This window comes from Oratosquilla oratoria, chromosome 7 (assembly GCF_046742065.1).
Source record: "Oratosquilla oratoria isolate Oo_2021 chromosome 7, ASM4674206v1, whole genome shotgun sequence".
Lineage (NCBI taxonomy): Eukaryota > Metazoa > Arthropoda > Malacostraca > Stomatopoda > Squillidae > Oratosquilla > Oratosquilla oratoria.
This window is the reverse complement of record NC_134783.1, coordinates 41,022,350-41,149,849: the sequence shown is the minus strand read 5'-3', so window position 1 is coordinate 41,149,849 and position 127,500 is coordinate 41,022,350. Positions and strand designations below refer to the sequence as shown.

The following is a 127,500-nucleotide window of genomic DNA, read 5'->3' as shown; positions in this document are numbered from 1 at the left end:
GAGCTGTTATTTGAAAATAAGATTAAGAGAAAAGGCAAAAAGGAATTTGAGAAATATGTTTGAAATAAAAGGAAATGGTTAAGGCACATACAGTACATTAGTATATTAGTACAGCACAAGTACAATAGTACAAGTACATTAGAGGCGTGTTGGAGCAGGAGGGAGGGAGGGAGGGAAGATCAAGGGGATACTATAATAGAAACGAAGGAACAAAAATAAAAGGATGATGTGTAGATGAGAGACCCCAAGATAATAGTACATCAAGAGAGAGAGAGAGAGAGAGAGAGAGAGAGAGAGAGAGAGAGAGAGAGAGAGAGAGAGAGAGAGAGAGCCAAGATGAATTTATACTTCATTCTGTGCTGTGGACTTTTTAGTGTTGTGCAATCAAGCTAATATTGGGTTAATATACAGATCGAGGCGGATGATCCTCTCGTCCCTCGTCCCCTCCTCCCCCGACTTTTTAGGGAGGTTGAGAGCCCAATTCTTAATTGTGAGATCATCGACCTTCAATTAGGGAGAGACATGCCGTAGTTGATACTGTGTGTGTATGTGTGTGTGTGTGTGTGTGTGTGTGTGTGTGTGTGTGTGTGTGTGTGTGTGTGTGTGTGTGTGTGTGTGTGTGTGTGTGTGTGTGTGTGTGTGTGTGTGTGTGTGTGTGTGTGATTGCAGACACTTGAATCTGACCCAGTGCATATCACAACTAAGCTGCATAAATAGACTTTTGTTTAAAAAAAAAACAATAAAAAAGATAATAATATTGATAGCAATAATGAAAATATAATAATTAACTAATCAACCAATGAATAAATAATTAGATAAACAGCTAAATAAAAAGATAAATTAATAGATAAATTATGGTGGGAGAACTACTGTACACAAAAGTATGGCAGACACCCAATAACGACATAAGGATTACAAAGGAGCATGCCGACAGGAGACCTTTTGGTCCATAACTAGGTTGGATGCAATATATATATATATATATATATATATATATATATGTATATATATATATATATACATATATATAAGTATATATAAATATACGAGTATATATACAGTATATATATATATATATATATATATATATATATATATATATGTATCTAATGATAAATAAATAAACAAACAAAAATTATAATATAAATAATGATAGATAAAATAAGTAAATGAATAAATAGACATCAAATATTCGTATTCCTTGGCGTTGTCTGTAAACGACAACTGCCAGGCTTGTAAGCCGAGACGAGCGGGAGGAGGAGGAGGAGGAGGGGGAGGAGGAGGGGGAGGAGGAGGAGGAGGAGGAGGAGGAGGAGGAGGGGGAGGAGGAGGAGGAGGAGGAGGAGGAGAGGAGTTTGAGTTTGAAGAGAGGAAGAGGAGAGCTATCGCAACGAAACGCCGCCAGATTGTGTGCTTACACATGTACACATTCGCGTGTACACACGTGTACGCACAACACAAACTCGAATTTTTTCCCCTTTGCCAAAGGATTCTCGCAACGACGCTTGTTCCAGGTGGTGCATCCAGCTCTAGGGGCCGTTCCTCGAAGTACCTGGTTGCGTAATTCGACCACTATCGCTTCCACGTTCACGTGGGACTCCGTGGGATGCTTTTGTGTAATGGAGATAACACCCACGGCCCACGAGACAAACTGCCCGGTAGTCACGACTGGCGACTTACAAGATCCGGGGACGGGAGGAGGAGGAGGAGGAGGAGGAGGATGGGAAAAGGAAGAAGAAGAAGGGTAAAAGGAAACGGAGGAAGAGAATGGGGAAGAGGAAGAGGAGGATTAATAAGAGGAGGGGGAAGGTGTCAGAGGAAGAGGAGGAGGAGGAGGAGGATAGGGGAAAAGAGGAGGTGGCAGAGGAGGAGAAGGTGGAGGAGTGGAAAGAGGAGGAGGGGAAAAGAAGGCGGGGGAAGAGGAGGAGGAGGGACAAAGGAGGAGTAGGGGCAAACGAGGAGGAGGGGAAAGAAAAGGAGGAGGAAGAGGAGGAGACAGATGAGGAGGAGAAAGAGGAAGGGGAGGAGGAGGGGGAAGAGGAAGAGGAGGGGAAGAGGAGGAGGGAGAAGAGGAAGAGGAGAGGGAAGAGGAGGAGTAGGAGGAGGAGGAGGAGCAAGGGGAAGAGGAGGAGGAGGGGAAGAGGGGGAGGAGGAGGAGGAAAGGGGAGAGTAGGAGGAGGTGGGGAAGAGGAGGAGGAAGAAGATGGGGAAGGGGAGGATAAAGAGGAGGGTTAGGGAAGAGGAGGAGGAGAAGGATGGGGAAGAGGAGGAGGAGAAGGATGGGGAAGAGGAGGAGGAGAAGGATGGGGAAATGGAGGAGGAGGGGGAAGAAGAAGAGGAGGAGGAGGGGGAATAGGAGAAAGAGGGGAAGAGGAAAGAGGAGGAGGAGAAGAGGAGGGATAAGAAAAGGAAAAGGGGCAGGGCAAGGAGGAGGATCCTGAACCCTAGAATGGAATTTGGTAACGGTTTTACTCCATAGAATTATGATCTCTGAACTCTCAACTTCAACACCATTCTTTAACATTAGAAATGCACACAATAAATGAAGAGAATGAAATAAATGCAATACGCTATGGTAATGGCGGAACGCTTGGTTGGCGTTTCGAAGCCACTTTAAGGAGATTCACATTATTTATGATCAAAGCGAACTTCGTGTTGGTAAGCGACGGTTGTGCTGTTGGGATGGATTACATTAATATTTCCATCAACAAAAAATTATTCACAAATAAGAGTTCGTTTTGGCATATTAAGTCATCCCCCTCACACAACCACCACCACCCACACAGGAAGAATTGATGTGGAAACTTAAATTAGCTGTGGCCTCACGAGACGAGAGGTTGAAAGGTACAACAGCGTTTCAAAAATAAACAGGTAAATAAATATATGAATAAAGAGGTAAATAAATAAAATAAGATACACGATAACAATGATAAATAAAATCAAGCAAATTGAATCAGAAGATTCAAGCACACGTGAAACTCTTCCTGGTTTAGGAGGTTATAGGGTTCACGTAGATAGTAAATCTAATTAAGTGGTGATGAGATTATGGTGATCCTCAAAAAGACGTCCGCTCACCGATCAATTCCGTGATTATATGTCAAAGGCGGGGCGGAGAGCACACTGTTGTATAAGTGAACATTAATCCCGCAATAAACATTATATAACATTAATATCAACCCCACCCCAACCACCCGTGATAAACATGGCGTCGGTCGATGCGCGGGCGCCCTTTCTACAATTATAGATTATTTCTTACCTGTATTTCGAGGTAATACTTGCTTACGCAAACTGTTTTGGTTGCAAACACATTTGACAAGTGGTATGTTACAGTGGCGAAGGAAAGTTTCAAAGGAGGTTGCAAAAAACTGGTAGGATCGATAAGCGCAAGTGTTATAGTGTATCCTTTGTCAAAATTATGAGTGACTGGGGGGTGTAAATATTAGACCTTATCCCGTCTACGATATCTGTCGGCCACTTTGTCTTGTTTGAATAGCTCCATTATGTTGCATGGGAACGCAGACTGTGATTTTATCATCGAGTTCTCTTGATCATGCGGAACTGTATGATGAAGATGCAGGAAGGGAAACTGAACAGTCGAACTTCATGGTAGGAAGGTGTCATAGAGCTGAAAATGATTTCTCCCCCTTATGCTGGGAAAGGTAAAATTCTTCGAGTTGGAAACAGATGTTCCTGAGGGAGGAATAGCACTAATCAATTCGACAAATATCAATTAAGTAAGAGGGCGCCAAAAATGCTGACTTAAATTGCGAAGATCTCAAATCTGTAACCGTCGATTGTGAAGTCGACGACTAGAGCTTGCAGGTGCATGATAATTGCAGAAATACAAATATTAATCCTACATCACCAGCTGTGCTAGTCTGAATAAAAAAGATCACCGAATGCATAGAGTCATTGGCCAATAACAAAACAATATCTTATGTTCAAATATTTGGCAGATGAGTGCCCGTATATAGCACAAATTCAAGAAGAATAAAAATTACAACAATAGCTTTTGCGTCATAGAAAGGTATGCACGTTCTCGCTATCAACCATTATTGAATCAACCGCTATCCTACCGTCGGTATGCAACGGAGTTGATTGGGACAGCCTAGAAAAAAACAGGATAAAAAGAAGCTCGACTCTTTAAGGAGAGAATAAATCAAGAAAGGCTGTTTCCCTTTCGCTATGAAGAGGGAACCGTGGAGATGGATAAAACAGACTAGTATCGACCAAAACAAAAGAAAGAGCCACCCGGCACGAAAAGCTGCCTCGTGACTTAGCGTTGATGCTATGGGATTCCTAAAAAAAACTCTTGTCCTTAAACGTTTATTTCCAGAACAGATATTATCCTCAGATTATCTGAGCCCTGGACTGTTACCCAGAAAGCTTCCTTCTCACATACACCTCCTGTAACACCACCTTCTCTAGTCTGCAGCTTTGAATGCCATGTTCCCATTCCATGTAGCACTTCACACGCGAAGATCCAATCACTAACAGAAAAAAAAAATGCAATCGTATCGGTGTGCGAATCATTGTATCGGCCATGCATTCGTTCTAAAAATCTCCATATCCGCCTGCACAATTCGACGTTTTCCCATAATATTCCATGCAGTTTGTATTCTTAGGTCGCCCAGTGTCTGATGGTCTCCCGTTGATAAAGATATACATCAATTTCAATGCAACTGCTCCCACGGCCATTCATTTTATAATTCATGGTGATCATTATCAAAATAGAATTGGAATCTGTATGATAATATATGCAAAATTTAGCGGAACGACGAGGCGGTTGAAGCCAACACTGGAATCCGTACAGTGTCGCAGACTCATTTTTCCCACTCTATCCTCTACTTTACACTCTCCCTTCTAACTTCCAACGCAAGAACCTTCCAGAACACCAATGGAACATTTTGTTCAGTCTTTTAGTCCGATTGCATCACAATGTATACTCAAATGTATAATTCTCACCAGTCGAAAATTCCTCAGTAATTATTTCTCCAGTATATTAGATTTGAAACAATGGAGCATCTCCAACAGAGTTGGGATGGGGGTGTCGATCATTTTCCTAGTGTTTTAATTTCTGCATTTCCAAATACCATCAAGTCCTCAGAAAATTATGAAAAAAAGTAAATGAATAAACTAATTGGCAGAAGAAACGTATCGTTTAAATTTCAACAAGAAAAAGCAAAAATGAGTGTCAGTCAAGTCATTTTTACGTAATGTCAACTTCTGCAAGACGTATCAATACTTCTCCAAAGCATCCCTATCCATTTTCATTTCTTTATACTTTTAAAAATGAACTTCCTGATGACGTCATCGCTCTACCCAGTACTTTCCAGAACCCGGCAAAAGACCGCACAGTGATGACGTCATCGTCCCAACCGGTACTTCCCAAAACCCGGGAAAACCTGACAGGTGACGAGTTTTTTTTTTTTTTTTTTTTTTTTAGGTGGGAACCTCATGGCAAGACGCGCTCCCGAAAGCAACGCGCTTAAAAAAATGCTCTCCGTAATAAATTGAAGATGCAACACAAGAAGAAATCCTTTACGCCACAACCAAAAGAACCTCAGTAAAAGATAAAATCACGAAATTCCATCGGAAGGTTTGGGAAAAAACTTTCCAAGATAAATAAGAATGAAAAAAATTAAACAAAATAAAATAAAAGGGAAAAAGAAAAAAAAATGAACCTCTGGGAATAATAAAAATTAATGTCTCCAAAAAAGGATTGCGGAAGAAGACATCAACTCTCCTTCAAAGAAAAAATGCACGAGAGTTGAATGAAATAAACCATTTTAACATTTCATATTTGGTCATCCCGGATATGCTTTGTGCCACCTACCTCCGGCAGACGCCGCAGGCCAAGCATCCCTGGCATAGCCAGAGAGGCAAAACGGTGCTTGTAGTTAAAAAAAAAAAAAAAAAAAAAAAAATCCAAATAATGTTTGAATGTAAAACTAATAAAAGGTCACATCTCATATCTACATGCATATACATATACCAAAGGCTTTTTCCCCCTTACACAGGAGGTAGCCAAAAGACAATGCACAGAAACCACCCCCCACCCATTCTATCCCCTACATATTCCATTCCCCCTTCTACCCTCTTCCCTCCCTCTTATATTGGCACTTCCTGGATGACGGGACATCCCTGCATCTTGTCCACTGCCCTGGGTCAGAAGCAGTGTCGCAAGACACGGCACATCCTAAATAACTTAAATTTGGAAAAGAAAATTTAACACTCACCCCAGGAGCGCTTGGCCTTGCATTGGAGACGAAGGTACTTCACCTAGAAGTGTTTAATTGTGATCTACAAGCTAAATACTTATATTGTGTTTATCGTTAAGCGGCCTTCACTTAACATTAGATTAATCAGGTGTCAATATCTAGATGCTTAGAAGGTAAAATGTGTACTATATCTTGTAAATGCGATGAAAATGTAATAAGTGTCAAATAACTGCATGTCATGAGAAGGCCGCTTCAGAATATGGGTTTAATCCAGGACTGCAGACTCTAAAACGACTAGCTCACATGGCATGTATATAATAATTGACCGCAAAAAACACAAGATCATAAGATTATAAAAAAAAAACACTTAACCATCGAATTTTGAACCTCCATCAGTATTCACAATACGAATAAGTTGTATCTAAAATATTTAATCAAGTCGCCCACATCTACCCTACTGTGCTAGCAGATAAATCCTAGTGTTTGTGTTGTGTTTCTGTACTTACCATGGCATCGTACAAACCTCGTGCTCCGTACAACAACGTGGCATCAGAATGAAGCACGCACAGCCGTGATCTGACGCGCTGGCCTGATCTGACTTGTCTTCCCTGCGTGACCCAAGGCTAACTCAATCCAGTGCAATTATGGAATTACGCACCACGGGTGATTACCCACGCGGTATATATATCGGCTCCTGGCCGCATGTAAATTCAGTTTAGTTATAACTTAATAATAAAGAAGACAAAATCACCAACCTTCTTTCCTTCTCACAATAACCGCCGTCCTTACACTGGTGATCCTACGAAGCGACAATAGACCCATCTACCGCTGCCACACCCGACCCCGCTCTGCTCACTACCACCGCCGTCCACGTCGTCTCCTTGAAGCTGCCACTCTTCTCCATGTTCGACGCTCCCTCTTGGTTTCACCGGGCGGGGATCCAGTTCCGCCTGCGGAAAATCAACATGTCCCAAACGAAGTTGGACTACATTCTCGAGGCGATCCCCGAGGACGTGTTCCCGCTTATCTCTCAATAGATCGATCAACACGACGACGTCCTCCAGTATGACGCTCTGAAGCAATATCTACTTCAAGAGCTCACGCCGTCAGCGGCCTCCAGAGTCGCAAAAACCCTCCAACTCTCCCAACAGCCACTGGAGGACATTAATAAACCAAGTACAGGGTGGGGCGCGGAAACTTCCCAATTTGAGGATTGAATGATAAACTGTTTACACTTCACAATTCTTTATTCTAATTTTATGCCTGTCACACAACATGGGAGATTTACTTCTACACAATTTTGAAAACAATATCTTTTAAATGTCCACCTCCATTGTCAATACACTGATTCAGACGATTTCGGAAGCTTTGGTCTACTCTCTCTAGCATGGTGAGCGGTATATTGGCTATTTCAATGCGGATGGCATTCTGTAGGTCTTCCAGGGTCTGTGGACGGTCGTTATAAACCAGGGATTTGAGATAACCCCACAGGAAATAATCACAGGGGGCTAAATCAGGCGAGCGGGCTGATTTCCCTGAGAGAAGACTTAAACTGGCCAGCGCGCTCGCCTGATTTAGCCCCCTGTGATTATTTCCTGTGGGATTATCTCAAATCCCTGGTTTATAACGACCGTCCACAGACCCTGGAAGACCTACAGAATGCCATCCGCACTCAAATAGCCAATATACTGCTCACCATGCTAGAGAGAGTAGACCAAAGCTTCCGAAATCGTCTGAATCAGTGTATTGACAATGGAGGTGGACATTTAAAAGATATTGCTTTTAGGACTGTGTAAAAGTAAATCTCCCATGTTGTGTGACAGACATAAAAGTAGAATAAAGAATTGTGAAGTGTAAACACTTTATAATTCAATCCCCAAATCGGGAAGTTTCCGCGCCCCACCCTGTACAACATACCTCAAGATGCTGTCCATCGACTGCCTAAAATGACAAGTTCCCCAGACCCACTACCATCTCGAATCTCGGTATATTGTCGGTGTCTTCTATGACGAAGGTCCTCCGATACAGCATTTTCTCTGCTTTTTCGGTGACGGTTGTAGTGAATTATTTATCCTGTTTTCTTAGATCTGGAATCTCGGCTCTGGCTCTTCTTCGGCTTTTCACATATTTCCAGAATGCTTTATAGTTCTTGTTAAAGTGCATCTTGAAAATCGGAAATGTGAAACTGATGTGCTTCAAATATTACCCTGTAATATTTTTTTTTATTTTAGAATACAAATTTATTTATTGGATTTTATGTTAACCTTACCTAGCGGTGCGCAGATTTCAATTGAACGCTGATTGATCATAACAAGAATTTGCATTTTCCAAATCGTTATTTTATACCAAACGTAAATTCATATCACATACAAACCGATGCAATTATTCATATTGCAACGTCATGTCAAGTGCAGCAATGGAAAATGACTTTTTCTTGCATCCACGTGACTTGAAATGTCTCACTGGCTTTCCAAACCAACAATAAAAGATTAAAGTAGAAAAGCGTAATCAATCATTGAACAAATAGACATGAAAATAAACTCTACAATTTCTGTTGTGCCTACTTTTTCATTTGTATTTAAACTCCAGGCTGCCACCAAATGCCATGAAAAGACGTTAATGGTTTGTTTGACTTCCGTACAACGCTGTGTGGCTTTGGCACACGTGCAAAACCTGCCACACTAACGATTTTTTTCCCGACGCGCGAAACTCGGAGCTCACCTAACAACAATATGTAATAAATCTCCTTTTTTTATTACCATTTTCAATATAAATCCAAACGAGCTCGAGACACTAGCAGTAGACAGACAGACTTGTAGGGCAGTATGCACAAGCGGTACTAACAGACTTGCAGGACCTTTCGCAGTGAGAGATTTGATACCAGACACCGCCAGATCTTGTAATTCTTGCCGGAAAATAATTACTTTTTTGGGCAAGGATTATAAACTTACAGAGGTATATCGTTGTACATTTTTGTGTCTGAAATTTAAGTCAATTAATTTCATGATTGCAAACGGCATATAGCATTGTTTGAGCCTCTATTTATAATTACAGATGATATTCGTAAAACAGCCTATAATTGTATCAAGCCAAGCAATTTGTCATTTTCTACCGACTTCAATGGACATATACTGATATATACTTTCAACTGAATGCACCAAGCAATAGGCAAATCTATGCAATGTATAGAAAATATATTTTTGTATCGAAGACTTAATTTTTCCGGTACGATAACTAAAGCCCCGTCCACACGTACCATCACGCATCAACGACTTGATGGAGTAGTCGTGTTGAAAACTTGTTATTAGTGTCCGGACGGGCTGCATCACTGCGAATACCTTGCGCGAACAACCAGATCTCAGTCATCATTTGGCTTTCACGGTTTGAGGATGTCTGCTGGCGCTCTACTCATTTAATCATTAAACCACCACAGCTTTGGAGTGTATACATTTTTCGTGCCAACATCAGACTTCTTTGATGCATTGATGGCAGTCATTTCCCTGTGAAACTGTGTTTTCAGGTTATAAAGTATTTTGGTAATGTCTTCATTCCGCACATTACATTTTGTTAAAGAATAGAAGTCAGCTTTCGATGTTTGTACTTTTTATATTTCTCATCTTATATTCTTTGCACTTGATATTCCAAATGGCTGGGTACTGCTTTAGTAGCTTAATGTAATGTAATATAATAGTCTTCGTCCACTCGAAAGGCTTTGCGGAAGTTGCTTGTGCCATTGTATGAAACTAGAAGAGCGAAGCAGAGCGCGTGCTGCCTCTCCCTTCAACTGTTGACACACTGCGCAGTAGTGGTGGGCAGCTACCGGTAAAGTTACCGGTTTTATCGGTAACAACCTTAACGGTAGCTTACCGGCAAAAATTCTGCTACCGTTAACCGATAAGCTATACCATAACACTCGGAGAGCGGTAAGCACGTCTCGGCTTGGTGGTACTGAGTGACGGTACTGACGGTAGTGGTGGGCAGCTACCGATAGTTACGGGTTTTATCGGTAACAACCTTGACGGTAGCTTACCAGCAAAAATTCTGCTACCGTTAAGGCTCCGTTAACCGATAAGCTATACCATAACATTCAGAGAGCGGTAAGCACGTCTCGGCTTGATGGTACTGAGTGACAATACTGACGGCCCACTGTACCGCTAATTTTACTGGTTAAACTTTTACCATTAAGCAAGTATGTACCGCTAAGGTCTCGGTAATTATTTTACCATTAAAACAGTTTTTTTTTTTTTGCATTTTTGTCAATTTCTCAATAGAATTAATGTTATTTCTGTGATCAGCATACGAAATTATATTAATTGAAAGTTTCATCGAAAAATTCCGCGTGTCGCCAAATGAAGACTCATATATATATATATATATATATATATATATATATATATATATATATATATATATATATATATGCTAGTGATGAAAATGCCAATATGCTTCTGTTTTAATTAAAAATAGAACTAATTTGCAAAGATAATTGCGGAAAAATATGAACATGAAATATGAAATATATATATAACAACAGTGGTGGCGGACGTACGAGTATTTGATGCGCGATGTATTGAAGCGATGAGTTGAAAAACGTCGCAGCATCATGAAAGCAGTCATGGGCGTACCGATTTCTAATCGCTGCACAGTGTGTCAACAGTTGAAGGGAGAGACAGCACGCGCTCTGCTTCGCTCTTCTAGTTTCATACAATGGCACAAGCAACTTCCGCAAACTAGAAGAGCGAAGCAGAGCGCATGCTGTCTCTCCCTTCAACTGTTGACACACTGCGCAGCGATTAGAAATCGGTACGCCCATGACTGCTTTCATGATGCTGCGACGTTTTTCAACTCATCGCTTCAATACATCGCGCATCAAATACTCGTACGTCCGCCACCACTGTTGTTATATTTTTATCTCGCTGATTATCTTCATATACAGGACGTGACAGTGATATCCATTATTTTTCGACACTCTTAGATAAATTCCACAAACCAAAATCGACATCCTCTAATTTTTACTGCTTATACTTCAGTAAAAATAATTACCTATTTTTAGTTTTATCTTATAATTAAATTAACAAAGCCTTATCACACACCAGTAAGTAAAATTTATAACATTAAGAGTCATGTTTTTAATTCTAAATACACTTATGCAGCAATTTATGTCGTACTTTTTTTTAATATCGGTTTCCAAATTAGCTAAGTCACCCCTTTGCCTCATGGAATGTGAGACAATTGAAAATTCTAGCGCTAATAGGAAACTACGAGCCTGACTGCGAAAGGTCCCATTGAAACTTCACGAAAGAACGACGAAAACCGCTCCAAACGTCACCAACCAAATCCAAGTGAAGAACACCTTCGCCACAAATGCGATCAAATTTGCGGCTCCCGCATTGGACCCAACAGCCACCTACGATGGCATGAACGACACAATCATTAAAATTCATCATCTTCACAAACTCATCATCTTCAAAAACGGATGCAGAATAGTGTCGTCATCGGCAACGATGAGAGAGAAGAGAGAGAGAGAGATGACCATTTGTAACCGCACATTATGCTTGGCGGTAGATTGGAGCCCTAAGAAGTGATGGGAGAATTTTTTGTAAAGATGTGGCTGTTTTTGACATCCACCCCTGCGCTAGTCTGTTGTGGTTTGTACCTGCAACAACGGCTATACGATAATTGTTTTTGCACGAGCAACGTTGCACAGTTGGTAATTATGACATTTGTTTATGGATTTATGGTAAACTTTAGAAAAATATCCCTATTTTACGTTTCAAGAAACATTAAGTAACGTGATACAATGTCTTAAACGAATCAATATGAATTCATTACAGCAGTGTTTCTTATTATTTGCTTGTATAATCCGCTGCAGTGGATGCACTGGATTGATATTCGTACATGGATAGTGTGGTGTTTAGCTTATTGGGCGTGTATAGGTGATATATAGTAACAGTTAGGTACTGTATTTACTGATATATAATCATTTGTGCTACAAATGTAGCAAAATATCATGATCATGTTGAAGTAATTTTGTACATGAATATTCTGATTTATTGCATATATATACGTTTCTTGTTGCAATATTACAAAGGCGGAGCATGCCGACAAGAGACCTTTTGGTCCATATCTAGGACGGATGCGAAAAAAAAATGATGAATTAATAAATGAAAATTATAATAATGTAAATAACAAAAAAAAAATACATAAATAAATGCATAGGGATAATTAAATAATAAACAAAAAGGTAGATAGTAAATGATAATAAATTAACATATAACTAATAATAAATGAGAATCAAGCAAATAATGATAAACAAACAGACAATGATAACAAAACAAATAAACAAATAATATGAAATAAATGATTGTCATTACAGCATATTTATACATTTTCCATAAATTTCTAATTGCTCTTCATAAAATTATGTTATAGTAGTCAAATTAAAAGGTTTGGTTTCATAAGCCATATTGAAGGAGGTATTTACATAATGTATTTCTACAATCAGTGTTCAATCAAATTTACAAACTGGCAAACATTTTTATACATATTCTAAACCCGTGTAAAAATACATACATACATATATATACCAAGGATTTTTCCCCCTTACAATGGAGGTAGCCAAAAAGGAAAAGGCATAAAATCATTCCCACCCATTCCACACCCCTCCACACTCCCTCTTATCTTAGCACCTCCTGGATGACGGGTCATCCCTGCACCTTGTCCACTGCCCTGGGTCAGAAGCAGTGTCGCAAGACACAGCACATCCACAGCAAGGCCGCTTCATTAAATCGGCGACCCCCCCCTCTCCGTCCCCCCATTGCATAAAAGGAGAAGACGGGGAGAAATCCCTTCGGGCTGCGTCAAATTTTGCTCACACATACTATCTCACCCCCATCCCCCCGCCCATTCCACCTCATGTATCACATCATCCATATACAACCATTCTCCATTCACCCCTGTCTTCTGTCCTCTCCCATCCTTCCTCAACAGACATTCCCCTCTTCCCCAAAGCCCCCCTCACCCCATCCATCCACCTCATCCTAGGACGTCCCCTCATGTTCACTCCCTCCACATCTGCCTTCCACACCTCTTTTACTAGTCTTTCTTCACTCATTCTTTCCATGTGTCCAAACCATCCTAATATTCTTTCATCAACCCTATCTCCCAACTCCCTTTCCACCCCTGTTCTCCTCCTCACCTCCTCATTTCTCACTCTATCTAGCCTAGTAACCCCCATCATACTTCTCAGACACCTCATCTCAAACACATTCAAACTCCTCTCTTCCTCTCTTATGTTCCATGTTTCTGCCCCATACAGTGCTGTTGGCACAATCACTCCTTCATACAGTCTCCTCTTAGCATCCATTCCCAAATGTCTATTCCTCATTACACTTATTAATCCACCAAGGCGTTTACTCTCTTCTCTCAAACTACATTCTACCTCCACCTCCACTCCACCTTTTCCTGCCACATTTGCACCCAAGTATCTAAAACTATCCACTTCCTCCAGTCGCTCTCCCTTAATACTCACTTCCAGTCTACTGCCACTTTCACCCCTTGTACATCTCATCACCTTACTTTTACCCACATTTATCTTTAGCTTTCTTCTATCACATACTCTCCCAAACTCTGCCACCAACTTCCTCAAACCCTCCTCCGATCCTGCTACAAGCGCAGTGTCGTCCGCAAACAACAGCTGGCTCACCTCCCACTTTTCTCCATTTTCTTTAACCATCTCCAATCCCTGACCCACTACCCTTGCATTTACCTCTCGCACTACCCCATCCATGTATAAGTTGAACAGCCAGGGCGACATAACGCATCCTTGACGAAGTCCCACCTTTACCTCGAACCACTCACTCTCTCCATTTCTAATCCTGACACAAGCTCTACTACTTTTGTAAAAACTCTTGACAGCTCCTAGAAGCTTTCCTCCTATCCCGTATATCTGCATAACCTCCCACAGTGCCTTTCTGTCTACCCTATCTTAAGCCTTTTCCAGATCCATAAAGGCCCAAAAAACATCCTTCCCCTTTCCTATAGCTTTCTCACATATCTGTCTTACCACAAAGATCTGATCTACACAACCTCTACCTGTCCTAAATCCACACTGTTCCTCACCAATTACTCCCTCTGTTCCTCTCCTAATCCTCTCAATCAAGATCCTCCCATAAGCCTTCCCAACTACACTTAACAAGCTAATCCCTCTGAAACTACTACATTCACACTTGTCCCCTTTTCCCTTGTAAAGAGGAACTATACAGGCACTCCTCCAGTCCTCCGGCACTCTACCCTCTCTCCAGCAAACATTAAATAACCTCACCAGCCAGTCCACCATCACTGTACCTCCCTTTTTCAGACATTCTGCATGGCATCCATCCAGACCAGGTGCCTTACCTGCTTTCATCATCTTAATAACTACCTTCACTTCATCCTTCTTTATTTCTCCTCCATTTTCCTCACTCATCATGGTCATTTTCTTAGCATTTCCCACTGCAACTATCTTTCCCTCCCTATCCTCCTTCACATTTAGCAACCCCCTAAAATATTCTGCCCATCTTCCCCTTACTGCCTTCTCTTCCATTATCATCTCTCCATCTGCACCTTTTACCTTTTCTTCTCTACTTGATTCGCCTCCTCTTCCTCTCTTAATTTCTTTCCAAAACATCTTTTTATTACTTTCAAAATTTTCTGTCATAATCTTACCCCATTTCACATCTGCTCTCCTCTTTGCCTCCTTTACCTTTTGCTTTACTTCTCTTTTCTTTTCTTTGTACCTCTCATATAACTCCCTCGTCCTATTTTGTAACCAATCTGTGAAAGCTCGCTTCTTCTCTTCTACAACCTTCTTTGTTTCTTCATCCCACCATTCACTACCCTTCTTTCTATTTCCTCCTGTCCTTCTTTTTCCACACACCATCCTTGTACACTTTATGACTCCCTCCTTGAACCATCCCCATTCCTCCTCCACACCTAGCTCCACTCTATCCTTCACTCCCTCCCACTCCTCCTTCAGCTTCTTTTCGTACTCCTCCTTTTCCTTTTCATTCAAAGAGTTCACTCTAAGCACCTCCCTACCTTTTGTCCCTTTCCTCTTTCTCCATCTATCCTCCACTCTCAACTTACCTTCCACCAAAAAATGATCTGATATTCCCCCACCCTCTCCCCTTAGCACATGTACATCCTTAACTCTTCCTATCATAATCCTATTTACCACTACATAATCCATCAACGCTCTATCTACCACCCTTCCATCCATCACCCTCTCCCATGTGTACTTATGCTTGACTTTCTTCCGAAACACTGTATTTGCTATCATCAACTCTCTAGACACATTTCCACCATCAACTCTCCACTACGATTCTTTCCTGGAACTCCACATTTCCCAACCACTCATCAATTGGACCATTTCCTACCCTAGCATTAAGATCTCCCAGTACTATTACATTGACATTTCTCCCTAAATCCACCCCATCCCTGCCAATGCCCAGAGGTAACTGACGCGCTTTCTCTCACTCTCTCATTCTTTCCTCATGCCCACTCAGTGTATATTAGTGTGGACACTTAGCTCAGCATTCAACACCGCCACCTGCTACATTCATATCTGAATGAGGCACAGTATGGACGGGGCTTAAAGGACTCAGGACAACGGAGGCCCCGGGGGCGGCCTCAACGCTGATAAAGCATCAGGAGTGTTGCTACAATATATCAACACGCCTTTGCGGTGTGTGAACAAGCACCGGCGCAACTAGCAGCTATGGGCAGCCAGCAGCTATGGGATGCACCAGTGCAGCAGCATCACAAAGTGAATGAATACTGGCAGCAAACTTTACGTACGAGAGAACGTGAAGCAGCAATGCAGCAGGAAAATTGGATCGCAAGACAAGGAACACCCAAAAATCTTTCCCCGCTAGCGCTCGGTACCCAAATGTGGTTGCAAAGCCTAAGTGTGGGACAAACGAAGTGTGATTACTGAGGTGTCTTCCATTCCGTCAGTACTCAGTTTCATGTATTAGCGTGATTATGAAAATGATGTTGTAATTTCATGTAATATAATAATCATATGTATACATATATGTGATTAAGTTAAATCAACATACCATCTTATTTCCATTTCTTAATTCATAATTATAAGTACTGCAGTATGCACAGACGTACCGAACGTACAGATACATTTTGCATGTCTCGAGGGAGCGCGGGCGTGATTCACCTGGAGGAGGTGTGAGAGCGGAAGGAGTAGGCGTAACTTCCCTAACGTATTCCTTTCGTGACGTCTCACTGTCGATGTAAACAAATTCCAAAAGGCGCACATGTAGCAGGGGCAGAGGAGAGTAAATATGTAGTTCCTCGAGAGACAGACGCTTTCCATTCTATATCGGCTCTGAGCCGAGCCAATCGTGGTCGACTCTCCAAATGTGATGGAAATTACCGTCACCGGCTTATATCGGTTCCTTGCCGATCATGGACGACGCCCCTAGCTGAAAGGAACCTTCAAACTCCCATCCTATATCGGCTTCTAGAGAAATATTCGATTGATCACCTCTGCTCTCACATCCTCCCTAGGTAGTAATGTAAAATATTTTAATACTCAATTGTGATATTCTAATGCATGATTAAGATTTTGTAATAAAATTGTAAATGAAAAATATTCGGGATATTTCTTCTCCCCCTGGTTTGAAAAGAACCTAATAACTTTAATCAGCCACTCTGTTTTAGGGAAACATTACTGAGGTAATTAAACCCTGAGAGAATGCCGTGATACTCAGGTTGGACCGTTGGACGGTAACGGACGCATCATATTACGCAATCGTAGATACTTGTGTGATGCAAGCGGGTTCGCATCACCAACATCACAGACACACCAATCGCGAGTACAGACATCCGCGCTGCTTCCACCGCGATCACAGACAATGAACCGCCCTATGAAAGGTCTCAAGCAGCCTAGATGGCAGACTATGTAACCGACTAGTGTATGTACGCCTGCTAATTCAGAGCATTTGTTGCAAGTTCTTATTTTCTTTGTATTTCAGTTGTACTTGTACATCGTTCCTTTTCAAAATGTTTATATTTTTTTTAATTGTGTTTTGATACCTGAAGTAGAGTACTTGTTCATACTTATTATTTTCTGTTTTTCAGTTGTGCTTGTATGTCAATATTTTCCATTTGTGTAAAAAGCATTATTCTTTTTAATATTACATGAATGTAATACATATCTTGGGAGGGGCTGTAGGATATGTTGGGCAGGCAGTCAGGCAGCACGCCTAACCAGCTCACCTGCGGTACGACTAAATATTTGGCGCAAGACAAATAAAGATTAGTACTTGTTCGTGTATTACTCGCCAATGCCATAGCAGGCTTCTCAGTAGTGTACTGATCCTCCTTGGGAGAGAGGGAGAGAGAGATTTCTCCAAGGAAATAAGAATACAAAAGTCCAACTTTGCAACATAATTCTGGAAGAAAAAATGTCTGCAATCATAAAAGCTTCATACTCCTTATCAACTTCATCTCTCTCTGATCCTCCTCCGACAGTTTTGACACAAGTGTGACGTAGGAGAAGACTGAGTACATTGTATCCACCTATAAAAGCATATTCTAAACGTCATATATATTTCAGGGACTTCAGTGACATCCCCATGGACCAGAATCACGGAGCATTCTTTTATGATTGGAGACATATCCACGCCCCCCCCCCCCAAAAAAAAAAATTATATATATATATATATATATAAGGGGGGTCATCTCAGTACGTCGAATATCAACAATGGAATATAGATTATGTTAGGTTGAATGAGAGTTGTGCTTATTGTCATCATCTTATGAAACCGAAGAATCGTAAACCTCATGAAGATTTGTCACTCTGTCCTAAGTCTGGGGTGACGATTCTTCTTGTGATCATATATATATATATATATATATATATATATATATATATATATATATATATATATATATATATATATATATATATATATGCATGATGAAGGTGGAAAAAGAAATCTCGGGTCTAGTTTCAAGTTTTTGAGTTTATTCCTGAACGGTTTCGCTCGAGAGCGACACCGATCAAGAATAAACTCAAAAACTCGGAACTAGATTCGTGATTTCTTTTTCCACCTTCATCAATTTGTCACAATGTCCCAGTATATATGCATATATGTATATGTGTATATATATATACAGTATATATATATATATATATGTGTGTGTGTGTGTGTGTGTGTTTGTGTGTTTTAAACATATAAAGATGGATAGATAAAAATAAAAATAGACAGATAAGCGTAGTAAATAAAGGAGGATCACTTAATTTTTACTATTCCTCCATTCTGGATCAAACGAGCTTTAGATGTGAGCATTTCCTGGAGCCTGTACCGGAGACAAGGTACAGGCCACTCGGGACCGCACTTCTTGGTGAGGTTGGACAGTGAGGTGGTTTGTTTCCTGAAGATGAATGGTGTCTATGCTCGAACTCTGGGCGTCGATGTCGCCACGGGAGGAGCCACCTTTTTGACGCCTCCGGCAGACTCCTCAAGACAAAAGACCTGAAGAAGGATCATTCCTACAACAAGCAAGAAACCTACTAGCTCGTCTGCGTTCGATCCACCATCCAACTTTAAAACTACACCAATACAGGATAGGCCTGGCCACATTTGCGGGTTCCCCTAGATACAATCACTACACAAAAGACACCAAACACCTCATGCTGCATAACCCTGCTCTAGCTTTGACCAGAATACAACACTGTATTTCTTCCTTAAATGACTTGTGGACCCACCCGATGGCTGTTGCCGGTTACCTGGGACCCGTGGGTTCTCTGGAAGAGACCTAACGCAACGGATTGCTTGAGAAATGTGAAAACTTGGGTTGTGAGAAAATAATTTATAGGGATATACATCTGAACATTTTCAACTTCTGCTCTCCCTTCTTTCTATTGCTCTCATTAAATCTCCCCTTAAGTACTTGTATAACTCATATTTCTGGCGCGACACTGTCTACAAGATCAGAAATGCTGATGTAGTAGACACATTACAAAAAATACACACAATGTATTTAACATTCATGAAAAAAAAATCCTCTGGATCCTGTTCTAATCAAACTGGCTTATGTATAATTAGTGTTATGCCGCGTATTATTTTGTAATTATGACGCGTCCCGTACAACCTAATTACATTCATTATCTACACGAGTGAGTTCATTACATCATTTGGGTATCGCTGACAGGGTTCTCCCAACCAAAGCTACCTGAGCGAGGTGAAATTATATTTCTGTGTGTGTTTGCACGTTCCTTGACCCGAGAAGATTGTACTTTGCTGAGCAAAGGGAAAACCGGACGTAAACGTGTTATTTCGTGTCCTTTGTGACCGAAAGCCGTGGGATGAAAAAGCCCTTACCTTCAGCGTAAGCTTCCTTCGGCTTCCAATCCCAGCTTATCCAAGTGAAGAGTAATGAAATGACACGCGTCCTGCTTCCGTGTTTACTGGACTGTAGTGTTGTTATGAAGTGATACGAAACCAGTAATTCTCTTTTGTCGAAACGAGTTGCAGCCAACCATAAAGTTACTCAATATATTTTTACACGAAGCTTGGGGAGGGGGCGAATAGAAACCATTGTCTGGGCACTACAGGGAGAAACACTAGACCCAGTGACCTTGGAAACATGACCTGTTGACTGGTTATTCTTACCTAATGGCTTTCCCCACCATTGCCACCGTGACTTCCCCAACCATAGCAACCGTCTATGAGGATTGATGGAGGGGAAGGGGGATTCCGGGATTGGGGCTCCTCCGACCACGTAATCTTACTCCATAATCCACTGCACTCCACGCCACATATCCACTCCATCAGGGTCATCGGAAAGTACCCTGTCCTGTGAGCTGTGACTATAGAAAAAATACAACTTTCAGAAGTACATTCATCAAGTCAAAGCAGTGCAATGTGGACATTTTTATCCACACTTTGGAGGCGATGTGATTAGCGGATCAAATATTGGAGGCGATATGAATAGCGGAGCAGGTAAAAGGCTGCTTTGTTCTATGGATTTACTCCAGTAAATCGTAGTCAATTGTCTTATTCAGAGCCAGTCGAGGTCTGCGCTAGGAAGCAAAGCAACTGACCACGAAAGCTGTGACGGTTGCCACTGCATCAGTTTTTGGTTGTACAGTAATATTTACAATGTGACAGAAATAGGTATTTACATGGTTGAGTGATACACTCAATATTAAATAAAAATATTTACAATTATGATACATAGAAAGGACATGGCATATTTTAATCATACATGATGAAAAATAAAATATAAGGATAATTCCTTCTGTGGACGTACGCTTCTCAACGGTCGTATCGTTGGCGGACCAGGTGTTCCTAAGAGGTCAAGGTCAGGTCGGCCTAATTACAGTCAGGTGGGCTCTGGTCGGGTTCTGGTTAGACCTGACGCTCAACAGCAGTTTGGTGTTGCTGCTCCGACGTACGCGACGTCATATGCTTGATATCTATCTTCTCGTAGTGTGACGTCCTGTGACTTGTAGTTGTGACGTCCTACGACGTGAAATATATCTCCTTCCAACAGTAATTGGTGTAATTTGATCACAATGTGCTCGTAATAAGGGTTCATTCAGGCCATATTTGGGTCAGAAAATTATTCCTAATTGCAGAAGATTCGTCATGACTGCTTGTTGGATAATTAATTTTACAGAAACCTGGGCATTTAGTCCTATAATTTAGTCCTACTTTATCGCCTTTCACGATTCGCATGGGAAAGACGGTGACGGAATAATCTACTCCTGAACCACAGGGGACACGGAGGGAAAAGAGAAGGTATGCTCAAAAGAGTGGTACAGTACAGTTTCAAGGGAACAGCATAACGGAGGGATAGTCATAGTGCATGAGTAGCACCATTCCTATAGGATTAGAGGTAGCCATAACAGAATAGAAAGACATACGCGTGGCTCTGGTTTGTAACGGTGTACGAAAACACCCCCTAAAGTATTGGCTACATGCTACTTTGCAATTTACAATCCACAATAACATGGAGCCAAAAAGAGTGGGAATGGGTGCGTGCCTTGGGTATCTATCCTCCTTATATGAGACTCTTTGTATATCGATAGATGGCAAAAGATTCGGGTTAGACGACTACCTAAGGAATATACTGTGTGGTTACTTACTTACCTAGACCCTCGGTAGATGAGGGATTAATCTTAACTTTCACGTTTCCTCACTCTCCCAATCCTCTTTGGCCCATAAAGTTAAATCAATTAGAGAGGTAGGCACGCACGCGCGCGCACGCACACACACACACACACACACACACACACACACACACACACACACACACACACACACGGCACAGTGATAGTGTTCGTAACTGCTAACACAGCGGTCTGAGTTCGAATCCCGCCCAGGGCTGAAATAATTTCAGTATCGCTGCGCTGCGAGCCGTTACTCCAATTCTCATGGGCGGGGAGTTGTGTGTGTGCGTGGATGCGTGTGTGTGTGCGTGGATGCGTGTGTGTGTGTGTGTGTGTGTGTGTGTGTGTGTGTGTGTGTGTGTGTGTGTGTGTCACAACATTACTCATAGATCGGTCATACATGAGCTCTGAGCTCTCATCCGGGATGGTAGTAGCTGTCGATCACGACTCCAACACGTGATCAAAGATCATGCTGAATTACAATGCAGACCCGAGATCGATCCCCGCTCAGGGCTTGACAACATTACTCACACTACCAACGGTTACAGTTCACCTTAAACAAGGGGATGGTGTTCGTGTATGCGTGCACGCGCATTTAGAATATAGAAATAATCGACATTTTTCCCTTTTGCAAATACACAGCAAATTTTCGCCCCTGCGGACCAGCGTATCCTATAATTCGTTATTGGTCCCGTGAGTTAAGAGGACGCTTTGGCGACGAGTTCGAACAGCCACTACCCCCCTCCCCCCAATTTTGAGCGCCGGCTCCACCACAGCCTTGGATCATGTGCTGGACTAGTTGATTTACAGGTCTTTTGACCTCCTAGATGAGAGCTCAGAGTACATATATACACGGGTCTGTGGGCAATGCTATGATATACACACACATACATGCACACACACACGCGTGCACACACACACACACACACACACACACACACACACACACACACACACACACGCGTGCACACACACACGCGTGCACACACACACACACACACACACGCGCGTGCACACGCACACACACACACACAGGAGTAAATAAAATTTAGGGGATAGCGGAGATGAAAATAGGAAGGATGAATACAGCAGGGAAGAGAGAGAGAGAGAGAGAGAGAGAGAGAGAGAGAGAGAGAGAGAGAGAGAGAGAGAGAGAGAGAGAGAGAGAGAGAGAGAGAGAGAGAGAGAGAGAGTGAGACAGAGAGGGAGAGGGAGAGAGAGAGAGAGAGAGAGAGAGATAGAAAGGGAGTGGAGAGAGAGGGGGAGAGAGAGAGAGAGAGAGAGAGAGAGATAGAGAGAGAGAGAGAGAGGGGGGGGGGAGAAAAAGAAAGGGAGAAAGATTTCTCCAAGGGAATGAGAGTCTAAAAGTCTTGCTAACTTTGCAACATAATTCTAGGAGAAACAAAAAAAAATGAGTCAATTACCCGCCACCTTCAAGCAAGTCATTAAAGATGAGATCCAAATCAAGACTGCCCCCTCCCCCCTCTCACCCCCGTGGCATCCTTTACTAATTCTTTTCTGGCGTCAAAGGAATTCTTAGTCACTTTTGCCCAAAATGAAGAGTTTATACATAACCACGACCTTCACTAATTCATTCAGCCAATTGACGCTCTTCGGAGGTTTTACTCCACGTGACGTCATACTCTTCCACTCGGCTCAAAGGAGTAAATCCTAAACAGTGGTTCTTGAAAAAATAGACAACATAGATCGGATCAATTTTAGAACCCACCCCCCCACCCACACACACACACACACACACACAACGCACTAAAAGATAAAGGCCCGAAATGCTCCGCCGTCGCTCAGCTTGCCACTCAGGTCATGGTAGTTTTTTATCATAATTTAATTTACGGTTTGGGAGCATTAATGGTTAGACTGGGATATGTTATATTAGGTTAGATTAGGTAAGACTACCATCACCACTATTGATGCTCCCAAACCGTAAACTGAGCAATGAAAAATCGTTACCATGACCTGAGTGACGGCGTGTGCCTGAATAATGGCGGAACACTTCGGGCCTATAATGATCAGTGAGAGAGTGTGTGTGTGTGAGTGTGAGTGGGGGGATGGGGGGGTGGGGGGTGGGGGGATATACAATTGATCTAATCGATCAATTGATAAACAATTAGATAAAGTGAAAAATAAATAAATAATTAAATCATTGAAACAATAAATCAATTACCACCCTCATGGGCTAAGGCCTCTCCTGATAAAATAAATTAATTATTAAAGATAAATATGAATAAATCTATACATACATAAATACATATATAGATAAATAAATTATTAAACAACATTATACTGGTCTGAGCTGTGGCGTTTGCGTGAGACTTATGAAGCGTGAGACTTATGAAGCGACATGGGTTCATGAGGACGCAAGATGGCGGGAAATCGGCGTCGTCGTAGTTCTTAGTCGTTGTTCACTTTCCCAGCACATGCACAAAAATTCATACATATATATATACATATATATATATATATATATATATATATATATATATATATATATATATATCTATATATCGCGCTCACACAAGAAAATACAGTCTCATATACAAGTCAAAAAAATAAGAAATCATAGATAGTTATACAAAAGGATATGAAATCATCACAAAAAGGAAAGGAAGTAAAAGATTAAGACTTTTTAATCAGAGATATTCTGTCGCCGGAAAATTATATATGCAGAATAACGGGGGACATGCTAATGAACATATGTCATCTTTATTATACACGGATGAGGACAAGATGAACAAAATAAAATCATGCAAACTCAGATCCGTCCCCAGGCAATTGTATGGTCTCGTAAGAAGAAAGACAAAAGGAAAGAAGGGAGGGAGAGACAGGAGAGAGAGAGAGAGAGAGAGAGAGACAGACAGACCGACAGACAGAGAGGGGTATATAGAAGAGAGAGATAGAAGAGAGAGAGAGGAGACAGGAGAGAGAGAGAGAGAGAGAGAGAGAGAGAGAGAGATAGAAGAGAGAGAGAGGAGACAGGAGAGAGACAGGAGAAAGACAGGAGAGAAAGAAAGAGAGAGAGGAGACAGGAGAGAGAGAAAGAGAAAGAGAGAGAGAGAGAGACAGGAGAAAGAGAGAGAGATAGAGAGCACTAGTCCTGCAGGCCCGTGATGCAAGATATTCTCTCACACGCACATAACCACGGAAATGTGTATGGGAGAAAATTAGCTATTACTGCAGTTCTACGTGTTCGGCCCTAACTGAGGAGGCATAAATATGAACGTCCATGTTTTATTCATATTTGGCAGGCTCTCTAATGCAAATACGAATTTAATGTTGAAGCTTCGTCCGCTTCTGCCTCTCTGTGACGATAAAGCATTTCTTCAGGTCGCAGACCAACGTTTTTCTTTTTCTTTATCGTACATATTCGTTCAGACTTTCATCATGAACCGGGAATTCAGCAAAGGCGAAATTTTAATATAAGAACCCTTTGGTAGGATTATTGTTACCATCAATATCGTGATTACGACCACTGACTGTCAGAGGAAGGAGGGAAGAGTGTAAACGGCTGGAGTGTTTTTAGATGAAAGAGGAAACGAAGTAGCTCGACGGGATGCTCGTCTCTTCTGCTTCGTAATATTCTCGAGTGGAAGGACGCGAGGTCGTTACATAATGAATCAGTGAGGATAACCCATCTCCTGCTATCGGGCCCTGTTATGGAAATGTTGCGTCTTGCTGCATTGCCTTTCAGCTGAGTAATGTGGCGGGGTAGGAACGATTCTTCAGTGTCTCTACCCATGTGATTGTTGCACTGCTTATCAATTGTGACAAAATGCATAAAAAAATAGGCAAACGTTGATGTTGATGGGAATGTAGTTAACGCTCACGATTTTGCGTTGACGTACGCAATTTTGTGTCTGCCATGTACTTTTGCTAGTTCCTGACCTGACACATGGTTGGACCCATGTATGTTCCAGCCCAGGGTCCCGACCAAGGAGTTGGAAAACCTCCCAAGAGACAATAATTACGACTTCGCTTTCTGCTTCGTCAGGATCACTCTCTACCACCACCATCCCAGCCACCACCAGCAGCAACTCATAGTGATCTCCTTGTCCAATTGCCACTTTCCTTAACATTCTCCCTTTCCCCTTTGTTCTCATGATCTTTTCATTTCTTCTCATTTATTCTTCGTTATACGATTCATATACATCTCGTTCTCCATTTGCCATTTCCTTCTCTTCCAACTCGTTTTCACAATTCTCGTGAACTCCATCTCTATACATTCATAATCAACTCTGGATAAATTTGACGACATTGAAAAGTTGACCATGAAAGAAACGGCTAAAAAAAGTGTTAACATTCTACTGGATACGAAAACGGAGAAACGAGAGATTATTTACTTACCCATGTTTCGAGATGTAACCATTTTTTCTTGAATAACCTCACACTTGTTCTCACCCAGTTCGAGCTGGAGATGACCTGGTCATTTCGAGGGCGACCAGTATGCCGGTGTGCTCATTCACGGCGGACTAAGCGGGGTCCCCAGAACTTTTGGGCTACAGGTCCAACTCGATTACCAGCGGGAGCAAGGTCCATTAATGGAAACGTCCTATTCCATGAGCCACTTGCATGACGTCACTAACCTCTCCCCCCTCCTCCCCTCCTTGATTGGGGAGTCACTGGCTTTTACCTGGGGCGTGACGCCAAGTGACTAGGGCGACCTGAGCAAATTCATCTATTACATGTTTATCATCTAATTATCATTTATCTGTCATTCGTTTATCTTTTATCTATAGTTTATTCATAATTTATTAATCATTTATTCGTTTATTTTCTATTATTCATTTATTACTTATCATTTACTTATCTAATTACCTTATTTTGCATCTTCATATGTTCTGTTATTGGTGCATGCGATGGAGAGTATTTCACTGTGAAATAACATTGCCTGGGCCTATGCCAAGCACGCCATCACACCAGAAGCCTTTGTAGTGTCCTTCCTGGCCGCCTCCAAAGGGGGTCCCTTGGCATGGGAGGATTTCTTCGAAGTGGGAAAGAAAGACTTGACTTCGAAGCAGATGATCCCCAGAGGACGGGTTGACTGCGACAAAGAACGGGGTATGCTGTCATCTGCAAAGGCGTTGTCTACGAGGATGCTGGAGGACGATTTTATAAGGGGGATTTACCAGTGACACGTCATATGTAAACGTGTGTAGTGTAGTACTTCGGCCTCTTTGGTCTACTGCATGACCGGCCTGTCCCCTGTGGGACGATACAGTCTCTGTATCTCACCACGGTATCTCTGTACCTTACCACGAATTGATAAAGTAGTATGCATGGTTAGATACGTGTATATTTTTCCACCTTAAAGTTGGGTGGCCGAGCATACAACCATTCTACATCCATCTCGTAAAACAATAAAATATGAATAAATAGATAAATGATCCCCGTTACACTGGTCGGCTCGAAGGCGATGTAACAATACACAGCACTTCCACAGCAGGGCATGCAGGGGTAAATGCACGACTGCACTGCGCAATACATATAAATAAAACAGTACAGTGCAACAACCATACATAACGGGTGAATTGAGGTAATATGTAACCTTATGAGGAGTGGTTCCAACCGAGTGTGAATTAGATTTGCCTGAACGATACCATAAAATACGGAGACGCTCCTCACTGGATAAACGATGAGAGAAGAGTGGCAGGAGTGAGTAATACAGGACACTCTAGTAGCATTAGGAAAGGCGGCCTGGGTCGATAGAGTGATATATGATTACAAAAGTGGCGACTATAGCAATCGACGCATCGACGTGTCGATTATAATTATGAACGGTGTGCGCGCGTGCGTGTGTCCGTACGCGCGCGTTCCACAATACCTGACATTCAACAATGATATAAACGCCTCCCAATATCGTACTATTGCGCAATAAGTCACGATAAATGCGTTTCAGTTACAAACGTTTCACCCATTTCCTCATTCAATTATTTTTACATGAGGTATGCTAATTATGAGTCACACTAAGTTTTGAAATTGTAAAATAATTTTACTCAAATGCATCGTGCAATGCCATTTTATAGTATTTCTAAATTTATTATCAGCTGAAGGTCAAATTAGTAAACGTATCTGCACTTATGATAATGTGTAAGTTGCGAATAGGTAACATATATTATATATATATATATATATATATATATATATATATAGTAAAAACCCTCATCCGGCCTTCTTGTATACGGCACCTTCAAGTAACCGGCACATTTTTCAAGAAAATCGAAAAATTGTGATAAAGATAGACGCATTTAAAAAATAAATCTAAAATTCCCGAGTGTGTTTAAAATTCCTGAGCGTGTTTGTAGTTGCTCCCACCGCCACCAGGGCGTCTCAGTCCCATTCACTTCTCCCACCGCGTGTTAGCCACCTCCGTGCACGTGTTAGCCAACTCTATTTCATCATGCCCAAGGTTGAGAAGAGGAAACGTGTGGTGCTTTCACTTAAGCAAAAGGTGGACATATGCAGAAGATTGGAGAAAGGCGAAAATAGAAAAATACTAATGGAAGAATACGGCATTGGGTCGTCTACCATTTACGATATCAAGGCCCAATCCAAGAAGCTAAGAGAGTTTGTGAAGTTGAGTGACACGCCTATTTTTAAATTCATTGTCAGCTGAAGGTCGAAGTACCAAACGTATCTGCACTTATGATTATGTGTAAGTTGCGAATAAGTAACATTTATATTATGTGTATATATATATATATATATATATATATATATATATATATATGTATGTATGTATACCACTACGATCAATAAGTCATGAGAAAATTTTAGGAGACACTATTCTCATAAGCTTACAAGACTTTGTCTCCTTCAAAATAATTGCCTCTAAAATCTACACACTTCTGCATGCGTCTCTCCCAATCCTGGAAGACCTCCTCAAAGTCCTTTTACAGTAGTCCCTTCAGGTAACTTTCCGATGCCTTTTTCAGCTCCTCTGTTGACTGGAATCTGGTTCCCCTGCGGCTGTTTTTCATGCGTGGGAACAGGAAGAAGTCGCAAGAGGCTAGGTCAGGGCTGTAGGGTGGGTGTTGTACCACTTTTATTTCCCTGTCGGCCATCCAGGTGGTCACCAGCGTTGACTTGTGGCATGGGGTATTGTCCTGGTGGAACCACCACTGACCACTCCTCCACTGCTGAGGACTCTTCTTCCTCATCTTCTCCCTGAACCTTTTCAGAACAGTAAGGTAATATTCCTTATTGACGGTTTGACCCTGAGGAACCCATTCAACGTGGATGAGTCCCTGGGAGTCAAAGAAAGGAATGACCATGGCCTTCTCTTGAGACCTGCTTATCTTTGCCTTTTTGGATCTGGGGGAGGTCGCGTGCTTCCACTAAGCACTTTGACGTTTGCTCTCAGGGTCGTAGGTGAACACCCAACTCTCGTCGCAAGTCACTACCCTATTCTGGAAACCTGAATCAGCCTCTATCATTTCGAGAATGTCAGTACAACATTCCACATGAAACTGCCTCTGGTCGTCGGAAAGGATCTTTGGCATGAACTTGGCACAGACTTTGTGAAGCTTTAGATCATCGGTCAGAACTGTCTCTACTGTGCCAATACTAATACCAACAGCTTCAGATATCATCCTCACAGATATTCGACGGTCTTGCATCACTAACCTTTGCATTTCCTCAAAGTTTTCCTCCTTGCGTGCACTTTTCGGTGCTCCAGATCTGGGTTCATCCTCAACATGTTCATTTCCTTTAGAAAATCTGTTAAACCACCAATAGAAACTTGTTTGGTTCATCTGTTCATCCCCATAGGCCTCCTTTATCATTCCATAAGCTTCTTGTTTGGTTTTCTTATATTTAACACAAAATTTGATGGCGTAACGTTGCTCCAAGTTTCCCTGCATCTTGACAAATGTTCACAGATCGGCAAACCGAATCAAACTGGTTCCACCACGTTCACCGCTGCACTCAGACCTACAAATATGGAAAGTTGCCAGTTTGTCATTTTATAGAATATATGTATTCACCATGTAGTTGTATTTTGATCAAATCATATCTAATGTCTCGCCTGACATTTTCCCATTACTTATTGAACATACTGTATATTATATATATATATATACACGGTAGAAAATAGAAACAGTATTAGTTGAAATTGGCCCAATATCCCCTTATAGGTGAAGTTAAGTTTCCAGTATTAAGTGTTTTATAAGACTCGGGGCCATAGAAACGCTGCGAAACTTTTGCTGCCAATACGCCACAGGCGAGAAAAGTTACGAAGTAAATGCCACGTCACACTACGCGTCTTTTGAGTCTCAGGGTGGCCTGACGCGGGGGAGAAAAGCGCTCGCCTTTTTACCCGCCCTGTGTTCAAATGAAGACTCATTACCGTGGACGAATAACGCACGCTACTCAGTTCATTCTTGGCATTTCTGTCTCTGTATAAGTGATGCTTCTCTTGCCACAAGCACACGCTATCTTTGTACAGTTCTGTCAAATGAATAACGTCTTCACGACGCCAGTAGAACTGCGAGATCTGTGGCATGGTGAGTGAGGCGATTTAGTGGGTCTTCTGTTGCGCCTCACCAATCCACCACTGCTGGGTGGACAGTGGCGCGAGTTTAGTGCTCCGCGCGACTCAATTTGAGTGTGTTGCGGGACCGACGGGGTTCCCCCACGATTTGGCGCGCACTGTGACGGGACTTTGGTGCAGAAACTAGATTTTTTGGGGTCATATTGTTCAGTGATACGTTTTTCATAGTGGAGAATATCGGTGAAATGAATGAATAATAAATATCCGCGGGATTATTGGATATACCTTTTTTTTTCATCTGTAACACTGGAAACATGATTCCCGAGAATAAAGTCCTGGGTGGAATCTTTGAGAGAGAGAGAGAGAGAGAGAGAGAGAGAGAGAGAGAGAGAGAGAGAGAGAGAGAGAGAGAGAGAGAGAGAGAGAGAGAGAGAGTGAACAACGACGGAAGTGCCAGGCGACTATAGGTAAGCAACTAGAATATAGAGGCGTCAGTTACTCCAGTCTCTGTAAGGTTCGCCCCTGTCCTCGGGGATTTTTTTTTTCAACAGACGAATAAATAAAATAAAATAAATCCGGATCACATGAAGAATCGTCACCCGACTTCGACAGGGTGACAATTCATGTGGGCCATCCTGGGTTTACGATTCTTCGGTTGTATAAGTTGATGACAGTAAGCATAACCTCATTCAACCTAACCTAATCTTTATTCCACTATTGATATTCGGCGTACTGGGGTGACGATTCTTCAGGTGGGATATCATGGGGTGACGAACTGACGATTCTTCATGTCGGCGTTCTAATGTGACAATTCTTCATGTGACCCATACCAATCTAAATTATTTTACCCTTTTCCATGTTCACTCGGACCTATGCCGACCACGCATTGACATGGCTCTCCTGATTGTGTATCAAGACGAATTGGAATTTTGGTCTGCCTCTGAGCCTGGGGCTGATGAAAAGGATCCAGTATGGACTGGACGACTCCTGTATTCCACCTTTGATCCATCGTGAGAACGCACCTCATCCAAACATTCTATAGGAAGATTCTAACGGTCAAAAACGTCTTCTGCTGTCTATGGCTTGATATATTTCAAACTAACCTATTTGATAATAAGGAGGTGCCTCAGAGGTGAATAGAATAGCCTGGCGTCAACAGGAATATGAAGGAATGGTGAAAGGATGATCTGAGATGTGCTCAACTTTCCCGCCACCAATGGGGGTGGTGGGAGAGGATGCACAATCGGTTCTGAGAGGCACCCGGTAGACAAGTTTTGCATACAAAACATCAAGCTGCCATACAATTACAATATATCGCTATACGTTTATGATGTACATGATTATGAGATTATGATGAGCATACAAAATATTATGATTGAAGGATCCAGGTGGTTAGAAGTAAAAATAATAATAATAATAAATCAATTAATAAAATAAATAAATAAGTCGTGACACCGTGAAATCTCGCACCTGAGAATCACATGAACGTACTAGATAAAATATTTAAGAAATGTGTAAAGCTTTGAATGTCAGATTCAACAAAGTTCTTATGGGATTAATCACAACGAAAGTAAAAACTACAATACTGTATTGAGATGAGCAAGTCTATTTTTTATTTCTATTCCATGTGCTGCCGCTATAGACCATTTCGCCTCGGTCCCGAATCGCAAGACCTTCAATTTAATACCCAATGCCCATCAATGACTGCCAATTGCCCTGACTGTGAGTACACAAGGATATGGCTACAGCTTAATGCAACTTGCCATCAGTGGCGAGCAGAGGTCTGGTGGTGCCGGGGCCAACTTCTTGATTGCGTACCCCAAAGGCCTAGTAATGAGAAATATTGAAAAGGGAAGACATTTTGAATATGCAAACACAGATAAAACCTAAAATAAACACCTTAATTGATTTAAGTATAAATACACCAATCTATAAAGTTCTTTTCCCCAAACTGAATGCCCGCCCCGCCGCTCCTTCCATAGCGGTTTCACATGTTGTAATCGTATCCAATAACGAAATGAGCTATTATTTTTACCTTATTTTTTTGCCCACAATTAAGTATTTACATTTCAACATTCTTGTCGTTATATTCTTCTTTCGCAGTCAGGGTCGTAGATTCCTTTTAGCGCTAGAATTTTCAATTGTCTCGGATTTCACAAGGCAGAGGGGTGACTTAGCTAATTTGGAAACCGATATTAAAAAAAAAGATACGACATAAATTGCTGCATAAATGTATTTAAAATTAAAAACATGACTCTTAATGTTATAATTTTTACTTACTGGTGTGTGATAAGGCTTTGTTAATTTAATTATAAGGTAAAACTAAAAATAGGTAATTATTTTTACTGAAGTATGAGCAGTAAAAATAAGAGGATGTTGATTTCGGTTTGTGCATTTTATCTGAGTGTTGAAAAATAATGGATATCACTGCCACGTCCTGTATATGAAGATAATCAGGGAGATAAAAGATAACAACAGTGGTGGCGGACGTACGAAGTGAGCGACGTTTGTGTAAAGAATAGCCTCTTTGATCTGCTGGGAGCTATTTTCAAACAAATATGACTAATTTTACGTGTGCCGTGGCAGACTGCACATCAGATTCAAGAAAAAGAGAAAGACAAATGTTAATCGTACCGGAAAAATTAAGTCTTCGATGCAAAATTATATTTTCTATACATTACATGGATTTCCCTATTGCTTGGTGCATTCAAATGAAAGTATATATCAGTATACGTCCATTGAAGTCGGTAGAAAATGACAAATTGCTTGGCTTGATACAATTATAGGCTGTTTTACGAATATCATCTGTAATTATAAATAGAGGCTCAAACAATGCTATATGCCGTTTGCAATCATGAAATTAATTGACTTAAATTTCAGACACAATAATGTACAACGATACACCTCTGTAAGCTTATAAAACTTGCCCAAAAAGTATTTATTTTCCGGCAAGAATTACAAAATCTGGCGGTGTCTGGTATCAAATCGCTCACTGCGAAAGGTCCCATTCCGTCAATGTGATTCCTATATACACTTGAAACGAAATGTAAGGTGCGTCAGATTTTTGATGAAATTCTACTCGTTCTCACCGAACAGGTGAACGACATCCAAAAAAATTGAACCAACTCCAAATCACTTAGCAATTAATAAAAAAATCAGAAAGTACTTACTTTTGCATTTCGTTGGGCTAAAAATAATTATTTTAGCCAAGACCCTTGCTCGTTCATCACCCTTTCAGTTTAGAGTGAGTAAATATCTTGAAAGGTTATCTGAAGCTGGTGATCAATGATCTTCACTCCGAGAATGGCACATTTGCTAAATAAATTAATCTCACAGTTACTCATAGACATCCAGGAAGAGGCCTTTATAAGGTCTGTACATCTAGCTCAGAACTCTGCTACTATCGTGGCAGCAGTGGCGTCCGCATGTGCGGAAATTTAATATTGTATCTTTGCCTTATATTTGAAATATAGCTCCTGACCCTTCCATGCTTTGTTCAAATTCTTTAACTATTTCAGATGCACTGGGGGGTAGGAGATTATAATTATTGACCACTCTATTACAGTTCTTACTCTTATTTAGCCTCAACTTTTTTTTTTTTTTTTTTTTTTTTTTTTGCTGTGCCCGTGTTCTTGGAGCACAAAAATGTCCCAACAAACATCATCATATATGCCACTCAGGATCTTGTATTATTTCTATCATGTCCCCCCTTGCTCTTCCTATGCAAGTGTTGGTCATCCCAGTTTCCTTAGCCTTTCTTCATAGTTTAAGCCCTTCCATGTAGGAACAAGTTTATTGCTCTCCTTTGCACATTTTCAATGACTTCCACATCCTTGACCAGGTTCAGCGCCCACACCTGATTTGCATATTCTAAATGTGGTCTGACAAATGCCACCCAGACATCTGAAGATTTCCTCATCCATCACTTTAATGATTGTCATATGAGCCCCATTATCCTATTTACCTTGTTTTTTTTAGCCAGATGATCTGAGAAACTTAACTTATCAAGAATGATCCCAATATCCTTTTCATATGTTACTTCTTCCAGTGGCTCACCCATATCATAACCATCAAGTCTGATCTCACAGTTCCCAATTCTCATGAATTTACATTTCTTAGGATGGAACAACAATAATAATATCTCAGACCATTTCTTCATACAGCTGATGTTCTTCTGAAGTTGTTCCATATCCCTTTGACCTTTAATGTGCCTATATACCTTGGTATCATCTGCATATAGATACACTTCACTCCCACTATCTAGTTCCTTTGGCAAATCATTTACACAGGACAAACAGCAGTGGTCCCAATACTGACCCCTGCAGAACTCCGCTTCTCACTTCTTTCCAACTTGACTTTTAGCCACTCACAATCACACATTGCCTCCTATTACTCAGAAAAGCCTTTATCCATTTCAAACAGGTCTCACCAATCTCACAACAAATGATCTTCACTGTCTATGTGGCACCTTGTTGAATGCTTTCTGAAAATCACAATAGATTATATCAACATCATCCCCTTCATTCAACACCTGTGTCCATTGGTCAGTTACCTTGATCAACTATAAAACCATTGATTGTCCTGGCAAAAATCCAAATTGTTTCCTACTGAATAATTTCTTTGACTTCATATGCTTCATGAAGTCTTCCCTCACTAGGGACTCCATTGACTTGCAAACAACAATGGTGAGACTCATAGGCCTGTAATTTCCTGGTTCATTTTTACTCCCTTTAAATATTGCAGTAATATTGATTAAACTCCAGTCCTCTAGGATCTGCCCACAAAAGGAGAATTAAAAAATAAGTTTGATAGGTTCAACTAACTGATCTGGTCCTTCCTTCAGAAATCTTGAGTGTATCTTATCAGGTCCTGGAGACTTGTTTACTTTCAACTTCCTGATTGCCTTCTTAATCTTTGCTACTGAAAATTCTATGGTTGGCTTGGTCTTTACATTCTTAGGCAAGACATGTATGTCCCCAACTGGTTCATCCATAAAAACTTCACCAAAATGTTTTGCAAGGACTTTCGCTTTTTTCCTTACCCAAACTGGTCTTTGTGCTATTCTTGCTGTCAGTGTAAAGTTCTGGTATGCCTGGTCTACTGTTCATTTTCCCTTGTACATATTTCCAAAAAACTTGGTATTGGCCTTCATATTTTGTGCAATATTACATTCCTTATTTTTTATTTTTCCTGGTTTCACATCTTACTTAATTGTTAGACTGCCTATATTCATGCATCACTTCCTGATATTCTCTACTATCAGGATCTCTAGTTGAGCTCATCTGCTTCAATCTTGTCCAGAGACATTTTCTTCTAGTCTCCTATTAACTGGTCTTTTTTTGGTTCTCTCTCTCATATTTGACTTGTTCTTGTCATTTCCAACCTGGTTTGTAAAATGTGTCACTAATCTGACAAAGCTATTGAAATAAAGAATTTGGGGTGTCAAAAGGAATATTTATTCATAGAAAAACAATTTGGTAAGCAAGTTTACTGGTTTTGCAAAATTTTAACAAATGATAAAACTTGGCAATTGTGGCTGACACTTGTGAGCAATCATTTTCCAGTCTGCTTCACTGAGAACACATCACTTGTTAAACTTGCCAATGGTAATAAAGCAACTATCTTATCCTACTGGACAGAGGCCACTTGTGAAGCAGTAAAGACATTATAACAACCAATATCTGAAAGCATCTGATAAATATATTAACATATCTTGACTTTGACAAGGTATTTCACTAACAACACCAAAGAAAACTATCTTGCACAAACCTAACATTTTACTCTCCGACTTCCCCCACTACCTGGTCAAAAATACCTTTACAAGGTACATTCCTGGTTTACTTAAAGCACTGCCAGTAATTGAAAAAGCTCTTCAGGCTTGAAAGACCCTAATAAATACCACACTGTGGTAGCTCTAAAGCGAGTTACCTTCTATCTCAGGAAGAGTTAAAGCACCATCATAGATTCTTCATTGGCAAAGCTTGTGTATAGTTAAGCTACTACAACTATGTGTATACAATATTCATTTAACCCTCTGGTAACCATGTTCTTAGTGAAAGTAAAAATTGTTTAACCAATTAAGCTACATCACGCTTCCCACTTTGCAAATTCAAATTTAACTTTGCCAACAAAGATAACATTCTGCAACTTTAAGGGTATAAAATCCACCCATATGACATGCAGTAATCAGTACAGTACAGATAAGTACATCAGAACAGGAGGAAAACCTGCGAAATGGATTGTCAAAAATAACGAGGCTTATGATGATGATGAAGAAAAAAAAAAAAAAAAAAAAAAAGATCTGTAATATCCTGAATATGAATGCCTAAATCATATCCTGGAACTGATGTGCACATATGAATTTAATTTCCATCTAATCTTTGGAATCTGGGAGGCAAATTAGATGTGGACCACTGTTCCAGACCTAATTGAAATGGTTCACTCCAGGTTTATTAGAGTCATTACCATCATAGTTTTCATGAATTCTTATCTTACTGCACTGAAGGAAGCATGTGCATGAACAGAGAGCAAAGTTATAATCATCTACCACTATCTTTAGTGGTCACTGGCATTGAAATACAACTAAACAAACCTGTCGACACTACAGAGAAGTAATTCAAGTAAAAAGTATTATCCTCATCTACAGCATTTTTCTTTTCTTTTTTCTTGAGGAACTGGGAGAGAAGATGATTGGAGGTAGTAGAGGGTGACTGGGAGAGCATGGAGCAACTAGGAGAGCTGATGACGACTGGAGGAGGTAATTAGGGGAAAGGGAGGAGAAAAGGGAAAGGGGGTGAAGAGAGGGATAGAGGAGTGGATTGGAGCAGAGGGGGACTAGAAGAGAAGGGGATCAGAGGAGGTGGAGAGAGGGGGAGGGGGGAACAAAATGGTGCAAACAAGTGGGTGAAAGATAAGGTGTTGGAATGAAGGTGTGAAAAAACAAAATTACTGAGGAAATACAGTTCAAATTCTTGAAATGGAGGATGAGAGAAGAATGGCAGATAATAAAGTTATTTCTTACAGTAGTTTATTCTCTTTGTAAGAGGCCAGGAACTAGTTCCACCCTTAGCCTTTCTTTCAGTTTAGAGGTTGAGATGAATTCACAAATGATGGGCATGCAATCTTCTTTACAGTAAACAACACTATAGATAAAGATAGATATGAAGATGAAGATGAAAATGAGAAAATAAAAAAAGAAAAGAGAAGATTTTCTTTTTTTTTTTTGTCATTCATCATCACATAAAGATCTTTTGATTTATAAGATCTATGCACATGATTCTGAGACCTTTAGATCAAGTTTACACTCACATCCTATTTTGTGTGACTTTATGCAAAAATAGCAATACACTGATAAATTTCATATGGGGCCATAAGTACTTTGGTTCGGCTGTAAAAGGCAAGGTTGCAAAGACCTGATCACCCAGTGCAAGTTAACATTTAAGATGAAAGCTCCTTACCATCTATTGCTAGATTATCACTTAAGGAGATCTAGTCCATATAAGGTATGTAGTGCAAATCATACAAGGTCTTAAAATTGTAAATATCATGAATTGTCACTTACAAACTAAAACTTCAATACCAAAATAAAACTTCACTTATATAAGAACCATAACACTAATTTCTCACAAAACTTCCATTATGAGAAGTTGGAAAAATATTATGTGTTTTGTTAAAGCTTTTAAGTAACTTCTATAAATATATTTTATACTCTTCATAGAGAAAAAAATATAAATGTATCAATTATGCTCAATTGTTATAAATAAAACTGATGTAAATATGTGTTATAATATTAATAATTGTCTGATTTGTGTGTGGGTGTATTTGTATTTACCTAGTTGTATTAACTTGTTGTAGTACATAGGATTGGAGCTCTCTTCATAAGGTTCTGTCTCTCTTTCTCTATTTATTGAACTTTGTTGTTGGGCTAAATTGTATTTTTGTCCATCTTGTTCCATAAATCTATGCATCTACATGGAAAGCCTTACTTCCTAACATCTTTACACCAATCTTGCCTTTCAACTTTTTAATACAACTTCTTATTGATCTTTCATCCCATACCAGCAGATCCTCTCTATTAACTTTTCTGTTCCCTTTTCCTATACAAATACCATTACCATATCACCTCTCTACCTTTGCTCTTTCAATGTGGTAAGTCCCAGTTTTCTGCCTCTCCTCAAGTCTTACCAATTATGCTTGCAATCATCTTTTACAGTCATGGGGAGTTTCTTTTTCTGTTGAGGGAAAAAAAAAAAAAAAAAAAAAAAAAATATATATATATATATATATATATATATATATATATATATACATATATATATATATATATATAAGTTATATAAGTGAATGGAGGGTGGTTGTAAATGGGTGATGAAATGATATGGCTTAAATGTATGCTCTCCGTTTCATAAATTTTCTCTGAGTGGATACAGGGTCGCTATACAATAAAACTGGGATTAAATCAGCTCCGGCTGTCAGGCCCAGCTATGGAGGTACTGTGCCTCGGTGCACTGACTTTGACATGAGCTACTTGGCTACTTGGCAGGAGGCAAGGTAATACTATGGGAGGAATGATGAATAGGTTCTGGATAGGTGTGGGATGGCTATCTGCTTTGACATGGCCAACCCCCTCAGCAGGAGGAAAAGCTCTTGTGGTATGTACATTATGTACATATACCTAGTTACTTAAACTTCATTGAAGTTATGCATCTAGTTTGTTCCCTCTAAATCACTCCACAAATTAATGCACTACGCTGAGAACAGTATTAATATCCTTCAAGCAGTCAGTTTTCTACTGATTCTTATTTTGTCTTGTCTACACTTTTCACAATTCTGAAGATATCAATCATGTCACCTCTTTCTCTTCTTTCTTCTAGTGTGCGCAATCCCATCCTGTCTAGTCTTTCTTCACACAATTTGTTGGCTAGGCTGGTACCCATTTCAGTTGCTACTATTTGTATTTTTAATTTCCTTATATCTGTCTTTCTATGTGAGAACCACAACACATCTGCACATTCTAATTTGGGGAGAATAGACTACAAGAAAGCTTAGCCCAATCTAAAACCATTATATAATCTAAATGTAAGTTTGATCAATGGAGAAAGAGATGGGATCCAACAAGCATAGCTCCTTTCCCATATATTACAATTAGGGAAATACAATTAGGTACCTACACACTCATACAAATTAAAATATTCAAAATTTTACAGTAACATGTAAAAGAATAACCTAGTAAAAATGCAGATGACATCTGAAACATGAGATATAAGAAATCTTAACCATATAGCAGAAATCACATTAAGTTGAGATGCAATATCAGAAAAAAATACTGTGGTGCTATGAGAGGGTATGTAGTTTCCATTTCATTCTTCCTTTTTGTATTTTCTTTTAATTTTTCTTTTTTATCATTACAGATCCTCTTCTTCCTGTCCTAAAAGTTCTTACTTTCCTGAGTTGTGCCAATTAAGCTCCATGACCTTGTGGGAGAAAATTAAAAACATTAAGATCATAAGGTACAAAAGAAAAATACTAGTACAGGTAGTCATCGACTTACGACCGAGTTCGGTTCCGACAGACAGGTCGTAAGTCGATCTGGACGCAAGTCGGTCTTTATATATATATACAGTATATATTACCCTTTAAATATTTTTGTTACTGTATATATATATTGTATATTATATTTAGCATACTGAAATAATCTTAGCATCTTTGAACTATGTTGTATAGTATTTCTTAACCTTTTTATAATTTTATCTGATTTTCTTTGGGAAACGTAGCCTAGGCATAAGCATACTGAATAAAATCCTATCATCTTTAACCTATGATATCTAATACTGTACGAGTATTTTCTAACCTTTTTTATTATTTTACCATCGGACTTTCTTTAAGAAACGTATGCATACTGAATAAAATCTTATTATCTTTGAGCTACGTTGTTTAATATTCATTAACTTTTTATAATTTTCGTTAGGAAACGTAGCCTAGGCCTACGCATACTGAATAAAGTCCTGTTATCTTTGACCTACAAATACTTTTTTGTTGGTTATAATAAAATCATTGCAAGGCAAAATTCGGACATTTTTTTTTTTTCAAAACACATTCTTTTCATTTACGTACTGTACTGAAAATATTGTTATCGACAACAGACTAGGCATAAACTAAGTTTACTGTTACATTTTATTAATCGCAAAACATAAGAATACAAAATGCTGTACCGAACATATTGTTATCGACAACAGACTAGACATAAAAAAGTTTTACTGTTACATTTTATTAATTGCAAAACATATAAAAATACAAAATGCAAGGCAAAATTAGGAATTTTTTATTTCAAAACACATTCTTTCCGTTTACGTACTGTACTGAACATACTGTTATCGACAAACTTGCCTAGGCATAAAAAAATAGTTACATTTTATTAATTGCAAAACATATAGAAATACAAAAATACAAAATGCAATGCAAAATTAGGAAAGATTTTACTTCAAACAAAAAATTGAAAGAATATTTAGCTGGCTGGGATGCTGACGCTGTCGGCAGCCTGCCAAAACTATCGTACTAGCGTCTCGCGGCGTGCGGAGTAATTGTTCTGCGCTGCCAGACATAACATTGCAATTCTATTACTCTATTAAATGTTAAATATTATTGCACTATCTCGTGGTCGTAAAGTCGATCAGTCGTAAGTTGCATAGGTCGTAAGTCGACGACTACCTGTATACAATCAATATCAAGCAGCTAAATCATTGTTTGGCTGAAAAATATCACTAATATACAAAAACCATAGCTACTGTTGGCAATGTATCTTTAAAGTGAGTATGCCATAACCTGCATCAATATTGACACTAATATAATCACAAAAGTTTAAGTATATATGACAGTGTTATGAGCATGTCTTAGAATGACTTTGCTATGAGTATGCATGCGCATGCATTTATGTGTATTCATCTAGTCTCTTTAGTTGTATTAAACTAGTTGTGGTTTATGGAATTTCATTTATACTTGTATTACCTCTTATATTCTTTCTTCATGTGGATGTGTATTTACCTAGCTGTAACAGTACAATTCAAGTTTCTAATATTAACTCTTTTTTCCTAGATGTTATGTGGTACTGATAATTTTCTCAATGGCTATGTACTCAACCATCTGGCATACACTAGAAATCATCTACATCAATGCTGAACAACCATAGTGATATTACACAGTTCTGGCACAGCCTCACTTTCATCTCAAACAATCCACACTCTCCATTCCAACCCTCACATAAGCTCTTCTACTCATGTATAAAATGTTGACCACCCTCTATAGACTTCCCCTTATCCCATACATCCAAAACACACTACATAATGTTTCTCCATCTTCCTTCTTATAAACCTCCAAATTCATGAAAACCCATGACATCCTTACCCTTGTGAAAAACTTTCATATCTTTCTTACTGCAAAAAATTAATCCATGCACCCTCTTCTTCTCCTAAGCCCACACATTTCTTTTCAAATTACTCCCTGTGTTCCCTTCCTATCCCTCTCACTAAATACCCTAGCACACACCTTACTAACTACGCCAAAGATTGATTTTTCTCAAATTATGACATTTATACTTGTCTCCTTTTCTACTATATAAAGGAACTGTACATATACTCCTCCAATCCAACAGTATCCTTTTCTTTCCCATAGACACACATTAAACGATCTCGCCAGCCTTTCTCCTATAACGACTATTCCTTTATCAAACATTTCACATGTCAACCCTCTAAACCAGGTGCCATGCCGGCTTTCATTTCTTTCAATGTACTTTGTATATCTTCTTTTGTTATAGAATTACTGTTCTCCTCTATTTACCTAGTTGTATTTACCTAGTTATATTTTACGGGATGAGAGCTATGCTTGTAGTGACCCGTTTTCGTATCTCTCCACATCCAGTTTATTCTTAAAATCGTGTATAGTTTTGGCACTCACTGTTTCTCCATTCAGTTTGTTCCAGACATAAATCACTATCTGGGAAGCTATTTTTTTCAGGTCTCTTCTGTAACTGTCCTTCTTTAGTTTCTTTTCGTGTCCTCTTGTTTCTCTTTTGTCCCACTTTAATAAATCGTCTCTATCGAGAATTTCCACCCCTTTCATAATTCTGTAAATGGTCAACAAATCACCTCTTTCTCTTCTCTGTTCCAGTGTTGATAGATGTAATTTTTCCAATCTTTGTTCGTATGTCAGATTTGACAGTGTAGGTGCCATTTTCTTATGTTCTTCTTTGTGCTAGGTGCCCACAGTGTTGCAGCATATTCTAGTTTAGGTCTTATCAGTGTAACAACCATTTTTTTAACCATCTCCTCATCTATGTAGTTGAAGGCCACTTTCATTGATCTTAATAAGTTCAAGTCTTTCCAAATAATGTTTTGACATGTTATCAGGTGTCAAGTAACTTGAGACAATTACTCCCAGGTCCCTTTCTGAATTGACTTTTTTTTTTACTTCTTTGTTTCCAATTCTATATTGATCCAATGCTCTATTTTTGCTTTTTCCAAATTCCATTATGCTACATTTCTTAATGCTGAAGTTCATCTCACATCTCTGACTCCATTTCCATATTTTGTCTAGGTCTTCTTGTAATGATCTGCAATCTTCTTCTGTTCTTACTCTCTTGAGTAATTTGGCATCATCACCAAAGAAGTTCATGTAATAATTTATTCCCTCTTATACATCATTTATATATCTGGCAAACATTAAAGGAGCCAATACAGAGCCTTGCGGGATGCCACTTTTCACACATCTTCCCAGTTCGAATTTTTGTCTCTAAGTACCACTCTCATTTTTCTCCCAATTAAGAAATTCTTCATCCATTTCAGCAACTTACCTTGTTTTCCTCCTATTATTTCAATTTTTCTTATCAATTTTTTTATGTGGTACTTTGTCGAATGCCTTCTGCAAATCCAAGAGGGCACAATCTGCCCAGTCATCTCTTTCTTGTATTATCTCAATTAATCTCGAGTACAAGCAAATTAGGTTTGTGGTACATGATCTTCCACTTCTTAAGCCAAATTGTTTTAGGTTTACTATTTCATTTTCTTCCAAGTGTTTGGTCCATTTGTTTCTGATGACTTTTTTTTGCATATTTTTGCTACTGTGCTTGTAAAGGATACCAGTCTGAAGTTTGTAGGATCTTCCCTATTTCCTCCTTTATATATTGGTACTACGTTTGCATCTTTCCAATCTTGTGGTACTTTTCCTTCTTTGATTGAGAAGTCTATTATCTTGTATAATTTGTCTGTCAGTTCGTCTATACGCTTTCAGTATCCAATTTGCAATTCCATCTGGTCCATGCGATTTCCTCACATCTAGGTATTTTATTTGGTCTCTTATTTCTTCTTGTGTTACCTTTATTTCTTTCATTTTGGGTGATCTTTCTTGTTGTCCATCTTCCCAAAATTGTGAACTCTCAATTGTAAAAACAGACCTGAAATGTCTGATCATAACTTCTGCCATTTCTGTGTCATCTATATATTCTTTATCTCCTTCACGCAATTTCACTATTTCATGTTTATCCTTTAGTTTTTCATTTATATACATCTGTAAAAGTTTAGTTTGATCCTTACATTTGTCTATAATATCTTTTTCATAATTTCTTTTTTCTTTCCTGTGTATATTCACATATTCGTTCCTAAGTTTTATATGTTTGCCATTTAGTTGTTTTTTTTTTGTCTTTTTTCCATTTTTTCCAGGATTTTCCTCTTTTGTCTGTAGCCTCACTACACCTTTTGATATACCAACACTTTATATAAATCTCTTTTTGTTTCTTCTTTGGTAAATATTTGTCAATTCCTTCCTTGTACTTTTCTTTGAATATGTTCCATTTGTCTTCCATCTTTGTTTCCTCTTTAGAGAATTTATCCCAGTTTGTGTTTTGGAAAAATTGTCTTAGTTTTACAAAATCCAGTTTCTTGTACATTAATCTTCCTTCTCTATGTTAATCATTCCTACCTACATTGTTCTGTTCTTTTAATTCAAACTCTATTAGTATATGGTCACTCTTTCCAATTGGTGTTTTATACTCCATTTTGTTCACAATATCTGGTTCAGAAGTTAATATTAAGTCTAGTTTCGATGGCTCCTCATTGTTTCTATATCTACTATTTTCCTTAACCCATTGTGTTAGGGTGTATTCGATGGTCATATCCAATAGAATGTTGCTCCAAAGTTCTTCTCCCCTTTTACTATCATTTCTTCCCAGATTATATCTTTTGCATTAAAATCACCTATGATTACTATGTTCCCACCCTCTTTCAGTAACTGCTTTAGCACATTCATTAAGTCTTCCAGTAATTTAGAATGTTCACTATCTGACCAAGCCTGTGTTTTTGGTGGTACATACACTGCTACAAATTTCCTGCTTTTCATGTCTTTGTTTACAATTTTGATCATAATTAATTCTACATTGCCTTCTTTACTCTTTGTCACATTTAGACCCTTTTTGGTCAATATCATGACACCTCCTCCCTGCTTGTCTGTTCTATTTTTCACCCAATGGTTGTAAAGACCTTGCCCCACTACGCTTGTTGATAGAGGTCCTTTCAATTTTGTCTATAATTCGAATGATGTCAGGTTTTTCTATTTCTAAATAGTCATTTAGTTCATTGGTTCCAGAGACCATGCCATCAATATTTGTGTATACCACTTTTAGTTTCATATTTTATTTTATTTTTTGGTTTCCATTTCCATTTTTTTGATGTACAATTTTTTCAGTCTCAAGTCCAGCACTCTCCAAAAAAACTTGTTTTTTTCTGTCTTTTTTTTTCATTTTTATCATTGGCTTCAATTCTGAGAGCTGTCTCTTTTTCCTCATCACTCATTTCCTTTTGTATCCATGTTTGTATTTCTTGCTGTTTGCCAATTCAACTGCTTTCGATAATACCTCCTCGGCAATCATTTGAGTTCTTAGTTTTATTTGCCTATCCTGTGGACTTTGTCAATTTATCAAAATTTTGCCCTTCATCCTGTATTTCTTTTAAAATTGCCTTAGCTATTTCCTTCTCCTTTTCTCTATGGTATCTATACATATCATGTTTTTCTTGGATACCATGGGCCACGATGCACTTACCTTTGTCAACTGTATCTCTCACCCAGTTTTCCTTTTCTTTAATTACTTCCATAACTATTTCTTTTGTATTTTCCTCCACCTGCTTTTGTAATATTTCTCTAAAAGATATTTTCTTATTTTCCTGTTCTTGTTTCCACTGATTTTTTATTTCAATGAGGCCTGTTTCTTTGATTGATTCTCCCACTTTTCTGGTCACTACTTGTAATTACTCTTTGACCATTTTCAGTTCTTCATTTTTATTTTTGTCCTCATTTTTCATTCTTTCATTTTTTCAATTTTGCTATTTAGGTCACTTCATTCTTTGTTTGCTCATTACTCTTACACAAAGTAATCAATTCCCTAAGTACAGCTCGGTAATCCAATTTTAAAATTATTATTTCTTCCATTAAGTCATTTACTTCACGATTTCTTAATGCATTACTATATCTAATTTCTCTATCTATATCTAAGCTTTTACCTATTTCACATGGGTTTCTTTGAAACCCTGAAAAACTGTTATTTTCCTACCTTTGGTTTTTCCTTGAAGTATCTATCAAACAATATCTTTTGGGGATGACACCTCTTGGACCTTCCACTATGCTTACATCCAGTCCTCTCTTCATTGGTTCATTTATCATTTTTTCTTCTTTTTCTTTCTCCATTTTGCCAAAACTATACTTTTTTCAAGAACTGGATTGCTTTTACCAGTCACTAGAGTACCACAACCTACCCATCCCATACAATAACAACTGGTTTCCTTCATGTTCGGCGACAAAACTGCTAGATAAGCATGCTCAATCGCAGCACTTCCTTTCACTTCGGTGTCCACAGTGTGTATTTACCTAGTTGTATTTTACGGGAAGGGGAGCTATGCTTGTGGGGTCCCGTCTTCATTTCTCATTTTATCTAAACAATTTTTAAATTCATGTATTGTTTTTGCACACACCACTTTCTCATCTAACTTGTTCCAACTGTCTATTACTCTGTGTCCTCTTGTATTTCTGTCATCCCATTTTATCAGATTCTCTCTATCAGTAATTTCTATGCCTTTCATGATTCTGTAAATAGCTATCAAATCTCCTCTCTCTCTTCTTTGCTAGTCTCTCTTCATATGATAGTTTTGAGAGTGTTGGTGCTTATTTTGTAATTGCTCTTTGTATTCTTTCAAGTTTTTTTATACATTTTTTTGTACTTGGTGACCATATTGTTGCTGCATATTCTAATCTTGGTCTTATCAGGGTGATTAGGATTTTCCTCACCATTTCTTCATCCAGGTATGTAAATGCCACTTTGATTGTTCTTATTAAATTATAAGTTTCTCCAAAAATCTTATTTATATGTTTTTCAGGTGACATATTATTCATAACAATGACTCCCAGGTCCTTCTCATTTTCTCCTGTTATTCTGTTTTTGCTTTTTCCAAATTCCATTATACTACACTTTTTTGTATTGAACTCCATCTCCCACTTCCTACTCCATTCCTGTACTTTATTTAGATCTCTCTGTAGTGATTCACAATCTTCTTCAGTTTTCACTCTTTTCAGTAGTTTTGCATCGTCTGCAAAGAAGCTCATATAGCTTTCAATTCCTTCATCCATATCATTAATATATATAGCAAACATTATTGGGGCCAGGACTGTTCCCTGCGGGACACCACTTATTACTTCATTCCATTTTGAGTGCTGGTTTCTTATCACTACTCTCATTTTTCTTTCTTGCAAAAAGTCTTCCATCCAATTTAGTAATTTACCTTGTATTCCTCCTTCAGATTCTAGTTTCTTAAGCAACTTCTTATGTGGTACTTTGTCAAAAGCTTTTTTTAGGTCTAGAAATGCACAATCAGCCCATCCATCTCTTTCTTGTATTATATCTATTAGCCTTGAATAGAAACATATTAAATTGGTGACGCATGATCGTCCTTGTCTGAATCCAAATTGCCTTGGATTTAGTACGTTGTTTTTTTCCAAGTATTTTACCCATCTATTTTTGATAATTCTTTCACAAATTTTTGCTATTGTACTTGTTAGAGAGACTGGTCTATAGTTGGTAGGTTCTTCTTTATTTCCTCCTTTATATATAGGTACTATATTTGCTTTTTTCCAATCTTCTGGAACTTTTCCTTCTTTCAAGGAACTGCTTATTATGCTATGTATTTTGTCTACCAGTTCATTCCTGCATTCTTTCAGAATCCAGTTTGCTATTTCATCTGGTCCATGTGATTTTCTGACATCAAGATTACTCAAGTGTATCAATATTTCATTCTTTGATACTTCTATTTTTTCTATAGGGGGGACTTTCTCTTTCCATTCAATCTCTTCAGGTTGTATGTTCTCCCTTGTAAACACTGATTTAAAATGTTTGTTCATAATTTCCGCCATTTCCATTTCCTCAGTGTATTCAACTCCCCCTTGTCTTAATTTCTCCAAGTCCTGTTTGTTTTTCAGTTTATTGTTTACAAATCTGTAGAATAGTTTTGGTTGATCTTTACATTTTTCTATGACTTCTTTTTCATATTTTCTCTTTTCCTCTCTGCACGTTTGTACATATTCATTTCTATAACTGGTATATATTTTCCATTTTTCAGGTCCAGGCTTTGTCTCTTTTGTCTTTTAACTCCCTACAACTTTTGTTGTACCAGCATTTTACATATTCTTTTTCTTGTTTTTGTCTTGGGACATACTTTTCCACTCCTTTTTTGTAAATTTTTGTCAAAATATTCCATTTCTTTTCCACTGATGTTTCTTCTTTGTATATTTCTTCCCAGTTTTCTTGTTGAAAGAATTCTCTTATTTTATCAAAGTTTGTCTTTTCATACATCATTCTTCCTTTTCTATATTGTTCATTTCTTTTCATATATTTTTCTTCATTAAGTTCCAGTTCAATCAATATGTGGTCACTTTTACCTATTGGTGTTTTATATTCAATCTTGTCCACTATTCTAGGTTCAGATGTAATTAATAAGTCTAGTCTCGATGGTTCTTCTTCATTTCTATACCTAGTGTTCTCCTGTATCCATTGTGTCAGTGTGGTCAATAATCATCTCAAGTAGAGCGTTTCCCCATGAGTCGTCTCCACCCTTTACTGTCATTTCTTCCCAGCAGATTTCTTTGCAATTAAAGTCGCCCATTATAACTATTCTTCCTCCATCTTCCATTATTTTATTTAATGTTATCTTTGTGTCCTCTCACATACTTTTATGTTCACTCTCCTCCCATGAGGCTGTTTTTGGAGGCACATAATTTATCACAAATTTTCTGCTCTTCTTATCTCTGTCTTCCACTTCTATCATAATCATCTCTACTGTATTCTTTCCATATATGACACCTTTCACGTTTATATGTCGAACTTCCTTAGTTTCATGTTCACTACTCTCCAATAGAATCTCTCTTTCTCTGACTCCGTTCTGTTCTCGTTTTTTGCCTTAGCTTCCAGTCTTTTCTGCTTTTCTTCCTCTCTTTCCTCTTTATTCATTTCTCTTTTTATCCATATCTTTTTGTATTGTTCACTTGTTGCTAGTTTCCCTGTTTTGGATAAGATATTCTCTGCCGTTGTTTGTGACCTGAATTTAATCTTAATTGGTCTGGTCTTATCTGTGCTATACTTTCAGAGTCTAAATTTCTCTTCGATTTGTTTCATAATTTCTGGTTCATCTTCCTTAACTGATTCTAGTAATTGGCTTACTTTTTCATTTTCCTCTTTGATTCTTGTGGTTCTATCTGTGTTGTGTTTCTCTTCCATTCCTAATATAATTATACATTTCTTCTTGTCTGCTAAATCTCTTACTATATTCTCCTTCTGTCTCATCACTTTAATAACTGAGTCTTCAGTATGTTCTTTCAATTGCTGTTTGACTATGTCAGTGAATGAAACCTTATTTCCTTCATGGGTTTTCTTCCAATTTTTAGTTTCTTTAGCTATTGTCTCTCTGTTTTCTTTACTATTCTTCTTCAATTCCTCATTCTCCACCTTTACTTCTCTTAACTGTCTTTTTAGGTCTTCTAATTCATCAGTTAAGTTTTTATTCGCCTTTTCTAGTTCTTCCAATCTTTCAACCCTTTGTAAAATGGTGTTCATATGACCTAACCTACTCTCCAAGTCCCCGATCCCCCCACTCTCTTTAAATGTGTGTGTGTGTGTGTGTGTATTTACCTAGTTGTATTATACGGGAAGGGGAGTTATGCTCATAGTGACCCATCTTTGTATCTCACCACATCTAGTTTGTTTTTAAGTTCTTGTATTGTGTTCTTGTATGGCATATGTGTGTATTTTACCTAGTTGTATTTTACAGAAAGGGAGTTATGCTTTGTATCTTTCAGCATCTAGTTTGTTCTTAAATTCTTGTATGTTTTTTGTATTTTACCAAGTTGTATTATACAGGGAGCTATGCTCATAGTGACCTGTCTTTGTATCTTTCAGCATCAAGTTGGTTCTTATATTCTTGAATAGTATTTGCACACACTGTTGCCTCACCCAATTTATTCCAGATATCCACCACTCTGTGTGGGAAGCTATTCTTTTTCAGATCTCTTCTATAACTATCCTTTTTGAGTTTCTTTTCATGTCCTCTTGTTTTTCTCTTGTCCCACTTTAATAAATCATCTCTATCTAGGACTTCCATTCCTTTCATAATCCTGTAGTCAGTAGATCTCCTTCTTTTCTTGGTTCCAGGGTTGGTAGTTTCAATTTGGACAATCTTTGTTCGTATGTCAATCTGGAGTGTTGGTGCCATCTTTGTTGTTGCTCTTTGTATTCTTTCTAATTTCTTTATATTTTTTTTAGTACTGGGTGTCCATAGCATCAAATCATACTCCAATCTTGGTCTTATCAGTGTAACTAAAATTTTCTTTACCATTTCTTCATCCAAATAGTCAAAAGCCACTTTCATTGACCTTAATAAAGTGAAGGTTTCTCAAACTATTTTGTTTATATGTTTGTCTGGTGTCATGTCTTTGCTGATAATTACTCCTACGTCCCTTTCTGAGCTCACTTTTTTGACTCTGTACCAATTTTGTATTTCCTTGATATTACTTTTTCCAACAAATTCCATTATATTACAATTTTTAATGTTAAAGTTCACTTCCCACTTTTGACTCCATTTCCAGACTTTATCTAAGTCTTTCACAATCTTCTTCTGTACTTTAATATTTTTGCATCATCTGCAAAGAAGTTCATATAACATTCCACACCTTCATCCATGTCATTTATATATATGGCTAAAATAATCAGACCCAATACTGAACCTTGTGGGACTCCACTTATCATTACTTCCCTGGTGAAGTATTTGTCTCTAAGTACTACCCTCATTTTTCTCTCTGTCAAGAAATCTAACATCCATTCCAATAATTTTCCTTGAATACCACCTATTAATTCCATTTTTCTTAATAGCTTTTAGCTGTGTGTGTGTGTGTGATTCACCATGGTCTTGGATCACATGTTGGACACATGATTGACAGCTATTACCCTCCCAGATGAGAGCTTAGAACTCACACATGCTCAATTCTGGGGGAAACACAAATGCATGATATAAGATTCTCCCATCATTCATACATCTACCTCATCATATCTGTTTACCTAAATTCAGCATTTTGTATATTATCCTGCCATATGCAAACTATAATTAGCATATCCCTTATCATCACAAAAATCAAGTATTCCAGTGATTTTCATAAAAGATGTGCATATAAGTGCCTATGTGTGTATCTGGCATACAGCCACCCTACACTATGAATGATAAGTGTGTAAGCAATATTACAACAATGTTTATCAAACTTTGTGGTGAAATATTCCATAATTTCTAATCTATATAGGAATTACAGGTAATACAAGGCACAGATGTACAGTTTCCTAAGAAAGCGATTAAGTACCGTTTGTATTACAAAAATATATTGCTGAAATAATGTAACATACCAGTAATTCTTCTAGCCATCTGCCCTGTGTACATGTCTAACACAGATGAGTTTGTTAATTAGTTTACTATCATCTGCCTACAAACTGATGAATCTATTTAAATCATATGAAATTATACTTTATTCATCCCTATCTGTAGTTTATTCTTTAGTTTCACACAATTATGATTGGCAAGTTTCCTGTAATCTGCCTGTGTATTACTGCAAGTCACAAGGAAACATAACAAGAAAAACAGATTTCTGCGTGTGTCTTAACATATGTTCAAACAAATCCCCTACCTCCCCCACATGCCCATTTATGTTAGAGGACATACAAGCACTGAAGCAACACACTGGAGAGAATTATAAAATGACACTGCAAGCTAGATTTGAGGCACTAAATAATGTAAGAAAAACATTAAATGTTAGAGTTTACCTTGAGAGTGGCAGCGTCTCTCTTACATGATGGTTGGGTTCCTTTTAGCATGATGACAAAACAAGATTATTTACAAAAGCTAATCCAGGGTCAACACAAACATGTCAACAAAAATGGAATGCATATACTAAAACTAAAACATGGTAATGACAAATAAAAAAAAAATTATATACAAAATGCAAACAATGTTAGCAGGTACACAAAATAAAGTTCCAATATTCATCAATTTTGCATGAAACTTATCACGTGTACACTTGTGCAAAATTATGAAAAATCTTAATACCCTTATAAGGGAGATGGTCAAATAAAAAATTCTTTTTCCATTGATTCTACATGGGAAAAAATTGAAAAAACAGGGTCTTTAGTTCCATTGTTATGTGACTGGTCCACTAACTCCTAAAATATTGACTGTACAAAACTTACACAGTCAAGGGATCAACAGGTACTTTGTAAGCAATGACATTTTCAAAGCCTGTCAACATCCTCCTCCTTTCCATATGAAGGTGTAAACCTTGGGTCTGGCCCAGGATCTTTCTACATCATCACTATTTCCTTCATCTTTCCACATGAGGTCAACTGACAAAGAGCAATTGCTCCTCTCCTATTACTATGAGCCAGTGGCACAAAAAAAAAGTACACTGAAATATAATTCTCAATTAATCCGTTGTCCCTGGTCAACCTTGCACAAGTCTCATTCCTAGGCCTCTCCCAAAGGCCTATGGGAGGGACCTAGGACTGTAGCAAACTGTTGTGCTAATGTGGGATTGTTTTCATGTCACTGGCTTAAAGTAGTTGCAGGGGAGCAGTCATTGGTTGCCAGCTTTCCATATGAGAAAAAGTGGAAAAAAATCCAGCTGAGCTTGACTTGGACCGAGTCCAGAGACAATGAGAGTCCCTTGGGGCTGTACCTCCAGATGAGGGTGAGGAGGTTGACCAGTTTTGAAAATGGGCAGTAGAGAGACGATTTTCTTTATTGTTCACTTTGCAGGATCACCACCCATCATTGGTCTTCCCTCCCACAGATCTTTGTGGAAAGGAAGATTATGGTGCATTGGTGTGGGAATGCTGCTATGACACTGGATTTTAGTAGTATATGAAAGATGTAGTTGTCATTTATGAGTTCTCCTTATATGAAAAGCTCGAGGAAATACAGTTATAGGTGATGGAGATAAACCTTGAGACAATTCCTGAAACTATCAGCTCCTGATGAAGTAAGTATATTAACGAATTTTGAAGACAGGCAGAAGGGAAAAGAGCTTCTCCCACATTTGTCTTTAAGTACTATCATTTGCAGGTATTCATCATTGGTCCCTCATCTGGAATACAACCTTACATAGTCTGGCAACCATGCAGGAAAGTTTCATATAACTCTGTATTGATGGTAAGTACTTTCTCAGTTGATTGTTCATGTTTAGTCTTCATAACATCATCATGATGGGTGAATTTTTTTTATCCTTGAACAGTTCCTATTAAAACAAAATGACAAGACTGGCTTTCATACAGATCTATCTGTTCTATCTCCATTAATAACCATTACATTTTATTCATTTGTATAGCATTTATTCAACAGTTTAGGTGTTAAATCTAACTTAACATTTTCCATAAAGAGAGATACTCACTGTTCTATCTTGGCTTTTATCTATAATGGCTAGTACAAATTCATTCAATGGAAGAATATAATATATTGTTAAAAGAATAATAAGTATAAATAATCAAATCAAATAAATAAAAAAAATAAAATAAAATGCAGAGGAATAATACTAGAAAGAAATGAAGTTAACTGCCAATGGATGTGAAATGTCTTAAAATTTCCCTTTTTAAGAGTCCAAGTCATAGTAACAAATCTCATAACATAGTCACACTTTGACTGTCAAAGTCACATAAAGCAAGGTTAAGTGGAATTATATTCCATATGGGCATTCACTAACTCTACTACTTCACTTGCTTGATTTCTGTCAAAGAGGATTTGCTCAGTTATACCCAGCTGGACTGTGCCAATAAGTTTATTAAATCATGATGACTGGCATATCAAAATTAAAAGAAAATTACACTTCTTATGATAAACTGGGCAATAACAAATAATGACAGCAAAAATGGTCAAAGTTCTACCTTAACTTAATATCAATTATCACATTGGGTGAGTAGTCAAAACAATATCATCTCAAAGTATCACATTTAACTGTACCAAGAAGTCATATAATGACCCAGTAGCACATGAAATATTACACAATGAACTTTGTGAATCTATTCAATATGCTGAATTATCTGGGCTAATCAAGCAGTATGAATACTTAACATAAACAAAATAAAACAAGTCTTTTTTTTTTCAAAAATTAAAGCAAATCTTGAAGATCAATGTTATTACATTCAGTCTTTATCATTTGGTTTTCTCCTCCGAGTATATCTAAATAACAAAGGGAAGGTCACTAGATGTCTTATGGATACAAATGTCACATTTAGCAAATAATGTTCATAATTAGAACATTTTCTTAACACGATCCATAAGTTTCTGACCAGAATATCTTTAGACCAGTCATCTTCAAAATATCTTTCACAGCAAACAAGTTTTACTACAAATACAATACTCTGTATGATAGCAACAAATTACTTTTACTTTTAAAAGTTTCTAGAACAGAGGGCTCTGGCTGCTGCAAACATTTCAAGATCTAGACCCCATGTCTAATTATCAAGAAATATTTCTTTATCTATCATACATACATGTATGTATCTATCATACACTCCAAAAATACATTTATCCTTCCAAAAAATGTAGCACCAAGATTTACATTTATATTGGTTTTACAAATATGAACAATGAGCTAAGTTTTACCACAGTCATTCCAAACATAAGAAATCATACTCCAAACAGAATACAAATGAATCAACTTCCATTGCCAAGAATAGGGTTTAGTTACCTACTATTCAAAAGCCATGAGACCAATGCCAGGAATTGGGTTTAAAATGAGTGCAGTTGGACTAGCAAATAATCAACAAGTAGCACCTTGCTATACCCTTCTACGAGTATTCTACAACAATGAGGCACTTGGAAAAAATCACCATAATAGGCACACTATAACAGGTTTACAAATTTGCAATTTACTTTATAATGTATTGCCTGCATCAGTGTCAGTTACTTATATGTTTAAGTATACTACAAACTACTACAATCTGTTATTTTGTGTTGAATAAAGTTTGTTTTTTATTCAGTCAATTTTGACATGTCGAAATAGATTTAGGTGCCTCCTGGTAATATTTCTTTGCATATGACAGAGGTCTAAGGGGCTTGAAATTATATGTAGAAATTCCATATTCTTATGGGTCGGTGAACCCTAACCCCCCAACAAATGCTGAGGGTTAGGCGTATTATCCTACAACATCCCTACATTTCATAAAAACAATGTCTTGACACCATCCCTTCCAGGGACTCTCACTACTTTATGTGCATAATATAGCACTAGCCATATGGAAAGCACAGTGATAGCAAATACCAAAGCCAGATAGAGGAACTTACTATGATGTTATTCCTTAAAAATATTACGCACCTAGTGATTTATCTATTTTTTTTTTTTTTAACTGGGAGTACTGCTTGGCCAATACATGTCTAGAACTTTGGTAAGTTCATGTTGACATGCATGATGTGCATTCTTAGGAAAACAAACAAATAAACAGATAAACAAATAATAAAATATAGTTTACCAATAAGTATAACATAAAAATGTACAACTATGCTTACTCACACATACCACAGAAAATGGTAACATGAATATAGCTTTTTTTTTTTTTCTTTCCTTTTCTTTTTCAGCAAATTTCTTCAAGGATAGAAATCACCCACCCATCTGGATAACATTATGAGTGACAATGAATATTTAGCAGAAAAAAGCTTACTCCACTGACCTTCATGGCTGCCAGATTATCAAACATACAAAAAATATAAATACCTGCAAACAAAAGGAATTAATAATTAATGGAATATCTACATTCATTCACAGGCATAAAAATAGACATGCTTCAACAAGGATCACTTTTAATGTAATGATTTCATCTCTTATCCACACCCACAGCTTTGCACAGAAAGAGATGACTTACAGTAGTGTTTGGGTTATTAAAGAAAGTAGATTGAAATGATAGAGAGGATTTCTAAGTCTGAGACAGAGTCATGAAGTTCCCTAGGTTTGGGACAGTCATGAAATCATGGAAACAAAACAAAAAGAGACCATATGTCTAAAAGATGTCAAGAAAAAAAATCCCATTAAGATGTATGAACTCCCAGAATACTTTAGATGACATATACCAAACTAAAACCATATGCAAGTTTGAAACTCGGTATAACAGTTGGAGAAAAAGTTAACTCCAGGAACATAACGATCTTATTATCAAAATAAGGTAAACAGACACACCCACACCATACATACACCATTTAACACCCCCTCCCATCTAAGCATCTTATGGAGGAAGGGGAGTTTCTGTATCCCACCACACTACTTGGGTTAAGGGCAATGTAGTGAGGCACATCTATTCCACAGCAGGGTACACTAAAGACTAATCTACAAAGCAGATGAGAAGAATGCCCCTATGGATCACCTCATCCTATCATCCATTCATTCCGATCTTCCCCACTTATCATACATTACCTATGATTCCAAGACCCTTTTCATCGCATTCATTCACTTCATTCTTGGTCTTCCTCTCAAGTTTACTCCATCTCGTTCATTCAACTACCCCCTCCCATCTCAGCACTTTTGGAAAGAAGGGTCATCTCATTTCCTGACCTACTGCATGGGTTAGAAGACATGCATCGAAGCACAACCGTTTCACAGCATGGATCTTCACACTATCACTCAAAATGTTTGTTCACATTACTTAAAAAGGGCAAAAAGAACTTCTAAGAAAGCTGTTTACCCTACTCAAAGAAAATTATACATATTATTAGGGCAAGAAAGAGGGCAAGAAAAAGAAAAAAAAAGAGAGAGAGAGAGAGAGAGAGAGAGAGAGAGAGATATGGGGGGAGGGCAAAAGAAATAGGGGAGGGTGAGAGAAATAGAAGAAAGTGAAAGAAAGGGGGGAGGGGAAGGGCAAGAGAGAGGATGGAGGTGAGAGATAGAGAGAGAGGGGGAGACAGAGAGAGGGGGAGGGGGAGAGAGAGAGAGAGAAGGAGTGCAAGAGAGACAGAGACAGAGACAGAGAGAGGGAGAGAGATAGAGGAGGGTGAGAGGGGGAGGGCAAGAGAGAGGGTGAGGGTGAGAGAGGGGGAGGGGGAGAGAGAGAGGTGGAGAGGAAGGGAGAGGGGGGAAGGGGAAGGGAGAGAGGGGGGAAGGGCAAGTGAGAGAGTGGAGGGTGAGAGGGGGAGGCAAGAGAGGGGGGCAAGAGAGGAGAGAAGGGCGAGGGAGGGGGAGGGTGAAAGAGGGGGATGGCAAGAAAGAGAGGGAGGACAAAAGAGAGAGGAGGAGAAGGAGAGTGAGAGAGAGAGAGGGGAGGATGAGAGAGGGGGAGGGGGAGAGGGGGGTGGGGGAGAGAGAGGGGCATGGGGAAGAGAGAGGGTGAGGGAGAGAGAGGGGGGAGGGAAGAGAGAGGGGGAGGGAAGAGAGAGGGGGAGGGAGAGAGGGGGAGGGGGAAAGAGGGAGGGGGAAAGAGGGAGGGGGAAAGAGAGAGGGGGAAAGAGAGAGGGGGAGGGCAAGAGAGAGCGAGAGAACGAGGGCAAGAGAGAGCGAGAGAACGAGGGCAAGAAAGAGAGGAGGGCAAGAGAGGGGGGCAAAAGTGAGGGATAGGGCAAGAGAGAGATGGATGGTGAGAGAGGGGGACGGTGAGGAGAGATTGAGAGAGAGAGAGAGAGAGAGAGATGGTGAGGAGAGAGAGAGAGAGAGAGAGAGAGAGAGAGAGAGAGAGAGAGAGAGGGGGGGGGGAGGAGAATTTGGCTCACTTATTCCAACTTCATCTTGTAATATTTCCTATAACATGTTTGTGCAAAAGGTTACAGTCCATGCAGCAACTCAGTATCTATCTTGTCACATCTTAAACACGCTTATAAGTACGGGAGGAAATCATCCTTATAATCAATTAGGGGCATATGCCTGGGAGTGCGCTGCTTCACTCACACGCCAGTGCCAGTCCCTACAGTATCTCTGAGCAAGCTCCCATGCAGCCACCCTTCCTCCCTTCTCATTCCAAACAACTCTTGACACGTTCAATTAACTTGCCCCAGACACGAATTCTACACGTCCCTTTCTTCGTCTCCTCCATCGAGGGTTCTCTCTTGTGGAGACAAACTTGCGAGTAGGATCAACATTAGGGGTAAATGCCACATGCCCATATAGCTAGAGTTGACATTCACGAATTATGTTGGTGACCAGCTTAGACTCAGTCTCACAGTACAATCTCTGGTTTGATATAAAGTCATTCCACCAATACCCCATGATTCTCTGAAGGCACTTAGTACCAAAGACATCAACACCTTTCAAATCAGTATTCAATGTCCATGTCACTCAGTTGTACAGCAAGACAGGGAGCACAAGTGACTATAAGATTTGAACCTTAGTCCTCTTGTATAAATAATAACAATGCCATATACTCTGGTGGAGAGTTCATATAACCACGGATAATGCCGACCCTTCGAAGTACTTCCTAACATGACCCACCACTGTTATGCACTACACTACCAAGGTATGTAAAGCTTTCCAAGACCTTAATGTCCTTGCCACATGCATGGACAGACTGAACTGTGTCACCCAGTAAGCCCCCAAACTCCTTGACCTTAGTCTTGGTCCAGGAGATCTCAAGTCCAAGCGGTCTCGCCTCCCTGTGCAGTGAATCAAGGGCTGCAACGAGGACCTCCACAAGAAGAACAGCATTATCAACAAACACAAGGTCAGTGACCTTGGTGTTGTCGATAGATGCTCTGCAATGACATTGATTGACAACTCTATCCAATGGTCCATGCAGGTGTTGAAAATTGCTGGAGCAAGGTCACACTCTTGCCTTCCTCCTGAATTAACAGGAAAGAAGCTAGACACACCTTCTCTATACTTTAACCTCTTCCATACAAGTCGAATACTAGTGCACACACTGGGTTGTCTGATGTATGATGATGCATCACAATACACACATTATAAATATAAAGTTGCAGCTGTTATACTCATTCTCCCTCACCCTCAATATTCACTACCACAGGAAACATGATCAAGCCTATTCACAGAAACAAGGGTCACTCAGCTATAACTACAAGATAAATATAATCAAGATGCTGACGCCAGTACCTTCATATACCCACTCACATCTCATGGTGCCTACATAAGCATCATCGTATTCTAGGGGTTGTTGTTGTCGTTCCCTAGACTGTCTGTCCGAGCAGTCCCGTCTCCCCAAGGAATGCCACAACCGAAACTGGGTTTTCCCACAAATCCTTTATAGAGTGTATGTTGTATTGCTTGCGTGCATGATTGTGTATAATGCAGTCTTCCATTATGTGTTGTATGGTATGGGGTGAAGTGTTACATCCTGGGCAGCTATTCACAATGCAGTCATCCAGCCTCTTCTGGTAGCTTATAAGTGCTGGGTGGTGGCCGCACCGCAGTCTGGCCAGGTGGACTCTGTCCTTTCGTGGGAGAGAGGATTCAGAAGGGTGGATGTCAGGGGGTCTGGCATGCAGCAGTGTGTTGTCTTTCAGTGTGTTAATGGAGCGGTGAGTGATATGATTATGAATATGTTTCCGGAGGCTGGTATTTGGTGGTTGTGGAGGAAGAAAAGAGAGTATCTGTGTGTGATACAGGTCTTTGGGTGTTGTTTTAATGTTTCTTGGTGTGTGTGGGTGTTCTGCTATGTAGTGTAGCGGGTGTGATGTGTTTGTGGTGGCTGCGGCAAGTGTTTGTGTGCCTCTCATGTCCTGGAGCCGCAGCGTCTACGTCGTGGGACCAACCCCCAACCCCAAGAGTTGGGGGCCAAACGGCGGCAACCAACCCTGGCCACCGGCTCTTCGCAGGTAGCATCGATCCCCAAGAGGAGCTACGTCTGCCTTGGGGAGTACTACAACCGTATTCTAGGGGTTAAAGCACTTTCTGCCCCAGAGTACAAGCCAGATATCAAGTCAATAATCCTTGCAGGAATTCTACGGACCTGCAGAAAATCCCACAGCATTCCACAATGCACCAAATTCTATTCAGATTGTGCTCCTCTGGGTCCCATATTTGGAGCAGAGCTTTTTTCAGGGCTTGGTAAGTAGGCCTGAGGTCATGGTCCCTCTACAAGACTACTAATTTTTTTCAATCAATTTCCATTAATATTTTCAATATGGTGATGCACTTTTTCAATACTGTCCCCGTTAATGCCACTTTTATATAGCTCTGTGGCAGACAATGAACTGTAGCAAGTCTCCAATAATTAAAATACCTTCAGCTCATCCATCTTTCAGCAGAATGATATCGTCACATCCAATGTAAACAGTATGCCAAAATTTTGTTTACAAGAAAACCCCAAAGCATTAGTTTTCCCCACTTTTCATTCTACTGTCCATCTACATTGATCAATTCCATCTCATTATTCTTCATGACTTTAAATTCTTCTAGCTTCTTTAGAGAAAATAATGCTGCATGGACATGAAACAATGTAAGCTACTCTACAAGGATGGAAACTATATACAACAAGCAAAGCATTAGGAGCAAATTACAGAATCTGGAATGGAGGAATAAAACAATCAATGGCAATAATAATATGGCCGAAATTATTCAAAAAATGTAATACAAAAACATGCTGGTATTCAGATGGACTGGGTAAACCCGAGAGATTGACGTCATGGAGAACCATCTCCCTACTGTCCATCTTCAAAACCTGTCAACTTCTTCATTCAATCTTTGGACTGGGCCAAAGATATTCAACTTTGACTGTATCTCCTCCATCTTTTCAGCTGCTCCCCTCTTCCTACTACTATAAGCAACATAAAAACAGCCCCACACTAATACAATGCAGATATATATCCAAATTCTCTTATCCTTGATTGGGCCTGAAGGCATTTCATGTGAGGTGGTCAGATGGAAGGGTGTTGAATGGGTAGTTCGTGGGTGTAAGATGGGTGCAGAGTGGGCCTTTGGTATCAATACGTGTATATAACCATAACAATAACGACTAATAATAATTGTTGCCTTGAATTTCACTGATTGGAAAATTGCAAACCCCCTAGTGGCTAGCAATGGTATGCAGACCCTCTGATAGCTCTCTCAGAGAAGAACCTCTGGATTGTGTTACACTGAAGTGGGACAGTTTCTGTCACTGGCTTATAGTAATGGTAGGAGGGGAGCAGTTGCCAGTTGTCTTCTTTTCTTATGTGAAAAGATGGAGGAAATAAAGCTGAAGCTGAGAGATCTTGGGGCCCAATCCAGAGACCAAGAGTCCCTTGAAGAACGCACCTCCTGATGGAGGCAAAGGTGTTGACAGGTTCCGAAGATGGATGGCAGGAAGATGAATCTTTCTGATGTCCATCTTACAGGACCAACAATAGCAGGTACCCATCACTTTATCATGCATGGCAGACATAAAACAACATTGTATAACTTTTATGTCAAATTCTCACATGCTAAAGAATGCTACATGCAAAAAAGGAGAGATTAGATCAAGGATTGTGGATGAAGTTTTAGGTCTTTTGTATGTATTTACCTAGTTGTATTTGATTGAAAACTTATGCTATCAAGAGAAAACTGCATACTATATATATAAATATACTTTTTTTATTAATCAACTGTGCATATGGTAAAATAATAAATAAAAATGGAGAAGAATATTCCAATATTTCCCTACATGGTACAGTTCAATAATTTTGAAAACAGTGCAAACAATGCTAACTTACAACAGTTTCCTACAGAACTATGATGCTTTCTTCCCACTTCAGTATTCTGGTACCCATTGGTTTCAATGTTCCACAAACAGAAAATAAAAAGAAAGAAAAAACAAGAAAGGGAAAAAATAAAAGAAAAGAAAAAAGAAAAGGGAAAAATGAAAGAAAAGGAAAAAGAAAAGAAAAAGAGAAGAGTGATGTATATAAAAAGAAAAATCCAAATTTCCAGTGCACCAAAGTGGCATTCACTTATATGGATGAAGAAATGATAAAGAAGATACTAACTACACTAATAAGACCAAAACTTGAGTACGCAGCATCACTTTGGACACCCAGTACCAAAAAGAATATTAAGAAACTAGAAAGATTACAAAGAGCGACAACCAAACTAGCACCGACTCTCGCCGAACTAACATATGAGCAAAGACTATCCAAACTGAACCTACCAACTCTGGAACAAAGAAGAGAAAGAGGAGATTTGCTGACTATCTACAGAATAATGAAAGGAATGGAAGTTTTAGACAGGAATGACCTGTTAGTGTGGGACAACGGTAAAACGAGAGGACACGGAAAAAAACTGAAAAAAGATAGTTATAGAAAAAACTTGAAAAGGAACAGTTTCCCACACAGAGCGATTAATACATGGAACAAATTAGACAACAAAACAGTATGTGCAAACACTATACAAGATTTTAAGATAAAATTTGATGCAGAGAGATACAAAGACGGGTCACCACGAGCATAGCTCCCCTCCCGTATATTACAACAAGGTAAATACTGTCATCAACCAGTCAACAGGACATGTAAGGATTCATGAACAGATGTCAACTATGATCAAAGCCAGAAGACATGCAACAGCTGCACCACATACTGATCAATACTGGAAGTCCTATCATATAGATAGCAAATATCAGAGCTAGCTCTTTCATGTCATTCTTTGGGAGGGCACAAGAATTATGGCACCATGCCCTATATGTAAAAGGTGACTAAATGAGGGAAAGTTGAGATGACTACGGACCTCTCAATTTTTTCTATTTCGCCTTTGAAGTGCCAAAGCAAAGGTATACTTTGAATTGACCACCCTCTTGTAAGAGGTATTGAGCCACATACAGACACATATGTACCAGTTTCACAACCAGTCACATATTTAATCACCAACAAGACCAGAAATTCACAGATAAATCTTCTATGTACTACCTTCACAATCAGAAAGTAGATCACCAACAAGTGCAGAAATGCTGTTCTAAAAATAACACTAAGGTAACTTTAAATACAAAGTGGTGGGGAAGATGTTGAGACCAAAATCCATGACACAAGCTTTTCAAAAGACTTGGGCTTCTTTGTATCCTAAAAACCACAAAAACTCGATCATGTCTGTGGCTGCAGCATATGACAGTGATGGCCAAAAGAGTAACAATGGCAGACATACCATATTGTCAAGTATGCTGGAAATGTTTTTCCATTTGAGACAAATGTATACAATGTGAAAGTATTCCTACATTCTAACACAATAAATGACAATCAAAACCAATATTTGTATTCTGTCTTACCATGGGTGTGTGGCTTAAGGAAGTGGAGTGCATGTGGCAGTGAATGGAGGAGTGAACATGGAGCAAGTGAATTATAAAGGAGGTAAGTAAATGCTTGGAAGTTCAACTAAGTTACATAAATATTCCAAGTCCAGTACCATTAAAATCTTTCTTACTTCATAATGACAAGACAAATGGATTCTGGATAACCAAATTTGTTAATGGAAGCAAGAAAGCTAACCAACTACCTATTCAGTGCACATTTTAACCAAAGTGGGGAGTCACAGGAGGTAGAGATAGACTAGTAAAGGAATAAGTCCGGTATGAATGGGGAAGTTCTGCCAGAAGAAGTGGGAGATGACTGTGAAAGATTCTTCTTTGTCCACAATCTCTTGTACATGGAGAGATAGAAGCATTGGCTAACATAATACAATAAATTATCAGAGAAAAGGTGCTGTGGGAATTACCTGACACTATGTGCAGAGTTGAAGTTGTTACTTCAGTATCAAGAAATGACTTTACATCAGAGTGCCAAGTCTTCCAAGCAGGTGGCTATAGGGTAACAAGTACATTATTCAGTATAAATTGCAAGTCAGTTCCAAAGCACTACAATGCAACACTAAAAAACCCATAGGCCAATGGAAATAATGAGAGCAACACCTGATAATGGTTCACAGCTAACATTCAAAAGCTATTTAAAAGCAAATTTTGGCTACCATAGCAACTAAACCCCAATCTACAGGTGGAATAGTTATGTATATGGGATCTACTGATAAGGTTTATCATTGAAAATTAAAGGCAATACAAACTATAATACCACACAGATGTTGTTTAGGTGCACCGACATCAAAAGGCCATGGAACACTTAGACAATAAAACTGAAATATTCTTTACGGCACAGCTCCCCCCACCTCTTGTGCTGACTTAGAAACGTCAAGTATATGAACCTAGATCTCTGGAAGAATTACAAATTTCTCTTTAACATCAACCTGATCTCCTAAACCTTTTTACGTGAGAAAATCTGACAGCTGGTGACTGCACCCCTCTTCCTATTACAATTACCGTATTTTTCAGACCATAAGGCGCGGGAAAAATCCTTAAAATCGGCCAAAATCGGGTGGTGCGCCTTATGTGTGGCTTCAGTGCAAAAAAATGCCTCAGATAGTGATGTACTATTTTGACACGTTTCGTAGCTAGCCTGCCGACGGCGACAGTGCATGATAGGCCTAGCAAAAGTTACAACTAAGTTATAACCAAGATGCATGTATCTTGACAAGAAAATTGTGAAAACTTCGACAGTTTTCGGGTCGCCACAGCATTCATTCACGCTATCATGGCTATGACATGATAGCGTCCACAACACAGACAGCCATTTTGCATTGGTATAGTCTCGCTCCACTCAGACTGTAGTCATTTGGGTATTTTTTTTAGTTTCGATCATGGGCGTAATATAGTAATATACATACATACATACATATACCAAGGCTTTTTCCCCCTTCCAAGGGAGGTAGCCACAAAGGGAAAGGCATTAAAACACTCCCACCCATTTCATCCCTAAATACACTCCACACCCCTCCCACCCTTCCTCTCATCTGAGCACCTCCTGGATGACGGGTCATCCCTGAACCCTGCCCACCGCCCTGGGTCAGAAGCAGTGTCGCAAGACACAGTACATCCACAGCAAGGCCGCTTCATTTAATCGGCGACCCCCCCTCTCCGTCCCCCTTTGCATATAAGGAGAGGACGGGGAGAAATCCCTTCGGGCTGCGTCAAAATTTACTCACACATACTACCCCCCCACCCCGCCCATTCCTCCTCATGCAGTCACAACATCATCCATATACAACCATTCTCCACTCACCTCTGTCTTCCGTCCTCTCCCTTCCTTCCTCAACAGACATTCCCCTCTTCCCCAAAGCCCCTTCACCCCATCCATCCACCTCATCCTAGGACGTCCCCTCATGTTCACTCCCTCCACATCTGCCTTCCATACCTCTTTTACTAGTCTTTCTTCACTCATTCTTTCCATGTGTCCAAACCATCCTAATATTCTTTCATCAACCCTCTCTCCCCAATCCTTTTTCACCCCTGTTCTCCTCCTCACCTCCTCTCACTCTATCTAGCCTAGTAACCCCCACCATACTTCTCAGACACCTCATCTCAAACACATTCAAACTCCTTCTCTCTTCTTCTCTTATGTTCCACGTTTCTGCCCCATACAGTGCTGTTGGCACAATCACTCCTTCATACAGTCTCCTCTTCGCATCCATTCCCAAATGTCTATTTCTCATTACACTCTTTAAACCACCAAGGCATTTACTCGCTTCTCTCAATCTACATTCTACCTCCACCTTCACTCCACCTTTTCCTGCTACACTTGCACCCAAGTATCTAAAACTATCCACTTCCTCCAGTCGCTCTCCCTTAATGTTCACTTCCAGTCTACTGCCACTTTCACCCCTTGTACATCTCATCACCTTACTTTTACCCACATTTATCTTTAGCTTTCTTCTATCACATACTCTCCCAAACTCTGCCACCAGCTTCCTCAATAGTAATATAAAATTAATTATTAATTTTGTAAATTAAAATGTATTAACGTAATATGCAATTTTGTGGGTGGAGATGAAAATAAAAAATACCTTGCTACAAGCAAATATGCTAATGAACAAAGTCGGTAGCATAGGATCGGGACGCCAACGTCTCTCACGACGACAACAATGAGGACGAGCCGGATGACATTTAATTTGCAGGTAATGATTTATTAAACACAGGTTAGGTTAGGTTAGACGAATTTATCACCCTTTCATATCTTCGACGGTGGCATCTATCATAACAAACATGGCGTACCATTCGTCCAACACGACTTCGTTACTTACGAAATCTGTTTCAGCACATTTTCTGTTTTTTATTTCCGCTCACAAAATTGCATATTACGTTGATACATTATAATTTACAAAATTAATAATTAATTTTTTATTGCTATATTACGCCCATGGTCGAAACTAAAAAATTACCTTCATTTGTAATCTTGTGTTTTTAAATAAATAGAGAATTCCGGGAATAAAACTGCTAATGTTGGTTTTATTCCCCACAATTCCCGTAACGTGTTTGTTTGTTTTTTAGGAGTATTGGCAGGGCAGACCGTCCATGGAGGTGGTCTGATTTCACTGACCAAAATAAAAATATATATAATCTATTTTTGTAATTTTGCTAAATCCCAACTGATTTTTCTCATTCAACAACGAAAATATTGTTCTGAATGCACTCACATATGCATGATTATCCAATGACGAGACACGGTGCACCTTATGGTCAGGTGCGCCTTATGGTCAGGTGCGCCTTATGTAAGGACAGGGAATAGCAAATTATGGGTGTGCCTTATGGTACGAAGCGCCTTATGGTCCGAAAAATACGGTAGGTGGTAATAAAGAAACCCCTCACATAAATGCAACAAAGACAATAGTCCAACACTTCCTCTATCAAGAGATCTATGAGAAAGGTCAGACATCATTTCCTTCCACTGTGGGGGGTGAAGGTTTCCAGTCAATAAAATTTGAGGCAATAATTATCATCATAATTATCATTGTATCATTACCATTACAACAAAACACGTCATGTTGATTGAGCTAAACACATATATATGTGCTCATGCAAAAATTTCAAAGTTATGAAAATAAAAAAAGTGTTCACATAATTCAAATCACTGATGCATGGTCTTGAATGGCTTGACAGATCAAGATAGAAATAATCTAATACATCTATCAATATAATAGGGCTTCTTCCAAGGGAAATAGCCAAGACAAAGGCATGTACTTACTCCCACCCATTCCACTCCCATCCACCACCCTTTCCTCCCTCTCATCTTTGCTCTTTATGGATAAAGGGTCATCCCTGTCTTGTGCCCACTGCCTGGATCAGAAGCAATGCAGCAAGACAAAGTACATCCACAACAAAGCTGCTTCATTTCATTTGTGACCCTCACTTTCCGTCCCCTCATGCAGAAAATAGAGAAGACGGGGAGAAATCCCTTTAGACTGCATCAAAATATCATCCATACACAACCATTCTCTACCCACCCCTATTTCCTGCCTTCTCTCTTCCTTCCTCAACAGACATTTCCCCTTTTGCTTATAGGCCTTTTCACACCATCCATCCATTGCATCCTCTACCATCCCCTCAAGTTCACTCCATCCACCTCTACCTTCCATGCCTCTTTTAATAATCCTTCTTCACTCATTCTTTCCATATGTCCAGACCATCCCATTACTCTTTTGTCAGCCCTATCTGCCATCTCCTTTTCCATCACCACTCTTCTCCTCACCTACTCATTTTTCACTCTATCCAACCTTATAACCCCTATCATACTCCTCAGACACTTCATCTCAAACACATTTAAACTTCTCCTTTCTGCCTCTCTCAAAGGATTACATAGGAAGAGCATGCTAACAGGAGACCTTTTGTTCCATACCTAGGTCTGATGCAAGAAAAAATAAAAATAATAAATGAATGAATAGATAAACAAGTAAAAAAATAAACAGATATTAATAAACAAACATAATAACAAATGAAAAACAATAAAATAAAATAAATGGCAGGCTTTACAACATACTTCTTAAATGTTTAGCTGAATGAATCTTTAAATTTTGAACTATATTAAAATGCACTGTCACTGTAGGAAGTTTATTCCATTTATTTACTACATGGATGGCAAAGTTGTTTCTACCTACTTCCAAATTAAATCTACTTCCTGATAGTTTGAGACCATTATTTCTTGTCTGATTCATATTCAGTGTGAAAATTTCATCACTTGATGTTGTCCATTACCTTTAGAATCTTAAAGAACTGTATTACATCACCCAAGTCTACATTTTTTTTAGGGAAAATAGATTCATACGTTTTAATAGATTTTTGTACAATTTATTTCTGATATTTAGAATTAGTTTTGTGGCTTGCTATTATACTTTTCCAATATTTCAAAATCTTTAATGAGATTCAGGGACCATATGGATACAGCATATTCCAAATGTGGATAAACTAATGATTTAAATAGCTTATTAATGACTGTTTTTTGGCTACCTCCCTTATAAGGGGGAAAAAGCCTTTGGTATATGTTAATGACAAATGGACTTTTAAAACCAAAAGGTCATGCAATCAGTCCTTAATCTTATTTGCTTTCTCTGAGGCAGAAATACAATGCTTAGATGATTTGAGATTATTACTGATAATTACACCAAGATTCTTTTCACTATCCACTTTTGTTAATCTATTCTATCTATATATCAAGAGCTTTTTCCCCCTTTTACGGGAGGTAGCCAAGTCAGAGGCATGTACCTATTTCTACCCATTTCACTCCCACCACCCCCTCCATCCCTCCCATCTCAGCTCCTCATGGATGACAGGTCATCCCTGCATCCACCAACTACCCTGGGTCAAACACAATGCAGCAAGACACAGTACATCCACAGCAAGCACTTTACTTAATCAGTGACCTCCCCCATCCCTCTCCATCCCCTCATGCAGAAAAAGAGAAGACAGGGAGAAATCCTTTCGGGCTGCATCAAAATATCATTCACACATAAGCACCCCCTAACCCCCATCCCTACCTTCCTTGCATAACAGCATCATCTATACACATCCTCCACTCATCCCTATCTGCAGCTTTCTCACTTCCTTGCTCAATAAATATTTCCCTCTTGCTCAGCACCCCCTTCACCCTATCCATCCATCTCATACTTGATTGTCCCCTCAAGTTCACTCCCTCCATCTCTGCCTTCCACACCTCTGTTACAAATCTTTCTTCACTCAATCTTTCCATGTGTCCAAACCATCCCAATAACCTTTCATCAGCTCCATCTGCCATCTTTTTCCACTCCCGCTCTCCTCCTCATTTCTCACTCTATTCAACCTAGTAACCCCCTACTATACTTCTCAGACCTTTCATCTTAAATACATATAAAGTTTTCCTCTCTGCTTCTGTTAAATTCCAAGTCGGAGCTCCATGCAATGCAGTCAGCATAATCATCCCTTTATACAATCTCCTCTGCATCCATTCCCAGTTGCCTATTTCTCAACACTTTTTAATCCAAGATATTTACTTGTTTCTCTCAATCTAAAATTCACCTCAACTTCTACTCCTTCCTTTCCTGCCACAGGTAACCCCAAATACCTAAAGCTATCCACTTTCTCCAGCCTCTCTCCTTTTAGACTTCAAACTCACTGCCACCCTCTATCCTTGTACATTTCATCACCTTACTTTTACTCACATTTTACTTCAACTTTCTCATATTGCATACCTTCCCAACCTTTTGTTACTAACTCCTTTAATCCTTCCTCTGATCCTGCCACAAGTGCAGTGTCATCAGCAACCAACAACTGGCTCACCTCCCACTTTTCTCCATTTTTTTTAATAATCTCTAGTCCCCTGCCCATTGCCCTCACCTTTACCTCATTCACCACACCATTCATGTACACACTGAACAGCCATGGCGACATGACACATCCCTGACTCAATCCCACCTTTACCTAAAACCACTTGCTCTATCCATTTCCAATTCTAACACAGGCTCAACAATCTGATCCCTCTGTTGAGTGTAGTTGGGAAGGCTTAATTTAATGAATTTCCAAATAACTTGTTGTTATTTCTACCTGTGATCTTACATTTACTTGTATTAAATTTCATTACCATTTTTTCAGACTATTACTCTTGTTTATCTAAATCTTCTTGAATATCAAATTGGTTTAGACAATCATTTGCCATTCTGCAGTTTTGTATCATCAGCAAATTTGGAGATAGTAGATTTCAGCCCATGGTCAATATAATTTATGAGTACTATGAATACAAGTGTCACAAGAACGGAACCCTGAGAAACTTCGCTTATAACATTTTCCCATCTAAGTTTTGCCATTTAGAACAACCCTCTGTTTACCATCTTTTAACCAGTTACTAGTCCAGTTTAATAGTCTACCACTAATTTTCTGTGAAGCAAATTTCGTAGGTAGTTTTTCATGCGGGATGGTATCAAAGTATTCACAAAGTCGAGATATAATAAATCTATATTGTTTCTTTTGTCATAATTTGATATGACTGTGTTGTAGAATTCAAGTAGGTTATCGATGCATGAATATTTCTATCTGAATCCTTGCTGGCTATCATTTATTAAACTGTTTCTAAATGGTGTTTGATAGCATCTCTGATAAAAGTTACCATAATTTTTCCTACAATTGGCTTCTTTTTGTCATCCTTTTTGAATATGGGGGTAATGTTAGCTAACTTCCATTTTCTTGGGACATCTCTAGATATTATTGATTTTTTGAAAATAATTTCTAATGGAACAACAATCTCATTTTTCATTTCTTTCAAGATTCTTGGATGCCAGCCACTAGACCCAGATGTTTTATTAACTTTGAGTTTTGATTGTCTTTTATTATATACACAGTATAAGTGACTTTTCCCTAGACTTATCATAGGTTTCAGTTAGGACTTTGGTTTGAGGTGTTTCATTTATGGATACCGAGTTAAATTAGCTATTTAAAATGTTGCACATTACTTCATTTGAATATTCAAGTTGAACATCAGCACATAATAGTAGGCGACTGTGACTCCTAATGACCTTTTTATCTCTAATGTAACTACAGACTTCTTTGGGATTCTCTCTTTGGTTTTATCAGCAATATTCATTTTGTATTGTTGCTTTCTTGACAGCTCCCAAAAGCTTTCCTCCTATCCCATCAATCTGCATAACCTCCCACAGTGCCTTTCTGTCTACCCTATCATAAGCCTTTTCCAGATCCATAAAAGCCCAAAAAACATCCTTCCCCTTTCCTATAGCTTTCTCACATATCTGTCTCACATATCTACTCACACATACTACCTCACCCCCCACCCCCTGCCCATTCCTCCTCATGCAATCACATCATCCATATACAACCATTCTCCACTCACCTCTGTCTTCCGTCCTCTCCCTTCCTTACTCAACAGACATTCCCCTCTTCCCCAAAGCCCCCTTCACCCCATCCATCCACCTCATCCTAGGACGTCCCCTCATGTTCACTCCCTCCACATCTGCCTTCCATACCTCTTTTACTAGTCTTTCTTCACTCATTCTTTCCATGTGTCCAAACCATCCTAATATTCTTTCATCAACCCTACCTCCCAGCTCCTTTTTCACCACTGTTCTCCTCCTCACCTCCTCATTTCTCACTCTATCCAGCCTAGTAACCCCCACCATACTTCTCAGACACCTCATCTCAAACACATTCAAACTCCTTCTCTCTTCTTCTCTTATGTTCCACGTTTCTGCCCCATACAGTGCTGTTGGCACAATCACTCCTTCATACAGTCTCCTCTTCGCATCCATTCCCAAATGTCTATTTCTCATTACACTCTTTAATCCACCAAGGCATTTACTCGCTTCTCTCAATCTACATTCTACCTCCACCTTCACTCCACCTTTTCCTGCTACACTTGCACCCAAGTATCTAAAACTATCCACTTCCTCCAGTCGCTCTCCCTTAATGTTCACTTCCAGTCTACTGCCACTTTCACCCCTTGTACATCTCATCACCTTACTTTTACCCACATTTATCTTTAGCTTTCTTCTATCACATACTCTCCCAAACTCTGCCACCAGCTTCCTCAATCCCTCCTCCGACCCTGCCACAAGCGCAGTGTCGTCCGCAAACAACAGCTGGCTCACCTCCCACTTTTCTCCATTTTCTTTAACCATCTCCAATGCCTGACCCACTACCCTAGCATTCACCTCTCGCACCACCCCATCCATGTATAAGTTGAACAGCCAGGGCGACATAACGCATCCTTGACGAAGTCCCACCTTTACTTCAAACCACTCACTCTCTCCATTTCTAATCCTGACACAAGCTCTACTACTCTCATAAAAACATCCAGGAGGTGCTCAGATGAGAGGGAGGGTGGGAGGGGTGTGGAGTGTATTTAGGGATGAAATGGGTGGGAGTGTTTTTATGCCTTTCCCTTTTTGGCTACCTCCCTTGAAAGGGGGAAAAAGCCTTGGTATATGTATGTATGTATGTATGTATTGTTGCTTTCTTTTTTTTTATGACCTTTTTAAATCCCTCTGTATCATCACCAGAAGACTTGTATTTCTTATAAGCCTGTCTCTTAAACTCAAACTAAGTCTTCACCCCATATAGTATCATCAGCAGTATCATCCCTTCATTATGATCTTCTCTTGGCATCCATTCCCAGATCCCTATTCCTTATGACTTTTTGATCCCCAAAGACATTTACTTGCTTCTCTCAACCTACAATTTACCTCTACCTCCACTCCTTCATTTCCTGCTATATGTGACCACAATTAATTAAACCTTTATACATTTATACAATTAACCATCAAAATCAGGTATACTTGCATATGGCAATTTTTTTCATGTAATGAGTGAATGTATGCAATATCATTAGATTTTAATCTAATCACTTGGTAAATGTGAAATTCAAACTTATGTGGGGTAGGGGTGGAGATTGTCAAAGAGGAGGTAAAGTAATTAGAAAATGTGACTAAGTGCATGTAAAGACTTTGATGAGAGTAGGAGAGTATTTGAGGAATAGAAGAAAGCATGCATTATGCCAACCTAATGAGGAAAAGGATGAAAGCTCAAATGCATATGTGTATATATGAACCGCTGCGCATAAATACAGTCATGCACCACAAATACAAACACACACCACAAATATGTGTCAGAAAATGGCGTCAAAGTTTGGCACCCTTTATACATGTGTAACTCAGTTATTTTTCAAGCTATCTTGTTTATTTTTTTAATGAAGCTTATAACAAGTGTAATTATGTGATAGTCTTTCATTCAGTGCCAGCATTTTAAACTGTTTTCTGACAAAATCATGGTGCACAGCGTCAACAGGAGCAAGAGAACACACATCCACTACAATTAGACAGAAGGATGAAAATAGTGTTATATCCAATAAACTGATTCTAGCTAAGAGTTTCACATGACTCCCTTTCTACATGTAGTGCTTCATATGTATGCACATACATGTATAAATCCTTTACAAATTGCATTTCTAAATACAATATAATTTCATGATGAATCTGCAATACATACAACTTCTGATATATAGATGAGAGAATTCTAACTTCAAGGAGGAGTTATAAGATACATTCAACATCATAAACTTGAATCACATAAACGTATCCAACCAAAATGAAACAAACCCATTCCTATTCTTTTGCAAGGATAATTACACATACCTACACAACATGCATGACCATTGAACGAGTAAAAATTAAGAAAAATCTATATTCATTGACTATAGTTTCCTTTATCGACACATATCAAGGTACCTTTTTCTTCACATGATCAAAATCATAAGAAAAAGATAAACCAAAACTTTTGGGAGGATCACAGCATAAGAAAACCCCAAAATTTGTGAATAAATTCTATTTGTGTAATATGGTCGTGTGTATATATGCTGAAACTCAAAATACAGAGTTAAACAAGTCCAGACAAAGTAAATTTGTGCAAATTAAAGGATGTAAGTGCAGAAAGGTGCCCAAAGAACTCGTTTCACTCAAAGTGAATACAATTATATACACAAATACACATTCCCATGCATGAAGAACAAATGAAAGGGTGTACTGTAAGAACACCTGACAATTATCTGATATGATTATATGCATGCAACAAAAAAGTGGATCCTTAATTCATTCCTTCAATATGATGATACATTTTGCCTGATCTCTGAAAACTTTATTCAGCTGTGGGGTGATTTCCCCATCACCCAATACCAAAAAGCCTAAAACTAATCAAACTGCTTCAAAACAAAGGTATATTTTACAGAAAATAAGAGATTATCTATCTTCAAAGAAACATGGTGACATGCAATAGCTCAAACAGCCCATCACACTCCATGACACAACATTCATACCAGATTAATCCTCGAGTGTCAATCATCACAGACAAGTCAGCTAGTTCTACAACAGCTCAACACACGTAACTCTAACTCAACACTCTTACTAATGAAAACCACCTCACAACTATCTTACCTTTTGAGTTTGTTAAACCTCCGTCCAAGTTCTGTTGGAGAATCCTGGATGAGAGCTGAATACATGTTGGTTGCCACCAGAAGAATACACAGCAACACAGGACCAAGAATAGCCCCTTCCACTCCCCAACAAAAGATTCCTCCAGCAATGGCTAAACCAGTAAGATACGGATGACCTCCACTGAAATAAGAAAGACCATCTTCACAGTTTCTCATTCTACAATATCAAATCTATACTATTATCTGGGATTCTACATACATACACCAAAAGGTTTTTTCCCCCTTACAAGGTGGGGGTGCCAAGATAAAAGGGAGGGAAGAGGGTGGCTACCTGGGGAAAAAAGCCTTTGGTATATGTATGTACAAGGGATTCTACTTACAAATAACATATATAACATATGATATGTAACTGAAGCAATTGGTGACTAAGTTAGCAGGGTACATGAGAGGAGAGGAGAGTTATGTAATACATACATACATGTATCAAAGGCTTTTTTCCCCATTATAAGGGAGGTAGCCAAAAAACAGACATAAAAACCACTCCCACCCATTCCATCCCTATCACACTACACTCCTCTCCACCCTCTTATTTTGCCACCTCCTGGATGACGGGTCATCCCTGCATCTTCCCCACTGCCTTGCGTCAGAAGCAGTGTCACAAGACAGCACATCCACAACAAGGCCACTTCATGAGTTATGTAATAACTTGTTAAAAGTTTTCATGACTGGAATACAAGATGAAACATTGGGCTCTGTCTCTTCTGTATTAGTGTGGTACCGTTTCTAGTGGTCACTGGTTATTAGCTCTCCTAATGACGACAGACTGAATGTGAGTGAGAAGGATGGAAGGGTTGAGGAAACGGTTTTAGGTATGTGGGGCTGTAAGTTGTGGTGAATGGAGTGAATGTGGAGATGAATTGTAAAGTAACTCAAGTAAACATTTGGATAAAATGAATAGTGTGATGAGAGATTTATATTTGGGGGATACATGCAAAGAGGTTGTATATAGTGACTATTCACAGTACTATATGGAATACAAGGGAAGTAGAATGGAAGAATCTGAATGTTTCTGAGGTAAGGTGTTTGAGAAATATGATAAGACGGATGATCAAATGGAGGATCAATGGATGGAGCAAAAAATGTGAAGATGCGGCAACAAACGGGTATGATTGGCTAGATAATGCAGAGGTTGTTTGAACTTGAGTTAATAAGGAAAGACCAACAAATAAGAATGTGGAAAGCAGTATTGGGTGGTGTCAACACAAAAGGAAGTCTGAAAATGAGATAGATGGACAAGAGTGAAAGGAGCTTTGGATGCATGTGTGGTTTATCTGTTAAGCAAAATTGAACGAGACATATACAAACCCTTTAATGTCAGCATATATGGCAGTGTCAACACATGACATGGGCAGCAGTTGGCACACAATGAGAAGAGCAGCTTGAGAAAGAGAACCTTGGCCCCAACACAACTCTATGAAACCAGGTAAGGCTGCCCAGTAGGTCCCCAACAAAGGTACAGCCCCAAACATGGCAGCAAGGGCTACAAAGAAAAAAAAAAAATAATAATAATAATAATAATAATAATGATGATAATAATAATAACAATAAAAAAATTATATATATATATATATATATATATATATATATATATATATATATATATATATATATATATATATATATAATATTCATTAAATGCTATAATATTCATTAAATCTACCAATGAAAAACAAAGATTTTTAGGAAAAACATGAACACCACAATGAATGTTTTTAAATCTACTACACAAAATCTAGTCACAATACCTGAAGGGATATAGACTATATTTGTAGCAAAGAGGGAGTGTAGCAGCCAAGTCCACATGCCGTAAAATACAGCCATCTTGAAGGAAGCCATGAACACACCATTGACACCTTCTTCAACTGCTATACCCAGCCTAGAATATAAAATATAGGTTTAAAGTAAAAAATACTAATTAAAAATAATACATACATACATGTACCAATGGCTTTTTCCTCCTTAAAAGGGAGGTAGCCAAAATCAAAAGGTATACTCGTAATTCCACTTCCACCCATTTCACACCCAGCCACCACTCCCATTCACCACCACTCCCTCCCTCCTTCTATTCTTGGCTCCTTCTGGATAACAAGTCATCCCTGCATCTTGCCCAATGCCATGGGTCAGAAGCAGTGCAGCAAGACACAGCACATCCACTTCATTTAAGTGGCAAGCCCTTTCCATCCCCTCATGCAGAAAAGGAGACGGGGAGAAATCCCTTTGGGCTGCATCGAAATATCATTCACATGTAACCACTTCCTAACCCCCATCCCCCAACCACTCACTTCTATGCATCACAGTATCATCCATACACGACCATTCTCCACTCACCCCTGTCTTCTGTCATCTCCCTTCCTTCCTCAACAGACATCCCCCTCTTTCTCAATGGCCCTTTTACCCCCATCCATCCATCTCATCCTCAGTCACCACCTCTTGTTTACTCCATCCACCTCTGCCTTCCACTCCTCTTTTACTAATCTTTCTTCACTCATTCTTTTCATGTGTCCAAACCATCCCAGTACTATTTCATCAACCGTATCTCCCAACTCCCTTTCCAGCCCAGCTCTCCTCCTCACCTCCCCATTTCTCACTCTATCCAGCCTAGTAACCCCTACCATACTTCTCAGACATTTCATCTCAAACACATTTAAACTCTTCCTATCTTATGTTCCACGTTTCTGCCCCATACAGTGATGTCAGCACAATCACCCCTTCATATAATCTCCTCATAGCATTCATTCCAAAATGTCTATTTCTCATTACACATGTAAATAAAATAAATAAATAAATTAGATAAACACAGTCAGAGAGACAGACACACAGAGAGAGAGAGAGAGAGAGAGAGAGAGAGAGAATGATTTATGCTCCTGAGACAGGGGGGGACGAGAATACCACTGGCATGTTATAAAAGGTGACCATATGGGAAAAAGGGGGAGGGGACTGGGATATTTCTTTCTGTATTTCTAATCCTATGAGGAGTTGAGGCATACTTTGACTTGGCCAACCCCCTAACAAAGGGGAAAGCAGAAAGAACCACAGGTATATCCATACATTAATTCAATATAAATAAACTTTCACATCACTTCTTGAAATCTATCAAGATTTTACCAAAAAATAACCAGTACCTGCTCATTTGTCCTGGTGCAAGGTTACTAATGATGGCCACAGGCTTATATGCAGAATTACTGGTGCTGAGAACATAAAACAGTGCTGACATGAAGACAACCTGGAGAGAAAACAAAAAAACACAAGCAAGTTAGATTTAATTAACAGCTGCTACATTTTCATCATAATCATTAAGCCTCACATCAGCCCTTTTGTCATTTTTTATAAAAACATATCCATATATTGCAGCTCCAGTAGTGCCAAAATCTTATTTTTATCTTATTTCTTTTATTTCATTTTTTTCATAACTATGTGGAATGATATCAGTTACAAAACCATACAGTGAATATCAATCTGTTAACTCAATTCTCTTCCACAAGAACCCACAAGCCCCTAGGAACTGCTTATAGCTACTAGTAACTAGTGCATTAGTTACACTTTTTTACTTACCGTATTGATAATGAAGTTCAGAAGAGATAGCCCTCCACCCAGCAGAAGTGATGATGCAGCAGTGATGGCAGAGAGTGCAAGGGAAAGGTTGCTCATCAGGATTGCCCAGACCGATTCCAACACACTCATCACAGTTCCCAGGTTCTCCTTCACGAGGTCACTCAAGACGGAGAAGTTGAATAGGCCTGGCAAACATTTAGTTCTTAACTAGTATAGAGTTTGCAAACTGCCTACAGTGATCACTCAATATAACAACTTGAAATTCTGTGACATTCAAAAAGCTGTTTAGCACACAATAGATTAGGAAGCAAGCAAAAGTTGTTGAGAAGACAATTTGTTCATCCTTGATGAAACCCATTAAAATGTTTTGAATAGTTATCATCTCCCATTTATCATTCACAATCACTGAATCATATTTCTGGCAACAGTTTGGAAGGGTAAAGGTAACTTCTACTTGCAGTCTTAAATAATAATGATCATATGTTTGGAGACATAAAAATAAAAATAACATATTAAGAAATAATAAGGATCACCAGGAATACTGTAAAGCAACAGCATTCCCCTGAAATACCATGTACAACTGATTACCAGACTATGCGTCTGTTAACAAATCCTTCTTATGGTCCTAAAACAAGGCCAACATATCTAGAAAATGGCCTACACAAGCTTATACTAAAAACAAATAAATCATTGACTAAATACAACATAATGGTCAATAAACCATACACCTGTGTCACGTGTGCTTGACAAGGTTGAGATGTACAAAGCATAAAGCTTATATATTTTCATAAGCATTGAGAAATTATCAGAAAATAAGATATATATCATGTTGGGAGCTGGGGGAAAATCAAATTTATTCAATATACAAATATGATAATATATATATAATCAGTATCCAAATTTTTAGTTAAATTGCATATCCCAGACAGCTGAGAAAATGAAATTCTATAGGATGGGTCATGACAAAACAGGAGCATTAAACAAAAGATACAAGTTAATCTTGCAAAACAGAAAATATGTAACTAATCAGGATGAGGTATAATCAAACTGACACTGAGATTTAGCTTCCATCTAAATAAATTAACTGTGCAAGCCACACCCATCATCTCCCATCCTGACTCGTAGACCTTAGTTCTCTCCAACCTATTGTCTGATGAAATGAACAGATGGCAGAATGGGGAGCAATATGTTAGTCACTATTAAAAAATAAACAAATAAATAAATAAATAAATAACAATAATAAAATAAAATAGCATTAAATTTTTTGAAATCAAAGATGCTAAAATCCCTCAAAGTTTTAGTTAATGAACACATTTGAAGATATAGGACAACTTGAGCCATTAGTTTACTGCAAACAATAAAAACAAAGCACAGCAAGCGCACAATGCAACAAAGAAAATGTTCAGAATATGAGCCACAATATTTCTACAAAACAGACATTGGTCACTGAACATGTTTAGAGGAGAGATTACTGAGGACATTAGTTTGGATGTAAATCACAAAAACTATAAATGCAGCAAGTGAATGAAATAACAGCATGGAAAGAAGACAATGGGCAGGAAAGAGAATGACGTACTAAAAGTTTTATTTGGATTTCTAGTTCACCTTTTCCACCTGATGAAAGGGAACTCTATACATGAGAAAGAGAGAGAGAGAGAGAGAGAGAGAGAGAGAGAGAGAGAGAGAGAGAATGAGAGAGAGAGAATGACAGAGTAAGAAACAGAGAAACATAGACAGAGAGACAGAGACAGTGAGAAAGATACAAGAGACATAGATACAGAGACAGAGAGACAGAGACAGAGAAAGAGAGAGCAAGAGAGAGAGAGCAAGAGAGAGAGAGAGAGAGAGAGAGAGAGAGAGAGAGAGAGAGAGAGAGAGAGAGAGAGAGAGAGAGAGAGAGAGAGAGAGAGAGAGAGAGAGAGAGAGAGAGAGAGAGAGAGAGAGAGAGAGAGAGAGAGAGAGAGAGAGAGAGAGAGAGAGAGAGAGAGAGAGAGAGAGAGAGAGAGAGAGAGAGAGAGAGAGAGAGAGAGAGAGAGAGAGAGAGAGAGAGAGAGAGAGAGAGAGAGACAGAGAGACAGAGAGAGAGAGAGAGAGAGAGAGAGAGAGAGAGAGAGAGAGAGAGAGAGAGAGAGAGACGGCAGCCACACAGGCACTGAGTTGGTATGTGGTGTTTGTTGGGAGGTAGTGACATCATGATAACGGCTGGTACCCGGCATAACGTCATGACAGAAAAAGACCCCCCTGTACGATAGACCATTGTTTTTTGTCCCAGCATTATGCCAGTGCACTCACTCAGCATAATGCTGTGACGGGCACTGTATATGATGAACTAAATTATGATGTATGATGCATATGATGATTAAATTGAAATGTTTTGTGTAATCTATTACATAATTCCATTATATAATAGTGAAAAATAAATGAAGACTATGGACTGACAGTAATAAAACCCAACACTGAGTTAGGTCAAACTGAATAAAATTCAGTCAAAATAAAATGGAATGAAAAATAACTCGTCAAAAATAAAATTCTGGGAGAAGAAAATAAAACAGAGAGAAAAATAAAATAAAGTACAATAAATAAATACATAAAAATAAAAAACAAATAAATAAATAAAATAAAATAAAAATAAACAAGCAAGTTATAATATTAATATGTAACAGAAAAAGACATAGCTCCTCACCAACTATTCTTCAACTAAATTATACAACATACTTGCATAGTTACCAGAACTGGGCGCGTTCCTCAGTGCATTCCTAGGTGCATTCCTCAGTGTCATGAGCAAAGTCATGCCAGTCTGTACAGCCAGGAACCCACCCAGGAATGCGTCCAGCTCCGATTGTCACATATGATTTTGCCAAAAGTTCTGGTTCACAGACAAAGGTGTACTTAGATGAGAAAGGAGAGCCAAGGCAAACTGATAACATTTGTCAAGCTGCCAATGGTTTGCAACCGAACTCATGCTACATTTCCCAATACCAAATTACCTCTCGCATACTCAATCACCTCCTCACAATCTAACAACTCGATAGACCTGAATACTGAAGACAATGCCAAGAAATCTGGAAAAATATAAATAATGCAAGTGTAACGTAATCCTGATATATAGCACCAGTATGGATGCTAAATCAGTCAGCAGCATTCAATACTAAAAGAAAATTATGTAATAAAGTGACTCAAACTTCTATAAAAAGCATATTGATTGACAATACTCTGGACTATGTAGACTGCAGTTATTACCTAAAGTATTTCACATTGAAGAGTTTGATTCTATGTTGTGCCACGTGCTTTGCAAGCTAAAATAAAAACATGCCAAAGGAACAAAAAATGCCTACGTATTTTTAATTCACACAAATGATAACAATATAAGCAATTACCATGCAATACATAAACCCATCTGTTACATTCCGTGAACCCACAACGTGTAAATGCTCTTGTCCGACAACCACTATGAGGAGTGCAAGTTCCTTGATAAGTGATCATTTTAATACCCTTGTTTAATTTGTGGTACATAAACAAGTTTTTCACCAAGTCACTTGACTATTGTGCTTGCATGACTATTAACTCCTTTATCCTCCTCCTGCTCTTCCAGAGGAAACATCCTGGGGAGCAAAGGGATTGGTATAAACAGATTTTAACTGTCAGGTCAAGCTGGGCAAGAGCTATACTTTGCTGCACTGTGTGGCCAGGGTGCATGGTGATCTTTTATCTCCAATGTCATGAGATAGGTAGCTGAAAGGGCTTCTGTTTGTTTTTGATGTGGGTGTGTCCTATAACTCGGCCAACTCCATAAGGAAAACAGGGCCTTCATTTTGTATATTCTGTCTACATACCAAGGGCTTCTTCTCCCTTATAAGGGAGGTAGTCAAGTCAAAGGCACATACCCACTCCCATCCACCACCCTTGTTTCCCTCTCATCTTAGCTCCTCATGGATGAAGGATTGTCCCTGTCTCCTACCCACTGCCCAGGTCTGTAGTAATGCACCAAGACACAGCACATCCACAGCAAGGCCACTTCACTTAGACAGCAGGCCCCCATCTGTCTCCTCACGTGGAAATGGAGAAGACAGAGAGAAATCCCTTTGGACTGCATGAAAATATCATCCACACACAACCATTCCAAACTTCCCTCCATCCCCCATCCTCTCCCTTCCTTGCTCGACAGACATGTGTCTATGCCTATTCTATGTTGGTTCGGTTTCAATGCTGGGTGACAGTCTCAATGCAGTCATATCAATGTGGTTCTTGATGGTCATGGGAGGGATTTCTCAGCTAGGCTGTTACCCCAGGGTGTCCGGTGAAGTACAGAGTTGGAGGTTTTCGGAGTTTGGGAATTACAAAACAAGCACTCCTAAAACCAAAAAACCAGTTCAAAGAATTGACCAATCAATGCGCTGCCTTGGTTTTCTCTATCAAAAGACCTGCAATCCCAAGCATCCAGCAACAATTCTTTGGCTGACCCATTTGCCACTCAGAAAAATATTGTACTCTAGTGCGTACTGCATTTCTTAAGCAGTAAGATTTTGTGTTCTGTCTCCTGAGTTGTCCATCTACTTTTGGCAGATGGTATAAGTTTTCAGGCCAATCTTTTATTGATATAATTTCAGTGGCATATCATTCCATTCAGCAATCAAGTGAACTCAAGACTGACTGGACTGTTATCAAAAATTGATCAAATTCTTAGCCATTTCTAAATAAAACCTTCTAACATTGCCAAAGCACAATTCATAGAAGCATATTGAAGGAGTTAGTGAAATACATCATGCTACTTTATTCTAGTTGTGGCAGTTCCCAAATCATCCCAGTTTCACTGAGCCTCTCCCACTTCAAGGTTACCTTGAGGAACAATGCACAATAAAATTTTGTGCCGTTTAATTCAAATATTTCAATTTTCACTAAATGTGCTTTGAGAAACCTAAATCAAACAATGTGAATCATCTGAAATTTATAACAAAATCAATCATAAATAGAAACCTTTCTCCAAGTATGAAAACCTCGAATTATATTACAATTTCACAGAAGTGTCTAGTTTCCCTGCTAATTTGTTTGCTCCATATATAACTCCTCTTAGGAAGAGCTAAGATGAGGGGGAGGAAAGGGTGGTGGAGGGTAGTGGAATGGGAGGGGATAGTAGGTATAGGTACGTGTCCTTTGTACGGGGAAAAAGCTCTTGTTATATACACAGATAGATATATATAACTTCCATGACAAATCTGCACTACCTTTCCTCTTATGGGTATCACTTATTTCCTGACTGTCATTACAACTCAAATTAAAATAATGTTTAGGAGGCCAAAGGGAAAAGGAACACAGTCCCATTCTTTCCCTTTCTTTTGGTTTTGAGGATTAAACAAACCTGGCAGTTATATCTAGGTTGGTAACCCCTTCCATGTGGAAAGACATGGTAGAAAAACAGGGATGAACAGCTAACCAAGAAAAGAAAATCATTCACATGCAATTACTGGTGTATAACTCAGGAAAATAATGACAAGTTTTCATAATACAAAATCAACTGCCTATAACTTCAAATATATTAAGTGAGGAGATTTTCATAAATATCAAATTTATACCCTGCTTAAGTAACATTAATACACCAGTGACTTTAATATAACCACTTGTGGGCCATGGGCTGTGCATCCCTGTTCCATGTTATAACTGAAACTAAAGCTCTTATAAAGTAAGAACAAAAAATATACAAACTCATAACCTTTTGGTAAAAATTCTGCAACAAATAAAATAATAACTTCCTGATCTTAGAAATTACCTTTACAACTGCCCATTTGATGACATAAATATTTCAATATCTGATTTATCTCTGTTATGAACGAAGGCAAAGAAAGAGTAAACAAAATTTCAAAACATCTTCAGAAACTTTACCTTTCCTGGCAACCTCTGTCACTGGTCCCTCTGATACTGGGGAATATGGGGGGAAACATTGCAAAACCACCATAATTAGTGCACACACTCCAATACGGACAGAGCTTAGCTCGCACAAGTTTTAAAGCAACAGTACCCCTAATAAAACAGTTTCTTATAACTTTAGAAAAAAAAAAAGCTCCTTCATGGATTGCTCCTTGGAAATTTCAACTGTAATTTGCAGAACCACATCCTTATGTCACTCAGTCTTTAACTCCCATAGCCTTCTTAAGTCAGTAAACACACTAATAATATAATAGGCAAATATCTCACACTTGATACCTATGACTGAATGATCAAGTACATTAACTCAACAGAGGAAACAATGTAGAAAAAACAATAAATCATTATAAAGAACCAAACATATTAAAAAGCCTACTCTAATTATTCACAATCTTTTGTTGAGGGGCAAACATGGATTGAGGAATGACTACAATATACATTGAGGAAGTGCCATGAGCACAAACTGAAAATAAAAGGTTGGAGCGATCCCAAATATGTGATACATTCTTGCCACCAATTTTACAAAGTGAACATTCACAGACGACTTTACACCCAAAGTATCTGATACTGTTCATTTGTACATAAAAATGCTGTGGCCTTTGTATTCCATTCTCAAATATCTTGATCAATCCATGTGTGCACTGATCAAATAATTTCTATGAGGGTTAAACTAAGAATGGGACTTCATTTTTATCGTGGTTATGTTACATCAAGCAATCACTGATTGTATTATGTAATCTAGAATAAACCAAATACATAGTTATAATAAGATTACTTGGAAATTACACTCTTAAAAATGCAATTGATAATATGATGACACAATGGGCAAAATAAGCAACTCACATGACAACAATCCTGAGGCTGGACATGGTACTAACCAAGGAACCAAATATCATTTGGTTATTGAAATATCTTTGCCAAATGGAAAAAGTGACCATTACACTTGAACTCCTGTTAGAAGGTGAAGTACTGGAGCCAAGACAGAAGTCATACTGGCAAAGCAGACTCAATTTTGGGAAGATGCACTTCTTGGAAGTGAGAAAATTCTTAGAAAAAAGCTGAATGAGAGGAACTCATGAATGCTAAAATCACTGAGAGGAACTGGGACTAAGTAATGTAGGAAGTAATTTTGTTTTTCTCCAAACATAAAATGGCCCCTTCAAATACCATGTATGGAAATGGTAAATAAATATTTTTAGGATACAGGAAAACCCTACCTGGTGTCTTCTTGAGTCCTTCTACAAAGTTATCAAAGGACAATGCCACTGCTTCTGTAGTGACAATAGGACCTGGGGTTGGGGTTTGTGGATGAGCAGTCAGCCATGCCTGGTAGACTCGATCCCACAACTCAACAACCTGAAATAATTAATGTCTATCTATAGACTGAAAGGGTTTCTCTTCCTTAAAATAGAGGTTGCCAGCAAAGGCATGCACCAACCCCCAATCCATCCCACACCCATTTGTTTCCCTTTCATATTAGCTCCAATTTATGAATAAAGGAACCTGTGTTTATGTTTGTGAAAAAATTATCATTTGCAACACTATAATAGCAATCTATTCCCTTAGTTTATATTTCATTACTTGTAGAAATAACACAATGCATAGAAACACAACATCCTCCCCTCTCTCACTCCCATAACATTCATCTTCCTCACCCCTTCCTACTTAACCGTTTCACATATTCCATTAAAGAACAAGAAAAAGAACTACTCCAACAACTACAAACTTCACCTAACAAAAACAAGTAAACTGGAGAAAGAAAAAAATAATACATACATACACCAAGGGCTTTTTCCCCCTTACAAGGGAGGTAGCCAGAGTCAAAAGATATAATTCCACTCCCATCCATTTCATCCCCACATACTTCACTCCCATTCACCACCCGTCCCTCCCTCCTTTTCTTGGCTCCTCTTGGATGAAGGATCATCTCTGCATCTTGCTCATTGCCATGGGTGAGAAGCAATGCAGCAAGACACAACACATCCACAGCAAGGCTGCTTCATTAATCCCTTTGAGCTGCATCAAAATATCATTCACATATAACCACTCCTCACCCACCCCATCCCCCACCTACTCCTTTTCATGCATCACAGCATCATCTATATACAACCCTTCTCCATTCACCCCTATCTTCTGCCTTCTCCTTGCTTTCCTCAACAGACATCCCCCTCTTTCTCAATGCCCCTTTTACCCCATCCATCCATCTCATCTTCGGTCACCTACTCCTGTTTACTCCATCAACCTTTGCTTTCCACACTTTTTACTAATCATTCTTCACTAATTCTTCCCATGTGTCCAGACTATCTCAATACTCTTTCATTAACCCTATCTTCCAACTCCTTTTCCACCCCCACTCTCCTCCTCACCTCCCCATTTCTCACTCTATCCAACCTTATAACATTTAAACTCTTCCTCTCTTATGTTCCATGTTTCTGCCCCATACAGTGCTGTCTGTACAATCACCCTTTCATACAATCTCCTCTTAGCATCCATTCCCAAATGTTTATGTCTCATTACACTTTTTAATCCCACAAGGCATTTACTTGCTTCTCTCAATCTACATTCTACCTCCACCACCATTCCTCCTTTTCCTGCCACATGTGACCCCAAGTATCTAAGGCTATCCACTTCTTCCAGCTCCTCTCCCTTAATACACACTTCCAATTTGCTGCCATCCTCTCCCCTTGTACATCTCATCACCTTACTTTTACCCACATTACCTTCAATTTCCTCCTCTCACACACCTTCCCAAACTCCATCACTAACTTCCTTAATCCCTCCTCTGATCCTGCTACAAGCACAGTGTCATCAGCAAACAACAACTGGCTTATCTTCCATTTTTCTCCATTTTCTTTAACCACCTCCAATGCCCTGCCCATTATCCTTGCATTTACCTCCAACACCACTCCATTTATGTACACTTCCTTTTTATAATAGAAAAAATGCACAAAAAAATACAAACTCCTACAACAAACACACAAAATACAGTCATCCCTTGTTATTCGCAGGTTTTTTATCTGCGGTTTTGACTATTCACAGATTTCAATTGAAAAAAAAAATTAAAGAAAAAATTAATTTTGACCCATTGGAAAGCCACTAATGCATCCCGTGGCCCATGCTGTATGACCCACCACTCAGTTCACACGTGTTCTTCAAGGTAAATAATTATAAAGTGAATAATCGCAATATAATTATTTTTTCTATAGCTGTTAATTCATCAGCAATAGCTTGTCCGAAAATAGCAAAAAACTAGACCTATGTTCAATTGTATCACTCAGAGCGCTAGTGCATCGACGCAGTGGGCGTGGCCTATTGACCAATCTTTGGCCGTGATTGACTGTTAACTGTGCGCGCTGGGCCAGGTGTCACTGCCGACTTTTGTGTGTGTATGATACTGAAGAACAACAGCAGTGGTGAAGTAGTCAGCTGGAGTGATGCAATTATTTATTGGTTAATAAATGTTTTGTTGTTGATATTTGTCTTTGAAGTATTTCCTTTTATGCCATGCATTAAAAGTTGGATTTTAGCAATGAAGCAGGAGGGTAAGAAATACGAGATATGAAGTCGGTGAGTGAATGGCCCTATTATGGGCCATATTGTATTATTCTTAGTTTATCAAGTGTTATTAAGTTATACTTGTTAACCACTGATATATAAGAAGTGAATTTATTATAAGTGGAAGACATTTAAAGCATGTTTCAACTGTTAGTAGAGAAGTGTGGCTAGAAGGGAGCACGTGAGTGCGAGTTTTGGCGGTGATATTCCATAGATTTTCAATTGTTTTCTCAAAAAGAGTATTTGCGGTTTTAGTCATTCACGGGGGTTTTGAGAACATATCCCCTGCGAATAACGAGGGATGACTGTAGGCATAAATAACACTTACTTGTTTCTCTAAAGCTGCAGCTCGAACTTCATCTGTCTCTCCTAACATTCCTCGCACCTGAAACCCAACAGGAAATATTTCATTAGTGCTGAACCACACACAAAAAAATCAGGGTTACAAAAATAATTATGTAAATATTGTTTTCACTTTCTTATTCATGTATCATATCCAGAGATTGAGTGAGTGAAGGTACAGTCTAAGTATACAAGAGTGATCCTGTGACTGGGTGGTAGTAATACTGTGCACACGAGACTGCATGTGCATGGATGTGTGTACCTCCCATTCAGCTTGCATTTGTCAAAACTGGGTTTGTGCACTACTCTATTGTTATGCATGTTTACCAAATATGAACACCAATTCCCAATCCATCCTTATTGGGTTCTAAGACCTTTGGAATGCAGCATAATATATTAGTTGCTTAAAACCAATTAACCATAATATTACTGGTTGCAGGGGATGAGGATGATTTCGTCCATGAGCTACTGATGTGAGAGGGTCTTAATGTTTCTGTAGTGGGTGGGCACTTTGATTTGAGTCACCCCACTGGTATGAGGGAAAGGGCTTTTGGCATGTATATGTATTATTAGTGGTAGCCAAATGTGTGCTTTGACTTGGCAACCTCTGATATAAAGGGGAAAAGCTCTTTTGTGTGTGTGTGTGTGTATATATATATATATCATGCAGAAACCACAGAGAAATTAATGTTCGGAATACTAAACGTTTTCATCTATTACAACATCTTCAAAGTACTCACAAGATGTCGTAATAGATGAAAACATTTAGTATTCTGTACTTTAATTTCCCTGTGGTTTCTGCATGATCATTTAGACACGTGTTTTTATGATATATATATATATATATATATATAAAATAAATAAAACCAACTTTACATACATACATATATATACCAAGGCTTTTTCCCCCTTACAAGGGAGGTAGCCAAAAATGAAAAGGCATAAAAAACCAACTTTAACAAATGAAAAATCTCATACTGTCCAAGAGAGAAATATGTGAAGCTACTAAATTTGTCAATTTGTAACTACTTATCAAAAATAACATAACTACTGGGCCTCCACTATCATTTGCCAGAAGTAAATTTAAAAACAAAGTTTTGTTGATCCATCACAGTGAATCCAGACAACTTATTTGAGCCCTTTATATATGACGAATAGACAAAATATCTTTTTCAGATTTTCTATTAGACTTCCTATATTTGTGGATACACCATATATCTTAAATCATCATTTTATATGAGCACTATCAATGGTGGAACTTTACAGTCCATGTCACAGAGGAACTCAATGTGAAATGCATAGTCTTGAGGAAGAATGTGGAAAATTGGAGTTAATGGAGTGAGCTTGAGATGAAGACTGTGAATGGGATTAATGGATGGGGTGAAAGAGGCTTCAGATTCAAATGTGCAAGAGCCCACAACCTTGCTCACTCATCTCGTTATATTACCCAGGGACAACAATGTGAAGGAGGGGGAAAAGAGGAAGCTGTGTACTACTGAAACATCTACAACACCCTTCCACCAGCATCTTGCGATACATTCATACAAAAAAATATTCACACCTACACCACAAAGCAAGTATTCCAAGACTCCAAGACCAACCACCAAGTAACCTTCTTCACTTTCCAAACATCAGACAAAAAAAATAAAATAAAATAAAAAATAAAATTAATAACAATCCTTCCCAAAAACAGCAAGAGAGACCCACATTAGCAGGACTGCATTCAGGCCACCTTACAGCTTAAAACAATACCAACAAAGAATAGCTCTGGCCATGGGAGTAAATTGACATAGATTCAATCACAACACAGAAGTTCCTAAAAACCTCATCCTACACTACCCTACTCCAGCCTTACATTATTTACAACAGAGGTTTTTGTCTGCACAAGTTTAATACTGTCACTACTTAGGGACTTCAGTAACACCTCTATGGAACAGTCACACAGTATTCTTTTTACAATTGGAGACGGACTTCCAATCAAAGAAAAATGGTGATAACATTAAACATCTACAATCTGATGCGGCTATAATCAATTCCCTGGGAAGTGTGGATCTCCTGCAAGAGAACTTGGGTGATGAATTGATTGACTCTCACTCCTTTCTACTACCCTTCCTTTACCACCACTCTGACTCCACCCTTTCAGGTTACAAGAATATGGTCAATATGTTCCCCAGCATCTTGAAAGAGATGACTATAATGGGTGACCTAGGAACTATCTATCCCCTTTTTCCATATTTTTCACACAGAATTAGCACAAACCATATTATCTGACTCAGCCCCTTATAAGGGGAATTAAAGCCTTTGGATTTAAGACAAAAAATTCATATTAATGGTTACAGAGGCATGAATTAATCATTTTAATTAAAAAAAAAATTAATTAGAATAAAATGTATAACATTGATGCATTAATGTCAAGAATATGACAATTGGATAAATAGATTGTTTAGAACTTCCCCTTATTTTGTAATACCCGACAGATTTCAAATTAAGGTATAAAGGACATCAAACATTGCTGACAAAATATTATAAAAACAATTGTAAGAGAAAATTATTTAAAACCAGATATAAATGGATTATGATGTTTGTCATCATATGAATAATTACATTCTGTAATTATGTCTTACTATATAAGGGATCCTATGCAAATCAAAAGATACTGACGATGTTCTGAACAAGTATAAGGATTAGGTGAATCAATTCAACACTCTAAATCAACTGTTGAAACTACTGCATGGATTAACTACAAATCAATGACAAATCCTTCTTCAAAAAATTTAAAATGTTAGGCAGCAATCATCAGTTTGTTCTCATAACAACCTACAAGCCAATTCAGTCTCAATTACCTAGCTTTCCATAAACCTAATCAAGGTATATCATACATTTACAACTCTGGACATAAAACAAAATCAATGATTTTTATTTGGGATGAGAATGAAATACACTTAGCTCTCCATATTCATACCAAGCAGTGAATGTTGTGTCTTACTGTATTCTATCAATCCATTAGGGGCAATGGATTGATTGGATCTTAGTGTATTGCTTATGACCCACAGTGGAAGGCAAACAGGGACAACCCTTCATCCAAAAGGATACAAGATAGAAGGGACAACAAACGAGTATTGGATGGGTGTAGGATAGGTGAAGGGTGGGTGCATACTTTATAAGGATGAAAGGGGCTCTTGGTATATGTATGTATAGCCTTGGATATAGCAAGACAACTACACTAAATTTAACATTATGAAATATGAGAGATCAACAAAATTATCATTGCAATAATTTAAATTTTCACGTCTGCTGTCTTTACATTTTGTTACCCACTCAACTTGATAGCTATAGACAAATGCCTTTGTTATGCATCAATTCTCTAGCAGACTTAAACCACCATCCATGTAGCTCTTTGCCTCCAGACACCATATGCTAGTTTCCTTGGCCATCAGGCTCTCACTAATTTATAAATTATTACAGAATGACACTGCACTTGTGGTTGATTCTGTGGAAACATTGCCAAAGTTGGTAACTGAATTTGGAAGGGTATGGGAGAGAATAAAGTTACAAGAGAGTGTGGGCAAAATTACTGATGAGATGTATAAGGAATAATGATGGCAGAATGATTATGAATAAAGGGTGAGGAGCTTGAGGAAGTGAAAACTTCTACAGTTCTATCTATACATCATGGTCCTTTTTCCCCTTTACAAGGGAGGTAGCCAAAGTGAAAAGGCATATACCCACACCCACTCCACTTCCATCCACCACCTTTTCCACCCTCTCATCTTAGCTCCTCATAGATAATGGGTCATCCTTGTATCCCGCCCACTGCCCTGGATCAGAGGCAATACAACAAGACACAGCATTTGTACATTTACCTGACTTATATACAAGTCACCATGAAATGAAGTGATGGGGGGTAAACTAACTTCGACTATCAGGTCCTGGGGTGGAAGTGATGTATCTTGATGCATTGCTTCTGACCCATGCAGTGGGTTGTGGGCAGTGTTGGTCCTTCACCCACAAAGGGTTATGATAAAAGTGATGACAAAATGGGTATTGGATTGGTGTGGGATGAGTGTTGGATGGATGTAGGATAGGTATTGGATGGATATGGGATGGGTGGCAGAAGGGTTGCCTTGGCTGGCTACTTCCCTAATAAGAGGGATAAGGACTTCTGGTATATACTGGTAAATACATAGTAACATACAGGAAAAGAACAACATTCCTTGGGTCCTGTCTCGTTTTCTTCAATAGCCATACCTAGTTTTCAATTCACAAAAAGTTTTAGCTTCAGCTAGAAGTATTTGGGAAGGAATGCAAAGTAAAAGTTGTTTGTCTCGTTTTCTTCAATAGCCATACCTAGTTTTAAATTCACAAAAAGTTTTAGTTTCAGCTAGAAGTATTTGGAAAGGAATGCAAAGTAAAAGTTGTATGAAAGAGTGATTGTACTCACAGCTCTTTATGAAGCAGAGAATTCAAATACAAGGGAGGCAGAGAAGAAAATACTGTATATTCATGACATGAACCATAAAGATACATGACAAGTGTTACACAAATGGAGAGTGAGAAATGTAGAGGCGTGACCAAATGATTGTGAGTAGGAAGTTGTCGGCATGGTAGAACAGTGTTAAGCTGGTTTGTGTACATGGAAATTGTGAATGAGGAGAGACTAGCAAAGAGTATATGGAGAGCAACAGTGAATGAAGTGCTTGAGAGGGAGACCAAGAACGAGATCAAGGATCTTGGTTTTCCTTCCTGCTCCACAGACATTCCACATGCATCCAAGGTCCCCTTTACCCTGTCTCCGAGTTCCTCTCAATCTCACTCCATCCACTTCTACCCTCCACCACCTCTTTGATAATCTTTCTTCATTTATTCCATCCATTTGTTAAACCAACAGAGCATTCTCTCATATAACTTATTTGACCTCTTCCTTCCCACCCCTATTCTCAGCCTTACTTCCGTTTCTCTCACAAGTACATAAACAAGTTTTTTAAACACAGAGAGTTAAGAGTATACCAGACTGCTGAAGTATCATTCAAGTCAAAGTAGAAAAGAATAACAATAACAATCATAATAAAAAAAAATAATAATAAATAAAATAAAACTTCTATCCAGAGTTGCCATACAAGTGAAGGTATGGTTTCAAACTTGCAGGAAACACCTGATGCATTCTGGGTAAAGCATACAAAAAAAAATCTTTCTGACTACACAAGCACATCCTTTTCAACACCCACTTACCAACTTTGTGGCATTTAGTACTGGATGTGAGTGACTGTCATCTTCAACCATCTATCAATAAAAATATTTTCTTAAGGCTTCAAAGCTTTTGTTATTTCGCTGTAGGAGAACTCAAGTTCACAGATTAAAAAGATTGAAATCCACTGGGCAATAACAAAGTAGTTTAATAAGCAAGAGCAAGAAGTCATGGGTTTAAACCTATAACAAAAGGTAAAGACAGACTAAGAAACGCCAGAGCAATAACAAATGTGCAGCGATTCACTCACCATACTGGCAATCCATTCTCTTCCATACAGGTAAGCGTCATCCAGCGCTGAACTAACCATTGAACCGAGACCATCTGGAAGCATTTCTAGGAACTGTGGATTGTTTACAATTGTAGAGTTGATAACTTTGCTTCCAATAGTTACCAAATGCATACTTTCTCCATGAATCTGTTAAAGAAACATTTACAAACATTAAGACCTGATATATAAATGCACATTTGCAATAACAAATGAAGAGTAGAAGTCTTAAGAGAATCATTATCAATGAGGAACATACACTGATGGATCCACTGCTTCACTCACGCATCAACATCATTCCCCAGGGTTTCCCTAAGTATACATGCAATCACCCTTCCCATTCCAAACAGCTCTGGGCTTTCAACCATGAGTTCCGTGGGTGTCCCTTCTGTCTCCTACACCATGGATCATCCCTTGAAGAGATAATCCTATGACTGGGATCAATATTAGGGAAGCATGCCACATGATCATATAGATGGAATTGTCTATCTATATAACAAGGGCTTTTTCCCCTTATAAGGGAGGTAGCCAGATGGAATTGAATTTCACATATTGTGTTGCCAATATGCTTTGACTTTACCAGGAAGTGCTAAGATGGGAGGGAGGGTGGAGGGGAGTGGAGTGTATTTAGGGATGGAATGGGTGGGAATGATTTTATGCCTTTTGCTTTTTGGCTACCTCCCTTGTAAAGGGGAAAAATCCTTGGTATATGTATGTATGTAATATGCTTTGACTAAGTATCAGAAAGCACTGATACATATCTGATCTAAAGGTACTTGTTCCCAAAGAAACAGACACCTTTAAGTCAGTTTTTAGTATTTATGAGACAGAATTAAAAATTAAATAAAAAAAATATATATATATATATAGTATAATACTAATGGTATAACTACTAATGCATTGATAATCACTTACCTGAACTGCAATGAAAATGGATGAAATCACAGCAAAGATAAGTACAGCCAATATAACTAAAATAGTTACACTGACGTCAACACTGAAAGACAAGGCATCTAGTATCCTTGAATCACTGCGTACAAACAGCTGAAAAAAGAATGCTTTGCTATTCAGAAAATTCCATATCTTACTAAAATGTTCTATACATTTGTTCAAAACAAATTAGACCATAAAAATGCAAAAATACAGAGGAAGTCTACAATACAGGAAGAATTTTATAACTCATTTTTCAAAGATGCAAAACAAAATGTGGTACATGAAATTAACAAGTGCTGGTGTAGAGGTACTAATGGTGGGAAGTGGATATAAAGAAGTTAGTAAATAAGAAGAAAAAGTTATATGTATATAATAACAGCCTTAGATAAGGGAAATTTGGTGCATGAAAAATAAAACATAGGTTAGAAAACATTTAAAGTCAAGAAAACAAGTGGCAGATAAACGAGTAGAAAAAAAAAGAGTATTCTTTCTCAATTTCCTTCCTTGCTATTTAATTACATTAAACACTAATTATATTTTCTAAACTGCTTATTCTAATCTCAGATAATTTTGTTTAGGTTAAGAGACATCAGTATAATGATGCACTACATAGATATTTTTCTGGTTATTCTGGTTATTCAATGTGGAGGTTATCACTATAACAAACAAAATAACCATAACACTATTTAATCCAACTCAGTTCCTCTACCAAACTCCTACAGGCTAATTATATTGTGAAGACAAATTACACTTATGAAAATCAACTGAATTTTCTAACAATATTTGACATCTCAAAGATATCTTCAAATCAGTATTCTTTTAATATACCATTAAACTGCTGTGCAAACTGTTTCATAATATCCTACCTTCACAACTCCTCTGACTGGCAATGGCATCAGTACTGTTTCTCTTGTCTTGAGCCATCCCAAAAACATTGACCAAACATCAGAAATCCATGACATTGCAATACTTCGACTGAATACTTCCCGTGAGATATATTTGGAAGCTGAAAATAAATGCATATTAAAAATGTCAGTATCTATCAAAACAAGTGTCCCCCCAATGCATTGTTCATAATATTAATTGGAACCACAGTCATTTACAAAAAGGTAGCTATCCAGTGATTGTACAAAGTCCATCAATAATAAAAATAATAATTGTTTCCTCCAGTTCTGTTGAATGGAAACAAACAGTCCACATAGACTGGCATCTTTCCACAGGCTCTCTCAATGATCTCTCTGATAAGAAAGAGTATACCATTATCCATGTTGTATCAGTGTGGGACACTGTCACTTGCAGGAGTAGAAGAGCATTCACCCAATGTCACCTCTATGTAAAAGTGGAGGAGATACAATCAACAGGGATCGTGAGATCTTGGGACTGCAATGCCTTTGACCCAAGCAACATGACAGAGGACATTGTGACTCTTCATCCCCAAGGTGCCGAGATGGGAAGGGTAGTAGACTGGGTTTTATTTGTATATAATGTGGGTGTGTGCTTTGACTCAGTCACTCACCTTGTAAGAGGGAAAGGGCATTTGGTGTATGTAAACATACAGTAAACCCTCAATATAATGGATCTCCATATACCGGCTATCGGATATAAATGACAAAAAACCTAACCGGATAAACCCTTGCTAAAAAAGCCCTCTGTGAGGGGCACCATCCTAGCCTTCTGATAGGAGGGAGTTTGTGACGTTAAACCATATCGTCATCATAACAGATTTTCATCCATTATAGCAAGGGATCCTCGGCTATAACGGATCTTCGGATATAACAACAGAGCCGTCCCCATATTGTCCGTTATATCTTGGGTATACTGTAATTTCTAATCCCACTAATTTCTAATACCAGACAAACTTTGGGATATAACAGATCTGTCCAGTATTTCCATTGGATATGATGGATCCTCGGTTATAATGTATCTTCGGATATAACGACAGACCCGTCCCCATATCATCTGTTATATCAAGGGTTTACTATATTGTTACATATGCATACCAAAAGCTCTTTTTCCCCATTACAATGGGGTGGCTGAGTCAAAGAATATATCCATCCCACACCCATCCAAAACCCATTCAATGCCCCTTCCATCTTAACGTAATCACATCATTATTACACTACCTAGTTTTTTTGTTCCGTAATAGAGAGCAGAGAGGGGCAGAAGAGGAAGAAGCCAATTATGCTTCCACAGTTCCACTAGTATACATGCGACAAAGACACCCTGTAAAGGAACAAGAAAAATAAATTGGCAGTCTTACTTCTCATAAGACGATACTAATAAAAAATTTCAAATCTTTCTTTACAGATATTAAAATACACATGGACAACTATGTTTTCTCTCTTGAGATGATTTCTGTTAGCTGATATATCTCATTGATCACACCTTTCTTAACACATTTCCACAATTATATTACATTAACATTGTGAACAACTATGTCACTACCCATCAACTTATGGTACTGAGGGTGGGAGATGGTTCCCTCTGATGTCCATTTTGTAGAATCAAAACAAGTGGGGTACCTATTTTTGGTCCCATCCACAAGGGACACCTCTCTCTTGAGTGACTTATGGGCCTGTCCAAGGGCCTTGGCCATTACCTGGACCAATGGGTCTCCTGCAAGAGACCTGGGTTAAAGGATTGATCAACCGATTGATTGCGAGTAAAATATTTAAAAAATCAAAGCCAGTCTCCTTTCCTATCTTCAGCTTTCGTAGCACAAACACTGAGATCATGATGATTAGTGAAATTTCAATATCATGAAACAAGTTATACCTTGAGATAAAAGTTGCTATTACTTCCAGCCTTTTCTTTCCTTGGTGCATCGGTTGTGTCAGAGGTGGAGTGCGAGGATCGTGCTCTATCTGGAATTCCACTTGTATTTAACCTCTGCGGGCGTGGTGTTTCCATTACGGGTGTTTTGTACGAACCACTTGGATCCTAAAGGTTGACTTGATATCAGTTACAATTTTCTATTAAAGGTATTGCTACATCAAATATATTCATACCATACAGCAGTAGTGTTTAACTTTAGAATTCACATGAAGCATTCACAATTTTTGTTACATCATAATCATGATGATTACATAAGTACATCAAACTTTGCAGGCACTAAACATATGCAAATGCATGCATATCTAGAAACATTTATACACACACACAAACACACATACACACACAGTCATTGACAAGTGTAAAGATGTGATTGGTAAACTGAAACACAAAGAATATCCAGTTTAACTGTTGAAGAGATAGTTATAAAGATGCATAAGTGCAAGATGTAATAAGAAATAAGTTTCTGATTGGCATTTACCTAAAGAGGACTTTGAGGGATGGGAGGCCAAATTCAAGGGAGATGTCTTAAACATAAAAGAGGAAGAATAGGAAATTAATAAACTTCCTGAGAATTTGGATGTAAGAAAGGCCTTAGAGCCAGATGGGATCTTGAAATGCAGAGAAAAGTTTGACAGAATACACCAACTGATCATATGTTACTTGGAAAAGAAGGTGACACTGAAATGGAAATTGGCCAATGTGGCACCAATCTTCAAGGAAGTGGGGCAGAACCTCTCATTGACCAGTGTCCTTGAACTCCATAGCCAAAATGTGTGAAAAAATAAATATATAAAAGATAGAAGAATTACTCAAAGTAGGGAATCCTTATTGACAATCAATTCTATTGTAGAAAAAAAAAAAAATAATAATGTGTAACCAATCTGTTCTTTTTATTCATCGGTGGTTGTTTTGCTGTGTGCAACACTATCCAGGATTGTTGTGGTTCCCAAACAAAACAAGATATAAATAAAATCAAGAGAATACAAAGAGAACAACCAAGTGGTCCTTTGCCTAACAGAGGAACCATACAATGGGGGATAAGAATAGTGCCACTGTATATGCATGCCTATCACAAAATGTGATTAAATGGGATTGAGTGAAGGTACTAGGGATTAGGGATCATCCTTTTTTTTTATAAATGGGAGTCAAAAGGAGGCAAATAAACTTTAATATGTTAGCACTTTTTTTTTTTCATATATACAAATGGGAGTAAAAAGGAGCCAAATAAAGTTTAATATGTTAGTACTGGCTGAAGCTTAACTGTAAGGGAAAGGTGAATTTGAGTTTGGCAGCGCCGACAATACGGTGTCACAAGTGGAAACAGGGTGAGATGCAGGGAGTAGCACTTTATGGGTGATAAGATGTACAAATGTGCGACTGAAATGACCGTTACTGCCTAGGTTGATGGCAATGCAGTGAAGCACAGCACTTCTATAGTAGGGCCTGACAGGAAGAATAGTTCAGTGTCACAGTAGAATTTAAGAACAGCAGAAATAAGGACTTCAGCAAGTTGAGGCGAGTAGAGGTCTGACTCTAAACATAAAAGAATCCTATGTGACACTGGTCCATAGGGGTGTCAGTAAATCCCTGAAGAGCTGATTTCATAACTATTCTGTCAATATAACTCTTCAGGGAGCACAAAAATGAATACATGTAAAATCATGTCAACACTGATGAACACATCTACATATGATCACACACACACACATATATACTTATGCACTAGCACTCATACAATGAAAGGCCTACTGTAAGGCTCAAATGATAGTATGAACAAGGAATTTATTTACTTCAAATCAAAGCTATACTAATCATTCATGGAAAGTTGTAATATTTTACTGCAGCTACATTTCTAGATAACTAATATAAACTTCAGGAAATTACTCTAATTTTTCTTTACAAATCTACTGTCAATACAAGTACCTGGCAATTCAAAATGTTTTCTCACCAGAGAGATGGATTGATGTGTTTTTAGTCTGCTCCATACATCTTTGCACTTTATACTAAATATACATCATATATAGAGGTAATCCACACCACTGGGGAGAGCTACCCTTGCAGCGAGTTTGATCCAATAGTTGGGAAAGATAAAAGTATGTTGTAACAGTTATCTTAGGGTACGGCATTCCTTTCAATTAATTACAACAGAAAGACTTTTACTTCAACCTGAATTCATGCATCTATTAAGTACAAGAAATTAGAAGGAGCATGGTTAGTGCTGATTTAGCAGAGGTCATAGGAGGAATTACTAGTTGTTAAGATGTTAACACGAATGTGCTTGTTACCTTGAAGGTTATTATTCCAGGAGTTTCCCATCTAACTGGAGTTTCAAAGGGTGAGTGTTCATACTGACTATCAACGATAGCTATTGCTGAGAGCGGAGTCTTTCTACACCTTAGACCCCACCCTTGTCCCTTCCCTTCCCCCCTGTAATCAATGAGAGGAGTCTCATGCTTCAACCAATCCATATCTCTGGTCTTGGGTTTGGAGGCGAGACGGGGAGATTCAGTTCTGGAAACATCTTTATTAACCTTGTGAGAGTGAGGTGATCCTCTATTCTCCTGTCTAAGAATCTCTAACTCTCTAGGTTGTGGTTTAGGAGTTGTCATATACATATCGACATTTTCTTGACAACTAACTTCATGAGGTGCAACACTGTCTCTAGAATTAAATTCTTTATTTAAACAAGATAGAGCAAAACAAGTCAACTCATTTTTAACTTCGAGTTCGTGTGCCCTCTCCTGATGACTTACGCCATCTCTTTTCTCCTCCCTTGCCACCGCCTCCTCCCCTAAGCCAGAGCCCTCAGGGATGCTGGGAAGGTCAGGAGCGGATGCAACTGAAGCGCTGGGTTGACACTCAGGAGCAACATTGCTCTGAGGAGACTGAACTGTAATAAGCAGAGGTTTGGGAGCTACGTTGTCAATATCTTTGGAAGACTCTGCAGATTGTTCCTTTTCATCTATGGACTCAACTGAAGCTCCTTCAGTAGATTTCTCCTTTTCTGCATCATGCTGAAAATATGTAGTTTTATAATAACTTTCTGCATGCTTCAAAATCCTGATGAAGAGACTACTTTCTTGAAATACAATGTTTTTTTATAAAAAAAAATGTATATGAAGTCAAACTCATTACCTACAGGGATTAATATGTTGTTGATTAATTACCTTAAATCTGTCATGTAACACATTATTTTCTAACAAATGTACCTTAAGGTGAAATAGAAAACAAAACCAGGCACCGATAAATTCCCTATCACAGAATCTATAGAATGGTTAACAACTACTGAAACAAAAATGGGAGAATTGACCATCATTTCATTTATCAGAATATCATTATGAACAAAATGTTTTGAAAAATAACAACTAAGACAGTGCAATGATGTTGTAATTTTCTATCTTCCCACCTACAATTGAAAAAGTATTCAAAATAAAATTTGTTAAGTATGAGTGAGAGGCTACTATCAACAGAAAATTACTTGAAATCAACTCACTTCTTCTTTTTCTGTGTCTGATTTTTTCTCTTTCTTTGAGAAACAGATTTGCACCACAGTGTCCATCAGCCGCAAATTTTCTTCACCTGTACAAGACAACAATTACAAGTCATTCAAACCACTCAATGGAATGTTCCTGAGAACAACTTAGATCAATATAGTTACACCAGGCATAAAAACACAAAGGGGGATAACAAAGATATTCAGCAAAACTATAAAAAAGGATGAGATGAGGAACAAATGATGAAATGAAGATTGTTTGGAAGAATTAAAAATGGAAAAGAAAAATGGAAAAGGAAAAGTAAAATCTGGAGATTAAAAAGGAAAAGGGGAGTTGGTCTTAAGAAAAATCAGAAAAATGTGTGTGTACATCAATTCAATGTAGAAAAAAGAACAATACAAAGAAGGGGGGTGAGAAAAGCAAAGAAACTAGACAAAAATGACATGCATAATTTCTGACATAATTTCCACCAACTTACTGTCTTCCTGCCGTCTACTGTGAACATCCAGAACTTCTGACACAAAGCCAGCAATCAGTACACAGCAGCAAACCACGAAGAACACAGTATGCCAAGACTGTGACACTTTTGACACATAGCCAATAAGGAGCAACCACACTGGGATGCAGAGTTTCTGCAAAGTGTGCTCTGTGGCTGGATTCCACAGCAGGATCACAGAGATAATGTATGCAATGATGAGACACAGAACCTGCAAGGTACAGAATGGACCAATAAGCTGTCTTTAAAACAAAGATATTCTTCAAATATACATACATATACCAAGGCTTTTTCCCCCTTACAAGGGAGGTAGCCAAAAAGGGAAAGGCATAAAATCATTTCCACCCATTCCATCCCTGAATACACTCCACACCCCTCCACCCTCCCTCTTATCTGAGCACCTCCTGGATGACGGGTCATCCCTGCACCTTGTCAACTGCCCTGGGTCAGAAGCAGTGTCGCAAGTCACAGCACATCCACAGCAAGGCCACTTCATTAAATCGGTGACCCCCCCCTCTCCGTCCCCCCATTGCATAAAAGGAGAGGACGGGGAGAAATCCCTTCGGGCTGCGTCAACTTTTGCTTACACATACTACCTCACCCCCCCCCCGCCCATTCCACCTCATGCAATCACATCATCCATATACAACCATTCTCCATTCACCCCTGTCTTCTGTCCTCTCCCGTCCTTCCTCAACAGACATTCCCCTCTTCCCCAAAGCCCCATCCATCCACCTCATCCTAGGACGTCCCCTCATGTTCACTCCCTCCACATCTGCCTTCCATACCTCTTTTACTAGTCTTTCTTCACTCATTCTTTCCATGTGTCCAAACCATCCTAATATTCTTTCATCAACCCTATCTCCCAGCTCCTTTTCCACCCCTGTTCTCCTCCTCACCTCCTCATTTCTCACTCTACCTCACTCATTTCTCACTCTATCTTCAAATATGATTACATAATTACTATTATCATTCTGAGAACATTTCTTTGATACAGAAATATATCAAGAAATGTTTGTTCAAGTAATGAATCATAAATCAATCATTCTTATTTACATTTAAATTTTTATACACCAGTGAACAATCAAGTGTCTATATGAAAACTTTTGAATAAGTGCTACACACAGGAACCAACAAAGAGACATAAGAGAGGAAGAGTTTAAATATTTTTGAGATGAAATGTCTAAGAAGTATGGTAGGGGTTACAAGGCTGGATAGAGTGAGAAACGAGGAGGTGAGGAGAGCGGGGGTGGAAAAGGAGATGATGATAGGGTTGATGAAGAGTATTGGGATAGTTTGGATACATGGAAAGAATGAGTGAGGAAAGATTAGTAAAAGAAGTGTGAAATTGATTGATTGATTAATTAGAGTGGGCAAAAGCCCGGCACAGGGTCGTTAGACCATTCGTGCCATGGGATAAAATAGATAACGAGGTTAAAATATTAGATTCTAAAAATTAAAAAAAAAAAAAACTACAACGTTATTGTCTGACTAATTATTAAAATAATTACGAAATATATACGAAGCCTAGACATTAAGTAGCGAACTACAATAGAAGTAAGATTACCAATACATAGGTATGACACAGTTAAGATTAAATATAATAGAATAAATTAACGTCTTTTAAAAATCCTACAAGGGGTTGTATCATGGGTGTAGCACCAAGCATCTTACGGAGGTCAGGAGGGAGGCCCCACTTCCGCCGCCAAGGCTCGTAGTATCTGCACTCGAGCAGGAAATGACGAACGGAAAAGGGAGAGCCACACCTCTCGCAAGAAGGGGGAATCCGGGGAAGAGAGAATAAAAATTCGTGGGTTATCTTTGAAGGAGTGTCGTGGGTGGTGAGAATTTGAAGAATTAATTAGAGTGCCGCCCCCCGATGGGGGACGGCTTAAGTTGGCCATCATGGGGTTTACGAGATTCGCGTCCCATAGGAGTTTTTTGAGGTAAGGTCTTGGCTCTCTGGTCTCTTTCTTTCGGTCTTTGTTCTGGTGATTTAGAAGATGGATCGGGATTAGGAGGCGGTTGTTTCCTCGACGGATCTGGCGTGGTTTTGATAGGGTGAGGCTGTGTAAGCTTTTTATTGGATTTGGGGGACACTGAGGGAGGAGGCTGAAGGGAGGTGTTGGAGGGCGCGGTCTTGGATGGGCGGTCGTTCGAGTCACCGTCGGGCAGGGGTCGTTTCTGGGGAAGCTTCTTGCCGGAAAGGGCAGGGGGATGTTTAGGTAACTGCGGGAATGATGGAAGGTCCAAGAGTGAAGTTGTGGAGTTGCTTGGGCTCTTCATCATAACGTCTTCGGTGTCAGGAATCTCCCCATCCTGCACAGACGACGGGGTGGAAATGGATGTCATCTGGGGGAAGTCACTCATTGATGAAGAGTTTGTGCTAGATTGCGCCAATGGGGGCTGAGAGTACGATTGTCCCGAAGTGGGGGGCTTTTTTTCAAAGGATGGTGTGGGCGATCTATAGACCTTAGTTGAAGATTTTGATGACTTGCTAGGCTTAGTGTTGTTCTGGGGCAATTGTGACTTACTGGCTTCAGGGCGCTTCTTCGGTGATCCATCAGAAGACATTACGGGTCGAGAAGAAGGATTAACTGGATCCAGAGTGCCAAGATTGGGTGTATTTGTCAGATGTGGAGGGGGAGAATCAAGTATGAGATTACTGTCGGTGACGCGAGATATGACACGTTGGGAGGTCGACTGGCGTGAAGATTGAGAGGATTGTGCGGGGACGGTCGCGGCGGATGATGTGGTATCCGGATGTGATGATGAGGGAAGGAGCGACGGGTTAGCCTTTACTGAAGCCTTCGTTGCCGATGCGTAAGACGTGGGGCGCTGACCCCCCCGTAGGATGGCTGCCGCACCGCGAAAGCTGGTTCGGTTATTGTACGCAGTTTCCGAGACCAGTCTTTGCCAGGAGTGTTCCTCACACTCCCTCGAGAATGTGCGGTGAGTGCCATTACAAGCAGCGCAGTTTGGCGCAAGATCGCAGCATTCACCCTCAGTGACGTGGGATGGTTTGGCGCAGTTGCGGCAGAGGGCAGGAGAACTACAGATCTTGGAGGAGTGACCGTACCGCAGGCAGTGGGTGCATGTCCTTGGCGATTGAACGTAGGACCTAACCGTACAGCGGTGGGGCCCAATCACGATCACGTCTGGGGGATTTGAGTTGGAGAACTTTAATATTATCAGCGGTGTTGGGACAAACTTTTGTTCTTCTGGGCTATACTTGGATACTACGTGGGCATCCAAGACGTTCTGGGGGCACATGTTAAGAAGGGTAGTGGTTGGAAGGCTACTAAGGGAAGAGTTAAAAATCTTACCCTTTGAGCCATTATAGTCATCATATGGAGAAATCTTGAGGATTCCTCTGCCATAAAAATCTCCGGACGTACCCTGGAGCATAAATCCCTGGTGGGGTTTTACCTTCACTAGGTAGGTGTTGCGACCAAAGCGCGTGAAGGTTTCTGGAGTGAGTGGAGGGTTGGCGATCATTTTGTTGATCATATTAAATACTAGGACATCGTTACTGCCCTCCTCGACAGTCACTAGGTTATACACGGGGGCTAAAGCATAGGGATGGGGACGTTCAGGGAGCTCGGGAGTAAGGTATGTATCATTAGGGACGAAGTCATCGTCTTGTTCTTCAATATTTGATATTTTTAGGATGGAACATTTCAAGGTCGAATCCGCGATTTTATTACCATTGAGGGCAACGCTGGCTGCAATGCATTCTGATGGAGCTAAGAAACGCACATAAAAGTTGTTATAATTTGACTTAACACGAAGAGAAATACGTTCGATAGTACAAAAGGGGTAACTAGCTTCATGAGCTCGAAAAAGTTTAGGCGCCTTGGGGCATGTTCGATGCCAAGGAGTCTTTTATTCGGGGTAGACGACACTGTCTTACCAGCTGCGTCAGCTGGAGCCGGATTTGGGGGGCCGGCTACCCCACTACAAGATTTTTTCATGATTGGCTGCCAGAGCCAGGTTGTAGTGAGGATAGGGAGGACGGCACCAGGCGGAGCCTCACGCCTGGGCTAGGACTTGGATCGTAATCCTACTGCACTGGCTTACCGTGCTGCAATGCAGGCGCCCTTCGAGGTGGCATGATACCCTGCCACCAACAAACCTATTGTCAGGGACGTATTACCGTAGGATGGGTGTAGCGCCGCTACTGAGAGGGGCGGTTGAAAGTTAGGTCGGAGGGAGGGGACAGCAAGCGGAAGAGAAGGAAAGAGTGGAAAAGGAAGTCTAAGAGGAAGCCCTGTGCGGGGAAACAAGAGCCCCGCCCGGGGATCGGCATTAGTCGCCTCTTACGACACGCAGCCGACGTGGCGGGGGCTATATTCTATACTACACCCCCTAGCCCCAGGGGGTATAGAAGTGTGAAAGGCAGAGGTGGATGGACTGAACATGAGAGGACAACCAAGGATGAGATGGATGGATGAGGTAAAATGTGTGTTGACCAAGAGTGGTATGTCTGTTGAGGAAGGAAGGGAGAAGGCAGGAGATAGTTGTGAGTGGAGAATGGCTGTGTATGGATAATACTGTGATGCATGGGAGTGGGTGGAGGTTGGGGGGTGTTAGGTTGTGGTTACATGTGAATATTTTGACATAGCTCAAAGGGATTTCTCCCCATCTTCAATGTTACTACATGAAGGGATGGAGATGGGGTGTCGCTAATTAAATGAAGTGGCCTTGTTGTGTCTTGCTGCACTGCTTCTGATCCAGGGTGATGGGCAAGATGCAAGGATGACCCACCATCCAAGAGGAGCCAAGTGAAAGGGAGAGAGGGGTGGTGAATAGGGGTGGAATGGGTGGGAATGAAATGGGTGGGAGTGGAATTATGCCTCTTGACTTTGGCTATCTCCCCTGTAATGGAGAAAAAGCCCTTGGAACATGTACATGTGACCATCTTCAAAAACCTGTCAACACCTTCATCTCCATGTACAGGTGCAGCCCTAACACTGTCTCTGGAATAGGCCCAAGTTTCCTCTTTATCAATTTGAACTATATTTTCTATACCTTTTCACATAAAGACAGCCAACAACTGGCAATCACTCCCATCCTATTACAACTATAAACCAGTGACAGAGTCCCACACTAATAAAAAGACAACTATCCAATATTTCTTCCCAAAGAGATCTGTGGAAGGGGCCCATGAACAATATCAGCCATTATGAGCCTTCAGGCTTTCAATTAGTGAAACTTAAAGACACAACAGTGATTATTACCGTTTCCATTCTGTTCACATTTTCATGTCAGAAAACTAGACTTTGCATTAAACAACAAAAGTATATCTAATCATTGTACACATTTTATTTACTGTTTGCAAAAATATCTTCTGTTGATCAAGGATTCCATGTTAAAGAAAATTCAATTTCAATAATAACTATCTACCAAAGGTGGGGATTAAGGGAGTTAGTGATGGAGTTTGGGAAGGTATGCAATTAGAGAGAGTTGAAGGTAAATGTGGGTAAAAGAAAGGTGATGAGATGTACATGGGGAGAAGATGGTAATGAGTTGGAAGTAAGTCTTAAAGGAAAGAGGCTGTAAGAAGTGGATAGTTTTAGGTATTTGAGGTCGCACATGGTAAGAAAGGGAGGAATGGCAGAGGAAGTAAATTGTAGACTGAGATAAACAAGTTGCCTTGGGGGATTAAAAAGTGTAATGAGAAATGGGCATTTGTGAATGAATACAAAGAGTTTATATGAAGGGGTGTTTGTGCCGACAGCACTACGTGGAGCAAGGACATGGAACTAAAGAGACAGAGGAGAAGTTTAAATGCATTTGAAATGAAATGTCTGAGAAGTATGGTAGGGGTTACAAGGTAGGATAGAACGAGAAATGAGGAAGTGAGGAGGAGAGTGGGGGTGGAAAAGGAGATGGCAGATAGGGTTGGTAAAAGAGTATGGTGATGGTTTGGACACATGAAAAGAATGATTAAAGAAAGATGAGTAAAGGAGTGTGGAAGGTAGAGGTGGAAGTGAATTTGAGGGGATGACCGAGGATGAGATGGATGGATGGGGTGAAAGGGGTATTGAGCAAGAGGGGAATGTCTGTTGACTATGAGAGGGCAGGAGATAGGGGTGAGTGGAGAATGGCTGTGTATAGATGATCCTGTGATGCAAGGGAGGAGGTGGGGGATCGGGGGTAGGTTAGGGAGTGGTTATGTTTAACTGATATTCGTCTGCAGCCTAAAGGGATTTCTCCCATTCTTCTCTTTTTCTGCATGAGGGGATGGTTGCTGATTAAGTGAAGCAGCCTTCCTGTGGATGTGCTGTGTCTTGCTTGAAGCAGCCTTCCTGTGGAAGTGCTGTGTCTTGCTGCATTGTTTCTGACCCAGGGCAGCAGGCGGGTTAAAGGGATAACCCATCATCCACAAGTAGCTAAGATGGGAGGGAGGAAAGTGTGGTGGATGGCAGTGGAATGAATGGGAGTGAATACATGCCTTTTGACATGGCTACCTCCCCTGTAAGGAGAAAAAAAACTTGGGATAGATAGACCAAAGGTGTTCCAACTGGTAGCCAAAGCCTTACAAACAAAAAACAAATTACTCTCAGTCATTTTCCTTACCATGAAATAACTACATTTCCAAACTATTCTTGGCCAAAAAACTTTTAATACCATTCTGTAGCTACTCCCAAAAATTATATGATTTTTTTCAAAACAAAAATGTTATGTAAAACATAAAATTCTGCATCAACATATCTCGCACTTACAAAGTATTGACTGTAATCCACAATGCTGGTGAAAATGCTGATGATCCAGAAGAACCCGGACACTATTCCCATAACAAAATCAATTAGCGCAGATGGAGTGTGGTGGCAGATCATGTAGACCACTGGTAACACCACAGTCACACCAATCATTTCTCGTACATGGTCTACCACAAGTCTGGCAAAGAGAATTAAGTTGCATTACAACATCAGGTGCAGGTGAGTGAAAATAGCTATTTCATTATAATCACCAAGTACTGTACAGGGTATTGCCTACACGTTTCATGTGGTCAAATTGTTAGGTATTTTAGTGACACCACTATGGATGGTCATGCAGCATTCTTTAATGATCAGAAACCACTCTCCATTTAAAAGAAGAATTATGATAAGTTTTAACTTTTACTATTATTCATTTCTGTAACCATCCTTAAATCTCCCACTTACCACATGTAAAACTCCACCCTTTCAGAGCAATCATTTCCCCAAAAATAGAAATAGTGGTTATTTTTTATCATCTCAAAAAATCTTCCAGCAACCCATCTTCAAAATCTGTTCATGCTCAGAACCTCTACTTTGTGGTGCAACCCTGAGGGGTTGCCACTCACTCCTCAGACTAAGCCTAAGAGCTATCTTATCAAATTTTTAGTTATTGGACATTCTACATTAAAAGAGTACTGATTATCTTTAGAAGATGGTACAAGTGTCACATCACAATTTTCTTGATGGGTGGGTGGGGCATCCAGTTTCATATATATATATATATATATATATATATATATATATATATACATATATATATATAAATATATATATATATATACATATATATATGTATATATATACATATGTATATATATATATATATACATATATATATATATATACATATGTATATATGTATACATACATACATATATATATATATATATATACATATATATATATACACATGTCCTTGAGACTTATGAATGGTCATGGCAAACGCTGATTGAATTGAAAACTGAATTCTTGCAAACGGAATATTGTCTCCTTCAGATAAAACAATTTTCAATCTTGGAATTAGAAGATTGTGACGTCATGTCGTCGTTGCTTGGAATACTACACATCATATGATTTATATATATATATATATATATATATATATATATATATATATATATATATATATATATATATATATATATATATATACACACATATATATATTTGAAACTGGACCCCCACCCACCCATCAATAAAATTGTGAAGTGATACTTGTACTATCTGTTAAAAATAAACAGTACTCTTTTAATGTAGAATCTCATATAACTAAAAATACTTTTGATTTTAGTTAGAGCAGTCAGCTGTATAACCCCCTTTCTTGACCCCCTCATGCTGATAAAGATAAGACAGGGAGAAATCCCTTTAGGCTGCATCAAAATATTATCTAAATTTAACCACTCCCTAACCCACCCCCTCCCTTCCTTGCATTAGAGGATCATCTATACAAAGTCACTCTCAACTCATCCCTATCTCCTGTCATCTCCCTCTCTTGCTCAACATCCTCTTCACCCCATCCATCCATCTCATCCTCAGTTGTCCCCTCAAGTTCACTCCACCTCTGCTTTCTACACCTCTTTTACTAATCATTCATAACTCATTCTTTTCAGTAAATAAATAAATAAATAAATTAATAAATATATATATATATATATATATATATATATATATATACACACATTGTATTTTATCGAACATAAAAAAATCATGGCAGTATGATTAAAAGATCACATTTAATAATCACTACCATAAACTCTCTTCCCCTCACCCCACCAAAAAAATTGTGAAATGATCACTGGCAGATGGTACTGAAGTAAATGTGTATCTTCCTGAATCTTATCATAATATCATATAACCATTTTCAAGGGCAAAGCTTATCACTAATTCCTTCACCCTTGTGATGTACTACATAATTCTATTCTAGGTAACTCAATGAAACTTTATTCAACATGGAGAGGGAGAACTGGGTGAAACTAAATAATCTAAAAACATTTTGAAGTACCCCTCAAACCACAAACAGATTTCAGTGAATTTGACTGTATTTATCTGGAGAGAGGGGAGGTGGTGTTTATGTGGTGCATATGAGATGTGGAGAACTTTCCAAATTAAAGAGTATCATATCCAAACAATTACAAAAAAATAAATAACCCATACATCACTCCTTCTAAGAAAACATATTTGGTATTCTATGTAAAACCTACCTTCCTATTTTTTCAGAGAGTCTGTCAAGCAAATGTAAAGGAAGAAGAGCCAAGGAGAAGGAGAGAAGAGCTCCTGAAGCTTGAACTTCGCCTAGCCAGTTCTTGGTCCATTCGCAAAGGCGATGTTTGAAGGGATGCAACACTGACCCACATAATACGGCCCATAGTAGTGGTCGAATGAACGGCTGTAACAAAAGCATAATAAAACTAAGTACATGGACAATATCCGATATTAAACTGCACTTATTCATTATTCAGTTACTTTCACAAATAATGATGTTCCTCTACACCTCTATCCTACACCTGAAAATAAATTGTGTACATTATAACAATGGAAAAGTGTGTTTTAGTCTCTAAAAGTTTTTACTCTTTATCCTCCTCACCTCCTCATTTCTCAGGCTAGAAAGAGTGAGAAATGAGGTGAGGAGGAAAACAGGGGTGGAAAGGGAGTTGGGAGATAGGGTTGATGAAAGAGTATTTGGATGGTTTGGACACATGGAAAGAATGAGTGAAGAAAGATTAGTAAAAGAAGTGTGGAAGGCGGAGGTGGAAGGAGTGAATATGAGGGGGCGTCCTAGGATGAGATGGATGGATGGGGTGAAAGGGGCTTTACAAAAGAGAGGAATGTCTGTGGAGGAAGGACGGGAGAAGACAGAAGATAGGGGTGAATGGAGAGGGGTTGTGTATAGATGAGGCTGTGATGCATGAGGGGGAATGGGTGGGGGATGGGGGTGAGGAAGTATGTATGAAAAAAAATTTTGACGCAGCCCGAGGGGATTTCTCCCCGTCTTCTCCTTTTCTGCATAAGGGGATGGAGAGGGGGGTCGCCGAATTTATGAAGCGGCCTTGCTGTGGATGTGCTGTGTCTTGCGACACTGCTTCTGACCCAGGGCAGTGGACAGGATGCAGGGATGACCCGTCATCCAGGAGGTGCCAAGATAGGAGGGAGGGAGGAGGGTGGAGGGGAGTGGAATACATGGGAAATGAAATGAGTGGGAGTGATTTCTATGCCTTTTTCTTTTTGGCAACCCCCCCCCGTGTAAGGGGGAAAAAGCCTTTGGTATATGTATATATGTATCCTTCATTTCTAAAGAAATACTACAATTGACCATAAACAAATCCTCATGCCTTAAATATCATTGCAATAAACATACCACGAAAATTGTGTGTGTGTGATTCACCATAGTCTTGGATCATGTGTTGGACTCACGATCAAAAACTACTATCCTCTTGGATGAGACCTCAGAGCTCATATATGACCAATCTATAGGTAATGCTGTGACCTAACACACACACACACCCAACTCCCTGCCCACAATAGTTGGAGTAACAACTCACCGCAGCGATACTGAAATTATTTCAGCCCTGGGTGGGATTCAAACCCAGACCACTGGAGTAACTGTTGCAAACACTACCACTGCATGAATGTGTATTTTTCTTTTTCACTTTCACTTGGTCTTTGGATCACGTGTTGGACTCGTGATCGACAGCTATTTCCCTCCTGGAAGAGAGCTCAGAGCTCGTAGGTCCAATCTATGGGTAATGCTATGACCTTGCACACACACACACCCCCCCAACTCCCCGCCCACGAGAGTCAGAGTAACGACCCGAAGCGCAGCGGTACCGAAATAATTTCGGCCCTGGGCAGGATTCGAACCATGAGCTGCGGGCCACTATTGTGGCAGCTCAGTGCTCTACCAACTACGCCACCGAGTCGTGTCGTGTGTTTTTACCTAATTGTGTTATACAGGAAAGGAGCAACGCTCATTGGATCCTGTCTCTTATTCTTTAATTTTCTAAAATATAGACTCAAATTCATGTATGGTTCCAACTTAATCTATATCATTGATTTCCAATTATCATATTTAGATTTGAACTAATGTATTGTTTGACCTTGGGCTATATCACCTTCTAAGCTATTCCACATATTTATACATCTATATGGAAAACTGTATTTCACATCTTTTCGACATGTGATCTTTCTTAATTTATTTGCATGACCTCTTAAAGCCCTCCCATCTTTAATCAGATCCCTTCTATCAATGCAATCTATCCCGTTCAGTGACCTGAACACTGTAATCATGTCACCTCTTTCTCTTCGATCTTTCAAAGTTGGCAGACCCAGTCTTTCCTCATATGGTTTATCTGCCAGGCTGGGGCCCAGTTTGATTGCTGACCTTTGTATTCTTTCAATCTTGTTCACATCCTTCACTCTGTTTGGGTACCATATCACTGACACATATTCCAGTCTTGGACATATCAGGGTTTCAGCGAGTTTTTCATCATCTCTTCATCCATATAATGGAATGCCACTTTAATCTTCTGCAGTAGCCCATATGTCTCTCCCACAATCCTGCTGATATGTCTGTCAGGTGACAAGTTGTCTTTTATCAACACTCCCAAGTCTTTCTCCTCTTTTGCTTTTGTAATGTGTTCACTTCCCAATTAATAGTTTAAGGATGGCCTTTTGCCGCTATTGCCATTTCCAGTACTCTGCATTTTATGGTATAGAACTTCATTTTCCATTTTTGGCTCCATGCATAAATACTGTCTACATCTTTTTGCAATATTCTATCATCCTCATTTTTTACTCTTTCATGATTTTGCATCATCTGCAAACTTGTTGTTCTTTCCATCAAGTCGTCATTAACAGACAAGAAACATTATTGGTGCAAGTACTGAACCTTGTGGAACTTCGCTCATTACTGCCCTCCAGCTTAACATCTTGTCCTTTACTACTGTCCACGTGTATCTTTCCTTCAAAAAGTCTTTAATCCATCCTAATAGTCTGCCTCTCAGTCCTCCAACATGCTCCAATTTCCACATAAGTCATCTGTGAGGTACTTTATCAAATGCCTTCTCTAGGTCCACTTACAAGCAGTCCACCCAGCCCTCTCTCTTGCAGCACATCAATCACTCTCAAGTAAAAATTTAAAGGTTTGACACACATGACCTTCCAGACCTGAAGCCAAATTGACTGTAATAACAATAATACATGGTTTATTGGGTATAGCAGCATTACTGCTGATGCTCATAGTGACCCATCTTTGTATCTTGCAACATCTAGTTTGTTCTTAAATTCTTGTATAGTGTTTGCACACACTATTGTTTCCTCCAATTTGTTTCAGACATCTACCACTCTGTGAGTTAAACTTTTTTTTTCAGATCTCTTCTATATCATTTTTGAGCTTCTTTTTATGTCCCCTTTTTTCTTTTATCCCACTTTATAAGTCTTTTCTGTCAAGGACTTCCATGATTTTATAAATGGCCAGTAGATCTCCTCTTTCTCTTCTTTGTTCCAGGGTTGGTAGTTCCAGCTTGGAAATTTTTTATTCATATGTCAATTTAAGCGCTGGATGTCCATACTGTCGCAGCATACTCCAATTTTGGTCTTATCAGTGTGACTAATATTTTCTTTACCATTACCTCATCCAAGTAGTTAAAGGCCACCTTTATTGATCTTAGCAAATTGTAGGTTTCTCCAACTATTCTGTTAAAATGCTTGTCTGGTGACATGTCTTTGTTAATAATTACTCCTAGGTCCTTTTCTGAACTAATTTTTTTCACTTCCTTTGTACCAATTTTATATTGCCCTGATATTCTATTTTTACTTTTTCCAAACTCCATTATTCTACATTTCTTGATGTTGAAGTTCACTTCCCACTTTTGGCTCCAGATCTGTATTTACCTAGTTGTATTATACGGGAAGGGAGCTATGCTCATGGTGACCCATCTTTGTATCTTTCAGCATAAAGTTTATTCTTAAAATCTTGAATAGTGTTTGCACACACTGTTTCTTTGTCTAATTTGTTCCAGGTATCGATCACTCTGTGTGGGAAGCTATTTTTTCAGATCTCTTCTGTAATCATCTTGAGTTTCTTTTCATGTCCTCTTGTTTTTCCATTGTCCCATTTCAATAAATCATTCTTATCTGTGTGTATTTACCATTTGTATTTACCTAGTTGTATTCTACAGGAAGGGGAGCTATGCTCGTGGGGTCCCATCTTCATATCTCATTTTATCTAAACTATTTTTAAATTCATGTATTGTTTTTGCACACACCACTTTCTCATCTAACTTGTTCCAACTGTTTATCAAATCTCCTCTCTTCTTTGCTCTAGTGTCTGTAGTTCAAGTTTTTCTAGTCTCTCTTCATATGATAGTTTTGAGAGCGTTGGTGCCAGTTTTGTAATTGCTCTTTGTATTCTTTCAAGTTTTTTTATACATTTTTTTGTACTTGGTGACCATATTGTTGCTGCATATTCCAATCTTGGTCTTATCAGGGTGATTAGGATTTTCTTCACCATTTCTTCATTCAGGTATGTAAATGCAACTTTGATTGTTCTTATTAAATTATAAGTTTCTCCAAAAATCTTATTTATATGTTTCTCAGGTGACATATTATTCATAACAATGACTCCCAGGTCCTTCTCATTTTCTACTTTTTTTATTCCTTCTTCTCCCAATTTATATGCTCCTGTTATTCTGTTTTTGCTTTTTCCAAATTCCATTATACTACACTTTTTTGTATTGAACTCCATCTCCCACTTCCTACTCCATTCCTGTACTATATTTAGATCTCTCTGTAGTGATTCACAATCTTCTTCAGTTTCCACTCTTTTCAGTAGTTTTGCATCATCTGCAAAGAAGCTCATATAGCTTTCTATTCCTTCATCCATATCATTAATATATATAGCAAACATTATTGGGGCCAGTACTGTTCCCTGCGGAACACCGCTTATTACTTCATCCCATTTTGAGTGCTGGTTTCTTATCACTACTCTCATTTTTCTTTCTTGCAAAAAGTCTTCCATCCAATTTAGTAGTTTGCCCTGTATTCCTCCTTCAGTTTCTAATTTCTTAAGCAACTTCTTATGTGGTACTTTGTCAAAAGCTTTCTTTAGGTCTAGAAATGCACAGTCCGCCCATCCATCTCTTTCTTGTATTATATCTATTAGCCTTGAATAGAAACATATTAAATTGGTGACGCATGATCGTCCTTGTCTGACTCCAAATTGCCTTGGATTTAACACTTTGTTTTTTTCTAAATATTTTACCCATCTACTTTTGATAATTCTTTCACAAATTTTTGCTATTGTACTTGTTAGAGAGACTGGTCTATAGTTTGTAGGTTCTTCTTTATTTCCTCCTTTATATATAGGTACTATATTTGCTTTTTTCCAATCTTCTGGAACTTTTCCTTCTTTCAAGGAACTGTTTAGTATGCTATGTATTTTGTCTGCCAGTTCATTCCTGCATTCTTTCAGTATCCAGTTTGCTATATCATCTGGTCCATGCGATTTTCTGACATCAAGATTACTCAAGTGTGTCAATATTTCATTCTTTGTTACTTCTATTTCTTCCATAGGGGGGACTTTCTCTTTCCATTCAATCTCTTCAGGTTGTATGTTCTCCCTTGTAAACACTGATTTAAAATGTTTGTTCATAATTTCCGCCATTTCCATTTCCTCAGTGTATTCAACTCCCTCTTGTCTTAATTTCTCTAGTCTTGTTTGTTTTTCAGTTTATTGTTTACAAATCTGTAGAATAGTTTTGGTTGATCTTTACATTTTTCTATGACATCTTTTTCATATTTTCTCTTTTCCTCTCTGCACGTTTGTACATATTCATTTCTATAACCGGTATATATTTTCCATTTTTCAGGTCTTCTGTCTTTTTTTCCATCTGGTCCAGGCTTTGTCTCTTTTGTCTTTTAGCTCCCTACAACTTTTGTTGTACCAGCATTTTACATATTCTTTTTCTTGTTTTTGTCTTGGGACATACTTTTCCACTCCTTTTTTGTAAATTTTTGTCAAAATATTCCATTTCTCTTCCACTGTTGTTTCTTCTTTGTATATTTCTTCCCAGTTTTCTTGTTGAAAGAATTCTCTTATTTTATCAAAGTTTGTTTTTTCATACATCATTCTTCCTTTTCTATATTGCTCATTTCTTTTCCTATATTTTTCTTCATTAAGTTCCAGTTCAATCAATATGTGGTCACTTTTACTTATTGGTGTTTTATATTCAATCTTGTCCACTATTCTAGGTTCAGATGTAATTATTAAGTCTAGTCTCAATGGTTCTTCTTCATTTCTATACCTGGTGTTCTCCTGTATCCATTGTGTCATTGTATGGTCAGTAATCATCTCAAGTAGAGTGTTTCCCCATGAGCCGTCTCCACCCTTTACTGTCATTTCTTCCCAGCAGATTTCTTTGCAATTAAAGTCGCCCATTATAACTATTCTTCCTCCATCTTCCATTATTTTATTTAATGTTATCTTTGTGTCCTCTAACATACTTTTATGTTCACTCTCCTCCCATGAGGCTGTTTTCGGAGGCACATAATTTATCAAAAATTTTCTGCTCTTCTTATCTCTGTCTTCCACTTCTATCATAATCATCTCTACTGTATTCTTTCCATATATGACACCCTTCACGTTTATATCCTTCTTAGTCAGGAACATAACTCCACCCCCTTGCTTTTTCTCTCTGTTTTTAATCCAATAATTATATGCATCATGTCCTACACTGTTGGGTGGTAGTGGGCCTTTTAATTTTGTTTCTACAATTCCCATTATGTCCGGTTCTTTTTCTTTCAAATAATCATTCAGCTCATTCAATCCTGTTATTAATCCATCTATATTTGTGTAAGACACTCTTAGTTTTCTGTCACTTCCATTGTGTTCTCTGTTTCCCTTTTGTTTTTCTCTTGTATGTCGAACTGCCTTAGTTTCATATTCACTACTCTCCAATAGAATCTCTCTTTCTCTGACTCTGTTCTGTTCTCGTTTTTTGTCTTAGCTTCAAGTCTTTTCTGCTTTTCTTCCTCTCTTTCCTCTTTATTCATTTCCCTTTCTATCCATACCTTTTTATATTGTTCACTTGTTGCTAGTTTCCCTGTTTTGGATAAGATATTCTCTGCCGTCGTTTGTGACCTGAATTTAATCTTAATTGGTCTGGTCTTATCTTTACTATACTTTCCGAGCCTGAATTTTTCCTCAATTTCCTTCATAATTTCTGGTTCATCTTCCTGAACTAATTTTAGTAAACTGCTTACTTTTTCATTTTCCTCATTGGTTCTTGAGGTTCTATCTGGGTTATGTTTCTCTTCCATTCCTAATATAATTATACATTTCTTTTTGTCAGCTAAGTCTCTTACTATATTCTCCTTCTGTCTCATCACTTTAATAACTGAGTCTTCAGTTTGTTCTCTCATTTGCTGTTTAATTATATCAGTAAATGCAACTTTACTGTTTTCTTTTATTGACTTCCATCCCTCTCTGTTTTCTTTACTATTCCTCTTCAATTCCTCATTCTCCACCTTTACTTCTTTTAACTGCCTTTTCAGGTTTTCTATTTCATCAGTTAAGTTTTTGTTCGCCTTCTCTAGTTCTTCCAATTTTTCAACCCTCCGTATAATATTGTTAACATGACCGAACCTACGCTCCAAGTCCTCGATCATCTTATCGACCTTCTCTACTAGTCTTGTCAGTTGGGGGGGGGGGCTTGTGTCCCCCCCACCCTCTTTAAATCCCTGGAAAATATTCTCATCACTTTCTACTGTATTGCTCTTATCTATACTTCTAATCTTTACATTTTTATTAGACATTTCATAGTCGTCGGGGGGCCGTTTGTTTACCTTTCGCCTGTCTGTCTGGGCCAAGTCTACTCCTTCCTCATTTCCCTCCCCTTCTCCTCTTTCCTACTACCCCACGAGCAATTTCCCCCCCACCCTGTAAATACAATAGGCACTTCTCTTTGCGTTGGGATCCACAATACTTCAATTTTCTTCAGAACGTCTTCTAAGCCGTCCGTTCGTTGAAGTGTGTGTGTGTGTGTATGCATAAACACACACAGACACACATGTACACTGATGATTCCCTTTTTTGTATTGTGGATAGCCCTGCTGAAGCATGCCTTCTCAATTCACAAAAGAAAAATACTGTAAGGAAGCTTCATAACCCTCTCACTCTACTCCCATTTATCCATCTAAATATAATAATGAAGATGAGAAGTATGAAAATGGAGGGGAAAGAAGAATGTAAAGAAAGAAGGAGCCTGGAAGAAAATAAAGTAGAAAGTCGAAGAAAAAGGGTTGTAGAGGGGGGAAAGTTACTCTTCCACTGAATAAAATCACCTGACAGTAATTAGCACAATGGCATAGGACTTAAAATGTAGAGCAAGAGGGTTAAGACAGAAAATCTTGAGTCATAGATAACACTTCATCCACAAGGTGTTGAGATAAGATGGGCATAGGGGTTTTGATTGTGTGTATGCTCTCACTTAGCTACCCCCTTATAGGGGGAATAAGGGGGTTTTGATATATGTATGGTTATTCCTCTGGATATGGTTATTGGTCAACAAAACATACATCATACTGAAGGTCTTCACCTTGTATGGAAAATGGCAGTGGCTAAGTCAACACCCACACATACAAAGGAAAAATCAAACTACTCCAGTCTCAATACCTCAGGGATGTAATTCTCCCTTATTACATTGCTAGTCAATAAAACAATAAAAATCATAAAAGACAATTTTTATTGAACATAAAACAAATCTAATAGAAAATATTAATTCCTTAATCATGTATGACTATCAAGCTTAGTCTTATCCCTGAGAGAAAGAAGAGAAGTAAATTTCAGGTGAATATAACCTACTACCTTAACACATGGACATTATCTAGAGTCTGTTCCCTGGAGCCCACTAGCTACTTTCCAAAGAAAAAGATGGTTTCTACCTTCATAATAAAAGAAAATGCCCCAGCTACTTTAAAATCATAATGACACCCCCAAATGAGCAAAGTGCATTAGATTATGCAATTAAAATCATTTCCATGTTGAACATTTTCATTTTGATTACATAAGCACTTGAAAAAAATCCCAGAACTTTTAAATAAAGCAGTATACAGTTTTGTTTTAAGAATATGTATATACACTTCCTTGCACATTCACCACCCATATAGATATAATATGGGTATATCATGGCATATATATTAACCTGTCAAAGAACCATATTGATATTAATATGCAAATCATGCATATGATATTGGCCCACAACATGTCACTGTTGTCCTCACTATACTTGATTATTGATATGGTAGTGGATTATCTATTGTTGTAACATGGAACAATTCAGTCTGGCATTGCAATTATGTGTAATTTACTTTCTGGTTCAAGATGTAAGCTCTTACCTTCTTAGTCAAGTACTTTCGAATACAATCCGGGCGGGGCAATAACGTCATCCTTATTTCTATTTTCCATTACATACATATTACTCACCACGTAGCCAATATACCATACGCAAACCAAAGCAACTAGACACAAGTTGATTTACAGATGCATAAAAATCAATGCCACTCAGTATGAGGGTTTAATTGCTCACCTGAAATATAAGGTAAACAGACCAGGCCGCGGCACTACCACCAGCCACGAACACCACGGCTCCTACATTATAGAAAGCATTTCGTAAAGCTTGATCATGGCCCTGAGGAACGAAACTCCTCCAGACCTGCTCTAATGGAGACCTCAGGGTGTCGCTGTAATCAGCCATGTCTCCATAAGACCAGGTGTTTATCGCACACTTCAGCGACAATATACCTCCACAAACCCCTTGGCCTCTACTTCCTACACTGATGACTGACTGTTCCAAAACAAGACATCATGTAACATGTAACACGCACAAACATCATAGAAAACGGATTCTGCTGTTTGTTATTTCTTTTCAATTTTTCTAGTAGGAAACGAAGTAAAAATATATCAATATCATAAATAAATAGCTATTTCCTCGTATTGCACTTGACATGATCGTATGAGAAATATGCACTAGAATCAAAGTTGTCATCTCCAACATAACTGAAGAACCCAGTTCAAAGAAAACCGATTACTCAGGAAATATGTTTCATGCTTGCTATTTCCATTCGACTTCATCTAGCTACATAGTATTATTATTACAAATGGAGAAGAAACCTAATGGATACCCAACATCAAATCAGATAAACTTTTATTTTCACTGTAGTAGCATGAAATCACTTTTTCCCTCCCAAAGTCAGGAGTGAAATGAACCTTCTTGTTTTCCAGTCCTCCCTATGGAAATTCGGACCGGTGATTGTGGACTAAGTAGCACTGCAACATTTGCTGTGAGCCAGGAGAATGTATTGGGTGAGGAGGGAGCACAAAATCAGTTTACCCTCAATTTTTACCAAGCCAATAACTCCAATTTTCTTACTACCCCCGGACGTCTCCACTGCGGCTTCTCACAATGATATTAGAACCACTTAATAATCGGACCCATCCGCGGACCTCGGACCTATTTTCGGACCTCTAATTATAACATGTTCTGAACAAGATAATGATATCAAATTTAGATGCATATATAGACAACTATCTAAAGACATTATACAACAATTTTTAGATAGCTTGGTCAAATACAAAGGTCTATTTGAAATGAATAACATCCTGGATCTCCAGCTAAAACGGGCCCAAGAATTCACCTTCGGATTTCCAATTAAAAATTGTTCTGAACAGGACATGTTCTAAAAGATAGATACACATACAGATAACTATCTAAAGGCATTATGTAAAAATCAGATAGTTTGGTCAAATACAAGTTTGAGATCAATAACATCTTAGACCTATTTCCCCTCTGTCCCATCTCACCTAGAACTACAGTGCTGTTATCTGGTGCAATATAAAAATATTAGTTTCTATTATGGAACACCTATGGACTGTTCGGATAAATTGAAAAAAAAAATACAAGAATTTTATAACAACTACAAAATTAAGAAATATATAAATACTTACATATAAATACTTTAATAAAAATATTAAAACACCCGAAGAAGAGTGTGTGAAATATGTTCATTTCAGGTACTCCCCCTTCATGAATCGTCATGAAATTTGCAGATATCATTCTTACGAGCCTGTTTATATGAAACATGTATTTTTGGAGTCCAAAACCTGGTTCGAGGGAATTTATGATAATTTCAGTTATTTCTCCTTTATGAAATGTCATAGAACTTACATATATCATCCTTCACAGCTTAGTTTATATGCTTATCGGTGTTTTAAGACCTATAATAGCTGCTACAATGGTATATTTTAGACTCCGATAGCTGCTAGATCCGGGAGTCGAGGTTCTGAGGTTTAAAGGTGTGTACGACTTTTATGTGGTCTTGGATGAGATCGCTCCATATAGATTTATTACTTGATATTTAAAGTAATAGCAAAATATACTCTGAAAGATCTGCTCCGGAAAGAAAGTAATAGAAAAATAATACCTCTAATCTACCTTGATAACAGGCTGGCAGCAACAAATGCTCCATATCGTATGTGAAGATATACATTTCCTAGCAGTTTCCCCCACCCCACACACCCACCCACCCTCTGCGCTTCATTTCTCTTGAGCTTACCTGATGGGCCTCTCGTCCCCATATCAAGCAATGTGTACGGCAAGGAAGTCGCACTCCTCTGTGAAAAGATAAGTAAAAATACAACCATACTGTTATTAGTTATTTTCCTTGGCTACAAGACATGGCGGTAATAAGCTGAGAGTTAATATACATAAAAAAGGAAAACGTGTACAGTACTCGTTGCAGATTTACTAGGTTAATACTGATTTACAGTTTGTACTCGTTGTCGCCAGACGATTTTAGCCCCTTACACCCAGTAGAAACCAACAACGGTTTGTTTGTATGGATAATTTATATAGATTCTGTATTCTTGTTCCTCTGACAGACAAATTAGCCAAGAATTTGGCTCTGGAACTTCTTGATAAAGTAATTTGTCCCTTCACAACCCCGAAAGTACTACTGTCTGACAATGGAACATAATTTGATAATGAAATTCTATCTCACCTTTATAAATATTTCAATATCACTCAAACAAATATTGTAGCCTATCACCCGAGTTCAAACAGATTTGTGGAACGTCAGAATCGTAAGATTCTTAATTCATAGCCATTGGGATGAACATATGCCTATAGTTCAAGCTTGCCTTAACAGTGCTATAAATAGGTCTATATCGGAATCCCTACATTTTCTAATTTTTGGCTCGGACAAGAGATTCCCATATGATTTGCTTACTTGCGATGTAGGACCAATCTATAGTTTTGAAGATTATGTAAAAGTTAAAGTAGCTAATTTTCAAAATCTCTTTAAGAGAATTCAAGATTCTCTTACACTATCCAAGGAAGAGATGACTCATCTTCACAATAAATCTACAAAAGAAAGGAACATTACTGCAGGAGATATTGTATATTCTCTAAATCACACTCCTACTTCCAAACTGTCACCTAAGTTTCTTGGACCATACAGAGTTATCACAGTATCAAACAATAAGGTAAAAGTTAAAAAATATTTGATGGTCTTGCCACCTGGTTGCATTTAGATAATCTGAAGAAGACTCGTGGTCTCTAAACATAAAATGATGGAGCAACTCTGTCCGTTCTTTCTTTTGTAACTCACTCTTACAATTTAAGAAATCGAACCACATCTACCTTAACGTTCTTCTTTCTCTCGGTGCAACCATAGTGTCTACTTTTCAGTATTATGTACTATTAAGTTAAGAATGCCTTATGCATGTATTTTTTACTTATATGCCTTGCCATTTGTTATCACAATTTATAATTAGTGTTAAGTTGTCAGTCTTACGTTCTTGCTCTTGCCTTTATTCATCTATTAGGAATTAGGTTTAGGATTGAAAAGTCGCTGAGAACAGCGATGGCAGCATCACCGAGCAATATTGTATTTCGTTGTATTGTAAGATGAAATAGGGAAGCCCGCAAAGGAACAAGTCATATAGGAAGTGATAACGTTTGAAGAGTTTCATTCAACAGGATAATAAGCTATGGCAAGAGATATACACGGAAGACGCAGAACTCAGAATGACAAAATCAGAAGTTAGAATAGAATTGATTATAAAGTATGACAAAGGTCAGGTAAACAAATCAGAAATAAAGTATCATATTTTGAATGTCATAAAGTCACTTGGTGACAAGGTAGAAGGTAGAAAGTCAGTTAGGAAGTAGAAAGAATAGAAGAACATATATAAATGGGTAGCTCAATGAGTCTACTTAATCATAGGACAGACAGGAAAGAGAGTCAGAGAGAGAAAGAGAGAGAGAAAGAGAGTTGATCAGAGAGATATGATGTTGACCAAGGGCTACAGGAACGTGTTTGGGTGTTGTTTACATTTATGTCTGAACTTAGATTTAGATTACTCCAAAGTGCTAAAAAAATTGGTATGTTGGAAATATATGTATATATATATATATATATATATATATATATATATATATATATATTTATATATATATATATATATATATATATATATATATATATATATATATATATATATATGTATATATGTAACGAAACAAAAATATATTAGTCACGTTACCTTTCCAACAAACTCTTAAATTCCCGTTCGGCCAGAAAGGGTTAATGTAGTTGTCCTACTAACTCTTCCAATTATTAAAAAAAAAAAAAAATGAAGCTAAGGTATCAATTTCATATGTATATATTTACAGTCACGAGCAAAAGTTTTGACACACGCTACAGTTCTTATGAGTGTGTGATACACTTTTCTATGTACTATTAACAGATAGAAAAAAAATAATCAGACAAATAATCTTAATGTTATAATAAGAAAAACTGTGGGTAGGTAAAAACTTTTCCTCGTGACTGTACATCCGTATGCACTCTAAATGCTTCTCTGAATTTGATAAAGTTGTGTTGTACATGTAAATATTAACATCAGTGAAATAGTGAATGTTATATGATTCTCTTCGTCGAGGATCCACAATCCATAGAGGCGCCTCCCCGAAGTCTCCGCCCCGTTTGTGGCGGGGTTGTCGATAGGCAGACTCCTGGTGGTATTGCAGATACTCAGCGACTCGGCTACTCGTATCGACCACTGCAGGGAAACGTCCCGTCTCCCTCGGAGGAAGCTGGCCTTCTTGAATCGACGACACACACACCCTCCCCTCCCCTTTTCCGCCACTCAAAAGAGAAACTTTTCTCCCTGAGCTTGATGTAAACAAACCTTGTGAGTTTGTGATGAGAAATAGGACGATGAAGTGGAAATTACGAAAGTAGGCTTTGAAAACGTTGGTATTCGTTCAAGCTGCATTCAGGATTAATGTTCAGATACGGTGACATATGTATGGGTTATGTAGTTATGGGTTATGTGGAATGGAGGTGGAGCATTTAGAAAAAATGAGAGGTAGATATACTCGTATGTCGTACCCACCATTAGATTCATTATTGTCTGTGCAGTCTCTGAGATTGACATGGGCGACGAGGGCAGTCGCCCAGGACGACCCTAAAGCGACCGTTTTACAAATACTAGAAACAGGGACATTTGTTAAAAAAAAAAAAATACCACCAATCAGTTAGCGGGGATAAATGTATTTTCGTTGAGCGTCTTCAAGAGGTTCACCCAGGGCGCCAAACAGGCCAGTTTCGCCATTGAGAGTGGGAAGAGCGATCGACTGAGTTTTTAGTGATCGCTCGTTCAATTTATTTTAATACTCTTACCACTTCTGTAATAAATTGATTCACCCTGGAGTCTTCTCCAAAGCACTAGCTTATACCTGCTTTCAGGAACCTTGGCACGGGTCATTCCTGCAACCGAAAGGCGGATGAAAATATGACCATGGCACGTCAGAGCACCAATTTTATGTTTCTTTAGCAAATGCCTCTAGTATGGCGTCGTTTGTGATATAACTGACGACACATATTAAGGGCGGATCTGAGACTGAAGTTAAAGTAAACATGGGCTATGAAGAAATTTTCCACGGTTTTGACACTTTTTTAAGGAAAAGAAAAACAACAGGTTCTTGTAGTCAGTCACGTAGTATTTAGTAATGGTTGCACGCTTAGTTCTCGTCTTTGATACATGCCAGATGCTTTAACTGTTTCCTGTGACATACTTTGTGTGTGTAAAAGAAATCACAATGAACACGCAATGAAATATATTTGCAGAAACCAATGATGAATGAAATAAATTATGACCGAACGTTTTCGCCAATCTTAAGGTGTGTACGTGTGTTTACCCAATATACAAGGAAGGGTCTATGCTCGTAATGTTTCACCCGTGTCTCCAGTTATCAAATTTTACTTCGATTTCATCTAGTGTTGTCCATCTGGTGTGTTTTCCACAAATTTATGCACCTGCGAGGAAAACGGTTGCTTAACGTCCCTCAAGCTTTCATGTTTCGCTGTCACCTACAGTTCATCTTTGTCATTTTCGTTCACACATTTCATGAACTGAGTAAAATGTACAGGGGAAGTCGTGGTCTTTGCATCCCGTCCTTATTTTTTTCCCAAACTCCAAAAACTTTACCACATGGATCTATTGAACCCTCTCAAAATCCAGCTTCTCCATTCAATAGGTCTGATTCTTTCCGTGACTGTAAAAGCGCGTCATTTGGTTGTATTATTCGTGTGTGTGTGTGTGCGTGTGTGTAAAATCTGTGGAACACCATTTTCCATTTTATTATTTTTGAATAGTAAGAAAATGGAAAAAAGCCTATGAGAAATAATTTTTCATTCATTTTTATAAATTTTTGTGAAGGACACTTTTCAAATGGGCAGGTGCTTGGGCACCTCCAGCATCCCCCCCCCCCCTCTGCACGGGCCTGGTAAATGTGCTTATTTTTCATTCTCCCTTTCCACTTCCTGAGTGTAATTTTATTCCCTATCTCATTCATCTCTCGATTCTTTCTTCTGTGGTTTGTTTATTTTATAATTTTATTTCATTTTGTTTTTATTCTATTGGTCGGGGCCATATCTTCTCCATGTGAACTCTTCCTTTGCTCTTCGTCTGTCTGTCTGCACAATTTGTTCAAGAATGACTCCTCCGTGTAGTCACTCCTCGACGACCATCTCCAGAGGACAACTTAGTACCCGTTGCACTGGATCTGGACCTTGATGATCCCGTCTGACCTCGAACAAGCCGTGTCAAAGGCTTTAAGGGCGTCTTCCAGCTTGAAGGTGTGGGTAATGATAGGCTTGACGTCCAAGCGGCCAGACGCAACGAGGTCGATGGCAGTTTTGAAGCTGTGTAGTTATTAGAAAGGTTGGATAATGAAAACATGAATACATAGCATATAAAAATATAATCATCGGTATCTCATGTTTTCGAAACGAAATAACGACACACGTGAATAAGTATGACATGCACTTGGTGTGACGCGTATGTCAATGAGGTCAATGGCAGTGTTGTGGCTGTGTAGACAGTGGAAAGGTTGGCTAAGTAACGTATTGTTTTTATTATTATTGCTTAACGTCGCACACTCCCCCCTATCCAGAGGCTAGGACGGTGCCCCTTACAGAGGACTTGGTGGCGTGGAATTTAATGAACAATGAATATGCAACACACAGAAATTTAGATATCAATATCTCGTGTTTTTTTAAAAGATTTAATGACACGCGTGACTAAGTGTGACACAGTGTGGCGTAACAGCAGATGTAATCAAGGGTTCTTACCAGTTCGGGAATCTGAAGACGCCGATCAAGTCAACCTCCCTGATGGCGGCGTAGGACAGAGGAATTTTTACTTCTGGTCCTGACAAGCCCCCGAGAACCAGTTTCCCGCCGTTCTCAGTGGCCTGAAACACACAGACACCATCAGTCATTCACTACAGCGGCTTTTGCATCCTCAACAATACTATATGTTAGGGGTAGTCCTCATTCCCGGCCTCACCTCTTCTCTGGCCGCCCCACGACCTTACTGACCCGCAAGTGGACCATGGGACATGCTCGCGCGACCCAGCCGCGTGACTCGACCCGAGTTTCATTGAGGCCCACGGTTGGACAGAGCCTCCTTGAGGAATGCACGTGCAATACCAGCATCGACCGACCATTAACCTGCATCTCGACCAGCCACGTGATGATGAACACTGGATTCACTGAGTAACGAATACCCTCTCTCTTCCTGAGTCACCGGCGTCAGAACGTTTTGCCTCCGACTTCCCACGCATCACACTTGACCTCACGCCAATTAGGAGCGGGGGTCATGCTCTACCCGTGTATATAAAGGCTGGGCGAACGCCGAAGAAGCAGATCGCCTCGGAGCATCATACATAAGCCTGGCTCAATGCTCCTTGCTTTCTCACCTCCTCCCTCCCTCCCCCGCAAGCCTAATATAGGCTGCCCAACATAGGGCAAGACTACCAGACTAATACTATGCAACAATTTACATTGCACAGTGTTTCATAATAACTGTAGCCTCAAGTTTCACTAAGTAGAAAAACCGAAACCCTACAGTGGCTGGTAAAGGTCCCCAGGTACCCCTACTGATCTTTCTGTGAAGACTTTGGACTGTTGTCTGAGATGCTCTGGTATGGGGCTGTATCTACGTCATCAGATGAAAGTAGTAGGAGGGAAGTAGTTATCTGTTGTCAATTTTCTATGTGTGAAAAGGTGCAAGAAACTCAATTCAAGCTCACGTAGATAGATTTTGGGCTCAATCCGGAGAACGAGTGTCAACCCCTCGAAGCTGCACCTCATGATAGAGGTGAGAGGATCGACAGGTTTCGAAAATGGACAGCTCTGCAGTCCATCTTGCAAGACTACGCAAGCGGGTACTTGTGACTGGTCCCTTGGACAATATAGCGAAGCCATGTAGTGGAGGAAGAATACTGTGGCCATAACACTGACCAAATTGACTTCACAACCCCGAGATATAAACCCCACAGAGAAAATCCTCCCATCCCACACCTGCCAAGAACCTCGCTTGCGTTGAGGATACCATCCATCACAAAGACAGTACCAACACAGAATAGGTCTGGTCACAGATTTATGCAGCCTCAGATACAACCACACACAGGACACAGAACACCTCATGCTACAAACCCCAACACTAACAATCTCCAGAGAATAACACAACATATCTTCTCTAAGTGATTTAAGGTCCCGCCTGGGGTCTGTTGACGGTTTCATGGAGGTCGCGGGTCTTCTACGAGAGAGACCAGGGATCACTTCGAATGTCAACGCCGGAGCGTCCTATGTCTATTTTTCTGTGGTAACGGACCTCCAGGGCGTTTGAAAAAAAAGGAAAAGGAGGAAGAAAAAACGAAAGAAAATTAATGAAAGAAGAAAACTAAAGAAAAACGGAAAGAAAAAACGAAAAAAGGGGCGTTTGGGAAAAACAAAAAAGAAAATAA

At 38.9% G+C, this 127,500-nt stretch overlaps 2 protein-coding genes across 15 annotated transcripts in view; both read right to left on the bottom strand.

The window, feature by feature from the left end:
• Positions 1 to 35,375: 35,375 nt before the first annotated feature.
• Positions 35,376 to 118,993, bottom strand: LOC143027103 (transmembrane protein 245). Of its 14 annotated transcripts, XR_012966561.1 has the most exons (23): positions 118,714 to 118,993; positions 109,333 to 109,517; positions 107,096 to 107,270; positions 100,350 to 100,578; positions 99,871 to 99,956; positions 99,131 to 99,391; positions 96,318 to 96,482; positions 95,666 to 95,765; positions 94,409 to 94,548; positions 93,525 to 93,653; positions 92,592 to 92,759; positions 87,083 to 87,139; positions 84,417 to 84,555; positions 83,158 to 83,193; positions 80,268 to 80,342; positions 77,281 to 77,465; positions 76,851 to 76,951; positions 75,474 to 75,604; positions 75,034 to 75,208; positions 73,670 to 73,849; positions 63,101 to 63,185; positions 51,288 to 51,328; positions 35,376 to 39,375 (listed from the first exon to the last, which is right to left on the bottom strand). XR_012966561.1 is itself a non-coding variant. In XM_076188076.1 (22 exons), the coding sequence occupies exons 1-21, from the start codon at positions 118,879 to 118,881 to the stop codon at positions 51,310 to 51,312; spliced, it is 2,904 nt and encodes a 967-aa protein (XP_076044191.1). In that variant the 5' UTR covers positions 118,882 to 118,992; the 3' UTR covers positions 35,376 to 39,375; positions 51,288 to 51,309. The 14 variants fall into 14 exon arrangements, 11 of the variants coding, with proteins under 11 accessions (XP_076044191.1, XP_076044187.1, XP_076044186.1 ...); XR_012966562.1 differs by lacking the exon at positions 51,288 to 51,328; XM_076188076.1 differs by lacking the exon at positions 63,101 to 63,185 and having other exon boundaries at positions 118,714 to 118,992.
• A 5,174-nt stretch (positions 118,994 to 124,167) lies between these two features.
• The window catches only part of LOC143027102 (sorbitol dehydrogenase-like), a 13,578-nt gene continuing 10,245 nt past the window's right edge, over positions 124,168 to 127,500 (bottom strand). Inside the window, exons 7-8 of the mRNA XM_076188070.1 lie at positions 125,822 to 125,943; positions 124,168 to 125,392 (exon numbers count right to left, since the gene is read on the bottom strand). Coding sequence (XP_076044185.1) covers positions 125,233 to 125,392; positions 125,822 to 125,943 — 282 coding nt within the window. The 3' untranslated portion in view covers positions 124,168 to 125,232. The remainder of the gene's footprint in view (positions 125,393 to 125,821; positions 125,944 to 127,500) is intronic.

Excerpts from the sequence above, each read along its gene's own strand:
- LOC143027103 (XM_076188071.1), bottom strand. The coding sequence starts at position 118,881 with ATGGCTGATTACAGCGACACCCTGAGGTCTCCATTAGAGCAGGTCTGG. Across the intron at positions 107,271-109,332 it reads CTCTCTGAAAAAATAGGAAG|ACTTGTGGTAGACCATGTAC; the intron begins GTAGGTTTTACA and ends TCTCTTTGCCAG. Across the intron at positions 100,579-107,095 it reads TGGATTACAGTCAATACTTT|GTTCTGTGTCTCATCATTGC; the intron begins GTAAGTGCGAGA and ends TGTACCTTGCAG.